Source organism: Rutidosis leptorrhynchoides, chromosome 5 (assembly GCF_046630445.1).
Source record: "Rutidosis leptorrhynchoides isolate AG116_Rl617_1_P2 chromosome 5, CSIRO_AGI_Rlap_v1, whole genome shotgun sequence".
Classification (NCBI taxonomy): Eukaryota; Viridiplantae; Streptophyta; class Magnoliopsida; order Asterales; family Asteraceae; genus Rutidosis; species Rutidosis leptorrhynchoides.
In genome coordinates, this window is record NC_092337.1 from 372,706,590 (window position 1) to 372,850,768 (window position 144,179).

Sequence of the window (144,179 nt, forward strand, 5' to 3'; positions counted from 1 at the left end):
ACGATGGGCGGGGTATTTATATGTACGAATAATCGTTCATTTAACCGGACACGGGAATGGATTAATAGCCACTAGAATAATTAAAACAGGGGTGAAATTACATTCAAGGGTAATTGGTGTAATTGTTAGCAAAGTAGTAAAACCTTGGTTTACACGCAGTCGATAACCTGGTGTATTCATTAAACAAAGTATTAAAACCTTGTTACAATTCGAATCCCCAATTAGTTGGAATATTTAACTTCGGGTATAATAATAATTTGACGAGGACACTCGCACTTTATATTTATGACTGATGGACTGTTATGGACAAAAACCAGACGGACATATTAAATAATCCAGGACAAAGGACAATTAACCCATGGGCATAAAACTAAAATCAACACGTCAAACATCATGATTACGGAAGTTTAAATAAGCATAATTCTTTTATTTCATATTTAATTTCCTTTATTTTATATTTAATTGCACTTCTAATTATCGCATTTTTTATTGTTATTATATTTAATTGCATTTTTAATTATCGTACTTTTTAATTATCGCAAGTTTATTTTATCGCACTTTTATTATTCGCAATTTCATTATCGTTATTTACTTTACGCTTTAATTTAAGTCTTGTATTTATTTTATATTTTACATTAGGTTTTAACTGCGACTAAAGTCTTAAAATCGACAAACCGGTCATTAAACGGTAAAAACCCCCCTTTATAATAATAATATTACTTATATATATATTTGTATTTTTATAAAAGTAAACTAATATAGCGTTGAGCTTTGTTTAAAGATTTCCCTGTGGAACGAACCGGACTTACTAAAAACTACACTACTGTACGATTAGGTACACTGCCTATAAGTGTTGTAGCAAGGTTTAAGTATATCCATTCTATAAATAAATAAATATCTTGTGTAAAATTGTATCGTATTTAATAGTTTTTCCTAGTAAAATATAAACTATTTCGTATACACCTCGCATAACATCAAGTATTTTTGGCGCCGCTGCCGGGGAAATAACATTTCTTAAACGCCGGAAGCGCAACGCTAATATAAAAAAAAAAGGATTTTTTTTTGTTTACTTTTATTAAAATTCGCTTTTGTAAAAATACGTTTTAAATATTCGAAAATATAAAAAGAAAAACAAAAATATAAGTATTTTTAAGATTTTGTTAAAAATTTAAGTTTTATAAGTTTCTTTATTTTTATTTTAATTTATAAAAATATAACTTTTATTAAATATCTTTTATATATAGAAAAAACAGAAAACAGAAAATAAAAAAAAATAAATAAAGAAAAAACGCGTCGAATATTCAAACCTGTCAGCTGAATTCTGGAACCCCGCGACTCGCGGGGTTTGATGCTTTAATTGCCGCGACTCGCGGAGACTTTCTGACAGGCGACAAAAAAACCCTAAACCAGCATTAATTACGGGTGTTAATTAATTATTATTATTATTTAACCCTAATAATTATTATTATTATTATTAGTTTTATTTTAAGATTTACTTTTTATTTAATTTGTTATATTTAGTTAAATTAGTTTAATTAAATTGTAAAATTAATAGTTTTATTAAATAAATAATATAAAAATAATATTTTTATAAAAATTGTACTTTTTACAACTTTTTGTATATTTTTATATTTTGTCCCTTTTTAATCGTTTTAGCGTAATATTTGTATTTTTAGCTCATATTTAATTTTAAACTTAGTTTTTGCTATAGTTATTTTTACTCCTAGATTTTTAGGCTTTGCCGTAGAATTCCTTAAGTGCTTTTTCTTTAGACTAAGATTTAGGTGCTCTAGAATTTTGCGACACCTTTTTAAGTTTTAGTTTCTTTTTAAGTTATTTCCATTTGGTATTTAGTTTTTCCTGTAAGCTTTAATATTTTTAGACACCTTTTACTATGTATCAATTATCATTCCAATTAGTAATTTCAATTTGCGATTATAATTTTAAGTTAGTTGTAGTAATAAGGTTAGGTTAGTTAAGTATTTTTAAGTTTTGATAAGTTTCTTTTATTTTTTTTTCGTCACCTTTTATTTTTCAACCATTTTTTTTTTCTTTTTCGACCTTTTGCGACGAACTCTTTTTCTCTCTTATTTCTCGCCATTCTAGTTTTTAGGACTTAGAATTTTTTCTACTTCTTATCTAAATTTCTTAAAATTACGAAAATTTATTTTAAGTGGTTAAATTAATAGATATCAAAATTTTCTGGTTCGTAGTAATAGTTGGATTTGTACGTGGACCGGGTTATTGGAGCCAAACAGTCCTCAATTATATTGAGACCAAACGAATCCTGCCCCTCTGCTGCATCTTTTGGCTATTCAAAACGTGGGCAAAATCAGAAAAGTCTATTGGTTGGATAACTTATTATAATTTTTCTTTCCTTTTAAAAACTAATAGGATATTCAGTGAATGCACCGAGCAAGACGTTCATCACCTTTTGTACGTTCACCACCTGTAACTAGATCAAGACATTTAGCAAATATAACCGCCGTTGATTTTTCTTTAGAATCGTCATCCAGTCAACCAAGTACTTCAGTTCAAATTTCCGATAATCCATTTTTTGAACCCAACCGCACAATTGAGAATCCGGAAAATATTCAGGAACGGTTCATAGATCCTGAACCATTAAACTTTCCTCCGGAGCCACCAATCATTCAAACAGAGATTGTTGAGGAACGAACCATTAAAACAGAATCATCTAGTGATACCGATTCAACAAATTCAATTATGGAGAATCTGGAACCTTTAAGTATGGAAGACCGAATGAGAGCTAAACGCACTGGCCAAGGTCACGCAATTACTCATCCAGACATTAATGCGCCAGATTATGAAATCAAAGGACAAATTCTACACATGGTGACTAATCAATGCCAATTTAGTGGTGCGCCGAAGGAAGATCCAAATGAACATCTACGTACCTTTAATAGGATCTGCACACTATTTAAAATACGAGAAGTGGAGGATGAACAGATATATCTCATGTTATTTCCCTGGACTTTAAAGGGAGAAGCCAAAGATTGGTTGGAATCGTTACCTGAAGGGGCGATTGATACATGGGACGTTTTAGTTGACAAATTTCTTAAACAATTCTTTCCTGCATCTAAAGCCGTAAGACTTCAAGCAGAAATTGTTACGTTCATACAGAAACCAAATGAAACTCTATATGAGGCGTGGACAAGATATGGAAAGTTGTTAAGAGGATGTCCGCAACATGGTTTAGACACCTGTCAAATAGTACAAATATTCTACCAAGGATGCGACATCACTACAAGGAAAGACATAGATATAGCAGCTGGTGGTTCTATTATGAAGAAAACCGAAACTGATGCTTACAAAATTATTGATAATACTGCTTCCCACTCACATGAGTGGCACCAAGAAAAAGATATCGTTAGATCATCTAAAGTAGCTAGAGCCGATTCTAGCCATGACTTAGATTCCATTTCCGCAAAGATAGATGTTGTGGAGAGACGAATGGAAAAGATGACTAAGGATATTCACTCAATACGAATTAGTTGTGAGCAGTGTGGAGGACCACATTTGACAAAAGATTGTCTCAGTATTGAATTAACAATGGAACAAAGAGAGAATATTTCATACATAAACCAAAGGCCTGGAAATAATTATCAGAATAATTATCAACCGCCAAGACCGATTTACAATCAAAACCAGAATTATAACCGAAATATTCCATACAACAACCAACAAGGTCCTAGCAATCAACAAGTATCCAATAATACTTATAATCAGCAAAGACCTAATTTTCAAAACAAACCACCACAACAAACCGATGATAAAAAGCCGAATTTAGAAGATATGATGACGAAGCTAGTTGAAACTCAAACGCAGTTTTTCACATCTCAGAAACAAACAAATGAACAAAATGCTCAAGCATTTAGAAATCAACAAGCTTTTATTCAAAATCTGGAACAAGAAGTAAGTAACCTAGCAAGGTTAATAGGTGAAAGAAAACTGGGAAGTCTACCTAGTGATACAAATGCTAACCCCAGGAATGAAACAGCTAAAGCCATTACCACAAGAAGTGGTACAACACTTAAACCACCTGAAATACCTGTAACTTCTGATGAAACTATTCCTACTCCACAAGAACCACAACCTGATCAAGATAAGGAAAAAGAACCGGTAGTTGAGAAGGTTAATGAAGATAACACAGTTAAGGATAAACCTTATGTTAAACCATACCAACCACCACTTCCTTACCCGAGTAAAATGAAGAAAGAAAAACTTGAAGCCGAGCAATCTAAATTTTTGGATATGTTTAAACAGATAAATGTAAATCTTCCTTTCATTGATGTGATTTCAGGAATGCCAAGATATGCTAAATTCTTGAAAGATCTAATCTCAAATAGAAAGAAAATGGAAGAACTCTCGGCTGTTACTATGAATGCTAATTGTTCAGCAGTGCTGTTGAATAAGATACCAGAAAAATTATCTGATCCAGGAAGTTTCACAATTCCATGTTTTCTGGGTAGTCTTAGTTCAATAGAAGCATTGGCAGACTTAGGTGCTAGTATAAATCTAATGCCGTATTCACTATACACTAAACTAGACCTTGGAGAATTGAAACCAACCAGAATAAGCATACAACTAGCCGATAGATCAATAAAATATCCTAGAGGGATAATGGAGAACATGCTAGTTAAAGTTGGTAATTTAGTATTTCCAGTAGATTTTGTTGTTCTGGACATGGAAGAAGATTCTCAAGTTCCTCTCATATTAGGAAGACCATTCTTAAACACGGCTAAAGCAATGATAGACGTGTTCGGTAAGAAATTGACCCTAAGTATAGAGGATGAGAGTGTTACCTTTTCAGTTGATAGAGCAATGCAACAACCACAATCTGCAGATGATACATGTTATTATATTCAAACTATAGATGCACATGCAGAATTATTAGAAGAATTTCCAGAATTACAAGGAACAGGAGAATGTTCTTTAGGAGAAGGTAATGAACCAATTGATGAAGCTGAAATGTTAGCTACACTTATAGCTAATGGATATGAACCAACAACAGAAGAAATTCAAATGCTAAAAGAAGAAGACAGATATCAATATAAATCATCGATAGAAGAACCTCCGAAATTAGAGTTAAAGCCACTTCCAAACCATTTGGAATACGCTTATTTACATGGTGAATCTGAATTACCTGTAATAATATCGTCTTCTCTTACTGAAAATGAGAAATCACAACTCATTTCTGTGTTGAAAGCTCATAAACCAGCCATTGCATGGAAGATTCATGATATTAAAGGAATAAGTCCTTCGTATTGCACACATAAAATCCTTATGGAAGAAGGTCATAAAACGTATGTGCAACGCCAACGAAGACTAAATCCTAATATGCAAGATGTAGTTAAGAAAGAGATTATTAAACTGCTAGATGCAGGTTTGATATATCCAATTTCTGATAGTCCATGGGTAAGCCCAGTTCAATGCGTACCTAAGAAGGGTGGCATGACTGTCATTACAAATGAGAAAAATGAGCTTATTCCTACTAGGACTGTAACAGGATGGCGTGTATGTATTGATTATAGAAAATTAAATGACGCCACCAGAAAAGATCACTTTCCCTTACCTTTCATAGATCAAATGTTGGAAAGATTAGCCGGAAATAGTTACTATTGTTTTCTAGATGGATTTTCCGGATATTTTCAAATTCCAATAGCACCCGAAGATCAAGAGAAAACCACATTCACGTGCCCTTATGGTACTTTTGCTTACAAACACATGCCATTTGGACTTTTTAACGCCCCTGCAACCTTTCAAAGGTGTATGCTGGCGATTTTTCACGACATGATAGAAGAATGCATGGAAGTATTCATGGATGACTTTTCAGTCTTCAGTGATACATTTAAATCATGTCTAGTTAATCTGGAACGAATGCTAATTAGATGCGAACAATCAAATCTAGTACTTAATTGGGAGAAATGCCATTTCATGGTTAAAGAAGGCATCGTTCTTGGACATAAAATTTCAAAAGAAGGAATTGAAGTGGATAGAGCTAAAGTAGATGTAATTGCTAAACTTCCACATCCCACAAATGTTAGAGGAGTTAGGAGTTTTCTAGGGCATGTCGGTTTTTACCGACGTTTCATAAAAGATTTTTCAAAAATTGCCACTCCTATGAATAAACTCCTAGAAAAGGATGCTCCATTCATCTTTTCAGATGAGTGTATCAAATCTTTTAATATTCTTAAAGAGAAACTCACTAATGCACCGATCATGATAACACCAAATTGGAATCTACCATTTGAACTAATGTGCGATGCAAGTGATTTTGCAATGGGAGCCGTTTTAGGACAAAGGATTGAAAAACGATTTCAACCTATATATTATGCTAGTAAGACGTTACAAGGAGCACAAACAAACTATACAACTACTGAAAAATAACTCCTTGCTATTGTCTTTTCTTTTGACAAATTTCGATCATATCTCGTTCTAGCAAAAACGGTGGTCTATACCGACCATTCTGCTCTTAGATACCTATTTTCAAAACAAGATGCTAAACCAAGATTAATCCGTTGGATCTTACTCTTACAAGAGTTTGATATTGAAATCCGAGATAAAAGAGGAGCAGAAAACCTCGCCGCTGATCATCTTTCTCGTCTTGAAAATCCTGAATTAGAAGTTCTAAATGAATCGGCCATACAAGACAACTTTCCTGATGAATATCTATTGAAGATAGATTATAAAGAAATTCCATGGTTTGCAGACTATGCAAACTACTTAGTTTGTGGATTCCTTGAAAAAGGATTATCGTACCAAAGACGAAAGAAATTCTTCAGTGATATAAAACACTATTTCTGGGAAGATCCACATCTGTTTAAAAGTTGTCCCGATGGAATAATACGCCGATGTATATTTGGAGATGAAGCTAGTAAAATTTTAAACCATTGTCACACAGGACCAACAGGAGGGCATTATGGGCCTCAACTAACAGCAAGAAAAGTTTATGAAGCTGGATTCTATTGGCCTACAATTTACAAAGACGCACACCTTCTTTGCAAATCCTGTGATGCATGTCAAAGGGCCGGAAAAATCAGTCAACGTGATGAAATGCCACAAAATGTCATCCAAGTATGTGAAGTATTTGACATTTGGGGTATTGACTTTATGGGTCCATTTCCAAAATCTTATAATAATCTATATATACTCGTAGCCATTGATTATGTATCTAAATGGGCGGAAGAACAAGCTCTCCCAACTAACGATGCACGAGTTGTAGTCAACTTTTTAAAACGTCTTTTTGCAAGGTTTGGAACACCGAAAGCTTTAATAAGTGATCGGGGTACTCATTTCTGTAATAATCAACTTGAGAAAGTTCTTAAAAGATATGGAGTAACTCATAAAATCTCCACCGCATATCATCCACAAACAAGTGGACAAGTTGAAAATACCAACCGAGCTTTAAAACGTATTCTAGAGAAAACCGTAGGATCAAATCCGAAGGAATGGTCCATTAAATTGGAGGATGCACTCTGGGCTTTTAGAACAGCCTACAAAACTCCAATTGGAACCACACCTTTTAGACTTGTTTATGGAAAAGCATGTCATCTTCCAGTAGAAATTGAACACAAAGCATTTTGGGCTTTGAAGACATGTAATCTTGATTTACATGAAGCCGGACGTCTACGATTAAGTCAACTAAACGAATTAGAAGAATTAAGACATGAAGCATACGAAAATTCGTTAATCTATAAGGAAAGAACGAAGAAATGGCATGATAAAAGAATCAGAAGTTCAAAAGAATTTAAAGAAGGAGACAGAGTTCTTCTTTTCAATTCACGATTCAAGCTATTTCCTGGAAAATTGAAATCAAGATGGTCTGGACCATTCATAGTCAAAAGAGTTTTCCCATACGGAACGATAGAATTAATAAATTCAAATGGGATTGAATTTAAAGTTAATGGTCACAGAGTTAAACATTACATACATGGTCCGATGGAAGTCGACAACGAAGTTAATCACAATTTCGACACCACAGCTAACTAAGTGTGGGGAGAATCAAGTCTTTAAAGGATAATATGTATTTCTGTTAGAGTTAGATTGTTTGTTTTCGTATAGTTCTCGAAAATGGAACCCGAATGGTCTTTCCCTAGCAGACCCTAAAGAACTAGTCTTCTCCCCCCATTCTGAATTTTTATTTTTTTTTTTAGGTTTTTACGAAATGAAGACTGCCTGTGAACTAAACCATGGTCTAATGCTACACGCTTTGATCACTAAACGTAATAATGACATACTCCCGAGTGAAATAGTATCAGTAATCAGAGAAAGAATGGACGGAGTTAGAAAAGAATCCAGATGTGAAGATAATAAGTTACAATTTGGTAAAGGAAAATCAAAATCCACAGCGAAAAGAAGAGCACGACACCTAGAAAGATGTCACAAATGCGGAAAATGGTCACATGGAGGTAAATGTTCAAATAATCAAACCTATTCAAATACCGAATTTGTTACTTTATGCAGAGACGGACCGTTCATATGTTTAGAAGAAAAGACACTGAATGCTCGAGGTTACGCCTATGCAGCCATGGAAAACCAATTAAACCGACTATCTTATGAATGGGATAGATCATATAACTAAGAAATCTATTTCACAGGTATGTCTGTACAGTTTTTATTTTTATTTTTATTTTTAACCTTTTGATAATAAACGCTAATTTGTTCGCTAAAAAGTATTAAATTGGTATTGAATAAAATTAGGTTTGGCGACCGAAATTATTGATATCATTCAAAAATTTATTACATCACTGCGAAATTTAACGTTTATTCTTAAGGTATAAATATCTTTAAACAATCAACCCAAAATATTTCAAAAATTCGTCATGAGTTAAATTAGGTCTTGGAACCGAAATTACTTTACCGAAAAGAGGGGCGCATATTTTTGATAATATTTGATTGATTAAAGTGGGATAAAAAGACAAAAAGATTTTTAATTTTATTTTTACCATGTTTTTAATCTTAATATTTAAATCTTAAATTAATATTGTAAACTTTGTAAAAACAATATATTTAAAATTGTAAATATTTGAAAAATTAATATAAGTTTAGTATGAATTTATAAATTTTTAAATTAAGTTTGGTGTGAATTTTTAATTTTTAAAATATTAATTTTTAATTTTATGCATTTCAAATTTTAAGTTTGGTGTGAATTTTTAATATTAATTTTGAATTTTATATTTAAGTTGTGTGAATTTAAAAACAAAATTTTACTTTATCTCATTAAGTTAAGAATATGATTTTTAAAATTCATCGTAAGTTGAAGACTAGGTCTTTGAACCGAAATTGCTTTACCCGAGGGAGGGACGAGAACTTTTATTATCATTATTTTTAATCTTATTGAATTAAAGTATGCCAAAAACATTAAAAAACCCAAAAATCTTAGCTTTTAAAACAATCGCTACAAAAAGACAAATTTTAAAATTTTGTCGAGAGACGGACTAGGACATCGATCCGAAACGACCTCGTCCTAAATAACAAGGGAAACAAAATTTTAAAATTAATTTCTTAATTGTTTTCAAAAGTTAATGATTATAAAAAAAAAAAAAAAAAAAAAAAACAAACTCCGCGAGTCGCGGAGTTTGAAGAGTATTTCACCGCGACTCGCGGAGGGTCTAAAAATCAGAAAAAAAATATACCCGCAGAACAGATCAGTCCCCAACCCAAACCAAAAACATACTGCGAATTCTGCACGAAAAAACCCCGAAAATACACCCAAAAACACCCCAAAAATCCCAATTTTTAACCGTTAATCACCAAATCTTTTGCTAAAATCATGTTGAGAAAGATGCTATCTAAGAATTACTCAAGAAAAACGGTAAATTTCTACACCTAAACACCATTTAATCCGAAATTTGATGTTCTTGAGTCATTTTTTTTCCAATTTGATTTTGATGCTTTTTAGTGTAATTATGCTTAAATTGTTTATGTATTATGCTTGTATAACCTAGATTGATGCTGTTTAACATGATTAGAAGGCTTAAACTTCAAATTTTGAATAATCTAGGGTTTGTGTTCTGGAGCAATTTGGGGCTTTTTGATATAAACAGGTTATGGCCGATTTTTGTCATGAATTGTTGCTAAAATAAGTAGTGTAACATGTCTAGGTAGTTAAATGATCCAAACTTTGAGCCTAAACATGATTTTGAGAATTAAAGTGGACTTTTTCAAGTCTAAAATTCATGAACTTCATTTTTGAAAGATAATGCCATTTGAGACTTGTTAGATTGCTAGTAATGATTATTTTGACATGTTATTTGAGTTGAATGCTTATGAACTTGGCGAAAATTTTCGTATATGCTTATTTGAAAAAGTGTAGATTTGATAAAAATGTGAAAATAAGCTTAAGTTTGATATAAATTGATAATGTCATTGTAATTATTTTGATTGATGATTTTGCTGACACTAATGCATATTTGGATGCACAAAAATTGTGTTTGATGTGTTTTGCAGAATGAAAGGGGTGAATCTTCATCCCAAGCCCGCAATGCTCCTGCTGAGAATTTGGAACAACAGGAGGTGGATAACTACTACAAGCAGGATATACCTCATCCAGTCATGACCTTTTCTGATATGCACTTGGAAGAGTTGCACCCGAACCTGAGATTTGACAGACTTTGGATAGATTATCCAAAATATCAACGGGGTTTGCATACTCTTCATTCCAAGGTTGTTGAGGTACCGAGGGTCATAGAATGGGGACCCTTAGAAGCTGTAGAATTGGCTGGGCCAATTAGGGAATTACTTGTACAGAGGTATGGTAATTATTCTTTTAATGACTGGATATGTTTATTCACCTTACGTAGACCTGTATATAAAGTATGGTGTGAAGAATTGTTATGTAGTATAGAGTTGAATGATCGGGTAGCTAGTTTAACCGATCGTTCTTTTATTAGATTTTTGTTAGGCGGTTCGATGCGCCACATGTCTTTACTGGACATGGCTCAGGCTTTACGTATATATACGCCTGAGGAGTTAGCGTCTGCCGATTGTAGAGGATTGATACTAAACGGTAGAAAGATAGATGAGAATTTTGATACACACGGTGTGTGGAGTCAAATGACAAGCCATCACCGTTTCAAAGGGGGAAATTACTCTTATTTGGATATAGATAGAGCCGAATTAAGAGTGATACATAGGTTTTTAGCTAATTCGATTACACAAAGGGGTAAAAACAAAGAAAAAGTAAATGAACAGGATTTGTTTTACCATATGTGTATTCGAGACCCACAAAGCGCTGTAAGTATACCATATTGTGTGGGTTATTATTTATCAGCTATGGTTCGGGGGATGCGACCACATAGCATAATAGGAGGTGGTATTTTTATTACTTTGATTGGTGAATATCTCGGTGTGGATATAAGTCGGGGGGGATTATTAGTAGAAGAGCCGGAACCCCGCGATACTATAGGTTTAAATGTATACCATGGTGCGAAAGTTTTGAAGAGGCGAAATAACGCCGCAGTACGATACCATGGTAGACATCCACAGGTGGAGAGAAACCAGCAGCAAGGTAATGTAGGTGGGGGGAATGAGATGCAAGAAATGCATAGGTTTATAGCTTCTCAGGAATACGAAAATGCTAGACAGAGAGCATTTGAAGATTGGCAAGTTCATCAGAACCAGATCATAGCTCATTGCCAACATATAGGTAGAAACTATATTCCTACACCGAAACCCATCTTCCCTCCTTGGTCTATAGAGATGCAGCCACCATATCCTACGTATGACCCTGCCGAAGCATTCTATAGCACCTATAGTTATGCCTGGAACCCCTATTGGTACCAATATCATCCTTAGTTTACTTATTATTTTTTTTTTTATTTTGTAATTTGTAATTATTGATACGTTTAATACTTTTGTTAATATTGTAATCATTTTTATAATTGTCTAACTTTTATTCTTAGATTTTAATAATTTTTGAATGTGGGGTAATATACCAAACTTCAAAAATATGTATATATGTTTGCAGTTTATCTTATGTACACAACAGGGTAAAACAACGCATTTTCAAAGACTGGCATTAAGTTCAGCAAAAGCAACTAATTTTGACGACAAGATGCAAAATATATGTGAAATAACAACAAGACGGAATGAACAAATGATGTGCACCATTTATCATTCAGCAAACAAACGCCAATATATTTGGAAACTTTGGTAAAAATTTAATCATTTTCACACAAATCACCCTCAATAATTTAAATTATTCCTGATTTCTTGCAAATGAGGGCATTGCAAGATCTTAAGTGTGGGAAGGGGTTAAATTCTTTCGGATTTTAAAAATTTTTACTTTATACATTTGGTTACCATTAAAAATACTAGTAAAGCAGTAGTTGTATTAGAATCTAGTGCTCTCTGATAATAAAGAACAGCCCTGGTCTTATATACTGACTACCCAATTCTAGTAAAATTTTTCAAAATTTTCAATTAAATGAATTCAAAATCATGTTTATACATATTTATGAACGATAAAACTAGGTTTTAACACCGAAATTATTGTTACCTCGGAAAGGACATAAATTGAGAAACAAACTAAAATGTTAAAATTCATTTAAAATGGAATAGAGGACGATAAAAAGGAAAATAAAGGCCAAGTGTGGGAAAATTTACCAAGTTATCTTAAACATATGTCACATATATCTGTAACAAATAACTGAAAATACTTTTGCTTTGGACTAAACTAAACTGTTTTACCCAATGAAAGAAAAGAAGAGATGGATCTACACGATGAATCAATTCCATCATTAAAAGGAAGTAAAGTCTTCCGAAAAAGAAACGCGCTTCTTGATTTAGGTCATGAAGTTGTCGTTCAGACCAGCTGTAGGTTGACGAAAAATCTAGAAAAGTCATCTCTAAAATCAGCAGGAAATCCACGGACCTCAGCATTAAACAGGGTCGCCAAGTGGTCGGATTTATCCTAACCATGAGAAGGATTTATCTCGTACAATGGGGGGGCACCATGCAAATTAGCTGGATAAGACTAATGAATCAGATCCCCAGAAAGGATAATCTCCTTAAAGATTAAAAATCAGCTTTTAAGACTGATATTACTCAATCCTAGAGATTGACCTTAAAGATTGAGAATTCAAACTCATGGAATTCAATGATATCTAAACTCGAGCTTGAACGAGAAAATATTTTGATCAAAATTATAAACCGATTTATTTTCTGAAAACCCTATTTTCAATGCGTTCATTACCATTGAACGTAAAATCCTAGGAATTCACCTGGAATTCATTAGGTCACCTGAACTAAATCGGGTGTCAACCGTAAGAACGGTGGTTGCATAATGGTCAAAGACATGACCTTGTGCCAGACCGAAAAATTATAAGGGTGAGCTTTACTATTGCTCCTACCAAGAATAGTAATTGCGTCCGACACGTTATAGACCATAATTAAAAGCATGTCAGGGGACATTGCCTTAACAGTTGCTTGTTCAACGCTTTCCTTTCAACCGGACGGTAGTTTACCGAAAGGTAATATACGAGACAAGTAAACTGGACGTGTTGCTTTCCAAATACAAGGTTAGCAAGTGGGTGACACAAAACCGCAAGTTTTGAGCTAAAATTTTCAAATCTGAAACCCACCAAACCCACAAAAATATTTTGCAAACACCGGAAAAGGGTTATCCCGGAAAACTTATCTAGGGTAAAAACTAGATTTAATTTTCAAAAGATCAAATGTTTTCATAAAGATCCAATTTCCTTAATGGATCTAAATTTTTATAGTCATGTGGGACTGTAAACCATATCGTTACTACCATTGTTTATACCGCCGTATAGAAATCACTGATGTACAAAGTGTGAAGTATAAAGAAGTGATTCTAGTATTTCAAGACGATATTGCTTGAGGACAAGCAACGCTCAAGTGTGGGAATATTTGATAATGCTAAAAACGAACATATATTTCATAGCATTATTCCTCAAGAAAGACAAGCTTTTAGTTGCAATTGTTCTATTTACAAGTGATATTCGTTTAAATAATAAAAGGTGAAGACAAAAGACAGATTCGACGAATTGAAGACGCAAACGACCAAAAAGCTCAAAAGAACAAAATACAATCAAAAAGGTTCCAATTATTGATAAGAAACGTCTCGAAATTACAAGAGTACAAGTTTCAAAACGCAAAGTACAAAATATAAAATTGTACGCAAGGACGTTCGAAAATCCGGAACCGGGACCAGAGTCAACTCTCAACGCTCGACGCAACGGACTAAAAATTACAAGTCTAGTATGCACAAGAATATAATATAATATATAAATAATTATATTAATTATTTATATTTTATATTTATATATAAAATCCGTCGGCAAAGAAAGACTCCAAAAGATGTGAGCTGTAATTTCAATCTCCGCGACTCGCGGAGTTTGAAGGCCAAAAGGGCCGCGAGTCGCGGAGCCCCAAAAAACGAAAATCCCTATAAAGCCAACCGAATTCTGATCAAAATCAATAATCTATTTCTCTCTTCTCTCATATATACGATATATATATATATATATATATAATTTATATTTTAATTTTAATTTTAATTTTAATTCTAATAATAAGGGTATGTTAGCGAATATTGTAAGGGTGTAAGTCGAAATTCTGTCCGTGTAACGCTACGCTATTTTTAATCATTGTAAGTTATGTTCAACCTTTTTATATTAATGTCTCGTAGCTAAGCTATTATTATGCTTATTTAAAACGAAGTAATCATGATGTTGGGCTAATTACTAAAATTGGGTAATTGGGCTTTGTACCATAATTGGGGTTTGGACAAAAGAACGACACTTGTGGAAATTAGACTATGGGCTATTAATGGGCTTTATAATTGTTTAACTAAATGAAAGTTTGTTAATGTTAATATAAAGATTTACAATTGGGCGTCCCTATAAATTACCATATACACTCGATCGGACACGATGGGCGGGGTATTTATATGTACGAATAGTCGTTCATTTAACCGGACACGGGAATGGATTAATAGCCACTAGAATAATTAAAACAAGGGTGAAATTACATTCAAGGGTAATTGGTGTAATTGTTAGCAAAGTAGTAAAACCTTGGTTTACACGCAGTCGATAACCTGGTGTATTCATTAAACAAAGTATTAAAACCTTGTTACAATTCGAATCCCCAATTAGTTGGAATATTTAACTTCGGGTATAATAATAATTTGACGAGGGCACTCGCACTTTATATTTATGACTGATGGACTGTTATGGACAAAAACCAGACGGACATATTAAATAATCCAGGACAAAGGACAATTAACCCATGGGCATAAAACTAAAATCAACACGTCAAACATCATGATTACGAAAGTTTAAATAAGCATAATTCTTTTATTTCATATTTAATTTCCTTTATTTTATATTTAATTGCACTTCTAATTATCGCATTTTTTATTGTTATTATATTTAATTGCATTTTTAATTATCGTACTTTTTAATTATCGCAAGTTTATTTTATCGCACTTTTATTATTCGCAATTTCATTATCGTTATTTACTTTACGCTTTAATTTAAGTCTTGTATTTATTTTATATTTTACATTAGGTTTTAACTGCGACTAAAGTCTTAAAATCGACAAACCGGTCATTAAACGGTAAAAACCCCCCTTTATAATAATAATATTACTTATATATATATTTGTATTTTTATAAAAGTAAACTAATATAGCGTTGAGCTTTGTTTAAAGATTTCCCTGTGGAACGAACCGGACTTACTAAAAACTACACTACTGTACGATTAGGTACACTGCCTATAAGTGTTGTAGCAAGGTTTAAGTATATCCATTCTATAAATAAATAAATATCTTGTGTAAAATTGTATCGTATTTAATAGTTTTTCCTAGTAAAATATAAACTATTTCGTATACACCTCGCATAACATCAATGGTGTACGGAGAAAAGGGCAACACGAAGCTACATCTTATTAGTAATTTGAAGGCACAAAAACTAATAAGAAAAGGTTGCTATGCTATTCTAGTACATGTCGAGAAAGTACAAACTGAAGAAAAGAGCATCAATGATGTTCCCGTCGCAAAAGAATTTCCCGATGTATTTCCGAAAGAATTACCGGGACTACCTCCACATCGATCTGTTGAATTTCAAATAGATCTTGTACCAGGAGCTGCACCAATAGCTCGTGCTCCTTACAGACTCGCACCCAGCGAGATGAAAGAACTGCAAAGCCAACTGCAAGAACTATTAGAACGTGGTTTCATTCGACCAAGCACATCACCATGGGGAGCTCCTATTTTGTTTGTCAAGAAGAAGGATGGTACATTTAGGTTGTGTATTGACTACAGAGAGTTAAATAAACTTACCATCAAAAACCGTTATCCACTGCCGAGAATTGACGACTTATTTGATCAACTACAAGGCTCGTTGGTTTATTCGAAAATCGATTTACGTTCTGGATATCATCAAATGCGAGTAAAGGAGGATGATATTCCAAAAACTGCTTTTAGGACGCGTTATGGTCATTACGAGTTTATGGTTATGCCGTTTGGATTGACTAACACACCAGCTGTGTTCATGGACCTTATGAACCGAGTGTGTGGGCCATATCTTGACAAGTTTGTCATTGTTTTCATCGGTGACATACTTATTTACTCAAAGAATGATTAAGAGCACGAAGAACATTTGAGAAAAGTGCTAGAAGTATTGAGGAAAGAAAAAATGTACGCTAAGTTTTCAAAGTGTGCATTTTGGTTGGAAGAAGTTCAATTCCTCGGTCACATAGTGAACAAAGAAGGTATCCAGGTCGACCAGGCAAAGATTGAAACCGTTGAAAAGTGGGAAACCCCAAAAACTCCGAAGCATATACGTCAATTTTTAGGATTGGCTGGTTACTACAGAAGATTCATCCAAGATTTCTCCAAAATAGCAAAACCCTTGACTGCATTAACGCATAAAAGGAAGAAATTTGAATGGAAGGATGAACAAGAGAAGGCGTTTCATTTATTAAAGAAAAATCTAACTACGGCACCTATATTGTCATTGTCTGAAGGGAATGATGATTTTGTGATTTATTGTGATGCATCAAAGCAAGGTCTCGGTTGTGTATTAATGCAACGAATGAAGGTGATTGCTTATGCGTCTAGACAATTGAAGATTCACGAGCAAAATTATACGACTCACGATTTGGAATTGGGTGCTGTTGTTTTTGCATTAAATGACTTGGAGGCATTATTTATATGGGGTCAAAAGTATTATATATACCGACCACAAAAGTCTCCAACATATATTTAATCAGAAGCAACTGAATATGAGACAACGCAGGTGGATTGAACTGTTGAATGACTATGATTTTAAGATTCGATACCACCCGGGGAAGGCGAATGTGGTAGCTGACGCTTTGAGTAGAAAGGACAGAGAACCTATACGGGTAAAAGCTATGAATATAATTATTCGTACTAACCTTACTACTCATATAAAGGAGGCGCAACATGGGGTTGTAAAAGAAGGAAAGTTGAAGAATGAGATATCCAAAGGATCAGAGAAACATCTTAATATTCGGGAAGACGGAACCCGATATAGGGTTGATAGAATTTGGGTACCAAGGTTTGGAGATGTGAGAGAAATGGTACTTAAGGAAGCACATAAAACCAGATATTCAATACATCCTGGAGCGAGAAAGATGTATAAAGATCTCAAGAAACACTTTTGGTGGCCGGGTATGAAAGCCGATATTGCTAAATATGTAGGAGAATGTTTGACGTGTTCTAAGGTCAAAGCTGAACATCAGAAACCATCAGGTCTACTACAACAACCTAAAATCCCGGAATGGAAATGAGAAAACATTACCATGGATTTCATTACTAAATTGCCAAGGACTGCAAGTGGTTATGATACTATTTGGGTAATAGTTGATCGTCTCACCAAGTCAGCACACTTCCTGCCAATGAGAGAAGATGACAAAATGGAGAAGTTGGTGCGATTGTATTTGAAGGAGGTTGTCTCCAGACATGGAATACCCGTCTCTATTATCTCTGATAGGGATGGTAGATTTGTTTCAAGGTTCTAGCAGACGTTGCAACGAGCATTGGGGACTCGTCTAGATATGAGTACTGCCTATCATCCACAAACTGATGGGCAGAGCAAAAGGACGATACAAACGCTTAAAGACATGCTACGAGCATGTGTTATTGATTTCGGAAACAGTTAGGATCGACACCTACCGTTAGCAGAATTTTCCTACAACAACAGTTATCATTCTAGTATTGAGATGGCACCGTTTGAGGCACTTTATGGTAGAAAGTTCAGGTCTCCGATTTGTTGGAATGAAGTGGGGGATAGACAGATTACGGGTCCGGAGATAATACAAGAAAATACCGAGAAAATCATCCAAATTCAACAACGATTGAAAACCGTCCAGAGTTGACAAAAGAGCTACGCGGACAGGAAAAGAAAAGATATAGAGTTTGAAATTGGAGAAATGGTCATGCTTAAGGTTTCACATTGGAAAGGCGTTGTTCGATTTGGTAAACGGGGGAAACTAAATCCAAGGTACATTGGACCATTCAAGATTATAGATCGTGTCGGACCAGTAGCTTACCAACTGGAGCTACCTTAACAACTCGCAGCTGTACATAACACTTTCCACGTCTTGAATTTGAAGAAATGTTTTGCTAAAGAAGATCTCACTATTTCATTGGATGAAATCCAAATCAATGAAAAACTTCAATTCATTGAAGAACCCGTCGAAATAATGGATCGTGAGGTTAAGAGACTTAAGCAAAACAAGATACCAATTGTTAAGGTTAGATGGAATGCTCGTAGAGGACCCGAGTTCACCTAGGAGCATGAAGATTAGATGAAGAAGAAATACCCGCATCTATTTCTAGAAGATTCATCAACACCTTCAACAGCTTAAAATTTCGGGACGAAATTTATTTAACGGGTAGGTACTGTAGTGACCCGAACTTTTCCATGTTTATATATATTAATTGAGATTGATATTTACATGACTAAATGTTTCCAACATGTTAAGCAATCAAACTTGTTAAGACTTGATTAAATGAAATAAGTTTCATATAGGCAATTGATCACCCAAGTTGACCTGCGATTCACGAACGTTACAAATTTGTAAAAACTACATGTTGTGGTATATATAGACATATATATATATGGTTGACATGAGATTATTATGAGTAAGTATCTCACTAAGTATATTAACAATGTGTGATATACATAATAAATGAGATTACTAAGTTAAGAAACTCGAAATGATATATATAACGATTATCGTTATGATAACGTCTACTAAATACATATGTATCATATTAAGATATTGATACACTATATTTAACATGATAAAATGATATTTAAATATATCATTAAGTGTGTTAACAATGAAATACATATGTAAAAACAAGACTACTAACTCAAGAATTACGAAACGAGACTTATATGTAACGATTATCGTTGTAACGATATTTTAATGTATATATCATATTAAGAGATATTCATACATCATAATATCATGATAACATAATAATTTAACATCTCATTTGAAATAATAAACATTGGGTTAACAACATTAATTGAGATCGTTAACTTAAAGGTTTCAAAACAACACTTACATGTAACGACTAACGAAGACTTAAGGACTCCATTAGAATGTATATACATGTTGTGTTTTGTTATGTATTCTTACACTTTTTAAAGACTTCAAGACACATATCAAAGTACTTCTACTTAACAAAAATGCTTACAATTACATCCTCGTTCAGTTTCATCAACAATTCTACTCGTATGCACCCGTATTCGTACTCGTACAATACACAGCTTTTAGATGTATGTACTATTGGTATATACACTCCAATAATCAGCTCTTAGCAGCCCATGTGAGTCACCTAACACATGTGAGAACCATCATTTGGCAGCTAGCATGAAATATCTCATAAAATTACAAAAATATTAGTAATCATTCATGACTTATTTACATGAAAATAAAATTACATATCCTTTATATCTAATCTATATACCAACGACCAAAAACACCTACAAACACTTTCATTCTTCAATTTTCTTCATCTAATTGATCTCTCTCAAGTTCCATCTTCAAGTTCTAAGTGTTCTTCATAAATTCCATAAGTATAGTTTCATAAAAATCAAGAATACTTCCAAGTTTGCAAGTCTACTTCCAAGCTTTCTAATCCATTCCAAGTAATCATCTAAGATCAAGGAACCTTTATTATTTACAGTAGGTTATCTTTCTAATTCAAGGTAATATTCATATTCAAACTTTGATTCAATTTCTACAACTATAACAATCTTATTTTGAGTAAAAATCTTACTTGAACTGTTTTCGTGTCATGATTCTGCTTCAAGAACTTTCAAGCCATCCATGGATCCTTTGAAGCTAGATCCATTTTTCTCATTTCCAGTAGTTTTATACAGAAAACTTGAGGTAGTAATGATGTTCATAACATCATTCGATTCATACATATAAAGCTATCTTATTCGAAGGTTTAAACCTGTAATCACTAGAACATAGTTTAGTTAATTCTAAACTTGTTCGCAAACAAAAGTTAATCCTTCTAACTTGACTTTTAAAATCAACTAAACACATGTTATATATCTATATTATATGCTAACTTAATAATTTAAAACCTGGAAACACGATGAACACCATAAAATCGGATATACGCCGTCGTAGTGAAACCGGGGGCTGTTTTGGTTTGGATAATTAAAACTATGATAAACTTTGATTTAAAAGTTGTTCTTCTGGGAAAATGATTTTTCATATGAACATGAAACTATATCCAAAAATCTTGGTTAAACTCAAAGTGAAAGTATGTTTTTCAAAATGGTCATCAAGATGTCGTTCTTTCGACGGAAATGACTACCTCTTTAGTAATTGACATGTAACTTAAATTTCCGACTATAAACCTATACTTTTTCTGTTTGTATTCTTAAATTAGAGTTCAATATGAAACCATAGCAATTTGAATAACTCAAAACGGATTTAAAATGAAGAAGTTATGGGTAAAACAAGATTGGATATTTTTGATCTTTTTAGCTACGGGAAATGTTTAACAAATCTATACAAATCATATCCTAGCTAACTTATATAGTATTATACATGTATTCTAATATATTATGTAATCTTGGGATACCATAGACACGTATGCAAATGTTTTGACATATTATATCGACCCATGTATATATATTATTTAGAACAACCATAGACACTCTATATGCAGTAATGTTGGAGTTAGCTATACAGGGTTGAGGTTGATTCCAAAAATATATATACTTTGAGTTGTGATCTAGCCTGAGACGTATATACACTGGGTCGTGGATTGATTCAAGATAATATATATCGATTTATTTCGGTACATCTAACTGTGGACAACTAGTTGTAGGTTACTAACGAGGACAGCTGACTTAATACACTCAAATCTTTAAAACATAATAAAAATGGTTGTAATTATATTTTGATCATACTTTGATTTATATGTACATATTTGTATAGGTTCGTGAATCGATCCGTGGTCAAGTCTTATTTTTGAGGAAGGAAATATCTGTGAAAGTGAGTTATAGTCCCACTTTTAAAATCTAATATTTTTGGGATGAGAATACATGCAGGTTTTATAAATGATTTACAAAATAGACACAAGTACGTGAAACTACATTCTATGGTCGAATTATCGAAATCGAATATGCCCCTTTTTATTAAGTCTGGTAATCTAAGAATTAGGGAACAGACACTCTAATTGACGCGAATCCTAAAGATAGATCTATTGGGCCTAACAAACCCCATCTAAAGTACCAGATGCTTTAGTACTTCGAAATTTATATCATATCCGAAGGGTGTCCCGGAATGATGGGGATATTCTTATATATGCATCTTGTTAATGTCGGTTACTAGGTGTTCACCATATGAATAATTTTTATCTCTATGTATGGGATGTGTATTGAAATATGAAATCTTGTGGTCTATTGTTACGATTTGATATATATAGGTTAAACCTATAACTCACCAACATTTTTGTTGACGTTTAAAGCATGTTTATTCTCAGGTGAATACTAAGAGCTTCCGCTGTTGCATACTAAAATAAGGACAAGATTTGGAGTCCATGTTTGTATGATATTGTGTAAAAACTGCATTCAAGAAACATATGTCGATGTAATATATTTCTATTGTAAACCATTATGTAATGGTCATGTGTAAACAGTATATTTTAGATTATCATTATTTGATAATCTACGTAATGCTTTTAAAATCTTTATTGATAAAATAAAGGTTATGGTTGTTTTAAAAATGAATGCAGTCTTTGAAAAACGTCTCATGTAGAGGTCAAAACCTCGCAACGAAATCAATTAATATGGAACGTTTATAATCAATATGAACGGGACATTTCAGTTCAGGGGTCAAATGTGTAATTTATTAGTTAACTGTCTGTTTAGCGGGTTTAGATATTTATAGAGTTTGTTAAGAGCAGTTTTGTTAGTTAGGTTAATTCATATAGATCTGAATGTAATTGTGTTCGATCTATAACAGTTTTCATTACAAATTCACAAATTACGCTTCTGTTTATAATGTGTTTACTATATTATTCATTTTTATTGTACCTGATACTGTTAATTATGATTTTCTATTTTCTAGAATTTAGTATTGATGTTTACTATGTTATCAATTCCTATTGTACCTGATAATGCTAATTATGACGAAGTGATTTGGTATCTATGGTTAAATCAATTTTGAATTTTTATCATGTTTGACAATCACCCATAGTTACTTTCATATTGGTGAACAAAATTCACCTCCTCAAACTGGTATTGTAAATCGGCTTCTTCAGGTAAGTATTATAGGGTTTCACGTTTTCTGCTTCACATTGTTGATTATCATTGTTTTTCTACATTTTAAGTGTTTTAAGATCGGCCGATCATCCGATTTTGGTGTGTGTTGGCGATTGTTTGGTGGATATTTCATTTGGTTGCTGTTAGTATGTGTTGTTTCATTAGGTTGACACTTATTATTTGTGATTGGTGTGTTTAGGTTCTTCCCTGCGCAATCTTCTTTCTGATTTACGGTAATCGAGGTATCCATTGTTTGCTTTTGTGTTTAATTTTTTGTTATTTGCTTCTTTTGGTTAGTTTGGTTACTGATTGTGGTAAAATGCATTTGTTAGACGTCTTTGCGGTGATTTGTTTTGTTGTACAGTAAGTTGTCGTTCCTTATTGTTACATAATTATAGTGAATCATAGTGTAATGGCAAGTAGAAGTTAGCAAAAGAAATGTAGTCATAATCAGAGTGTGCGGGGTCAGGGTACTGGTGGCATTGCTGCTATGGTAGGGTATGTATATCCCTAATGACCTTGCTTTCAACGATATTTTCAAAGGTAATTTTAATTGGGTGAAGTCGTGTTTGGGTAAAAAAAATATAGAAGCGGTTGAGTTCATCTGCGGATATCTTATTTGGAAGAATAGAAACTCGATGATTTTCAACATAAAAAAATGGAACAGTCCAGTCGCGCTCAATGAAATTCAAGTGAAAAGCTATGAATGGATCTCGAGAAGTATTATGGATTGCAATATCGAGTGGCATATATGGCTTTCTAGACCGAACACATACGGCAAGCTGTAGGATATTTCTACATATGTTGCAATCTCTGTAGTCTATATTTCCTATTTTGTTTATACTATGTGCTTTTGGTCCTTATAGGTTAGTGTGTTGCTATGGTTTTTTGAATCGCTTTTGTCTGTTTGCCATGCTGATTTGCATGAGTTGTTGTACTAATATTTGTATATGTTGTCTTGATGTTATATTTAAGGGGGATGATTCTCACACACACTTTTTTGATCCTCACACACCAATGGAGTATTATTAGAAGAGTAAAAGGTTAAAATAGGTGTGTGAGGATCAAAAAAGTGTGTGTGAGAATCATCTCCCTATATTTAATGGTTATTGGGGAAAAAAAAGAATGTAGGGATGATTCCAATACAGTGATGGTTCTCATGCTAAGGTAGTTATTCTCCTTGAATCTCAATGCAGTGATGCTTCCAATTTTAATGAAGGTAGTTATGCAAATCCTCATCATGTAGCAAATGAGGGACACGTTTTAACTTCCGATCCCTTTGTTATGACTATATTGTGTCATTGAAAAGTTCTTTGCTGTTATGGGCATGATTTATTAAAAAGCAGTATGCTTTCTTTGTTGTTATTGCACAGGTTTTTGAATGTTTAAGGTGTGTGTTGTTATAAGTAAATGTTATTACCCAACCATTGTTATGAATATATGTTTTGTATTATATTGTCTTTTGCACATGGTTTGTTCCTTATTAATATATGTTAACAAACTTCTCATTTCAGACTTTGAGTGTTGTTAAATCAAGATAATTTTGTTGTCATAAGCAAATTTGGTGTCCAAATATTTCTTGATCATTGATATTCACACAATTTTATTTCTATAACTCTGTGAATTTGCAGGTTATAAACTAGTTCTAATTAATTCAATTTGAAAATCGATGTTTTTACCTATATATTCAATTGGTAAATGAATGAACAGTCAATTCCAGTTGATTCAATTTGAAAAGCGATGTTTTTAATGGTTATATATAAAGTAATGTAAATACACAACAAATGCATGAATGAATGGAGCAATGTTTCAACACATGTACTGGTGAGTGAATTGTCAGGAGTTTGAGTCCTACATAGCTGCTAATCTTCTTTTCCTTTTTACTCTTTTACACATTAATCACACTTAAAAAAGTTTTTTTATAATGCACCCCTCAATGTCTTTTACTTTTTAATATAAATATAGATATAGATAGATAAAATATATATAAATGTATATAGATAGATATTATTTATAATGTGAAGGGATCCAGAGAGAACTAAGGGTGAGAGAGAACTCATAGAAACCACATATTGAACTGACTGAACTCAATCTGCATACAGATTGACTTCGATCTGAACACATATTGAGTTTAATCTGCACACAGATTGAGTTCTCTAAGTTCTCTCCTATCCTTAGTCTCTGGATCCTCTATATATATATATATATATATATATATATATATATATATATATATATATATATATATATATATATATATATATATATATATATATATATATATATATGTTATAATTCAGTAGGCTTATAACTACCTTTAGTGGTTTGATTCTTGATGTTATAATTCAGTAGGCTTATAACTACCTTTAGTGGTTTGATTCTTGATTTAGAATACTAATAATGAAGTGTAAGAACAAAGATGATAATGGAGAGAAAGAAAGAAACACTTTGTAAGTGTGAGAAATGGTGCAAGTTTAATGCTTGCATTCATGAGTATTTATAGCCTAAAATCTCAATATAAAAATACATACTTTGTGTACCAAAATTGACTATATGTATACACCAAAATTGACTATCCATATCTATATTATTATTATTATTATAACACTCCCCCTTGGATAGCAATTTTATTTTGTTGAAGATCAACTATAAATTACTGCCTCGTTAAAAACCTTGCTAAAGAAAACCCAGTGGGAAAAAAACTTTAGCTAAGGGAAAAAGAGTGCAGCATGGAGTTGACTCCCCCTCAAGTAGACATCGCTTCAGCTGTTACATCATTTGAACATGTCTCATGCCAATGTTATGAACGTGTGTTCTGAAAATAGCAGTTGGAAGTGCTTTCGTGAAAAGATCAGCAGAGTTTTTGCTAGATTGCACATATCTCATTTCAATCTGGTTGTCCTTAATGAGATTTTGAGTGTATGAGAAGAATCTAGGTGGTATGTGTTTTGTTCGGTCACTTTTGATATACCCTTCTTTCATCTGTGCTATGCAAGCTGCATTATCTTCATAGATAGTTGTTGGACTTTTATCGCGTTCTAGTCCACAAGAATCAGTAATGAGTTGTGTCATTGATCTCAACCAAAAACATTCTCGAGTAGCTTCATGTAATGCAATCACTTCGGCATGATTTGACGATGTAGCAACAAGTGTTTGTTTTTGAGAACGCCATGATATTGCAGTACCTCCATTTAGGAATACATATCCAGTTTGAGATTTAGCTTTATGTGGATCAGATAAATAACCTGCATCTGCATAACCAACCAAATCTTGTTTTGATTCGTTAGAATAAAATAATCCTAAATCAGTAGTTCCTCGAAGGTATCGAAATATGTGTTTGATCCCATTCCAGTGTCTTTTGGTAGGAGCAGAGCTGAACCTTGCCAACAAATTAACTGCAAAAGAAATGTCAGGTCTTGTACAATTTGTAAGATACATAAGAGCTCCAATTGCACTAAGATATGGTACTTCTGGTCCAAGAATGTCTTCTTGATCTTCACATGGACGAAATGGATCAGCTTCAACATTGAGTGATCTAACAACCATAGGAGTACTTAATGGTTTTGCCTTGTCCATATTGAAACGTTTCAAAATCTTTTCAGTATATGTTGTTTGATGTACAAGTAAACCATTGGGCATATGCTCAATTTGTAAACCAAGGCAATACTTGGTTTTTCCGAGATCTTTCATTTCAAATTCTTTCTTTAGAAGTTGAATGGCTTCATGGATCTCTTTATTTGTACCTATGATGTTAAGATCATCAACATAAACAGCTATGATCACATATCCGGATGTTGTTTTCTTAATGAAAACACAAGGGCAAGTAAGATTATTTGTATACCCTTTGCTTATCAAGTAATCACTTAATCGGTTATACCACATACGTCCCGATTGTTTTAACCCATATAAAGATCTTTGTAATTTAATCGAATACATTTCTTTGGGTTTTGCATTTGATGCTTCTGGTACCTTAAATCCTTCAGGTATCTTCATATATATATCACTATCAAGTGATCCATATAGATAAGCAGTCACAACATCCATGAGATGCATTTCTAAATTTTTAGAAACTGCCAGACTGATTAAGTACCTAAAAGTAATTGCATCCATAACAGGAGAATAAGTTTCTTCATAATCAATTCCCGGTCTTTGAGAAAAACCTTGAGCTACAAGTCTAGCTTTATACCTTGTAACTTCATTTTTCTCATTTCTTTTTCGGACAAAAATCCATCTGTATCCTACAGGTTTCACATCTTTAGGAGTGAGAATGATGGATCCGAAAACTTTTCTTTTATTGAGTGATTCTAATTCAGCTCGTATTGCTTCTTTCCATTGAGCCCAATCATGTCTATTTTGACATTCAACCATAGATGTTGGTTCTGGATCATCATCATTATTCATGATGTCATATGCAACATTAAATGAAAATTTCTCATCAAGATTTTTCATTTCATTTCGGTTCCATAATATTTTTGAATATGCATAATTGATTGCAATTTCTGTATTGACATCATCAATCTCCTCTGCAGTAGGAGTACTGATTTGTGGTTCTTCTTGAACACTTTCTTTTACTTCATTATCAGCTGATTTTCTTTTTCGAGAATTTTTATCCTTTGAACCGATTGGTCTTCCACGTTTCTGACGTGGCAAAGATTCATGAGTGACGTTATTGCCAGCTTTTGGAATTTCAATTCGAGCTGGAGTATTTACTGCTGGTATATATGATTTTGTCACCGTTTTTGTATCTGTAAATGCATCAGGCAATTGATTTGCAAGTTCTTGTATATGCATTATCTTTTGAACTTCTGTCTCGCATTCTTTTGTGCGAGGATCAAGATACTTTAATTGAGGTTCACACCATGAAACATCATTTTCTTTATTTTTCATTTCTCCCCCTAATCTAGGGAACAATGTTTCATTAAAATGACAATCAGCAAAACGTGCTGTAAAAACGTCACCTGTCATAGGTTCAATATACCTTAATATTGAAGATGTTTCATATCCAACATATATTCCCAACCTCCTTTGAGGACCCATTTTTGTACGTTGTGGTGTCGCAATTGGAACATACACTGCACAACCAAATGTTCTAAGATGGGAAATATTTGGCTCTTGACCAAAAGCAAGTTGTAGGGGGGAATATTTATGACTTGCACTTGGTCTGATGCGAATCAATGCAGCAGCATGTAAAATTGCATGACCCCATATAGATACAGGGAGTTTTGTTCTCATTATCAATGGTCTAGCGATTAACTGTAAACGTTTAATCAATGACTCGGCTAAACCATTTTGTGTATGCACATGAGCAACAGAATGTTCAACAACAATTCCTATAGACATGCAATAGTCATTAAATGCTTGAGATGTAAATTCACCAGCATTATCAAGTCTCACCCTTTTAATGGTGTAATCAGGAAAATGAGCTCTCAATTTAATAATTTGGGCAAGAAATTTTGCAAATGCCACATTACGGCTTGATAACAGACAAACATGAGACCATCTGCTAGATGCGTCTATTAGAACCATGAAATATCTAAATGGTCCACATGGTGGATGAATTGGTCCACATATATCACCTTGAATTCTTTCAAGAAACATTGGTGATTCTTTCTCAACCTTAAGTGGTGAGGGTCTAGTTATCAATTTTCCAAGAGAGCAAGATGTACATGGAACCATTGTATCATGATGGATTTTTCTATCCTTTAGTGGATGTCCATGAGTACATTCAATAATCCTTTTCATCATTGTTGATCCTGGATGGCCTAATCTGTTATGCCATAAACTGAATACACCAGGATCAATATATTTTTCGTTAACTACCATATGTATTTCTGGTACATTTATATGTGTATAATGTAATCCAGAACTAAGTCTTGGCAGTTTTTCAACCACATGACTCTTGTCAGTGATACTTAAATATTTCTCATTTTCTGTTGTCACTGACTGATAATCATACCCGTTAAGGTATATGTCGGAGAAACTCAATAAATTTCTGCTTGACTTGGGAGAAAATAAGGCATCATTTATTAAAAATTTTGTACCATTTGGTAGTATGAAATTTGCCTTTCCTATCCCTTTTATCAAGTTAGCAGGTCCTGATATTGTATGTATAGTTCCTTCCGTTGGTTTTAGATCAATAAAATATTTCTCGGATTTAAGTATAGTGTGTGTAGTTCCACTGTCTGCTATACAGAGATCTCCACCACTTGATTGATGTTGTATTCCAGCAAAATTCATATTGAACTTCATATATAAGAAATAAATAGTGAGTACATTAATATTACACAATATTTTAAACGCAAATAGATAGTACTGAAACATTTAGCAAACATAATGACAAAGACAGACGATATTAAATCGTTTATTTTTCAAAAAACACACAACTTAAACATTCAAGAAATCTTCATATAAATCAGATGGTTTCTCAGTGACTGTTGGATCAATATTATCCACAAAATTTACTTCCTTTTCTTTACCTTTCAGCGAATCCTGATACATCTTAACAAGATGTTTAGATGTTCGGCAAGTATTAGCCCAGTGGCCCATTCTACCACATCTGTAGCAAGATTCTTCAGAATTTTTAGAAGAATTTTCTTCAACATCTTGTTTAATGGGCTTGTTTTGTGGTTGATATTTATATTTTCGTGGATTACTATTTCTTTGACCACCACGGCCACGACCACGACCACGTCCACGCCCATTACCATTACCATAAGGATGGTTTCTACCATAGTTATGGCTTTTGGCATGATGATGGTGATGGTTATTATAACCACGACCTTGCCCGCGTCCTTGTCCCTGTTTATAATTATTTGCAGTATTTGCTTCAGGGATTGCAAGTGTACCAGTAGGACGGGATTGCTGATTTTTCATTAATAGCTCATCATTTTGCTCTGCAACTAAGAGATATGAATTAAGTTCAGGATATGTTTTGAACTTTAGCATTCTCAAATTTCTTTGCACTGTGATGTTTGCAGCATTCATTGTGGAGAAAGTTTTCTCCATCATGTCTGCATCACTAATTTCATGTCCACAGAATTTAAGTTGTGAACATGTATTATACAGAGCTGAGCTGTATTCATTTACTTTCTTAAAGTCTTGGAACCTTAATGTTCTCCATTGTTCCATTGCAGCTGGAAGTAAAATTTCTCTTTGATTATTGAATCTGCTTTTGAGACCTTCCCATAAAACATGGGGATCTTCTACAGTCACATAATTATTTTGTAAGCATTCATCAATATGTTGATGAATAAAGCAACATGCCGTAGCTTGTTCTTTTTCAGAACAAGTGTTGTTTTCATTTATGGTTTCAAGAATGCCCATTGATTTAAGATGCATTTTTACTTTTATAACCCATGGCATGTAGTTGTTTCCAGTTGATTCTAAAGGAGTAAATTTAAGCTTTTCCAGATTCGACATTTTCTATTATCAAAAATTAAAACAAACATCATGATAAATTAGAGTCAATTTATATTCATAAGTATATAAACATTAAACATAAATTTAATATAACATAAATGATAAGTAGGTGACAGTGTCGACCATGTGTAAGTAATCATAAATAAATGTTATATAACAAAAATATAAATATTAGTAAACATAAATGAAAATTTGGCGACAGTGTCGACCATATATTTTTTCAGGTGGTATAACCGACCTATATCATTCTGGTGGTATAACCGACCATATATCATTTTGGTGGTATAACCGACCATATATCATTTTGGTGGTATAACCGACCATATATCATTTTGGTGGCAGAGCCAACCATATTTAGTATTAAGATTATCGTGCTGATAACGTGTTATAATTCAGTAGGCTTATAACTACCTTTAGTGGTTTGATTCTTGATGTTATAATTCAGTAGGCTTATAACTACCTTTAGTGGTTTGATTCTTGATTTAGAATACTAATAATGAAGTGTAAGAACAAAGATGATAATGGAGAGAAAGAAAGAAACACTTTGTAAGTGTGAGAAATGGTGCAAGTTTAATGCTTGCATTCATGAGTATTTATAGCCTAAAATCTCAATATAAAAATACATACTTTGTGTACCAAAATTGACTATATGTATACACCAAAATTGACTATCCATATCTATATTATTATTATTATTATAACAATATATATATATATATATATATATATATATATATATATATATATATATATATATATATATATATATATATATATATATATATATATATATATGGCAAATTGCCCAAAAATGTAACATAAGAATCACTTTTTCCCAATAAATGTAATATCAATTTTTCTTTTGCCTACAAAGGTTTCTAGTTTGAATTTAGTGCTTAGAAGGGTCTCTGATTAGAAAAACGTTGCAATTGGGGTAAAAACTGATATGTGTCATTTTAATTTTTATTTCTTTTGTTGAGGTGTAAATTCCATGTCATATTTTAATGCCACATCATTTTTCCGATCATCTTCTCCGATCAAATTCCGGCCAAAACACAACACATAGAAACACGTCGTCATCTTCTCCGATCACATTCCGGTTAAAACACAACACATAGAAACACGTTGGAAAATAATACGGAGTATGAATCTGGGTCCATCTTGTTTTATTTTAGGTATATCAATTGTTGTGTATATAATAAAGCTAATCAACAAAAGTATAAGGTATTACATCGCAGCCTGAGTTTAAACCATATTATATCCAGAGCTATTAATTATGGCTCTTTAAAACAATTAACTCACGTCCATGTATTCAAACGAATCCTTCCACACCTTCACGCGTTTAATCTTTAAACTCTTCGGTGATGTTTGTGATGGCGGCAGTTGTGGAGGCGACGGGAAGCTTCCGGTGACGGTGACTAAAAGAACCAATGCCATCTCCGACCATGGTCGCCAACACTGAATCCACCATGGATCTTTCATTTAAGAGTTGAACAATGGTGGTGATGTCATGTCTGGTCTTTCGAATCTGCTCATAGTGATAATCAGGTCTTCTTCATCTCAGATCTGAAAGATCATGTTGTTCTATTCGGGTTTAGCCACCGATTGTCGGCACCGAAGTAAATGTTCCATCGTGTTTGGGATTTGTGTGGGATTTGTGTTTACTATAAGTTTGTCGAGAATTTGATGTGTTTATATTTGTTGTGTTTTGACTGGAATTATCAAACCTGCAACCTATTTGTTGTTGATTAGTTTATTTGTTCAACTAGCCTTTAGGAGCTCGTGCGTTGCACGGCGACTCTTAATACAACAAACTCGATACATATATGTTAAATCAATTAACATAGATGAAATAAACATAATATGATTAAGTTTTTTTTATTTACACAACAAATAATGAAAATGAACACACTCATTGATAAATAGTTTAAATGAACTAATAATTAGCATAAATGGCTTATCGTGCAATATTAGTCTGCATCTTTGCGATTTCATCTTTAGTAGTGATCTCAAGAAGTGGACCAAAAGTATCAAGTTCCTCTACAGTCCACTCTTTATCTACAAATTTGCTACACGGGTTACATTTTTAGGATACATCACATTAAAATATCATATAGGCTGCATCACAAACTATCCTAAAATGAAAAGAAGAGTTATACAGCACACATTTATGAAAACCTTCATGGTGAAGTCAAAAGTCAAAGGTCGAAGGTTTGAACTTAGAAAGTTAGAAGGTTTGAACTTAGAAAGTACTGATACATAAATTGACTATTTACCCCATCTTCATTCCCTCTATTTAGATTGGTCAAAGGCCACAGTATATACAAAATGACTACACCATACAGTAAATCTAACAACAACGATCACCAAGACCATCTAAATTAAACTCATATACTATAAGCGCTTTCCGGATTAAAATCACTATAGAACAGTGGCTAAATGTACCCATTTCGTAGCACCACATTACTACACACAGACCTTGATCATTCACATACAAACTATTTAAACTTTGTTAAATATTATGAAAAGCAAGGTGTGAGAGAACTGTTGCTTTATGCAATAGAACACTACATTTTTTAACAACAAAAAACTTCGGTAACAAACATATAAAAAGTCGCTAACATGCTAAAACTCAACTGAAACTCCCAAAAAAACAAAATATATAAGAACCCTAAAATACTAAAGAACACATACCATTGCCACAACAATAAGAATATAACGCAACGTGAATCATATGATATATGATCTTAAAATTCACTTTTAGTACTCCTTATGTGAATACATAACTGAAAGTCAGTAACATTTGATGGCCCTTAGTAATTATTACATGAATTCAGACATCAAAAAGAATTACATAGGGAATATATAAGAGTAATTATTCAAATATTCATAAAAATAATTTACAAAAATAACACACTTGTTAGAAAAAAAAAACGTAAAGAAGATTAAAAACAACCCAACCGCCAAACCTGAGCACCCTTAAGAATAATAATTCAGAACCTGGAGCAAAAGTAAAAATATTATACATGAAAGTTCTTTCTGCTCCCGCATCACATAAGTTACAATTGCAGGAGTTCAACTACCTACAGAATGTCCAGCAATCAATGAACTTTTTGAGATACATTAACGCAAAAAATTGAAGCAGACAAGGGCATCAACTCATGTATAATACATGAAGCATATTGTGACGACCCCGTTGATGTTTCGCGAGGTGTATATAAAATACTATTAATTTTAGCAAGAAAATACTATTAAATACGATACAATTTTACACAAGATATTTATTTATTTATAGAATGGATATACTTAAACCTTGCTACAACACTTATAGGCAGTGTACCTAATCGTACAGTAGTGTAGTTTTTAGTAAGTCCGGTTCGTTCCACAGGGAATCTTTTTAAACAAAGCTTAACGCTATATTAGTTTACTTTTATAAAAATACAAATATATATATATAAATAATATTATTATTATAAAGGGGGGGTTTTTTACCGTTTAATGACCGGTTTGTCGATTTTTAAAACTTTAGTCGCAGTTAAAACCAAATAAATACAAGACTTAAATTAAAGCGTAAAGTAAATAACGATAATGAAATTGCGAATAATAAAAGTGCGATAAAATAAACTTGCGATAATTAAAAAGTACGATAATTAAAAGTGCAATTAAATACAATAACAATAAAAATGCGATAATTAGAAGTGCAATTAAATATAAAATAAAGAAAATTAAATATGAAATAAAAGAATTATGCTTATTTAAACTTCCGTAATCATGATGTTTGACGTGTTGATTTTAGTTTTATGCCCATGGGTTAATTGTCCTTTGTCCTGGATTATTTAATATGTCCGTCTGGTTTTTGTCCATAACAGTCCATCAGTCATAAATATAAAGTGCGAGTATCCTCGTCAAATTATCCTTATACCCGAAGTTAAATATTCCAACTAATTGGGGACTTAAACTGTAACAAGATTTTAATACTTTGTTTAATAATTACACCAGGATGTCGACTGAGTGTAATCCAAGGTTTTAATATTTTGTTATCAATTATACCAAGTGTCCTTGTACATAATTTCACCCCTGTTTTAATTATTCTAGTGGCTATTAATCCATTCCCGTGTCCGGTTAAATGATCGATTATTCGTACATATAAATACCCCGCCCATCGTGTCCGATCGAGTGTATATGGTAATTTATAGGGACGCCCAATTGTAAATCTTTATATTAACATTAACAAACTATCATTTAGTTAAACAAATATAAAGCCCATTAATAGCCCATAGTCTAATTTCCACAAGTGTCGTTCTTTTATCCAAACCCTAATTATGGTACAAAGCCCAATTACCCAATTTTAGTAATTAGCCCAACATCATGATTACTTCGGATTAAATAAGCATAATAATAACTTAGCTACGAGACATTATGAAATGTCCCGTTCTTATTGATTAAAAACGTTCCATATTAATTGATTTCGTTGCGAGGTTTTGACCTCTATATGAGACGTTTTTCAAAGACTGCATTCATTTTAAAACAAACCATAACCTTTATTTCATCAATAAAGGTTTAAAAAGCTTTACGTAGATTATCAAATAATGATAATCTAAAATATCCTGTTTACACACGACCATTACATAATGGTTTACAATACAAATATGTTACAACAAAATAAGTTTCTTGAATGCAGTTTTTACACAATATCATACAAGCATGGACTCCAAATCTCGTCCTTATTTAAGTATGCGACAGCGGAAGCTCTTAATAATCACCTGAGAATAAACATGCTTAAAACGTCAACAAAAATGTTGGTGAGTTATAGGTTTAACCTATATATATCAAATCATAATAATAGACCACAAGATTTCATATTTCAATACACACCCCATACATAGAGATAAAAATCATTCATATGGTGAACACCTGGTAACCGACATTAACAAGATGCATATATAAGAATATCCCCATCATTCCGGGACACCCTTCGGATATGATATAAATTTCAAAGTACTAAAGCATCCGGTACTTTGGATGGGGTTTGTTAAGCCCAATAGATCTATCTTTAGGATTCGCGTCAATTAGGGTGTCTGTTCCCTAATTCTTAGATTACCAGACTTAATAAAAAGGGGCATATTCGATTTCGATAATTCAACCATAGAATGTAGTTTCACGTACTTGTGTCTATTTTGTAAATCATTTATAAAACCTGCATGTATTCTCATCCCAAAAATATTAGATTTTAAAAGTGGGACTATAACTCACTTTCACAGATTTTTTTACTTCGTCGGGAAGTAAGACTTGGCCACTGGTTGATTCACGAACCTATAACAATATATACATATATATCAAAGTATGTTCAAAATATATTTACAACACTTTTAATATATTTTGATGTTTTAAGTTTATTAAGTCAGCTGTCCTCGTTAGTAACCTACAACTAGTTGTCCACAGTTAGATGTACAGAAATAAATCGATAAATATTATCTTGAATCAATCCACGACCCAGTGTATACGTATCTCAGTATTGATCACAACTCAAACTATATATATTTTGGAATCAACCTCAACCCTGTATAGCTAACTCCAACATTCACATATAGAGTGTCTATGGTTGTTCCGAAATATATATAGATGTGTCGACATGATAGGTCGAAACATTGTATACGTGTCTATGGTATCTCCAGATTACATAATATACAATACAAGTTGATTAAGTTATGGTTGGAATAGATTTGTTACCAATTTTCACGTAGCTAAAATGAGAAAAATTATCCAATCTTGTTTTACCCATAACTTCTTCATTTTAAATCCGTTTTGAGTGAATCAAATTGCTATGGTTTCATATTGAACTCTATTTTATGAATATAAACAGAAAAAGTATAGGTTTATAGTCGAAAAAATAAGTTACAAGTCGTTTTTGTAAAGGTAGTCATTTCAGTCGAAAGAACGACGTCTAGATGACCATTTTAGAAAACATACTTCCACTTTGAGTTTAACCATAATTTTTGGATATAGTTTCATGTTCATAATAAAAATCATTTTCTCAGAATAACAACTTTTAAATCAAAGTTTATCATAGTTTTTAATTAACTAACCCAAAACAGCCCGCGGTGTTACTACGACGGCGTAAATCCGGTTTTACGGTGTTTTTTGTGTCTCCAGGTTTTAAATCATTAAGTTAGCATATCATATAGATATAGAACATGTGTTTAGTTGATTTTAAAAGTCAAGTTAGAAGGATTAACTTTTGTTTGCGAACAAGTTTAGAATTAACTAAACTATGTTCTAGTGATTACAAGTTTAAACCTTCGAATAAGATAGCTTTATATGTATGAATTGAATGATGTTATGAACATCATTACTACCTTAAGTTCCTTGGATAAACCTACTGGAAAAGTGAAAAATGGATCTAGCTTCAACGGATCCTTGGATGGCTCGAAGTTCTTGAAGCAGAATCATGACACGAAAACAGGTTCAAGTAAGATCATCACTTGAAATAAGATTGTTATAGTTATAGAAATTGAACCAAAGTTTGAATATGATTATTACTTTGTATTAAAATGATAACCTACTGTAAGAAACAAAGATTTCTTGAGGTTGGATGATCACCTTACAAGATTGGAAGTGAGCTAGCAAACTTGAAAGTATTCTTGATTTTATGAAACTAGAACTTTTAGAATTTATGAAGAACACTTAGAACTTGAAGATAGAACTTGAGAGAGATCAATTAGATTTTAAAAGTGGGACTATAACTCACTTTCACATATATTTCCTTCCTTGGAAATAAGACTTGGCCACGGATCGATTCACAAACTTATACAAATATGTACATATATATCAAAGTATGATCAAAATATAATTACAACCATTTTTATTATGTTTTAAAGATTTGAGTGTATTAAGTCAGCTGTCCTCGTTAGTAACCTACAACTAGTTGTCCACAGTTAGATGTACCGAAATAAATCGATATATATTATCTTGAATCAATCCACGACCCAGTGTATATACGTCTCAGGCTAGATCACAACTCAAAGTATATATATTTTTGGAATCAACCTCAAACCTGTATAGCTAACTCCAACATTACTGCATATAGAGTGTCTATGGTTGTTCTAAATAATATATATACATGGGTCGATATAATATGTCAAAACATTTGCATACGTGTCTATGGTATCCCAAGATTACATAATATATTAGAATACATGTATAATACTATATAAGTTAGCTAGGATATGATTTGTATAGATTTGTTAAACATTTCCCGTAGCTAAAAAGATCAAAAATATCCAATCTTGTTTTACCCATAACTTCTTCATTTTAAATCCGTTTTGAGTGAATCAATTTGCTATGGTTTCATATTGAACTCTAATTTAAGAATCCAAACAGAAAAAAAAGTATAGGTTTATAGTCAGAAATTTAAGTTACATGACAATTACTAAAGATGTAGTCATTTCTGTCGAAAGAACGACATCTTGATGACCATTTTGAAAAACATACTTTCATTTTGAGTTTAACCAAGATTTTTGGATATAGTTTCATGTTCATATGAAAAATCATTTTCCCAGAAGAACAACTTTTAAATCAAAGTTTATCATAGTTTTTAATTATCCAAACCAAAACAGCCCCCGGTTTCACTACGACGGCGTATATCCGATTTTATGGTGTTCATCGTGTTTCCAGGTTTTAAATCATTAAGTTAGCATATCATATAGATATAGAATATGTGTTTAGTTGATTTTAAAAGTCAAGTTAGAAGGATTAACTTTTGTTTGCGAACAAGTTTAGAATTAACTAAACTATGTTCTAGTGATTACAAGTTTAAACCTTCGAATAAGATAGCTTTATATGTATGAATCGAATGATGTTATGAACATCATTACTACCTCAAGTTTTCTGGATAAAACTACTAGAAATGAGAAAAATGGATCAAGCTTCAAAGGATCCTTGGATGGCTTGAAAGTTCTTGAAGCAGAATCATGACACGAAAACAATTCAAGTAAGATTTTCACTCGAAATAAGATTGTTATAGTTGTAGAAATTGAATCAAAGTTTGAATATGAATATTACCTTGAATTATAAAGATAACCTACTGTAAATAACAAAGGTTCCTTGATCTTAGATGATTACTTGGAATGGATTAGAAAGCTTGGAAGTAGACTTGCAAACTTGGAAGTATTCTTGATTTTTATGAAACTATACTTATGGAATTTATGAAGAACACTTAGAACGTGAAGATGGAACTTGAGAGAGATCAATTAGATGAAGAAAATTGAAGAATGAAAGTGTTTTTAGGTGTTTTTGGTCGTTGGTATATGGATTAGATATAAAGGATATGTAATTTTGTTTTCAAGTAAATAAGTCATGAATGATTACTAATATTTTTGTAATTTTATGAGATATTTCATGCTAGTTGCCAAATGATGGTTCCCACATGTGTTAGGTGACTTACATGGGCTGCTAAGAGCTGATCATTGGAGTGTATATACCAATAGTACATACATCTAAAAGCTGTGTATTGTACGAGTACGAATACGGGTGCATACGAGTAGAATTGTTGATGAAACTGAACGAGGATGTAATTGTAAACATTTTTGTTAAGTAGAAGTATTTTGATAAGTGTATTGAAGTCTTTCAAAAGTTTATAAATATATATTAAAACACTACATGTATATACATTTTAACTGAGTCGTTAAGTCATCGTTAGTCGTTACATGTAAGTGTTGTTTTGAAACCTTTAGGTTAACGATCTTGTTAAATGTTGTTAACCCAATGTTTATAATATCAAATGAGATTTTAAATTATTATATTATCATGATATTATCATGTATGAATATCTCTTAATATGATATATATACATTAAATGTCTTTACAACGATAATCGTTACATATATGTCTCGTTTAAAAATCATTAAGTTAGTAGTCTTGTTTTTACATATGTAGTTCATTGTTAATATACTTAATGATATGTTTACTTATCATAGTATCATGTTAACTATATATATATCCATATATATGTCATCATATAGTTTTTACAAGTTTTAACGTTCGTGAATCACCGGTCAACTTGGGTGGTCAATTGTCTATATGAAACATATTTCAATTAATCAAGTCTTAACAAGTTTGATTGCTTAACATGTTGGAAATATTTAATCATGTAAATATCAATCTCAATTAATATATATAAACATGGAAAAGTTCGGGTCACTACAGTACCTACCCGTTAAATAAATTTCGTCCCGAAATTTTAAACAGTTGAAGGTGTTGACGAATCTTCTAGAAATAGATGCGGGTATTTCTTCTTCATCTAATCTTCACGCTCCCAGGTGAACTCGAGTCCTCTACGAGCATTCCATCGAAGCTTAACAATTGGTATCTTGTTTTGCTTAAGTCTTTTAACCTCACGATCCATTATTTCGACGGGTTCTTCGATGAATTGAAGTTTTTCGTTGATTTGGATTTCATCTAACGGAATAGTGAGATCTTCTTTAGCAAAACATTTCTTCAAATTCGAGACGTGGAAAGTGTTATGTACAGCCGTGAGTTGTTGAGGTAACTCAAGTCGGTAAGCTACTGGTCCGACACGATCAATAATCTTGAATGGTCCAATATACCTTGGATTTAATTTCCCTCGTTTACCAAATCGAACAACGCCTTTCCAAGGTGCAACTTTAAGCATGACCATCTCTCCAATTTCAAATTATATATCTTTTCTTTTAATGTCAGCGTAGCTCTTTTGTCGACTTTGGGCAGTTTTCAACCGTTGTTGAATTTGGATGATCTTCTCGGTAGTTTCTTGTATAATCTCCGGACCTGTAATCTGTCTATCCCCCACTTCACTCCGACAAATCGGAGACCTGCACTTTCTACCATAAAGTGCTTCAAACGGCGCCATCTCAATGCTTGAATGGTAGCTGTTGTTGTAGGAAAATTCTGCTAACGGTAGATGTCGATCCCAACTGTTTCCGAAATCAATAACACATGCTCGTAGCATGTCTTCAAGCGTTTGTATCGTCCTTTCGCTCTGCCCATCAGTTTGTGGATGATAGGCAGTACTCATGTCTAGACGAGTTCCTAATGCTTGCTGTAATGTCTGCCAGAATCTTGAAATAAATCTGCCATCCCTATCAGAGATAATAGAGATTGGTATTCCATGTATGGAGACGACTTCCTTCAAATACAGTCGTGCTAACTTCTCCATCTTGTCATCTTCTCTTATTGGCAGGAAGTGTGCTGATTTGGTGAGACGATCAACTATTACCCAAATAGTATCAAAACCACTTGCAGTCCTTGGCAATTTAGTGATGAAATCCATGGTAATGTTTTCCCATTTCCATTCCGGGATTTCGGGTTGTTGAAGTAGACCTGATGGTTTCTGATGCTCAGCTTTGACCTTAGAACACGTCAAACATTCTCCTACGTATTTAGCAACATCGACTTTCATACCCGGCCACCAAAAATGTTTCTTGAGATCCTTGTACATCTTCCCCGTTCCAGGATGTATTGAGTATCTAGTTTTATGAGCTTCTCTAAGTACCATTTCTCTCATATCTCCAAATTTTGGTACCCAAATCCTTTCAGCCCTATACCGGGTTCCGTCTTCCCGAATATTAAGATGCTTCTCCGATCCCTTGGGTATTTCATCCTTTAAATTTCTCTCTTTTAAAACTCCTTGTTGCGCCTCCTTTATTTGAGTAGTAAGGTTATTATGAATCATTATATTCATAGATTTTACTCGAATGGGTTCTCTGTCCTTCCTGCTCAAGGCATCGGCTACCACATTTGCCTTCCCCGGGTGGTAACGAATCTCAAAGTCGTAATCATTCAACAATTCAATCCACCTACGCTGCCTCATATTCAGTTGTTTCTGATTAAATATGTGTTGAAGACTTTTGTGGTCGGTATATATAATACTTTTGACCCCATATAAGTAGTGCCTCCAAGTCTTTAATGCAAAAACAACCGCGCCTAATTCCAAATCATGCGTCGTATAATTTTGTTCGTGAATCTTCAATTGTCTAGACGCATAAGCAATCACCTTCGTTCGTTGCATTAATACACAACCGAGACCTTGCTTTGATGCGTCACAATAAATCACAAAATCATCATTCCCTTCAGGCAATGACAATATAGGTGCCGTAGTTAGCTTTTTCTTCAATAACTAAAACGCTTTCTCTTGTTCATCATTCCATTCAAATTTCTTCCCTTTATGCGTTAATGCAGTCAAGGGTTTTGCTATTCTGGAAAAGTCTTGGATGAACCTTCTGTAGTAACCAGCTAGTCCTAAAAACTGGCGTATGTGTTTCGGAGTTTTCGGGGTTTCCCAATTTTCAACAGTTTCTATCTTTGCCGGATCCACCTTAATACCTTCTTTGTTCACTATGTGACCGAGGAATTGAACTTCTTCCAACCAAAATGCACACTTTGAAAACTTAGCGTACAATTCTTCCTTCCTCAATACTTCTAACACCTTTCTCAAATGTTCACCGTGTTCTTGGTCATTCTTTGAGTAAATAAGTATGTCATCAATGAAAACAATGACAAACTTGTCAAGGTATGTGTGACGACCCCGTCAAAACACTTAACGGATCCGTCAGTTGGTCCCATAGCTTGATCGGACTTAAATGAATTAAATAAACAAAGTTGCATTCTTTTATTTCAAAATGTTCCCCAAAAAGGAAACAAACCAAATTAAGTAGTTTGAAAACCAACCAACCATAATATGAAACCAAAAGTTGACACAAAACATTGCCAACGATCCCACAATTTAAATTATCCAAAATAGAATGCAAACTTAAGTTTCATAAATTGTTTCATAAAATCTGCCCAAATGCATGCAGACTCTTCTAACGACAGCGGAAGCATCAAATAACTCAAGTACCTGTGAAAACATGCAAGTAAACTGTCAACACAAAGGTTGAGTGAATTATAGGTTTAAATAAATAAGTAAACTTTAGACCACAAGATTTAAAAATGTTAGAAAACATTAAACATTATTCCATTATCAATGAGCCACCTGGTAACCACTTAACCCTTTATTTACCCTTGCCAAACACAATAAAAATATACACTTGGACAGTGTATCTACAACAAATTACGAAGTACTAAACATTCCGATTATAAATTGCTAGCGCGACTAGCTCGAAATGGGGTTGTCAAACCCGATAGATCTATCCGTAGGATTCGCGTTCACCGGTAGAAACCAATGATTACAGTTACCAGACTAGGGAATATTTTTGTCCAACTCACAATGAATAATTAAATTTAACTGTTACTTGTGTCTAAACGTAAATAAAAATCTGCATGTAATCACATCCCAAAAATATACTTTGAAAAGTATGTAAAAACGGGACTATAACTCACCTTAAATAGCAACTGAAGAAATCTCACAAACACGCGAACAGCAAGTAAAGTAATGTGATCAAGAAAGATCACAACGCCGACCTATAAATAAAGCAGGTCGAAATAAATAACTAACTTAGGCCAAGTCTTAGTATGATAGCTATTGTACATGTTGCAAGTAGGCATAGAACATTACTCAGCAAGCATCGGTTTGATTGGAACAGCATAAGGATACACACTTTCTATTTTTAGAAAGTTTCTATTTTTAGCAGGTTTCCATTTTTGGAAAGTTTTCTATTTTAGGAAAGTTTCTATTTTTGGAAAGTTTTCTATTTTAGGAAAGTTTCTATTTTTGGAAAGTTTTCTATTTTAGGAAAGTTTCTATTTTTGGAAAGTTTCCAAATTTAGAAAGTTCTATTTTTAGAAAGTTTTGAAGTTAGGAAAGTTTCCTTATTTAGAAAGTCAACAGAAGTCAACTGAAAGTCAAAGTCAACCGAAAGTCAACTCAAAAGTCAACCTTGGTCAAACATAGTCAACATTAATTTTAAAAGTGTAAGTTATAATAATAACATAGGTTATAATGTTATTTAAAGTCAAAAGTGTATAATAATGTCTTAACATAAGTTTAATTAAATAAAATGAATTATTAAAGTTAATATAAGTTGAAATGTTATAATTAGTATAACATAAGTATTTAATTAATTAATTAAATATCAATCATAATATAAATATTATTAATTTATAATAAATTTTAAATCATATCATAAGTATTATTAATTAATAATGAATTATTAATCATATCATAAGTTTCTAATTAAAATTATTAAATCATAAGTATTTAATAATTAAGTCATAATTAAATAATAATTAAGTCTTATAATAATTAAATAATTATTTAATATTTATTATAAGTCTTTTAATAATTTCTCAAAAACAAATTTAATACTTATCATAAGTATTTTCCTTTAATAATAAAAGTATTATTAATCATAAGTCTAATTAAAATGTTAATGAAATTATAATTAATAATTAAATGATATAATAAATATTTATATCATAAGTTTTAAATAATAATAATTACTTCTTTTATCTTAAGTAATTAATTAATAATGAATTCCATAAATTTTATCATAAGTTTAATCATTAACCATAAGTTTTAAGTTTAAAAGTTCGCCAGGTCGTATCTTGAGCCCCGGGCGTCGGTTTCGGGCAAGCCACATATGTAACTTCACCTACTCAAACCACCCGACACATTTATGAACTCAAGGACACTCCAAGAACAGTCCCTAGGTCGTGGATATCAGCCATGACATCAATTGGGAAAATCATCTTACTCAAAACAGTAATTCGGGCAAAACGGGTGAACCGTGGCTCGGATTTAGGTGACCCAAACATGAATATTCGTCTCACCATCAGTCCTAACCAAATGAGGCACCCTAAAGACACCAAGGATGGTCACAAAGTCGGACCCAACCTTGTTCATGCCAAGAACACCTTTCAATCTTTAACAAAAACCAAATTAAGCATATCTAGGGCTCCGGGAATCGAAACGACATGAATCCGGAGTCTAAAATTAATGTCTTGATGAGAGGAACTCATTTATGTACTTTATTTTAACATTCATATCAGTTACAAAGTCAGAATATACGAAACAAACTGCTGTCCAAAATTTACAAACCGAAAACATGTACAAACGAGTAATTCTACGCATTCAAACAACAATACAATAACTTATACACATCATACTAATCATATAACATATAAAATCAGTAAAATAATTGAAAATTCAAAAAGCTAGGGTTAGGGTTTATACCCTAATCGAGAAACAAAGAATATGATCGCGTAGAGAACGAAGAGAGGAACGCGTTTATGTAGATGATCTCTTGATCCAAGCTAGCTTTTTGATGAAGATGGTGGTTTATGGTGGTGATGGTGGCGGCACAAAGAGGGAGGAGAGGAGAGGGTGAGAGCAAAAATAAAACTAGGTCTTGAAAAATTGGGAAAGTGATAAACAAAATCTCAAAAAAAAGAAAAATAAGGAGAAGGGATCCCCTCCCCCCCTTGGCTTCGGCCGAAATTGCTTGGGGGTGGGCCCCATGGGTCCAATTTTGCTAAATGGTGAAATCCTTGTGGCCCGAGATCCCGTACGAAGCCCGAAACGCGAAAACACGCTTACGCGATTAAAAATCCGGAAAGATAACGAACGCGCGACGAAAAATAAATATAAATACACCTACTAATAATATGACCTTAAAATATCATATTTAAAATATTTAGGATTTAAAAATCCAGAAAACTCGACCGTTGGTTTAAAAACCGAAAAGATTCGCCGGATGGAAATCCGCGGAACGTAGAAACGTATAATTTAAAATATGAATACATATATCCACATAACACATAATAATTATTATATATATATTATTACAAAAAAAAAAAAATAATATAGGTCATGGAAATGACGTGGCACACTAACAGTTAACGGTCGTTAAATAGTTAACGAAAGAAAATAACGGAAAAAGTAGGGTCGTGACAGTACCTCCCCGTTACGGAAATTTCGTCCCGAAATTTAAGCAGGCGCAGGGGTTGACTCGGCATCTGAGAACAAATGCGGATACTTCTGCTTCATTTGGTCTTCACGCTCCCAAGTGAACTCGGGACCGCGTCTAGCGTTCCATCGGACCCGAACAATAGGAATTCTGCTCTGTTTAAGAGTCTTAACCTCTCGGTCCATGATCTCAACTGGCTCCTCAATAAAATGCAATTGCTTGTCAACTTGAAGTTCCTCCAAAGGAATAGTCTGATCAAATTCAGCCAAACACTTCTTTAAGTTCGAAATATGGAAAACATCGTGAACAGCACTGAGTTCTTGTGGCAACTTCAAACGATAAGCCACCGGTCCAACTCTTTCAATGATCTCAAACGGTCCCACGAAACGAGGACTTAACTTCCCTCTTTTACCAAAACGAATAACACCCTTCCAAGGCGAAACTTTTAACATAACACGATCACCAACTTGAAATTCAACATCTTTCCTTCCTTTGTCGGCATAACTCTTTTGCCGACTTCTAGCAGTTCTCAACCTTTCTTTAATTTGAACAATCTTCTCAGTAGTCTCGTGAATAATCTCTGGACCTGTAAGTTGAGCATCCCCAACCTCATTCCAACAAATAGGAGATCTACATTTCCTACCGTACAAAGCTTCAAACGGTGCGGCTTTAATACTTGCGTGGTAGCTGTTGTTATAAGAAAACTCAGCTAACGGCAAATACTTATCCCACCCATTTCCAAAATCAATCACACAAGCTCGCAACATATCTTCTAATGTCTGAATGGTCCTCTCACTTTGACCATCCGTTTGAGGATGATAAGCGGTGCTCATATCCAATCTAGTGCCCAAGGCTTCTTGCAACGATTGCCAAAATCTCGATACAAATCGACTATCTCTGTCGGAAATTATAGAAACGGGAACACCATGCCTCGAAACAATCTCTTTCAAATACAAACGGGTGAGTTTCTCCATGGAATCGGTTTCCCTAATCGGCAAAAAGTGAGCCGACTTAGTGAGTCGATCTACAATCACCCAAATCGCATCGTAGCCACCCGAAACTCTTGGTAACTTAGTGATAAAATCCATAGTGATACCTTCCCACTTCCACTCGGGAATTTCTGGTTGTACCAACAATCCGGACGGTTTTTGATGTTCAGCTTTGACCTTAGAACAGGTCAAACACTTAGCCACATACGTAGCCACATCACCTTTCAAATTTGGCCACCAATACAGCTCCTTAAGATCATGGTACATCTTCCCTGAACCAGGATGAATAGAGTACCTAGACTTGTGAGCCTCATCCACAACAAGTTGTCGCAGTTCACCAAACTTCGGAACCCAAAGACGTCCTACAAAGTACCTAGTACCATCTGCTCGAATCTCGAATTTCTTAGCCATACCTCTTACGTTTTCTTTCACAAAATTCTCTTCCTTTAAGGCTTCTTGTTGTGCCTCAAGAATCTGCCTTGCGAGGTTTGATCTAACTGTCATATTCAAGGCCCTAACCCTGCGAGGTTCAGTCCTTTCTTTACGACTCAATGCATCAGCCACAACATTGGCCTTACCCGGGTGATACAAAAGGTCACAATCGTAATCATTCAACGTCTCAATCCATCTTCGTTGTCTCATGTTCAACTGTTTCTGATCGAGGATATGTTGAAGACTTTTGTGATCTGTGTACACAGTACTCTTGACCCCATACAAATAATGTCTCCAAATCTTAAGTGCAAAAACAACGGCCCCCAACTCTAAATCATGAGTTGTATAGTTCTGCTCGTGAATCTTCAACTGACGTGATGCGTACGCAATAACCTTCTTTCGTTGCATCAAAACGCAACCATAGCCTTGTCGTGATGCGTCACAATAAACAACAAAATCATCATTACCCTCCGGTAGAGACAATATCGGAGCGGTAGTCAGTTTCTTCTTCAAAATCTGAAAAGCATTCTCCTGTTCATCCTTCCACTCATACTTCTTCCCTTTATGCGTTAAAGCAGTCAGAGGTTTCGCTATACGAGAGAAATCCTGGATGAACCTTCGATAGTAACCTGCCAATCCTAAGAACTGACGAATTTGAGTAGGAGTTTTCGGGGTTTCCCACTTTTCAATCGCCTCAATTTTAGCAGGATCAACTTGTATTCCTTGTTTGCTAACAATGTGACCAAGGAACTGAACTTCTCTTAACCAAAAAGCACACTTAGAGAACTTAGCGTACAACTCTTCTTTCTTTAACAAATCAAGCACTAACCTCAAGTGTTCTTCGTGCTCTTCATCACTCTTAGAATAGATAAGAATGTCGTCGATGAAAACAATAACGAACTTGTCCAGATAGGGTCTACACACACGGTTCATGAGGTCCATGAACACAGCAGGTGCATTTGTCAATCCGAACGGCATAACAAGAAATTCAAAGTGACCGTAACGGGTGCGAAAAGCAGTTTTTGAAACATCAGATTCTTTAACACGCAACTGATGATAGCCAGAACGAAGATCAATTTTTGAATAAACAGAAGAACCCTGAAGCTGATCGAACAGATCATCAATTCTCGGAAGAGGATAACGATTTTTAACAGTGAGCTTATTCAGTTCACGATAATCAATGCATAAACGAAAAGAACCATCCTTCTTCTTAACAAACAGAACAGGAGCTCCCCAAGGGGACGAACTAGGACGAATAAAACCTTTGTCTATCAACTCACGGAGTTGACTTGACAATTCTTGAAGTTCAGAAGGCGCAAGACGATAAGGAGCACGTGCTACAGGAGCAGCACCGGGAACAAGATCAATTTGAAATTCTACCGCGCGTTGCGGCGGAAGGCCAGGTAAGTCATCGGGAAACACCTCGGGAAAATCCCTGACAATATGAACGTCATCAACGTTCTTTACTTCCTTACTAGGATCAACAACATGAGCAAGAATAGCATGACAGCCCTTACGGAGATGTTTACGAACTTTCATACAGCTAATAAGGTTTAACTGTGTGCATTTCTTATCTCCAAAGACCATCAGTGGCTCTCCAATCACATCAGTAATACGAATAGCCTTATCATAACAGACGATCTCGGCACGGTTCGCGGACAACCAATCCATACCAATAACAATATCAAAACTACCAAGTTCAATCGGTATCAAATCTATCTCGAAATCCCTACCACCCAGATTAATGTTACACTTACGATGTACAGTCTTAGCAGTAAGTTCCTTACCATTAGCTACTTCAATAACATAAGTATTGTCTAAGAGAGTTAACGGCGTTTTGATTCTCGGACTTAATTTACTCGACACTAAACTTAAATCAGCCCCTGAATCAAATAGAACATAAACTGATAAATCGTTGACTGAGAACGTACCAGTAACAAGCTTAGGATCTTCCTCCGCATCCTTAGCATTAATGTTGAATGCTCGGCCGCGTGCAGTCTCTGCAGTCTTCTTGTTGGGACAAGCATCTCGGAAATGCCCCGGCTTCCCACACTCATAACAAACCCTCGGATTACCTCCATTATTCGATTTCCCATTACCATTACCGTTACCACCTCTATTACCAACATTATTATTATTACCACCAGTCGCGGGAGTAGCAGACCCCGGCAAAAGCACTGTACAATCTTTAGCAATGTGCCCTTGCTTAGAGCACCTCTTACAAGTAACTGTGCAGTAACCATCATGAACTTTATAGCAACGAGGACACACACGCTGATTTCTGTTGTTAGCACCTGAGGTATCCTGTTTCTTCTGCTGATTTTGGTTTTGATTGCGGTTGTTATCCCACTTTCGTTTCCCATTTTCAGCCTTCTTGACAACCTCCTCACTACTTTCAACAACTGTAGTCTTGCTTCTTCTCAACACCTTGTCATTAAGTTTGTGGGCCATAGACATAGCGGCCTCAATAGTCTGGGGTTCACTGGACTCAACCCCGTGTTCAATCTTCTCGGACAAACCATCAATGTAAGCCTCAATTTTGCGGTCCTCATCCGCATAAACCCTAGGACACAGCAAAGTTAACTCGAAAAACCTTCGTTCATAGGCATCTAACTCGGTGCCATGCATTTTCAAATTCTTGAGCTCAACCTCTAGCTTCTTAAGCTCACCCCGAGGTCTATAGCGGGTGATCAATCTTTCCTTAAAATCATTCCAGGCCAAACCATAAGCTACATCGCTTCCCAAACTACTAACCAGATTGTTCCACCATGTCAAGGCACTATCCTTGAGAGTGCAACTAGCGAAACTAACTTTGTCCTCTTCACGAACTCGACTGACCCTGAAAATAGATTCGATTTTCTCGAACCAACGAGTAAGCCCTATTGGTCCTTCCGTACCACTGAATTCTTGAGGTCGACCAGCCATAAAAGTTTTGTGGGAGCATCCCACGTTGTTGTTCGCATTGGCGTTAACATTAGCATTTGCTGCCATAGCAGCAGCAATTCCTTCATTGATCAGGCGTTGCATACGCGCTTCAGTGGACTCTCTTGGAGGCATGATCTTCAAAATAGAATAACACATCCGTTAGTACCAAGAATAATACTAGTGTCATAAAGGAATAGATCAAAACACGAAAAGACTAACCATTAAGATATTAGTCAACTAACACTATGAGTAATAACATGACAGTTATGATTGTTATAGAAATAACCATCACATGCATACATATTTTATGATAACATCATACAACATACATAGCACCTAACATACATGAACATATATTACGCATAATATAACATGCCAAGGGCCACAACATCAGAAATAAAACATGATAATGATAATAGATGTCATAAAAATAACCATCCATACATAATGAAAAATATCCCATAACAAAATCTTAATAAAATCCTCGGCAAAACGCCGTACATAACCCAAAATGTATGTATAAAAAGGACATTAAGTCTGATGAAATAGATAATCAATATGAATAATCACATCACATTCGCTTAGAGCGGGTGTGATAAGCTGGTCCAGCATGAGTCTCAGCAGGATCCTCATACTTACGCAACTTCCCTTTCACAACATCCAACTCTTCCTTCAACACACGAACAGTGCTCTCGAGAGCCTCGAACTTAGCATTAACTTCTCGATCACGCTTGCGGTTCGCATCCTCAACCCTATGCTTGAAAGTGATAAAGTTACCCATGTCGGCACGGATCTCGTCCATAACTTCATTATGTGGCAAGGTGCGCAAACAATCACTAAGGGCGTTAATACGTGTCACCTCATTATAAGCCCGGTTCATATGAGTAATGGTAGAAAAATAGTAATGAACAGGATCATCGATCTCCGGTTGATTAGCACGACGTCTAGCAGGAGACGGTGGAGCAGGAGCAGCAACAGAGTTATCGCTCGAAGTCGACATCTGCAAACAGCAAACCGCAAACCATATACCAAAAGATATGAAAGCTAATAATATAACTTATACGAAATGAAATGCATAATAATGCTATAGCAAAATGGTCGGGCTGTAGACTAGACTCTAATGCACCCTAATAACCACGGGTTGACCACATTAAGACCGCCTAGTTCCCTACAACCAGAGCTCTGATACCACATGTGACGACCCCGTCAAAACACTTAACGGATCCGTCAGTTGGTCCCATAGCTTGATCGGACTTAAATGAATTAAATAAACAAAGTTGCATTCTTTTATTTCAAAATGTTCCCCAAAAAGGAAACAAACCAAATTAAGTAGTTTGAAAACCAACCAACCATAATATGAAACCAAAAGTTGACACAAAACATTGCCAACGATCCCACAATTTAAATTATCCAAAATAGAATGCAAACTTAAGTTTCATAAATTGTTTCATAAAATCTGCCCAAATGCATGCAGACTCTTCTAACGACAGCGGAAGCATCAAATAACTCAAGTACCTGTGAAAACATGCAAGTAAACTGTCAACACAAAGGTTGAGTGAATTATAGGTTTAAATAAATAAGTAAACTTTAGACCACAAGATTTAAAAATGTTAGAAAACATTAAACATTATTCCATTATCAATGAGCCACCTGGTAACCACTTAACCCTTTATTTACCCTTGCCAAACACAATAAAAATATACACTTGGACAGTGTATCTACAACAAATTACGAAGTACTAAACATTCCGATTATAAATTGCTAGCGCGACTAGCTCGAAATGGGGTTGTCAAACCCGATAGATCTATCCGTAGGATTCGCGTTCACCGGTAGAAACCAATGATTACAGTTACCAGACTAGGGAATATTTTTGTCCAACTCACAATGAATAATTAAATTTAACTGTTACTTGTGTCTAAACGTAAATAAAAATCTGCATGTAATCACATCCCAAAAATATACTTTGAAAAGTATGTAAAAACGGGACTATAACTCACCTTAAATAGCAACTGAAGAAATCTCACAAACACGCGAACAGCAAGTAAAGTAATGTGATCAAGAAAGATCACAACGCCGACCTATAAATAAAGCAGGTCGAAATAAATAACTAACTTAGGCCAAGTCTTAGTATGATAGCTATTGTACATGTTGCAAGTAGGCATAGAACATTACTCAGCAAGCATCGGTTTGATTGGAACAGCATAAGGATACACACTTTCTATTTTTAGAAAGTTTCTATTTTTAGCAGGTTTCCATTTTTGGAAAGTTTTCTATTTTAGGAAAGTTTCTATTTTTGGAAAGTTTTCTATTTTAGGAAAGTTTCTATTTTTGGAAAGTTTTCTATTTTAGGAAAGTTTCTATTTTTGGAAAGTTTCCAAATTTAGAAAGTTCTATTTTTAGAAAGTTTTGAAGTTAGGAAAGTTTCCTTATTTAGAAAGTCAACAGAAGTCAACTGAAAGTCAAAGTCAACCGAAAGTCAACTCAAAAGTCAACCTTGGTCAAACATAGTCAACATTAATTTTAAAAGTGTAAGTTATAATAATAACATAGGTTATAATGTTATTTAAAGTCAAAAGTGTATAATAATGTCTTAACATAAGTTTAATTAAATAAAATGAATTATTAAAGTTAATATAAGTTGAAATGTTATAATTAGTATAACATAAGTATTTAATTAATTAATTAAATATCAATCATAATATAAATATTATTAATTTATAATAAATTTTAAATCATATCATAAGTATTATTAATTAATAATGAATTATTAATCATATCATAAGTTTCTAATTAAAATTATTAAATCATAAGTATTTAATAATTAAGTCATAATTAAATAATAATTAAGTCTTATAATAATTAAATAATTATTTAATATTTATTATAAGTCTTTTAATAATTTCTCAAAAACAAATTTAATACTTATCATAAGTATTTTCCTTTAATAATAAAAGTATTATTAATCATAAGTCTAATTAAAATGTTAATGAAATTATAATTAATAATTAAATGATATAATAAATATTTATATCATAAGTTTTAAATAATAATAATTACTTCTTTTATCTTAAGTAATTAATTAATAATGAATTCCATAAATTTTATCATAAGTTTAATCATTAACCATAAGTTTTAAGTTTAAAAGTTCGCCAGGTCGTATCTTGAGCCCCGGGCGTCGGTTTCGGGCAAGCCACATATGTAACTTCACCTACTCAAACCACCCGACACATTTATGAACTCAAGAACACTCCAAGAACAGTCCCTAGGTCGTGGATATCAGCCATGACATCAATTGGGAAAATCATCTTACTCAAAACAGTAATTCGGGCAAAACGGGTGAACCGTGGCTCGGATTTAGGTGACCCGAACATGAATATTCGTCTCACCATCAGTCCTAACCAAATGAGGCACCCTAAAGACACCAAGGATGGTCACAAAGTCGGACCCAACCTTGTTCATGCCAAGAACACCTTTCAATCTTTAACAAAAACCAAATTAAGCATATCTAGGGCTCCGGGAATCGAAACGACATGAATCCGGAGTCTAAAATTAATGTCTTGATGAGAGGAACTCATTTATGTACTTTATTTTAACATTCATATCAGTTACAAAGTCAGAATATACGAAACAAACTGCTGTCCAAAATTTACAAACCGAAAACATGTACAAACGAGTAATTCTACGCATTCAAACAACAATACAATAACTTATACACATCATACTAATCATATAACATATAAAATCAGTAAAATAATTGAAAATTCAAAAAGCTAGGGTTAGGGTTTATACCCTAATCGAGAAACAAAGAATATGATCGCGTAGAGAACGAAGAGAGGAACGCGTTTATGTAGATGATCTCTTGATCCAAGCTAGCTTTTTGATGAAGATGGTGGTTTATGGTGGTGATGGTGGCTGCACAAAGAGGGAGGAGAGGAGAGGGTGAGAGCAAAAATAAAACTAGGTCTTGAAAAATTGGGAAAGTGATAAACAAAATCTCAAAAAAAAGAAAAATAAGGAGAAGGGATCCCCTCCCCCCCTTGGCTTCGGCCGAAATTGCTTGGGGGTGGGCCCCATGGGTCCAATTTTGCTAAATGGTGAAATCCTTGTGGCCCGAGATCCCGTACGAAGCCCGAAACGCGAAAACACGCTTACGCGATTAAAAATCCGGAAAGATAACGAACGCGCGACGAAAAATAAATATAAATACACCTACTAATAATATGACCTTAAAATATCATATTTAAAATATTTAGGATTTAAAAATCCAGAAAACTCGACCGTTGGTTTAAAAACCGAAAAGATTCGCCGGATGGAAATCCGCGGAACGTAGAAACGTATAATTTAAAATATGAATACATATATCCACATAACACATAATAATTATTATATATATATTATTACAAAAAAAAAAATAATATAGGTCATGGAAATGACGTGGCACACTAACAGTTAACGGTCGTTAAATAGTTAACGAAAGAAAATAACGGAAAAAGTAGGGTCGTGACAGTATGGTCCACACACTCGGTTCATAAGGTCCATGAACACAGCTGGTGCATTAGTTAAACCAAACGGCATGACCATAAACTCGTAATGACCGTAACGTGTTCTGAAAGCAGTCTTTGGAATATCATCTTCTTTCACCCGCATTTGATGATACCCGGAACGTAAGTCAATCTTTGAATAAACAGACGAGCCTTGCAGTTGATCAAATAAGTCGTCGATTCTCGGTAGTGGGTAGCGGTTCTTGATGGTAAGTTTGTTCAACTCTCGGTAGTCGATACACAACCTGAATGTACCATCTTTCTTCTTGACAAACAAAACAGGAGCTCCCCACGGTGATGTGCTTGGTCGAATGAAACCACGCTCTAAAAGTTCTTGTAATTGGCTTTGCAGTTCTTTCATCTCGCTGGGTGCGAGTCTGTAAGGAGCACGAGCTATTGGTGCAGCTCCTGGTACAAGATCTATTTGAAATTCAACGGATCGATGTGGGGGTAATCCCGGTAATTCTTTCGGAAATACATCTGGAAATTCTTTTGCGACGGGAACATCATTGATGCTCTTTTCTTCAGTTTGTACTTTCTCGACGTGTGCTAGAACAGCATAGCAACCTTTTCTTATTAGTTTTTGTGCCTTCAAATTACTAATAAGATGTAGCTTCGTGTTGCCCTTTTCTCCGTACACCATTAAGGGTTTTCCTTTTTCTCGTATAATGCGAATTGCATTTTTGTAACAAACGATCTCTGCTTTCACTTCTTTCAACCAGTCCATACCAATTATCACATCAAAACTCCCTAACTCTACTGGTATCAAATCAATCTTAAATGTTTCGCTAACCAGTTTAATTTCTCGATTCCGACATATATTATCTGCTGAAATTAATTTACCATTTGCTAATTCGAGTAAAAATTTACTATCCAAAGGCGTCAATGGACAACTTAATTTAGCACAAAAATCTCTACTCATATAGCTTCTATCCGCACCCGAATCAAATAAAACGTAAGCAGATTTATTGTCAATAAGAAACGTACCTGTAACAAGCTCCGGGTCTTCCTGTGCCTCTGCCGCATTAATATTGAAAACTCTTCCGCGACCTTGTCCATTCGTGTTCTCCTGGTTCGGGAAATTTCTAATAATGTGGCCCGGTTTTCCACATTTATAACAAACTACATTGGCATAACTTGCTCCGACACTACTTGCTCCGCCATTACTCTTTCCGACACCATTTGTTCCTTTCGTTCTGTTAACCCCTGGTCCGTAGACCTCGCACTTCGCCGCGCTATGACCATTTCTTTTACACTTGTTGCAAAATTTGGTGCAGAACCCCGAGTGATACTTTTCACACCTTTGGCATAGCTGTTTCTGATTGTTGTTGTTGTTGCGGTTATTATTGTTGTTGAGATGATTGTTGTAGTTGCTGTTGTTGTTGTTGTTGTTGTTGTTGGGCCGTTTGTTGTAGTTGCGATTGATGTTGCGATTGTTGGGATAATTGTTGCGATTATTGTTGTAATTGCTGTTGTTGTTATATTGGTGATTCTTATCACCGTTTTCCTCCCACTTTCTTTTGACTTGCTTCACATTGGCCTCTTCAGCAGTCTGTTCTTTAATTCTTTCTTCAATCTGGTTCACTAGTTTGTGAGCCATTCTACATGCCTGTTGTATGGAGGCGGGCTCGTGTGAACTTATATCTTCTTGGATTCTTTCCGGTAATCCTTTCACAAACGCGTCGATCTTCTCTTCCTCATCTTCGAACGCTCCCGGACACAATAGGCACAATTCTGTGAATCGTCTTTCATACGTGGTAATATCAAATCCTTGGGTTCGTAACCCTCTAAGTTCTGTCTTGAGCTTATTGACCTCGGTTCTGGGACGGTACTTCTCGTTCATCAAGTGCTTGAATGCTGACCACGGTAGTGCGTACGCATCGTCTTGTCCCACTTGCTCTAGATAGATATTCCACCATGTTAACGCAGAACCTGTGAAGGTATGCGTAGCGTACTTCACTTTGTCCTCTTTAGTACACTTACTTATGGCAAACACCGATTCGACCTTCTCGGTCCACCGTTTCAATCCGATCGGTCCTTCGGTTCCATCAAATTCCAAAGGTTTGCAGGCAGTGAATTCTTTGTAGGTGCATCCTACACGATTTCCTGTACTGCTAGATCCAAGGTTATTGTTGGTATGTAGCGCAGCCTGTACTGCGGCTATGTTTGAAGCTAGAAAAGTACGGAATTCCTCTTCATTCATATTCACGGTGTGTCGAGTAGTCGGTGCCATTTCCTTCAAAATAGTCAAATGGAACAAGTTAATCATACAGAATATTAAGAGTAGTTAATAGTATTTCGTAGCATAATATGAACTCATTTATAAAAGCTTTTTCTTCATATTAGCGTTTTATAAGTTTAAATTCGGGTAGTACCTACCCGTTAAGTTCATACTTAGTAGCTAATATACAATTCAACTACTACAATTCTATATGAAAAACTGATTATAATAATATTTCGCGTTCAAACTTTTATACAATATTTTACAAACTTACAATACCGCTTATTTTACATAAAGCATGAAATATAGCACACAATAACTTTGATACAAGATAGTTGTGAAGATAATTCTAGCTAGTACACAAGTCGTTCAGCAAAGGCAATAAAGACACGTAATTCATACGTCTAGAAACAAGTCATGCATTCTGGTTTTACTAGGACTACTTCCCATCCTTGGTCTTGTGGAACATAACCGTTATGGCCGTTGATAAGACAGCGTGTTGTAACGTCGTCAAAGGGACGAGGGTTACGTAATGTCCAACAGTCCCGTAACAATCTAAAAACCTCATTTCTTACCCCAATTACCGACTCCGTCACTTGTGGGAACGTTTTGTTTAATAGTTGTAGGCCGATTTTCTTGTTCTCACTTTGGTGAGAAGCGAACATTACTAATCCGTAAGCATAACATGCTTCTTTATGTTGCATGTTAGCCGCTTTTTCTAAATCATGAAGTCCAATATTCGGATATTTTGAGTCAAAATAATTTCTTAACCCATTGCGTAAAATAGCATTTGGGTTCCCCGCAATATATGCATCAAAGTAAACACATCGTAACTTATGGATTTCCCAATGTGATATCCCCCATCTTTCGAACGAAAGCCTTTTAGAAACCAAGGCATTCTTGGAACGTTCTTCGAATGTCTTACAAACTGATCTCGTCTTAAATAGTTGTGCCGAAGAATTCTGACCGACTCTAGACAAGATTTCATCAATCATGTCTCCGGGTAGGTCTCTTAAAATATTGGGTTGTCTATCCATTTTGTGTTTTTATACTGTAAAATAGACAAGAGTTAGATTCATAAAAAAAAAAAATACTTATTAATACAAGCAATTTTTACATATATAATAAAGCATAAGCACACTATATTACATATATTACACCACACGAATACAGCTATCTTATTCCGACTCGCTTGTTTCTTCTTCTTCGGTTTTGGTTCGTTTTGCCAAGTTTCTAGGGATATATGACGTTCCCCTAATACGAGCCGTCGTTATCCACATTGGTTTAGAAAAACCTGGTGGTTTAGAGGTTCCCGGGTCATTGTTACAACTTAAGGACTTCGGGGGTTGACGATACATATAAAGTTCATCGGGGTTGGAATTAGATTTCTCTATTTTTATGCCCTTTCCCTTATTATTTTCTTTTGCCTTTTTAAATTCAGTTGGGGTAATTTCTATAACATCATCGGAATTCTCGTCGGAATCCGATTCATCGGAGAATTGTTAATCCTCCCAATATTTTGCTTCCTTGGCGGAAACACCATTGACCATAATTAACCTTGGTCGGTTGGTTGAGGATTTTCTTTTACTTAACCATTTTATTATTTCCCCCACCGGTTCTATTTCTTCATCCGGTTCCGATTCTTCTTCCGGTTCCGATTCTTCTTCCGGTTCCGACTCTTCTTCCGGTTCCTCTTCGGGAACTTGTGAATCAGTCCACGAATCATTCCAATTTACATTTGACTCTTCATTATTATTAGGTGAGTCAATGAGACTTGTTCTAGAGGTAGACATCTATCACATAATATCAAACGCGTTAAGAGATTAATATATCACATAATATTCACATGTTAAAAATATATAGTTTCCAACAAAATTTGTTAAGCAATCATTTTTCAAGTAAACACGGTCGAAGTCCAGACTCACTAATGCATCCTAATAAACTCGATAAGACACACTAATGCAAAATTCTGATTCTCTAAGACCAACGCTCGGATACCAACTGAAATGTCCCGTTCTTATTGATTAAAAACGTTCCATATTAATTGATTTCGTTGCGAGGTTTTGACCTCTATATGAGACGTTTTTCAAAGACTGCATTCATTTTAAAACAAACCATAACCTTTATTTCATCAATAAAGGTTTAAAAAGCTTTACGTAGATTATCAAATAATGATAATCTAAAATATCCTGTTTACACACGACCATTACATAATGGTTTACAATACAAATATGTTACAACAAAATAAGTTTCTTGAATGCAGTTTTTACACAATATCATACAAGCATGGACTCCAAATCTCGTCCTTATTTAAGTATGCGACAGCGGAAGCTCTTAATAATCACCTGAGAATAAACATGCTTAAAACGTCAACAAAAATGTTGGTGAGTTATAGGTTTAACCTATATATATCAAATCATAATAATAGACCACAAGATTTCATATTTCAATACACACCCCATACATAGAGATAAAAATCATTCATATGGTGAACACCTGGTAACCGACATTAACAAGATGCATATATAAGAATATCCCCATCATTCCGGGACACCCTTCGGATATGATATAAATTTCGAAGTACTAAAGCATCCGGTACTTTGGATGGGGTTTGTTAAGCCCAATAGATCTATCTTTAGGATTCGCGTCAATTAGGGTGTCTGTTCCCTAATTCTTAGATTATCAGACTTAATAAAAAGGGGCATATTCGATTTCGATAATTCAACCATAGAATGTAGTTTCACGTACTTGTGTCTATTTTGTAAATCATTTATAAAACCTGCATGTATTCTCATCCCAAAAATATTAGATTTTAAAAGTGGGACTATAACTCACTTTCACAGATTTTTTTACTTCGTCGGGAAGTAAGACTTGGCCACTGGTTGATTCACGAACCTATAACAATATATACATATATATCAAAGTATGTTCAAAATATATTTACAACACTTTTAATATATTTTGATGTTTTAAGTTTATTAAGTCAGCTGTCCTCGTTAGTAACCTACAACTAGTTGTCCACAGTTAGATGTACAGAAATAAATCGATAAATATTATCTTGAATCAATCCACGACCCAGTGTATACGTATCTCAGTATTGATCACAACTCAAACTATATATATTTTGGAATCAACCTCAACCCTGTATAGCTAACTCCAACATTCACATATAGAGTGTCTATGGTTGTTCCGAAATATATATAGATGTGTCGACATGATAGGTCGAAACATTGTATACGTGTCTATGGTATCTCCAGATTACATAATATACAATACAAGTTGATTAAGTTATGGTTGGAATAGATTTGTTACCAATTTTCACGTAGCTAAAATGAGAAAAATTATCCAATCTTGTTTTACCCATAACTTCTTCATTTTAAATCCGTTTTGAGTGAATCAAATTGCTATGGTTTCATATTGAACTCTATTTTATGAATCTAAACAGAAAAAGTATAGGTTTATAGTCGGAAAAATAAGTTACAAGTCGTTTTTGTAAAGGTAGTCATTTCAGTCGAAAGAACGACGTCTAGATGACCATTTTAGAAAACATACTTCCACTTTGAGTTTAACCATAATTTTTGGATATAGTTTCATGTTCATAATAAAAATCATTTTCTCAGAATAACAACTTTTAAATCAAAGTTTATCATAGTTTTTAATTAACTAACCCAAAACAGCCCGCGGTGTTACTACGACGGCGTAAATCCGGTTTTACGGTGTTTTTCGTGTCTCCAGGTTTTAAATCATTAAGTTAGCATATCATATAGATATAGAACATGTGTTTAGTTGATTTTAAAAGTCAAGTTAGAAGGATTAACTTTTGTTTGCGAACAAGTTTAGAATTAACTAAACTATGTTCTAGTGATTACAAGTTTAAACCTTCGAATAAGATAGCTTTATATGTATGAATTGAATGATGTTATGAACATCATTACTACCTTAAGTTCCTTGGATAAACCTACTGGAAAAGAGAAAAATGGATTTAGCTTCAACGGATCCTTGGATGGCTCGAAGTTCTTGAAGCAGAATCATGACACGGAAACAAGTTCAAGTAAGATCATCACTTGAAATAAGATTGTTATAGTTATAGAAATTGAACCAAAGTTTGAATATGATTATTACCTTGTATTAGAATGATAACCTACTGTAAGAAATAAAGATTTCTTGAGGTTGGATGATCACCTTACAAGATTGGAAGTGAGCTAGCAAACTTGAAAGTATTCTTGATTTTATGAAACTAGAACTTTTAGAATTTATGAAGAACACTTAGAACTTGAAGATAGAACTTGAGAGAGATTAATTAGATGAAGAAAATTGAAGAATGAAAGTGTTTGTAGGTGTTTTTGGTCGTTGGTGTATGGATTAGATATAAAGGATATGTAATTTTGTTTTCATGTAAATAAGTCATGAATGATTACTCATATTTTTGTAATTTTATGAGATATTTCATGCTAGTTGCCAAATGATGGTTCCCACATGTGTTAGGTGACTCACATGGGCTGCTAAGAGCTGATCAATGGAGTGTATATACCAATAGTACATACATCTAAAAGCTGTGTATTGTACGAGTACGAATACGGGTGCATACGAGTAGAATTGTTGATGAAACTGAACGAGGATGTAATTGTAAACATTTTTGTTAAGTAGAAGTATTTTGATAAGTGTATTGAAGTCTTTCAAAAGTGTATAAATACATATTAAAACACTACATGTATATACATTTTAACTGAGTCGTTAAGTCATCGTTAGTCGTTACATGTAAGTGTTGTTTTGAAACCTTTAGGTTAACGATCTTGTTAAATGTTGTTAACCCAATGTTTATAATATCAAATGAGATTTTAAATTATTATATTATCATGATATTATCATGTATGAATATCTCTTAATATGATATATATACATTAAATGTCTTTACAACGATAATCGTTACATATATGTCTCGTTTAAAAATCATTAAGTTAGTAGTCTTGTTTTTACATATGTAGTTCATTGTTAATATACTTAATGATATGTTTACTTATCATAGTATCATGTTAACTATATATATATATCCATATATATGTCATCATATAGTTTTTACAAGTTTTAACGTTCGTGAATCACCGGTCAACTTGGGTGGTCAATTGTCTATATGAAACATATTTCAATTAATCAAGTCTTAACAAGTTTGATTGCTTAACATGTTGGAAATATTTAATCATGTAAATATCAATCTCAATTAATATATATAAACATGGAAAAGTTCGGGTCACTACACATTAAATTAAAAAGGTTGAACATAACTTACAATGATTAAAAATAGCGTAGCGTTACACGGACAGAATTTCGACTTACACCCTTACAATATTCGCTAACATACCCTTATTATTAGGATTTAAAATTAAAATTAAAATTAAAATATATATTACGTATATATTGAGAGAAGAAGGAAAAAAAGATGGTTTTTGCGATCAGAATTCGGTTGCTTTTATAGGGAGTTTCAGAAATTGGGGCTCCGCGACTCGCGGCCAATTTTGCCTTCAAACTCCGCGAGTCGCGGAGTTTGCTTTTACAGCTCACACAAGTTTGGCTCTTTGTTTACCGACGATTTTATAAATAAATATAATATATTAAATAATTATAAGAATTATTTAAATATTATATTATATTTATGTGCATAGTTGACTTGTAATTTTTAGTCCGTTGCGTCGAGCGTTGAGAGTTGACTCTGGTCCCGGTTCCGGATTTTCGAACGTCCTTGCGTACAATTTAATATCTTGTACTTTGCGTTTTGAATCTTGTACTCTTGTAATTTCGAGACGTTTCTTATCAATAATTGGAACCTCTTTGATTGTATTTTGTACTTTTGAGATTTTTGGTCGTTTGCGTCTTCAATTCGTCGAATCTGTCTTTTGTCTTCACCTTTTATTATTTAAACGAATATCAAAAGTAAATAGAACAATTGCAACTAAAAGCTTGTCTTTCTTGAGGAATAATGCTATGAAATATATGTTCTTTTTTAGCATTATCAAATATTCCCACACTTGAGCGTTGCTTGTCCTCAAGCAATATCGTCTTGAAATACTAGAATCACTTCTTTATTCTTCACACTTTGTACATCAGTGATTTCTATACGGTGGTATAAACAATGGTAGTAACGATATGGTTTACAGTCCCACATGACTATAAAAATTTAGATCCATTAAGGAAATTGGATCTTTATAAAAACATTTGATCTTTTGAAAATTAAATCTAGTTTTTACCCTAGATAAGTTTTCCGGAATAACCCTTTACCGGTGTTTGCAAAATATTTTTGTGGGTTTGGTGGGTTTCAGATTTGAAAATTTTAGCTCAAAACTTGCGGTTTTGTGTTACCCACTTGCTAACCTTGTATTTGGAAAGCAACACGTCCAGTTTACTTGTCCCGTATATTACCTTTCGGTAAACTACCGTCCGGTTGTAAAGGAAAGCGTTGAACAAGCAACTGTTAAGGCAATGTCCCCTGACATGCTTTTAATTATGTTCTATAACGTGTCGGACGCAATTACTATCCTTGGTAGGAGCAATAGTGAAGCTCACCCTTATGATTTTTCGGTCTGGCACAAGGTCCTGTCTTTGACCATGCTATGCAACCACCGTTCTTACGGTTGACATCCGATTTAGTTCAGGTGACCTAATGAATTCCAGGTGAATTCCTAGGATTTTACGTTCAATGGTAATGAACGCATTGAAAATAGGGTTTTCAAAAAAAAAACAAATCGGTTTGTAATTTTGATCAAAATATTTTCTCGTTCAAGCTCGAGTTTAGATATCATTGAATTCCATGAGTTTGAATTCTCAATCTTTAAGGTCAATCTCAAGGATTGAGTAATATCAGTCTTTAAAAGCTGATTTTTGATCTTTTAAGGAGATTATCCTTTCTGGGGATCTAATTTATTAGTCTTATCCAGCTAATTTGCATGGTGCCCCCCCATTTTACGAGATAAATCCTTCTCATGGTTAGGATAAATCTGACCACTTGGTGACCCTGTTTAATGCTGAGGTCCGTGGATTTCCTGCTGATTTTAGTGATGACTTTTCTAGATTTTTCGTCAACCTACAGCTGGTCTGGACGACAACTTCTTGACCTAAATCAAGAAGCGCGTTTCTTTTTCAGAAGACTTTACTTCCTTTTAATGATGGAATTGATTCATCGGGTAGATCCATCTTTCTTACAGTAAATCAGGTAAAACAGTTTAGTTTAGTCCAAAGCAAAAGTATTTTCAGTTATTTGTTACAGATATATGTGACATATGTTTAAGATAACTTGGTAAATTTTCCCACACTTGGCTTTTATTTTCCTTTTTATCGTCCTCTATTCCATTTTAAATGAATTTTAACATTTTGGTTTATTTCTCAATTTATGTCCTTTCTGAGGTAACAATAATTTCGGTGTTAAAACCTAGTTTTATTGTTCATAAATATGTATAAACATGATTTTGAGTTCATTTAATTGAAAATTTTTTAAAAATTTTACTAGAATTGGGTAGTCAGTATATAAGACTAGGGCTGTTCTTTATTATCAGAGAGCACTAGATTCTAATACAACTACTACTTTACTAGTATTTCTAATGGTAACCAAGTGTTTAAAGTAAAAAAAATTTTAAAATCCGAAAGAATTTAACCCCTTCCCACACTTAAGATCTTGCAATGCCCTCATTTGCAAGAAATCAGTAACAATTTAAGTTATTGAGGGTGATTTGTGTGAAAATGATTAAATTTTACTAAAGTTTCCAAACATATTGGCGTTTGTTTGCTGAATGATAAATGGTGCACATCATTTGTTCATTCCGTCTTGTTGTTATTTCACATATATTTTGCATCTTGTCGTCAAAATTAGTTGCTTTTGCTGAACTTAATGCCAGTCTTTGAAAATGCGTTGTTTTACCCTGTTGTGTACATAAGATAAACTGCAAACATATATACATATTTTTGAAGTTTGGTATATTACCCCACATTCAAAAATTATTAAAATCTAAGAATAAAAGTTAGACAATTATAAAAACTATTACATTATTAACATTAGTATTAAACGTATCAACATTACAAATTACAAAATAAATAAAACTAAGTAGACTAGGGATGATATTGATACCAATAGGGGTTCCAAGCATAACCATAGGTGCTATAGAATGCTTCGGCAGGGTTATACGTAGGATACGGTGGTTGCATCTCTATAGACCAGGGAGGGAATATGGGTTTCGGAGTAGGAATATAGTTTCTACCTATATGTTGGCAATGAGCTATGATTTGGTTTTGATGAACTTGCCAATCTTCAAATGCTCTCTGTCTAGCATTTTCGTACTCCTGTGAAGCTATAAACCTTTGCATTTCTTGCATTTCATTTCCCCCTCCTACATTACCTTGCTGTTGGTTTCTCTCAACCTGTGGATGTCTACCATGGTATTGTACTGCGGCGTTATTTCGCCTCTTCAAAACTTTCGTACCATGGTATACATTTAAACCTATAGTATCGCGGGGTTCTGGTTCTTCCACTAATAATCCCCCCCGACTTATATCCACACCGAGATATTCAGCAATCAAAGTAATAAAAATACCACCTCCTATTATGCTATGCGGTCTCATCCCCCTTACCATAGCTGATAAATAATAACTCACACAATAAGGTATACTTACAGCGCTTTGTGGGTCTCGAATACACATATGGTAAAACAAATCCTGTTCATTTACCTTTTCCTTGTTCTTACCTCTTTGTGTAATCGAATTAGCTAAAAACCTATGAATCACTCTTAATTCAGCTCTATCTATATCCAAATAAGAGTAATTTCCCCCTTTGAATCGGTGATGGCTTGTCATTTGACTCCATACACCGTGTGTATCAAAATTTTCATCTATCTTTCTACCATTTAGTATCAACCCTCTACAATCGGCAGATGCTAACTCCTCAGGCGTATATATACGTAAAGCCTGAGCCATGTCTAGTAAAGACATGTGGCGCATCGAACCTCCTAACAAAAATCTAATAAAAGATCGATCGGTTAAACTAGCTACCCGATCATTTAATTCTATACTACACAACAATTCTTCACACCATACTTTATATACAGGTCTACGCATGGTGAATAAACGTACCTAGTCGTTAAAAGTAGAATTACCATACCTATGTACAAGTAATTCCCTAATTGGCCCGGCCAATTCTACAGCTTCTAAAGGTCCCCATTCTATGACCCTAGGTACCTCAACAACCTTAGAATGAAGAGTATGCAAACCCCTTTGGTATTTTGGATAATCTATCCAAAGTCTGTCAAATCTCAGGTTCGAGTGCAAATCTTCCAAGTGCATATCAGAAAAGGTCATGACTGGATGAGGTATATCCTGCTTGTAGTAGTTATCCACCTCCTGTTGTTCCGCATTTTCAGCAGGAGCATTGCGAGCTTGGGATGAAGATTCACCCCTTTCAGTCTGCAAAACACATCAAACACAATTTTTGTGCATCCAAATATGCATTAGTGTCAGCAAAATCATAAATCAAAATAATTACAATGACATGATCAATTTATATCAAACTTAAGCTCATTTTCATATTTTCATCAAATCTACACTTTTTCAAAATAGCATATACGAAAATGTTCGCCAAGTTCATAAGCATTCAACTCAAATAACATGTCAAAATAATCATTACTAGCAATTAAACAAGTTTCAAATGGCATTATCTTTCAAAAATCAAGTTCATGAATTTTTAGACTTGAAAAAGTCCACTTTAATTCTCAAAATCATGTTTAGGCTCAAAGTTTGGATCATTTAACTACCTAAACATGTTACACTACTTAATTTAGCAACAATTCATGACAAAAATTGGCCATAACCTGTTTATATCAAAAAGCCTCAAATTTTCTCAAGAACACAAACCCTAGATTACTCAAAATTTGAAGTTTAAGGCTTCTAATCATGTTAAATAGCATCAATCTAGGTTATACAAGCATAATACATAAACAATTTAAGCATAATTACACTAAAAAGCATCAAAAGCAAATTGGGGAAAAAATTGCTCAAGAACACTAATTTTCGGATTAAATGGTGTTTAGGTGTAGAAATTTACCGTTTTTCTTGAGTAATTCCTAGATAGCATCCTTCTCAACATGATTTTAGTAAAAGATTTGATGATTAACGGTTAAAAATTGTGATTTTGGGGGTGTTTTTGCGTGTTTTTTTCGAGGGTTTTCGCAGCTGTTCTTCGCAGTATGTTTTTGTGGGGTGTGGTTTGAGCTGTTCGTTCAGCTTTATTTTTTTTCTGTAAATTGGTCCCTCCGCGAGTCGCGGAGATTTCCCCTTCAAACTCCGCGAGTCGCGGAGTTTGGTTTTTTTTTTTTTTTTTTTAATATATCTTATACTAATTAAAACAATTGAGTAATTAATTTTAAAATTTTGTTTCCCTTGTTATTTAGGACTAGGTTGTTTCGGATCGATGTCCTAGTCCGTCCTTCGACAAAATTTTAAAATTTGACTTTTTGTAGCGATTGTTTTAAAAGCTAAGATTTTTGGGTTTTTTAATGTTTTTGGCATACTTTAATTCAATAAGATTAAAAATAATGATAATAAAAGTTCTCGTCCCTCCCTCGGGTAAAGCAATTTTGGTTCAAAGACCTAGTCTTCAACTTACGACGAATTTTAAAAATCATATTTTTAACTTAATGAGATAAAGTAAATTTTTGTTTTTAAATTCACACAATTTAAATATAAAATTCAAAATTAATATAAAAAAAATTCACACGAAACTTAAAATTTGAAATGCATAAAATTAAAAATTCATATTTTAAAAATTAAAAATTCACACCAAACTTAATTTTAAAAATTCATATTATAAATTCACACCAAACTTATATTAATTTTTCAAATATTTACAATTTTAAATATATTGTTTTTACAAAGTTTACAATATTAATTTAAGATTTATATATTACTTTTAAAAAAAACATGGTAAAAATAAAATTAAAAATCTTTTTGGCTTTTTATCCCACTTTAATCAATCAAATATTATCAAAAATATGCGCCCCTCTTTTCGGTAAAGTAATTTCGGTTCCAAGACCTAATTTAACTCATGACGAATTTTTGAAATATTTTGGGTTGGTTGATTAAAGATATTTATACCTTAAGAATAAACGTTAAATTTCGCAGTGATGTAATAAATTTTTGAATGATATCAATAATTTCGGTCGCCAAACCTAATTTTATTCAATACCAATTTAATACTTTATAGCGAACAAATTAGCGTTTATTATCAAAAGGTTAAAAATAAAAAAAATAAAAATAAAAACTGTACAGACTTACCTGTGAGATAGTATTCTTAGTTATATGATCTATCTCATTCATAAGATAATCGGTTTAATTGGTTTTCCATAGCTACATAGGCGTAACCTCGAGCATTCAGTGTCTTTTCTTCTAAACATATGAACGGTCCGTCTCTGCATAAAGTAACAAATTCGGTATTTGAATAGGTTTGATTATTTGAACATTTACCTCCATGTGACCATTTTCCGCATTTGTGACATCTTTCTAGGTGTCGTGCTCTTCTTTTCGCTGCGGATTTTGATTTTCCTTTACCAAATTGTAACATATTATCTTCGCATCTGGATTCTTTTCTAACTCCGTCCATTCTTTCTCTGATTCTTGATACTATTTCACTCGGTAGTATGTCATTATTACGTTTAGTGATCAAAGCGTGTAGCATTAGACCATGGTTTAGTTCACAGGCAGTCTTCATTTTGTAAAAACCTAAAAAAATAAAAATTCAGAATGGGGGGAGAAGACTAGTTCTTTAGGGTCTGCTAGGGAAAGACCATTCGGGTTCCATTTTCGAGAACTACATGAAAACAGACAATCTAACTCTAACAGAAATACATAAACCCCTTGATTCTCCCCACACTTAGTTAGCTGTGGTGTCGAAATTGTGATTAACTTCGTTGTCGACTTCCATCGGACTATGTATGTAGTGTTTAACTCTGTGACCATTGACTTTAAATTCAATCCCATTTGAATTTATTAATTCTATCGTTCCGTATGGGAAAACTCTTTTGACTATGAATGGTCCAGACCATCTTGATTTCAATTTTCCAGGAAATAGCTTGAATCGTGAATTGAAAAGAAGAACTCTGTCTCCTTCTTTAAATTCTTTTGAACTTCTGATTCTTTTATCATGCCATTTCTTCGTTCTTTCTTTATAGATTAATGAATTTTCGTATGCTTCATGTCTTAATTCTTCTAATTCATTTAGTTGACTTAATCGTAGACGTCCGGCTTCATGTAAATCAAGATTACATGTTTTCAAAGCCCAAAATGCTTTGTGTTCAATTTCTACTGGAAGATGACATGCTTTTCCATAAACAAGTCTAAAAGGTGTGGTTCCAATTGAAGTTTTGTAGGCTGTTCTAAAAGCCCAGAGTGCATCCTCCAATTTAATGGACCATTCCTTCGGATTTGATCCTACGGTTTTCTCTAGAATACGTTTTAAAGCTCGGTTGGTATTTTCAACTTGTCCACTTGTTTGTGGATGATATGCGGTGGAGATTTTATGAGTTACTCCATATCTTTTAAGAACTTTCTCAAGTTGATTATTACAGAAATGAGTACCCCGATCACTTATTAAAGCTTTCGGTGTTCCAAACCTTGCAAAAAGACGTTTTAAAAAGTTGACTACAACTCGTGCATCGTTAGTTGGAAGAGCTTGTGCTTCTGCCCATTTAGATACATAATCAATGGCTACGAGTATATATAGATTATTATGAGATTTTGGAAATGGACCCATAAAGTCAATACCCCAAATGTCAAATACTTCACATACTTGGATGACATTTTGTGGCATTTCATCACGTTGACTTATTTTTCCGGCCCTTTGACAAGCATCACAGGATTTGCAAAGAAGGTGTGCGTCTTTGTAAATTGTAGGCCAATAGAATCCAGCATCATAAACTTTTCTTGCTGTTAGTTGAGGCCCATAATGCCCTCCTGTTGGTCCTGTGTGACAATGGTTTAAAATTTTACTAGCTTCATCTCCAAATACACATCGGCGTATTATTCCATCGGGACAACTTTTAAACAGATGTGGATCTTCCCAAAAATAGTGTTTTATATCACTGAAGAATTTCTTTCGTCTTTGGTACGATAATCCTTTTTCAAGGAATCCACAAACTAAGTAGTTTGCATAGTCTGCAAACCATGGGATTTCTTTATAATCTATCTTCAATAGATATTCATCAGGAAAGTTGTCTTGTATGGCCGATTCATTTAGAACTTCTAATTCGGGATTTTCAAGACGAGAAAGATGATCAGCGGCGAGATTTTCTGCTCCTCTTTTATCTCGGATTTCAATATCAAACTCTTGTAAGAGTAAGATCCAACGGATTAATCTTGGTTTAGCATCTTGTTTTGAAAATAGGTATCTAAGAGCAGAATGGTCAGTATAGACCACCGTTTTTGCTAGAACGAGATATGATCGAAATTTGTCAAAAGCAAAGACAATAGCAAGAAGTTCTTTTTCAGTAGTTGTATAGTTCGTTTGTACTCCTTGTAACGTCTTACTAGCATAATATATAGGTTGAAATCGTTTTTCAATCCTTTGTCCTAAAACGGCTCCCATTGCAAAATCACTTGCATCGCACATTAGTTCAAATGGTAGATTCCAATTTGGTGTTATCATGATCGGCGCATTAGTGAGTTTTTCTTTAAGAATATTAAAAGATTTGATACACTCATCTGAAAAGATGAATGGAGCATCCTTTTCTAGGAGTTTATTCATAGGAGTGGCAATTTTAGAAAAATCTTTTATGAAACGTCGGTAAAAACCGGCATGCCCTAGAATACTCCTAACTCCTCTAACATTGGTAGGATGTGGAAGTTTAGCAATTACATCTACTTTAGCTCTATCCACTTCAATTCCTTCTTTTGAAATTTTATGTCCAAGAACGATGCCTTCTTTAACCATGAAATGGCATTTCTCCCAATTAAGTACTAGATTTGATTGTTCGCATCTAATAAGCATTCGTTCCAGATTAACTAGACATGATTCAAATGTATCACCGAAGACTGAAAAGTCATCCATGAAAACTTCCATGCATTCTTCTATCATGTCGTGAAAAATCGCCATCATACACCTTTGAAAGGTTGCAGGGGCGTTACAAAGTCCAAATGGCATGCGTTTGTAAGCAAAAGTACCATAAGGGCACGTGAATGTGGTTTTCTCTTGATCTTCGGGTGCTATTGGAATTTGAAAATATCCGGAAAATCCATCTAGAAAACAATAGTAACTATTTCCGGCTAATCTTTCCAACATTTGATCAATAAAAGGTAAGGGAAAGTGATCTTTTCTGGTGGCGTCATTTAATTTTCTATAATCAATACATACACGCCATCCTGTTACAGTCCTAGTAGGAATAAGCTCATTTTTCTCATTTGTAATGACAGTCATGCCACCCTTCTTAGGCACGCATTGAACTGGGCTTACCCATGGACTATCAGAGATTGGATAAATTAGACCTGCATCTAGCAGTTTAATAATCTCTTTCTTAACTACATCTTGCATATTAGGATTTAGTCTTCGTTGGCGTTGCACATACGTTTTATGACCTTCTTCCATAAGGATTTTATGTGTGCAATACGAAGGACTTATTCCTTTAATATCATGAATCTTCCATGCAATGGCTGGTTTATGAGCTTTCAACACAGAAATGAGTTGTGATTTCTCATTTTCAGTAAGAGAAGACGATATTATTACAGGTAATTCAGATTCACCATGTAAATAAGCGTATTCCAAATGGTTTGGAAGTGGCTTTAACTCTAATTTCGGAGGTTCTTCTATCGATGATTTGTATCGATATCTGTCTTCTTCTTTTAGCATTTGAATTTCTTCTGTTGTTGGTTCATATCCATTAGCTATAAGTGTAGCTAACATTTCAGCTTCATCAATTGGTTCATTACCTTCTCCTAAAGAACATTCTCCTGTTCCTTGTAATTCTGGAAATTCTTCTAATAATTCTGCATGTGCATCTATAGTTTGAATATAATAACATGTATCATCTGCAGATTGCGGTTGTTGCATTGCTCTATCAACTGAAAAGGTAACACTCTCATCCTCTATACTTAGGGTTAGTTTCTTACCGAACACGTCTATCATTGCTTTAGCCGTATTTAAGAATGGTCTTCCTAATATGAGAGGAACTTGAGAATCTTCTTCCATGTCCAGAACAACAAAATCTACTGGAAATACTAAAGTACCAACTTTAACTAGCATGTTCTCCATTATCCCTCTAGGATATTTTATTGATCTATCGGCTAGTTGTATGCTTATTCTGGTTGGTTTCAATTCTCCAAGGTCTAGTTTAGCGTATAGTGAATACGGCATTAAATTTATACTAGCACCTAAGTCTGCCAATGCTTCTATTGAACTAAGACTACCCAGAAAACATGGAATTGTGAAACTTCCTGGATCAGATAGTTTTTCTGGTATCTTATTCAACAGCACTGCTGAACAATTAGCATTCATGGTAACAGCCGAGAGTTCTTCCATTTTCTTTCTATTTGAAATTAGATCTTTCAAGAATTTAGCATATCTAGGCATTCCTGAAATTACATCAATGAAAGATAGATTTACATTTATCTGTTTAAACATATCCAAGAATTTGGATTACTCGGCTTCAAGTTTCTCTTTCTTCATTTTACTCGGGTAAGGAAGTGGTGGTTGGTATGGTTTAACATAAGGTTTAGCCTTAACTGTGTTATCTTCAATAACCTTTTCAACTACCGGTTCTTTTTCCTTATCTTGATCAGGTTGTGGTTCTTGTGGAGTAGGAATAGCTTCATCAGAAGTTACAGGTATTTCAGGTGGTTTAAGTGTTGTACCACTTCTTGTGGTAATGGCTTTAGCTGTTTCATTCCGGGGGTTAGCATTTGTATCACTAGGTAGACTTCCCGGTTTTCTTTCACCTATTAACCTTGCTAGGTTACTTACTTCTTGTTCCAGATTTTGAATAGAAGCTTGTTGATTTCTAAATGCTTGAGCATTTTGTTCATTGGTTTGTTTTTGAGAGGTGAAAAACTGCGTTTGAGTTTCAACTAGCTTCATCATCATATCTTCTAAATTCAACTTTTTATCATCGGTTTGTTGTGGTGGTTTGTTTTGAAAATTAGGTCTTTGCTGATTGTAAGTATTATTGGATACTTGTTGATTGCTAGGACCTTGTTGGTTGTTGTATGGAATATTTCGGTTATAATTCTGGTTTTGATTGTAAATCGGTCTTGGCGGTTGATAATTATTCTGATAATTATTTCCAGGCCTTTGGTTTATGTATGAAATATTCTCTCTTTGTTCCATTGTTAATTCAATAATGAGACAATCTTTTGTCAAATGTGGTCCTCCACACTGCTCACAACTAATTCGTATTGAGTGAATATCCTTAGTCATCTTTTCCATTCGTCTCTCCACATCATCTATCTTTGCGGAAATGGAATCTAAGTCATGGCTAGAATCGGCTATAGCTGCTTTAGATGATCTAACGATATCTTTTTCTTGGTACCACTCATGTGAGTGGGAAGCAGTGTTATCAATAATTTTATAAGCATCAGTTTCGGTTTTCTTCATAATAGAACCACCAGCTGCTATATCTATGTCTTTCCTTGTAGTGATGTCGCATCCTTGGTAGAATATTTGTACTATTTGACAGGTGTCTAAACCATGTTGCGGACATCCTCTTAACAACTTTCCATATCTAGTCCATGCCTCATATAGAGTTTCATTCGGCTTCTGTGTAAACGTAACAATTTCTGCTTGAAGTCTTACGGCTTTAGATGCAGGAAAGAATTGTTTAAGAAATTTTTCAACTAAAACGTCCCATGTATCAATCGCCCCTTCAGGTAACGATTCCAACCAATCTTTGGCTTCTCCCTTTAAAGTCCAGGGAAATAACATGAGATATATCTGTTCATCCTCCACTTCTCGGATTTTAAATAGTGTGCAGATCCTATTAAAGGTACGTAGATGTTCATTTGGATCTTCCTTCGGCGCACCACTAAATTGGCATTGATTAGTCACCATGTGTAGAATTTGTCCTTTGATTTCATAATCTGGCGCATTAATATCTGGATGAGTAATTGCGTGACCTTGGCCAGTGCGTTTAGCTCTCATTCGGTCTTCCATACTTAAAGGTTCCAGATTCTCCATAATTGAATTTGTTGAATCGGAATCACTAGAGGATTCTGATTTAATGGTTCGTTCCTCAACAATCTCTGTTTGAATGATTGGTGGTTCCGGAGGGAAGTTTAGTGGTTCAGGATCTACGAATCGTTCCTAAATATTCTCCGGATTCTCAATTGTGAGGTCGGGTTCAAAAAATGGATTATCGAAAATTTGAACTGAAGTACTTGGTCGACTGGATGACGATTCTAAAGAAAAATCAACGGCAGTAATATTTGCTAAATGTCTTGATCTAGTTACATGTGGTGAACGTACAAAAGGTGGTGAACGTCTTGCTAGGTGCATTCACTGAATATCCTATTAGTTTTTAAAAGGAAAGAAAAATTATAATAAGTTATCCAATCAATAGACTTTTCTGATTTTGCCCACGTTTCGAATAGCCAAAAGATGCAGCAGAGGGGCAGGATTCGTTTGGTCTCAATATAATTGAGGACTGTTTGGCTCCAATAACCCGGTCCACGTACAAATCCAACTATTACTACGAACCAGAAAATTTTGATGTCTATCAATTTAACCACTTAAAATAAATTTTCGTAATTTTAAGAAATTTAGATAAGAAGTAGAATAAAAATCTATGTCCTAAAACTAGAATAGCGAGAAATAAGAAAGAAAAAGAGTTCGTCGGAAAAAGGTCGAAAAAGAAAAATGGTTGAAAAATAAAAGGAGACGGAAAAATAAAAGAAACTTATAAAACTTAAAAACACTTGACTAACCTAACCTTATTACTACAACTAACTTAAAATTATAATCGCAAATTGTGATTACTAATTGGAATGATAATTGATACATAGGTAAAAGTCGTCTAAAAATATTAAAGCTTACAGGAAAAACTAAATTCCAAATGGAAATAACTTAAAAAGAAACTAAAACTTAAAAAGACGTCGCAAAATTCTAAAGCACCTAAATCTTAGTCTAAAGAAAAAGCACTTAAGAAATTCTACGGCAAAGCCTAAAAATCTAGAAGTAAAAATAACTATGGCAAAAACTAAGTTTAAAACTAAATATGAGCGAAAAATACAAATATTACGCTAAAACGATTAAAAAAGGACAAAATATAAAAATATACTAAAAGTTGTAAAAAAATACAATTTTTATAAAAATATTATTTTTATATTATTTATTTTATAAAAGTATTACTTTTACAATTTAATTAAACTAATTTAACTAAATAAAACAAATTAAATAAAAAGTAAAACTTAAAATAAAACTAATTATAATAATAATAATAATTAGGGTTAATTAATAATAATAATAATTAATTACCCCTAATAAATGCAGAATTAGGGTTCTGTCGCGTGTCAGATCCCCTCCACGAGTTGCGGTATTCGATGCAGCAAACCCCGCGAGTCGCGGGGTTCAGAAATTCAAATGACAGCTTGTTTAAAATTCGACGCGTTTTTATTTATTTATTTTTTTTATATTTTCTGTTTTTAATTTAATTAATATATTTATATAAGTTAAATAAGACTTTTCTTAAAAACTAAGATAAAAATAAAATACTTTATAATTTTATAAATAACAATCTAAAAAATAGATTTATATATAATTATTTTTTTTTCGGTTTTTTATATTTATAAAATATATTTATAAAATAAATTAAATAAAACTTATATTTTTACAAACTAAAGAAAATTTATAAAACTTAAATATTTATCAAACTCCTAAAAATATTTATATTTTTGTTTTTCTTTTAATATTTTCGAATATTTAAAACGTATTTTTATAAAAAATGAATTTTAATAAAAGTAAACTAAAAATCTTTTTTTTTTATTATATTAGCGTTGCGCTTCCGGCTTTTAAGCGATTCCCCGGCAGCGGCACCAAAAATAACTTGATGTTTCGCGAGGTGTATATAAAATACTATTAATTTTAGAAAGAAAATACTATTAAATACGATACAATTTTACACAAGATATTTATTTATTTATAGAATGGATATACTTAAACCTTGCTACAACACTTATAGGCAGTGTACCTAATTGTACAGTAGTGTAGTTTTTAGTAAGTCCGGTTCGTTCCACAGGGAATCTTTTTAAACAAAGCTTAACGCTATATTAGTTTACTTTTATAAAAATACAAATATATATATATATATAAATAATATTATTATTATAAAGGGGGGGGTTTTTACCGTTTAATGACCGGTTTGTCGATTTTTAAAACTTTAGTCGCAGTTAAAACCAAATAAATACAAGACTTAAATTAAAGCGTAAAGTAAATAACGATAATGAAATTGTGAATAATAAAAGTGCGATAAAATAAACTTGCGATAATTAAAAAGTACGATAATTAAAAGTGCAATTAAATACAATAACAATAAAAATGCGATAATTAGAAGTGCAATTAAATATAAAATAAAGGAAATTAAATATGAAATAAAAGAATTATGCTTATTTAAACTTCCGTAATCATGATGTTTGACGTGTTGATTTTAGTTTTATGCCCATGGGTTAATTGTCCTTTGTCCTGGATTATTTAATATGTCCGTCTGGTTTTTGTCCATAACAGTCCATCAGTCATAAATATAAAGTGCGAGTATCCTCGTCAAATTATCCTTATACCCGAAGTTAAATATTCCAACTAATTGGGGACTTAAACTGTAACAAGATTTTAATACTTTGTTTAATAATTACACCAGGATGTCGACTGAGTGTAATCCAAGGTTTTAATATTTTGTTATCAATTATACCAAGTGTCCTTGTACATAATTTTACCCCTGTTTTAATTATTCTAGTGGCTATTAATCCATTCCCGTGTCCGGTTAAATGAACGATTATTCGTACATATAAATACCCCGCCCATCGTGTCCGATCGAGTGTATATGGTAATTTATAGGGACGCCCAATTGTAAATCTTTATATTAACATTAACAAACTATCATTTAGTTAAACAAATATAAAGCCCATTAATAGCCCATAGTCTAATTTCCACAAGTGTCGTTCTTTTGTCCAAACCCCAATTATGGTACAAAGCCCAATTACCCAATTTTAGTAATTAGCCCAACATCATGATTACTTCTGATTAAATAAGCATAATAATAACTTAGCTACGAGACATTAAATTAAAAAGGTTGAACATAACTTACAATGATTAAAAATAGCGTAGCGTTACACGGACAGAATTTCGACTTACACCCTTACAATATTCGCTAACATACCCTTATTATTAGGATTTAAAATTAAAATTAAAATTAAAATATATATTACGTATATATTGAGAGAAGAAGGAAAAAAAGATGGTTTTTGCGATCAGAATTCGGTTGCTTTTATAGGGAGTTTCAGAAATTGGGGCTCCGCGACTCGCGGCCAATTTTGCCTTCAAACTCCGCGAGTCGCGGAGTTTGCTTTTACAGCTCACACAAGTTTGGCTCTTTGTTTACCGACGGTTTTATAAATAAATATAATATATTAAATAATTATAAGAATTATTTAAATATTATATTATATTTATGTGCATAGTTGACTTGTAATTTTTAGTCCGTTGCGTCGAGCGTTGAGAGTTGACTCTGGTCCCGGTTCCGGATTTTCGAACGTCCTTGCGTACAATTTAATATCTTGTACTTTGCGTTTTGAATCTTGTACTCTTGTAATTTCGAGACGTTTCTTATCAATAATTGGAACCTCTTTGATTGTATTTTGTACTTTTGAGCTTTTTGGTCGTTTGCGTCTTCAATTCGTCGAATCTGTCTTTTGTCTTCACCTTTTATTATTTAAACGAATATCACTTGTAAATAGAACAATTGCAACTAAAAACTTGTCTTTCTTGAGGAATAATGCTATGAAATATATGTTCGTTTTTAGCATTATCACCCGTCAAAACACTTAACGGATCCGTCAGTTGGTCCCACAGCTTGATCGGACCTAAATGAATTAAATAAACAAAGTTGCATTCTTTTATATCAAAAGTTTCCCAAAAAGGAAACAAACCAAAATATGTAGTTTCAAAACAACCAACCATAGTAATAAACCAAAAGGTGACACAAAACCTTGCCAACAAACCCACAAGTTTAAATTATCCAAAAATAGAATGCAAGCTTAAGTTTCATAAATTGTTTCATAAAATCTGCCCAAATGCATGCAGACTCCTCTAAACACAGCGGAAGCATCACAAAACTCAAGTACCTGTGAAAACATGCAAGTAAACTGTCAACACAAAGGTTGAGTGAATTATAGGTTTAAATAATAAGCAAACTTTAGACTACAAGATTTAAAAATGTTAGAAAACATTAAACATTATTCCATTATCAATGAGCCACCTGGTAACCACTTAACCCTTTACTTACCCTTGCCAAACACAATAAAAATATACACTTGGACAGTGTATCTACAACAAATTACGAAGTACTAAACATTCCGATTATAAATTGCTAGCGCGACTAGCTCGAAATGGGGTTGTCAAACCCGATAGATCTATCCGTAGGATTCGCGTTCACCAGTAGAAACCAGTGATTACAGTTACCAGACTAGGGAATATTTTTGTCCAACTCACAATGAATAATTAAATTTAACTGTTACTTGTGTCTAAACGTAAATAAAAATGCATGTAATCACATTCCAAAAATATACTTTAAAAAGTATGTAAAAAGGGGACTATAACTCACCTTAAAAGCAACTGAAGAAACCACAAAAACAAGCGAACAGCAAATAGAGTAAAGTGATCAGGAACGATCACAACGCCGACTTATAAATAAAGCAAGTCGATATAAGTAACTAACTTAGGTCAAGTCTTAGTATGATAGCTATTGTACATGTTGCAAGTAGTCATAGAACAATACTCGGCAAGCATTGGTTTGACTGGAACAGCGTACGGACACATACTTTCTATTTATAGAAAGTTTCTATTTTTAGCAGGTTTCCATTTTTGGAATGTTTCTATTTTTAGAAAGTTTCTATTTTAGGAAAGTTTCTATTTTTGGAAAGTTTCCAAATTTAGAAAGTTCTATTTTTAGAAAGTTTTTAAGTTAGGAAAGTTTCCTTATTTAGAAAGTTAACAAAAGTCAACTGAAAGTCAAAGTCAACCGAAAGTCAACTTAAAAGTCAACCTTGGTCAAACATAGTCAACATTAATTTGAAAAGTGTAAATTATAATAATAACATAAGTTATAATGTTTATTAAACTTAAAAGTGTATAATTAAGTCATAACATAAGTTTAATTAAATAAAATGAATTATTAAAGTTAATATAAGTTGAAGTGATATAATTAATATATCATAAGTATTTAATTAATTAATTAAATATTAATCATAATATAAGTATTATTAATTAATAATAAATTTTTAAATCATATCATAAGAATTATTAATTAATAATGAATTATTAACCATATCATAAGTTTCTAATTATAATTATTAAATCATAAGTATTTAATAATTAAATCATAATTAAATAATAATTAAGTCTTATAATAATTAAATAATTATTTAATCTTTATTATAAGTCTTATAATAATATTCTCATAAAATAAATTTAATACTTATCATAAGTATTTTCCAATAATAATAAAAGTATTATTAATCGTAAGTTAAATTAAAATGTTAATTAAATCATAAATAATAATGAAATGATATAATAAATATTTATATCATAAGTCTTAAATAATAATAATTACTTCTTTTATCATAAGTAATTAATTAATAATGAAATTCATTATTTTTATCATAAGTTTTAGAATTAATCATAAGTTTTAATTCAAAAGTTCCTCGGGTCGTATCTTGAACCCCGGGTGTCGATTTCTGGCGAGCCTTATATGCATCTCCGCCTATTCAAACCACCCGACACAATGGTGCACTCAAGAACACACCAAGAACAGTCAACAAGTCGTGGTAATCAGCTATGACACCACTTGGACCTTCAATTTTCTCAAAACCGTGTTTTAGTCATAACGGGTGAACCGTGGCTCCGATTTAGGTGACCCGAACATGAAAGTTCGCCCCACCATCAGTCCTAACATACTAACACACCCTAAAGACACCAAGGATGGTCACAAAGTCGGACCAAACCTGGTTCATGTCAATATCACAATTCAATTTTAACAAAATAGTAATTTGATCATATCTAGGGCTCCGGGAATCGAAACGACATGAATCCGGAGTCTAAAATTAATGTCTTGATGAGAGGAACTCATCTAGATAGTTTATTTTAACTTTTATATCAGTCACAAACCCAGAATACACGAAATAGCTGCTGTCCAGAATTTTATAAACCGAAAACATGCAATTATGAGTACATCTATGCATACAAACATCATTACAATAATCCACAAACATCATACTACTAAATAATCATCAAAATACAGAAAATAAATGAAAATTTGAAAATTCTAGGGTTAGGGTTTATACCCTAATCGAGAAACGTTTGATGTTATCGCGTAGAGAACGGAACGAGGAACGCATTGGTGTTAATTAATTGATGATTCAAGCAAGCTTTTTGTTGAAGAATGATGATGGTGGTGGTGAGCTAGGTGACGGCCAAAGGAGAGGGGAGAGGGAGAGGAGAGCAAAAATAGAAGATTAGGTTTTGATAAATATTGGAATTGAAATAATGAACCAAAAATAAAAATCAAGGGAGTATTACTCCCTCCCCTTGGAGTTTCGGCCGAATGAGGGGTGGGGTAGGCCCCACTTGGCCCATCTCACTTAATTGTTAAGTTACTTATGGCCCGAAAGCTCGAACGAGTCCCGAAACGCGAAAACGCACTTACGCGATTAAAAATTCGGAAAGATAACAAACGCGCGACGAAAAATAAATATAAATACACTATATAATAATATGATCTTAAAATATCATATTTAAAATATTTAGGATTTAAAAATCCCGAAAACGCGTCCGTTGGTTTTAAAACCGAAAAGATTCGCCGAATGAAAATCTGCGAGACGTAGAAACGTATAAATTAAAATATGAATACAAATATTCACATAAAACATAATAATTAATATATATATATATTATTACAAAAATAATATAGGTCATATAAATGACGTGGCACACTAACAGTTAACGGCCGTTAAATAATTAACTGAAAAAGATAACGGAAAAAGTAGGGTCGTGACAGTACCTTCCCGTTACGGAAATTTCGTCCCGAAATTTAAGCAGGTGCAGGGGTTGACTCAGCATCTGGAAACAAATGCGGGTACTTCTGCTTCATCTGATCTTCACGGTCCCAAGTGAACTCGAGACCGCGTCTAGCGTTCCATCTGACCCGAACAATAGGAATTCTGCTCTGTTTAAGAGTCTTAACCTCTCGGTCCATGATTTCAACAGGCTCCTCAATAAAATGCAATTGCTTATCAACTTGAAGTTCCTCCAAAGGAATAGTCTGATCAAATTCAGCCAAGCACTTCTTTAAATTCGAAATATGGAAAACATCGTGAACAGCACTGAGTTCTTGTGGCAATTTCAAACGATAAGCCACCGGTCCAACTCTTTCAATGATCTCAAAAGGTCCCACGAAACGAGGACTTAACTTTCCCCTTTTACCAAAACGGATTACGCCCTTCCAAGGCGAAACTTTTAACATAACACGATCACCAACTTGAAATTCAACATCTTTCCTTCCCTTATCGGCATAACTCTTTTGCCGACTTCTAGCAGTTCTCAACCTTTCTTTAATTTGTACAATCTTCTCAGTAGTCTCGTGAATAATCTCTGGACCTGTAAGTTGAGCATCCCCAACCTCATTCCAACAAATAGGAGACCTACATTTCCTACCATACAAAGCTTCAAACGGTGCGGCTTTAATACTTGCATGGTAACTGTTGTTATAAGAAAACTCAGCTAGCAGCAAATATTTATCCCACCCATTTCCAAAATCGATGACGCACGCTCGCAACATATCTTCTAATATCTGAATGGTCCTTTCACTTTGACCATTCGTTTGAGGATGATAAGCGGTGCTCATATCCAACCTAGTACCCAAAGGCTTCCTGTAAAGATCGCCAAAACCTCGACACAAATTGACTGTCTCGGTGAAATAATGGACACGGGGACACCATGCCTAGAAACAATCTCTTTCAAATACAAACGGGTGAGTTTCTCCATCGAATCCGTTTCCCTAATCGGCAAAAAGTGAGCCGACTTAGTGAGTCGATCTACAATCACCCAAATCGCATCATAGCCACCCGAAACTCTTGGTAACTTAGTAATAAAATCCATAGTGATACCTTCCCACTTCCACTCGGGAATTTTTGGTTGCACCAAAAGTCCAGACGGTTTTTGATGTTCAGCTTTGACCTTAGCACATGTCAAACACTTAGTCACATACTTAGCAACATCACCTTTCCAATTATGCCACCAATACAGCTCCTTAAGATCCTGATACATCTTTCCTGAACCAGGATGAATAGAGTATCTAGACTTATGAGCCTCATCCAAAACAAGTTGTCGAAGACCTCCAAATTTCGGAACCCATAGACGTCCCGCAAAATACCTAGTACCATCAGCTCGTACTTCAAACTTCTTAGCTACCTTTTCTACATTCTCCTTCACGAAATTCTCCTCCTTTAAGGCTTCTTGTTGTGCCTCAAGAATCTGCCTAACGAGGTTTGATCTAACTGTCATATTCAAGGCCCTAACCCTGCGAGGTTCAGTCCTTTCTTTACGACTCAATGCATCAGCCACAACATTAGCCTTACCCGGGTGATACAAAAGGTCACAATTATAATCATTCAACGTCTCAATCCATCTTCGTTGTCTCATGTTCAACTGTTTCTGATCGAGGATATGTTGAAGACTCTTGTGATCGGTGTACACAGTACTCTTAACACCATAAAGATAGTGTCTCCAAATTTTAAGCGCAAAAACAACAGCCCCCAACTCTAAATCATGAGTTGTATAGTTCTGTTCGTGAATCTTCAACTGTCGTGACGCATACGCAATAACCTTCTTTCGTTGCATCAAAACGCAACCATAGCCTTGTCGCGATGCATCACAATAAACAACAAAATCGTCATTACCCTCCGGTAGTGACAAAATCGGAGCGGTAGTCAACTTCTTCTTAAAAATCTGAAAAGCATCCTCTTGTTCATCCTTCCACTCATATTTCTTCCCCTTATGTGTTAAAGCAGTCAGAAGTTTCGCAATACGAGAGAAATCCTGAATGAACCTTCGAAAGTAACCTGCCAACCCTAAGAACTGACGAATCTGAGTAGGAGTTTTCGGGGTCTCCCACTTTTCAATCGCCTCAATTTTAGCAGGATCAACTTGTATTCCCTTTTTACTAACAATATGACCAAGGAACTAAACTTCTCTTAACCAAAAAGCACACTTAGAGAACTTAGCGTACAACTCTTCTTTCTTTAACAAATCAAGCACTAACCTCAAGTGTTCTTCGTGCTCTTCATCACTCTTAGAATAGATAAGGATGCCGTCGATGAAAACAATAACGAACTTGTCCAAATAGGGTCTACACACACGGTTCATGAGGTCCATGAACACAGCAGGTGCATTTGTCAATCCGAACGGCATAACAAGAAATTCAAAGTGACCGTAACGGGTGCGAAAAGCAGTTTTTGAAACATCAGATTCTTTAACACGCAACTGATGATAGCCAGAACGAAGATCAATTTTTGAATAAACAGAAGAACCCTGAAGCTGATCGAACAGATCATCAATTCTCGGTAGAGGATAACGATTTTTAACAGTGAGCTTATTCAGTTCACGATAATCAATGCATAAACGGAAAGAACCATCCTTCTTCTTAACAAACAGAACGGGAGCTCCCCAAGGGGACGAACTAGGACGAATAAAACCTTTGTCTAACAACTCACGGAGTTGACTCGACAATTCTTAAAGTTCGGAAGGCGCAAGACGATAAGGAGCACGTGCTACAGGAGCAGCGTCGGGAACAAGATCAATTTGAAATTCTACCGCGCGTTGCGGCGGAAGGCCAGGTAAGTCATCGAAAACACCTCGGGAAAATCCCTAACAATGTGAACGTCATCAACGTTCTTCACTTCCTTACTAGGATCAACAACATGAGCAAGAATAGCATGACAGCCTTTACGGAGATGTTTACGAACTTTCATACAGCTAATAAGATTTAACTGTGTGCATTTCTTATCTCCAAAGACCATCAGTGGCTCTCCAATTACATCAGTAATACGAATAGCCTTATCATAACACATGATCTCAGCACGGTTCGCAGATAACCAATCCATACCAATAACAATATCAAAACTACCAAGTTCAATCGGTATCAAGTCTATCTCAAAATCCCTACCACCCAGATTAATGTTACATTTACGATGTACAGTCTTAGCAGTAAGTTCTTTACCATTATCTACTTCAACAACATAAGTATTATCTAAGGGAGTTAACGGCGTTTTGATTCTCGGACTTAATTTACTCGACACGAAACTTAAATCAGCCCCTGAATCAAATAGTACATAAACTGATAAATCGTTGACTGAGAACGTACCAGTAACAAGCTTAGGATCTTCCTCCACATCCTTAGCATTAATGTTGAACGCTCGGCCGCGTGCAGTTTCAGCAGTCTTCTTGTTGGGACAAGCATCTCGGAAATGCCCCGGCTTCCCACACTCATAACAAACCCTTTGATTACCTCCATTATTCGATTTCCCATTACCACTACCGTTACCACCTCTATTACCAACATTATTATTATTACCACCAGCCGCGGAAGTAGCAGAACCCGACAAAAGCACTGTACAATCTTTAGCAATGTGCCCTTGCTTGGAGCACCTCTTACAAGTAACTGTGCAGTAACCATCATGAGCTTTATAGCAACGAGGACACACATGCTGATTTCTGTTGTTAGCACCTGAGGTATCCTGTTTCTTCTGCTGATTTTGGTTTTGATTGCGGTTGTTATCCCACTTTCGTTTCCCGTTATCAGCCTTCTTGACAACCTCCTCACTAGTTTCAGCAACTGTAGTCTTGCTTCTTCTCAACACCTTGTCATTAAGTTTGTGGGCCATGGACATAGCCGCCTCATTAGTCTGGGGTTCACTAGACTCAACCCCGTGTTCAATCTTCTCGGACAAACCATCAATGTAAGCCTCAATTTTGCGGTCCTCATCCGCATAAACCCTAGGACACAGCAAAGTTAACTCGAAAAACCTTCGTTCATAGGCATCTAACTCGGTGCCATGCATTTTCAAATTCTTGAGCTCAACCTCTAGCTTCTTAAGCTCAACCCGAGGTCTATAGCGGGTGATCAATCTTTCCTTAAAATCATTCCAGGCCAAACCATAAGCTACATCGCTTCCCAAACTACTAACCAGATTGTTCCACCATGTCAAGGCACTATCCTTGAGAGTGCAACTAGCGAAACTAACTTTGTCCTCTTCACGGACCCGACTGACCCTGAAAATAGATTCGATCTTCTCGAACCAACGAGTAAGCCCTATTGGTCCTTCCGTACTACTGAATTCTTGGGGTCGACCAACCATAAAAGTCTTGTGGGAGCATCCTGAAAGGATCCGAAACTAATCATCCGGACGTTGTCCATATTGATTACAAACGAATTACAATAGTTGATAACATTGCGAGGTACTTGCCCTCTATATGATACATCTTACAAACGTTGCATTTATTCTTAAAAGGCAATCTATAGTTACATCCAGAATTGACATAATCGCCTGACATTTCATAATATTCAAATGACCTAAACCGCCATTTACTTAATAATAGTCTCTATGAACTTCAATGACTCGAATGCAACGCCTTATGATATAAGTCCTTAATAGCCTTAAGTAGTATCCTTAGTACGAGCTAATGCACAGCGGAAGACTTAATTCATACCTGAGAATAACATGCTTTAAAATGTCAACATAAAGTTGGTGAGATATAGGTTTAATGCCGGCAGCGATATATATATATATATATAGACCACAAGATTTCATATATAAACATTTTCATAAAAAATATTCTAAGTGGTTGAGCACTTGGTAACCATACTTAACATTCAATCACGTCGCATATTCCCTTTAATATGAAATCTTACTACACCGTACCAAGTGTAGTCACAAAACGAAGTACTGTGCAACCGTTGAATACTGGTCGTCCAGTCCGGTTGGGGTTGTCAGGCCCGATAGATCTATCAACAGGATTCGCGTTTACAATACCGCTGTAAATATTAGTTACCAAGCTACAGGGAAGTATGCCAGTGGTACAACTCAACGTAGAATATATTTTTCAGTTACTTGTGTCCATAACGTAAAACATAAAATACATGTATTCTCATCCCGAAATATTTAGAGTTTAAAAGTGGGACTATATACTCACTGTTGTCTTGAAGATATAAATATTTTGACTTGATCTTCCGGTTGATATCACGAACCTATCCATATATAATATATCAATACCTTTTCTTTTTAAACAAACGTCTCATATATATACTTGTTATACTTTTAATACTTTGAATAATTCCTTAGTCCGTAGTTAGCAGTTCATTGTTAGTAATTCAATTTTAATGGTTCATTTTTAGGTGTTTAATAAACCCCCAATGAAATGAATAAAACCCCCATCGTATATGTATTGGTCGAGATTAATCTTGACCCACGGTACCGGTGTTGTCAAATGACGTGTTGCGTACATAAAGTACCGGTGTTGTCAAATGACGTGTTGCGTACAATCATGGGATCTTATGATTAATCTTCTCGTATTGTTTACGGGTGATCCTGAACCATATAAAATTGAATTATGAGTACATATATATAAAATATCATGTTATCTTAGAAAGATGTGATTTTATTTAATTTTTCCCAATTAATCCCGAAGTTAAACAAGTCTTGGATAACCAATTTTGTTTCGGTCATAGTTTCTTCGTTACAAATCCGTTTTCGTTGATTCAACTTGCCATCTCCTTGGATCGAGTCCCTCTTTAAGACTATGAACTGAAAATACCTTGGTTTGTATTCAAAATCACACGGCATAGGTGAAACTTTAGTGAAACTTATGAAGTTAAACATTTTCCTTTATTTAAACAACCTTAAATAATTATTTTTCTAAAAATACTTATACTTTGAATTAGATCATGAAATTTTTATGTGTTATCATATTCATAGTAAAAATCATTTTTCCAGAACATAAACCTCCAATTCAAAGTTTAAGATGGTTTTTAATTATCCAACCCAAAACAGTCCCCGGTTGCACTCCGACGTCGTAAAAACAGTTTTTAAGATATTCTTTGAAAAACCAAGTTTTACCTTGTTAAATTAGCATATATTTAAGTTATATTACAGGTCTTGAAGTATTTTAAAAGTTAAGTTAGAAGGATCTATTTAGTTTGCAAACAAGTTTGAAAACTTTCAAACTATGTTCTTGTTGTTAAAATTTTATACCACAAAATAAGATAGCTATATATATATATGAATCGAATAAGGTTATGAACATAGTTACTACCTCAAGTTCCTTGGACAAGGTTGCTGTAAAAGAGGAGTAAGAACCTAGAACCAAAAGGGTGATGGAAGTGGATGAAAGATTGGAAGTAAGTTTGTGTTCTTGGAAGGATTTCTTGAAGTGTTTTTGTATGGTTTTCTTATGGTGATTAAGTAAGGTTTTTGAAGCTAAATGATGGGGAAAATGCTTGTAGATGATCAAGTATGAAGTTAAGAGTATTTTGAGAGAGAAATGGGAGTGTAAGTATGAGAAAATGGGGTGAAGAAATGGTGTGCATGCATAAAAACGTTTTTAGTATATAAAGAAAAAAAATGATACCTAACTTTGTTTTCTTGCTAAATAATTCATGCTACTTGACAAATGGTTGGTTCCACATGTTTCTTAATCATTTAAGGCTGCTAAGGAGCAGATTTTTATTGGTATATACCAATAGTAAATACATCTAGAAGCTGCGTATGATACGGGTACATATACCCTAAATATACGTGTAGAAATCTTTGAGAAAACGGAACGAGGATTCAAATATAGCTATCTTTTGTGAATATACTTATATTGTTTTATGTATTTAAGTCCTTAAAAGTGATTAAATACATTACTTATACGTTATATGTATAAACATTATAAGTCATAAGTATTTATATCAAATAACGTTATGTATGGTTATTGTTTTGAAAACTTAAGTTAGTAGTTTCAAAATATACTTATAACTTATTGTTATTAATACAAAATTAGATATTAAAACATCCATAAACCATGTTAAATATGTATATATACATATATATACACAAACGTATAATTATCATATGTTATATAGTTCGTGATATCATCGGTCAAACTAGACGGTCAAACGTTGTGTAAAACTCTTTTCGAAAACATAAGTCTCAACAATTTGGATTGCTTATCATGTTGGTAAGGTTTAATTTATGTAAATATTAATCTTATAAGTATAGAACGATCGAAAAAGTGCGGGTCAACTTTAGGGTTTTTGCTTATCGTGTCGGAACCATATAGAGATTAGAGTTTAAATTTGGTCGGAAATTTCCGGGTCGTTACAGTACCCATCCGTTAAAGAAATTTCGTCCTCGAAATTTGGTAGAGGTTGTCATAAATAACAATAGGAATGTTTTCATGACGAATATGAGGTAATAATGAAATTTTATCATTACTGAAAGATTTAGATAAAACGATTTGGTTATGTGAGACGCACGAGCGAAGCTATCACAAAAGAGTGAAATGAGTAAATATAGAATTGTTGTAACCGATGACGTGATTATGATCGATTTCCGGGATTTAAGGGTTTTAAAGAAAATCTTATGTAATAAGATTTAGTTTTGCAGCGATCAGGATCTTCTTTGATTTAACGCGGCAATATGTTTTGATTTCTTTGTCGAATATTTCACTATAAATTTACCTCCTTCCCTTTTTTTCTTCCCACATCTTCTATTCTTTCTCTTTAGTTCCTACTTTAAGACATTCGCTAATATGCTCCATCCCATTCTAACCCTTGTTATATTTCTAACTTTCATATCTTTCATTCTTCTTTTTCATCTATCACCAGAAGAATCTATTCTCTTTTATCCTTTCCTTGGAATTATAATGTTTTTAATTCTCCCGTGCCTTTACGTTGCAATACGTATTGATATGCACGGTTTGTAGTTTCGGGGTTGTTGTTAGGTTTTATACCTTCCCTTATATTTCGATGTTCCTACTCCCGTCCCTTAAAATCATTGTCATCCACAGTTAATGCTCTCTCTTATTTGCTGTGGTTTATGTTCCTATTTCTATTCTGAGGTTTTGTCCCTTCATTTCTTCTTTCCATCCTCGAGCCAAGCGAACAATGGTCCGAAATTCGTAGGTAGGAAATTTGGAATGAACCTAGCTATTGGTTTTAGAATGAAATTGTAATGGCACAATCTTGATTCGTTAAATTACTCGAATATTCCGAAAAAATAGAACTATCAAGGTGATACGTTCTAATATGTTTGGAGACTTGATAGAAGGTAAGAGCCATGTAACATGGCACATGATGACGGTACTGTGAATCATCACATTCCATTAGAAACTTAACATGACTTACTGTAATATAATGAAGTTGATCAAGTTTCATTATATTATACTAATTCATGCATCAGTTCCCAACACTACTTTAAAACATTCATATTTTAAACTTGGAGGTTTCAAAATTTAGAAATTGACACAGTTTCTTTTATGTTGTAATGCAGATATTTCGGAGAGATAAATATTCTCAGATAAGAATAGTTGTGAAAATATCTCCAGAAATATGGAGAATATGTATAACGGAAGATATGAAGATATCTTATAATATCTAAGATAAGATGATGATGAAGAATATCATCGGGAGAGGTTTAGAATAAGGGGTAGGGTTTTTACTAATGGTTTCAGCAGGCACTGAATCGTTTGAATCCTTTGAAAGCAGATTCAGTTCTTGTTATTTATCCACAACCTCTTTCATACTTTGCTCAAACCGTTTTCCGGTTCCAACTCTTCTCTTTTTCTGAGTTTTATCGACACACTGTGCTTCGTCATCAAACTTTTGACTGTTTAAAATCGTTTACAATTTTCGCTGCTTCATCAGCATTTAAAGAACTACTTCATAATTCAGGGTGTTTTTCAGAAACTTCACCTTCGGAGTATGAAATCCTTAGGAATAGACGTTATAGGTATGACTGAGAAGTTTTGCGAGATTTTTAAAATACTAATTGCGGATTCTGCCAAAAAGATGACAAGCTGCTGGTACATGATGTCGTGGAATATGAAAGGTTCTCCGGTAACAATGGTGAAAGGACAAGGTATATATATCGAGGTTATAATAAGAGTGGTCCTACTGAGAAATCAAAGTGGAGCTGTGACAAAATTGACTTATATTGAAAAGAGAAATGTAAGGTTGTTTTTGCCAATGAATGATAAGGAATTTGACGCGGATAAGTTTTAACGATAACTTCGGTTTTGAAAGTTTCAGGTGTATAACTGTATGCATAAATCTTTCTTCCGTAAACGAGGTGCGGCTGGTTCAACTTCTCGATTGAAGTGTTTTCAAGAATCATGAAAAGATTTGAACGAGGATTATAATTGTCGAAGTACAAATGAGGTTTAGGATGAAATCAAGTGGCAAACTTGAAGAATTATTTAGTTTCATATGTTATAATCAATATTTTAATTTAATTCATTTTAATTGTCCAAAGTTAGCAGTCCAATAGTCCGATGGTTCAATGATTCATATATAATTTAATATATAATATTCGAATTAAATAATACGTATCGTGACCCGTATACCGGTCTCGGTGTCGATCACAACTCAAATTATATATATATTTTGAAATCAACTCCGACCCTGTATAGCCAACTCCCGCCTTCACATATAGAGTGTCTACGGTTGTTCCGAAATATATATATAGATGGGTCGATATGATAAGTCAAAACCTTGCATACGTGTCCCGTTATTTAAAGTGCGTAAAAGTAAATAACAGAAATTAAATGATGATAAATAAAATTGCAAGAATGTAAATTGCGATAAATTAAATGTTAATCAGTTAACTGGGAACAGTTAGCCGGAATAGTTAGCGTGAAATCCTATCACAATTTCAATTAATTAATTCGTTTGTTTCTAACACTTTTTATTTTTGTCCAATGTTTTCTTCATTATGCCACTTGTTGGATTCTGATAGATCAAAATCCAAATATGAAATTTGAATAGAAATGGTTATTCTGTGGTGAACGGATACGTATATCGGTAGTTGTAAGTAGGATAGTAAATGACCGTTGAATCAGATTTAGAGAATGTACAACGTAACTTATTAATGTGAATTCTAAATATTCCTCGGGTACTACCCACCCGTTAAAATATTTTCATCATTAACAGTTTGTACGAAAGAATTTTTAATTACAATCTTTATAAAAATATACTTGCATATATATTTTCTTCAGATGTAATCATAGATTCAATGAGTCAATGAAGTATTAAACTCATTTGATTTATCGTTAATACTAGATTACATAACTTCTAAAGCATTAGAGATTACATAATCGCCAGGTCGAACGAAGATAAATGAGGTAAAACGATACGTAAAGCGAAGATAATCGATGTAGAATGATATATAGAACGAAGATCATACTCGAAGTTCCGATGAGGTTTTTGAGGTATGTGATGTTGATATCCGAGATACAGTTTGTGATGTTGAGATTTTGGGGGTGACAAGAGTACTGTCGGCGTTGTTGATAGTGATACAGATTATGCTGCTGGTGCTGCTGCTGGTGTTTGTAACCTTCGCACCGTATTTTCTAAAGCCACTACCCGAGCGCGAAGCTCGTTGACTTCTTCTATTATACCGGGATGATTGACAGTTGGAACGAGCGAATGAAAAAGATTCGAAATATGGGATAGTATGTAGTCATGACGAGATACTCTAGAAATGAGCGAGAAAATGGTGTTTCGAATAGGTTCGCCGGTAAGTGCTTCAGGTTCATCGTTAAGAGGACAATTTGGTGGATGGAATGGATCACCTTCTTCTTGCCTCCAGAAATTTAGTATATTACGAACCCATCCCCAATTCATCCAGAATAGATGATGGGAAATTGGTTGATCCATTCCGGTAACGCTGTTCTCGGAGCTCGAATGGAAATCCATATCGACGAAGCTATCGAAGTCGGAGGAATTTGAGCTGGATGAAGAATCCATCTTGTATGGTCGGAGAAATGAATTTTTGGTTTGGAATAGATTATAGGAGTTGGGTTTGGTACTCTTCAATACATAATTTACATATGTATATATAATATCAAAATCCCATGAATTACGGAGAATCTTTGAAATACGTCAGGCAATGTCTATAGTAACAGATACGCTAGGATATGAATTTTGTCTATACACTATCGATGCACTAAATGCAGTAAGACGTGTCTAGACTTAAGAATGATAAGCAGGCAGTTCCCTAAGGATGATAAGCAGATGATTTCCGACTAGGATTGATAAGCAAAACTTTTGACAGGCAGACACGGTCAAAGTCCAGACTCACTTAATGTATCCTAACAACTACTAGTTAGACACACTAATGCAAGGCCTGGTTCACTAAGACCAATGCTCTGATACCAACTGAAAGGATCCGAAACTAATCATCCGGACGTTGTCCATATTGATTACAAACGAATTACAATAGTTGATAACATTGCGAGGTACTTGCCCTCTATATGATACATCTTACAAACGTTGCATTTATTCTTAAAAGGCAATCTATAGTTACATCCAGAATTGACATAATCGCCTGACATTTCATAATATTCAAATGACCTAAACCGCCATTTACTTAATAATAGTCTCTATGAACTTCAATGACTCGAATGCAACGCCTTATGATATAAGTCCTTAATAGCCTCAAGTAGTATCCTTAGTACGAGCTAATGCACAGCGAAAGACTTAATTCATACCTGAGAATAACATGCTTTAAAATGTCAACATAAAGTTGGTGAGATATAGGTTTAATGCCGGCAGCGATATATATATATATATATATATAGACCACAAGATTTCATATATAAACATTTTCATAAAAAATATTCTAAGTGGTTGAGCACTTGGTAACCATACTTAACATTCAATCACGTCGCATATTCCCTTTAATATGAAATCTTACTACACCGTACCAAGTGTAGTCACAAAACGAAGTACTGTGCAACCGTTGAATACTGGTCGTCCAGTCCGGTTGGGGTTGTCAGGCCCGATAGATCTATCAACAGGATTCGCGTTTACAATACCGCTGTAAATATTAGTTACCAAGCTACAGGGAAGTATGCCAGTGGTACAACTCAACGTAGAATATATTTTTCAGTTACTTGTGTCCATAACGTAAAACATAAAATACATGTATTCTCATCCCGAAATATTTAGAGTTTAAAAGTGGGACTATATACTCACTGTTGTCTTGAAGATATAAATATTTTGACTTGGTCTTCCGGTTGATATCACGAACCTATCCATATATAATATATCAATACCTTTTCTTTTTAAACAAACGTCTCATATATATACTTGTTATACTTTTAATACTTTGAATAATTCCTTAGTCCGTAGTTAGCAGTTCATTGTTAGTAATTCAATTTTAATGGTTCATTTTTAGGTGTTTAATAAACCCCCAATGAAATGAATAAAACCCCCATCGTATATGTATTGGTCGAGATTAATCTTGACCCACGGTACCGGTGTTGTCAAATGACGTGTTGCGTACATAAAGTACCGGTGTTGTCAAATGACGTGTTGCGTACAATCATGGGATCTTATGATTAATCTTCTCGTATTGTTTACGGGTGATCCTGAACCATATAAAATTGAATTATGAGTACATATATATAAAATATCATGTTATCTTAGAAAGATGTGATTTTATTTAATTTTTCCCAATTAATCCCGAAGTTAAACAAGTCTTGGATAACCAATTTTGTTTCGGTCATAGTTTCTTCGTTACAAATCCGTTTTCGTTGATTCAACTTGCCATCTCCTTGGATCGAGTCCCTCTTTAAGACTATGAACTGAAAATACCTTGGTTTGTATTCAAAATCACACGGCATAGGTGAAACTTTAGTGAAACTTATGAAGTTAAACATTTTCCTTTATTTAAACAACCTTAAATAATTATTTTTCTAAAAATACTTATACTTTGAATTAGATCATGAAATTTTTATGTGTTATCATATTCATAGTAAAAATCATTTTTCCAGAACATAAACCTCCAATTCAAAGAATAGATGGTTTTTAATTATCCAACCCAAAACAGTCCCCGGTTGCACTCCGACGTCGTAAAAACAGTTTTTAAGGTATTCTTTGAAAAACCAAGTTTTACCTTGTTAAATTAGCATATATTTAAGTTATATTACAGGTCTTGAAGTATTTTAAAAGTTAAGTTAGAAGGATCTATTTAGTTTGCAAACAAGTTTGAAAACTTTCAAACTATGTTCTTGTTGTTAAAATTTTATACCACAAAATAAGATAGCTATATATATATGAATCGAATAAGGTTATGAACATAGTTACTACCTCAAGTTCCTTGGACAAGGTTGCTGTAAAAGAGGAGTAAGAACCTAGAACCAAAAGGGTGATGGAAGTGGATGAAAGATTGGAAGTAAGTTTGTGTTCTTGGAAGGATTTCTTGAAGTGTTTTTGTATGGTTTTCTTATGGTGATTAAGTAAGGTTTTTGAAGCTAAATGATGGGGAAAATGCTTGTAGATGATCAAGTATGAAGTTAAGAGTATTTTGAGAGAGAAATGGGAGTGTAAGTATGAGAAAATGGGGTGAAGAAATGGTGTGCATGCATAAAAACGTTTTTAGTATATAAAGAAAAAAAATGATACCTAACTTTGTTTTCTTGCTAAATAATTCATGCTACTTGACAAATGGTTGGTTCCACATGTTTCTTAATCATTTAAGGCTGCTAAGGAGCAGATTTTTATTGGTATATACCAATAGTAAATACATCTAGAAGCTGCGTATGATACGGGTACATATACCCTAAATATACGTGTAGAAATCTTTGAGAAAACGGAACGAGGATTCAAATATAGCTATCTTTTGTGAATATACTTATATTGTTTTATGTATTTAAGTCCTTAAAAGTGATTAAATACATTACTTATACGTTATATGTATAAACATTATAAGTCATAAGTATTTATATCAAATAACGTTATGTATGGTTATTGTTTTGAAAACTTAAGTTAGTAGTTTCAAAATATACTTATAACTTATTGTTATTAATACAAAATGAGATATTAAAACATCCATAAACCATGTTAAATATGTATATATACATATATATACACAAACGTATAATTATCATATGTTATATAGTTCGTGATATCATCGGTCAAACTAGACGGTCAAACGTTGTGTAAAACTCTTTTCGAAAACATAAGTCTCAACAATTTGGATTGCTTATCATGTTGGTAAGGTTTAATTTATGTAAATATTAATCTTATAAGTATAGAACGATCGAAAAAGTGCGGGTCAACTTTAGGGTTTTTGCTTATCGTGCCGGAACCATATAGAGATTAGAGTTTAAATTTGGTCGGAAATTTCCGGGTCGTTACACATCCCACCTGGTTGTTGTTCACATTGGCGTTAACATTAGCATTTGCTGCCATAGCAGCAACAATTCCTTCATTGATCAGGCGTTGCATACGCGCTTCAGTGGACTCTCTTGGAGGCATGATCTTCAAAATAGAATAACACATCCGTTAGTACCAAGAATAATACTAGTGTCATAAAGGAATAGATCAAAACACGAAAAGATTAACCATCATAAATAACAGTTAACAAACACTATGAGTAATAACATGACAGTTATGATTGTTATAGAAATAACCATCACATGCATACATATTTTATGATAACATCATACAACATACATAACACCTAACATACATGAACATATATTACGCATAATATAACATGCCAAGATCCACAACATCAGAAATAAAACATGATAATGATAATAGATGTCATAAAAATAACCATCCATACATAATGAAAAATATCCCATAACAAAATCTTAATAAAATCCTCGGCAAAACGCCGTACATAACCCAAAAGGTATGTATAAAAAGGACATTAAGTCTGACGAAATCGATAATCAATATGAATAATCACATCACATTCGCTTAGAGCGGGTGTGATAAGCTGGTCCAGCATGAGTCTCAGCAGGATCCTCATACTTACGCAACTTCCCTTTCACAACATCCAACTCTTCCTTCAACACACGAACAGTGCTTTCGAGAGCCTCGAACTTAGCATTAACTTCTCGATCACGCTTACGGTTCGCATCCTCAACCCTATGCTTGAAAGTGATAAAGTTACCCATGTCGGCACGGATCTCGTCCATAACTTCATTATGTGGCAAAGTGCGCAAACAATCACTAAGGGCGTTAATACGTGTCACCTCATTATAAGCCCGGTTCATATGAGTAATGGTAGAAAAATAGTAATGAACAGGATCATCGATCTCTGGTTGATTAGCACGACGTCTAGCAGGAGACGGTGGAGCAGGAGCAGCAACAGAGTTATCGCTCGAAGTCGACATCTGCAAACAGCAAAACCGCAAACCACATACCAAAAAGATATGAAAGCTAATAGTATAACTTCTACGAAATGAAATGCATAATAATGCTATAGCAAAAAGGTCGGGCTGTAGACTAGACTCTAATGCACCCTAATAACCACGGGTTGACCACATTAAGACCGCCTAGTTCCCTACAACCAACGCTCTGATACCACATGTGACGACCCCATCAAAACACTTAACAGATCCGTCAGTTGGTCCCACAGCTTGATCGGACCTAAACGAATTAAATAAACAAAGTTGCATTCTTTTATATCAAAAGTTTCTCAAAAAGGAAACAAACCAAAATATGTAGTTTCAAAACAACCAACCATAGTAATAAATCAAAAGTTGACACAAAACCTTGCCAACAAACCCACAAGTTTAAATTATCCAAAAATAGAATGCAAGCTTAAGTTTCATAAATTACTTCATAAAATCTGCCCAAATGCATGCAGACTCCTCTAAACACAGCGGAAGCATCACAAAACTCAAGTACCTGTGAAAACATGCAAGTAAACCGTCAACACAAAGGTTGAGTGAATTATAGGTTTAAATAATAAGCAAACTTTAGACCACAAGATTTAAAAATGTTAGAAAACATTAAATATTATTCCATTATCAATGAGCCACCTGGTAACCACTTAACCCTTTACTTACCCTTGCCAAACACAATAAAAATATACACTTGGACAGTGTATCTACAACAAATTACGAAGTACTAAACATTCCTATTATAAATTGCTAGCGCGACTAGCTCGAAATGGGGTTGTCAAACCTGATAGATCTATCCGTAGGATTCACGTTCACCAGTAGAAACCAGTGATTACAGTTACCAGACTAGGGAATATTTTTGTCCAACTCACAATGAATAATTAAATTTAACTGTTACTTGTGTCTAAATTTAACTGTTACTTGTGTCTAAACATAAATAAAAATGCATGTAATCACATCCCAAAAATATACTTTGAAAAGTATGTAAAAACGGGACTATAACTCACCTTAAAAGCAACTGAAGAAACCACACAAACAAGCGAACAACAAATAGAGTAAAGTGATCAGGAACGATCACAACGCCGACCTATAAATAAAGCAGGTCGATATAAATAACTAACTTAGGTCAAGTCTTAGTATGATAGCTATTGTACATGTTGCAAGTAGTCATAGAACAATACTCGGCAAGCATCGGTTTGACTGGAACAGCGTACGGACACATACTTTCTATTTATAGAAAGTTTCTATTTTTAGCAGGTTTCCATTTTTGAAAAGTTTCTATTTTTGGAAAGTTTCTATTTTAGGAAAGTTTCTATTTTAGGAAAGTTTCCAAATTTAGAAAGTTCTATTTTTAGAAAGTTTTTAAGTTAGGAAAGTTTCCTTATTTAGAAAGTCAACAAAAGTCAACTGAAAGTCAAAGTCAACCGAAAGTCAACCTTGGTCAAACATAGTCAACATTAATTTGAAAAGTGTAAATTATAATAATAACATAAGTTATAATGTTTATTAAAGTTAAAAGTGTATAATTAAGTCATAACATAAGTTTAATTAAATAAAATGAATTATTAAAGTTAATATAAGTTGAAGTGATATAATTAATATATCATAAGTATTTAATTAATTAATTAAATATTAATCATAATATAAGTATTATTAATTAATAATAAATTTTTAAATCATATCATAAGTATTATTAATTAATAATGAATTATTAACCATATCATAAGTTTCTAATTATAATTATTAAATCATAAGTATTTAATAATTAAATCATAATTAAATAATAATTAAGTCTTATAATAATTAAATAATTATTTAATCTTTATTATAAGTCTTATAATAATATTCTCATAAAATAAATTTAATACTTATCATAAGTATTTTCCATTAATAATAAAAGTATTATTAATCGTAAGTTAAATTAAAATGTTAATTAAATCATAAATAATAATGAAATGATATAATAAATATTTATATCATAAGTCTTAAATAATAATAATTACTTCTTTTATCATAAGTAATTAATTAATAATGAAATTCATTATTTTTATCATAAGTTTTAGAATTAATCATAAGTTTTAATTCAAAAGTTCCTCGGGTCGTATCTTGAGCCCCGGATGTCGATTTCTGGCGAGCCTTATATGCATCTCCGCTTATTTAAACCACCCGACACAATGGTGCACTCAAGAACACACCAAGAACAGTCCACAAGTCGTGGTAATCAGCCATGACACCACTTGGACCTTCAATTTTCTCAAAACCGTGTTTTAGTCATAACGGGTGAACCGTGGCTCGGATTTAGGTGACCCGAACATGAAAGTTCGTCCCACCATCAATCCTAACACACTAACACACCCTAAAAACACCAAGGATGGTAACAAAGTCGGACCAAACCTGGTTCATGTCAATATCACAATTCAATTTTAACAAAATAGTAATTTGATCATATCTAGGGCTCCGGGAATCGAAACGACATGAATCCGGAGTCTAAAATTAATGTCTTGATGAGAGGAACTCATCTAGATAGTTTATTTTAACTTTTATATCAGTTACAAACCCAGAATACACGAAATAGCTGCTGTCCAGAATTTTATAAACCGAAAACATGCAATTATGAGTACATCTATGCATACAAACATCAATACAATAATCCACAAACATCATACTACTAAATAATCATCAAAATACAGAAAATAAATGAAAATTTGAAAATTCTATGGTTAGGGTTTATACCCTAATCGAGAAACGTTTGATGTTATCGCGTAGAGAACGGAACGAGGAACGCGTTGGTGTTAATTAATTGATGATCCAAGCAAGCTTTTTGTTGAAGAATGATGATGGTGGTGGTGAGCTAGGCGACGGCCAAAGGAGAGGGGAGAGGGAGAGGAGAGCAAAAATAGAAGATTAGGTTTTGATAAATATTGGAATTGAAATAATGAACCAAAAATAAAAATCAAGGGAGTATTACTCCCTCCCCTTGGAGTTTCGGCCGAATGAGGGGTGGGGTGGGCCCCACTTGGCCCATCTCACTTAATTGTTAAGTTACTTATGGCCCGAAAGCCCGAACGAGTCCCGAAACGCGAAAACGCACTTACGCGATTAAAAATTCGGAAAGATAACAAACGCGCGACGAAAAATAAATATAAATACACTATATAATAATATGATCTTAAAATATCATATTTAAAATATTTAGGATTTAAAAATCCCGAAAACGCGTCCGTTGGTTTTAAAACCGAAAAGATTCGCCGAATGAAAATCCGCGAGACGTAGAAACGTATAAATTAAAATATGAATACAAATATTCACATAACACATAATAATTAATATATATATATATATATATATATATATATATATATATATATATATATATATATATATATATATATATATATATATATATATATATATATATATATATATATATATATATATATTATTACAAAAATAATATAGGTCATAGAAATGACGTGGCACACTAACAGTTAACGGCCGTTAAATAATTAACTGAAAAAGATAACGGAAAAAGTAGGGTCGTGACACATATAGTTAGAATTTATCATTTAAAGATAAAAAAAACCTCACTTATTTCATAATGGTATTTTTTTCAAGTATGGAATCTTGATAAAATACTTCTAATGTACAAAAATATATCTTTTCTACAGTATCATGTATCACCACAACTTAAGTTAACAAAATACAAAAAATCTTCATCAACTAAAATATAAATTGAAATCAAACAAAGTAGGAGGGACATGATCAAAATTATAAGAGAGCTCAAATGCACAAAGCTTTTTTTGAAGTTAAAGACGAAATCTAATATTTTAATTTTATTTTCAAAGATACACTGAATATGACGTTGCTAACAAATTCAGTTATGACCATTTGTCAATTAAAGATTTGGTCTTTGCTCCACCCAGAAAGCTTACTTCCAATACTCAGCAAATAATATTAATTTGAAAATGACTAATTAAAAGTTATAAATTTACAACAATACAAATGAATGGCATCCAAGAAGGACCCAAATAACCACATAAAAAACATTGCCCAATTGAAACATCACAGAAGTAACTAAAATGTAAGCAACCAGTCAAAACATTGCCCAAATAAGCTAATTTAATTGAAAACTTCTTTATTGTATCGAGTATTGACTACTACAACTATTGCACAAGTTAAAATCCACCCATAAGTGTTGTAGATAGAAAATGTTGTACTAAAGTGTTACCTTAGACCACCTGCATATTTGGATATTAGCTCATTAATGATTGAACATTAAGTAGCATGTAAAACTTTAACTTTAATTCCCTATTGAAGTAGGCCAATCTACTTGAAGTTTGACATCGTGATATTTGCGACCATGTAGCCCCAACATGACCCTTAAAGGTTCTAAAAACGAAAACAAATCAGGTCAACGAATATCCTGCCATAACTGACCCAAACAGATTTCTCATGATTCAATTACCTCATATCTGAAGCAGCAAGCTTCTTTGCATCTGCAGGCCTACTCGCAAGCTTTAGTAGAGTGAATGATTTTTTTTACAATAAGACCTCACCCCTTTTAGCCCGATGTCCTATTAAATCCCCGAACCTTTCCCTTTTAGCCCGTTTGCTATTGTGTTAATGAACTGTAATAGCAAACAGAATATTATCTAAAAGCAACAGCAAATGATGAACCAAAGTGTAACTCCCGAAGTAAAACAATAAAAAATACAACTTGCATTAAAGAGTAAAGATTACAGAAATCATTTTTTTGAAGTGAGTATCCAGTCTCAAGTACTTCTCCCATAAGAAACATCTATAAATGATTGAATGATTGTTTTGTTAGATCAGCACGTACCAACTTTTGTGTCTTCCATACCTTCAAGCAAAACATATATTTATTTAGTCATTATTCTTTAGGCAAGACATATATTAATTTAGTGATTTTAAATTAATCATTGTTCTTCAATAGATTTCTCCCGAACCATCCAAGTTGTCACTTCTTACGTAGTCAAGGATATGAGCGCAGTAAGCAAACCGAATGAGGTTTGGCAAATCACTTACAAAATTTACTAATTTAATAATTAATATAACTTTGCAGTTTAATAACAACACGTCATCATCAAAAATGAAACCCGGAGTTTATGCAGCAAAATTATTGAAAAAGAATTTACTAAATTGTTTTACCAAAATCTAAGAAGTAAGATATTATAGACATACCAGTTTATGTTGGACTTTCTGCCTTTGTCAACTGCTACTTTTTGATCTGTCAACTTCGATACAATAGATCGTGACTGAAATTCAGTAACACATATGTTACGAAGAATCCATATCATTAAAAGGTATATTACCGAGTGTGTAGGATTCAAACACCACTCATCCAAACCAATAAGTTTATAGAGAAATACTTAATTTTGGTTCAACTTGTATATACATATACATATACATATACATAAAAATAATAACAATTATAGAATTCAGCCCCATGATGCATATCCTTTTCAGTTCAAGGTTTCAATGGATTGTATATGCAAAGTTCAATTTGAAGATTTCAGATTCAAGACTAACCAGTCATAATAGGTTTTCATATCTTAAAACCTTAAACTAATATACAATATGATGCAAAACTATTTTTAGATCAAGATAAGATTTTATTAATTAATAATCATAAACAAATCAATAGGGGCCAAAAAGCACCATAACCCCATTCAGAATAGTACACGGATGGAAAACTATCTATAGTATTACATATAGTAAATAGGTCTGTATGAACAAAATTGACCCAAAACTGAAATTTCTGTTTCTTACAACATCTGAAGAAGCTTTAAGGATCAACAGTAGAACATGGATGCTTAGCTTTCATCAACCAACACCAAACCTCTTTGATAATCCAACCCGTGTAATGCAAATAACTTAAAAGAGATTAGGAGAAATAGAATTAGATACTAATAAGCAAATAAGTTAAGAAAACGCATAAAGTAATAATGAATTAACAAACACATCAAGTAAAGATCAAAAGCAAATATCGTAATAGAAGTAGTTTTCAACCATATATCTGGCACTTCCCATTGATTGTGTTTCCTGAACCTGCAGCAGTTATTATACACACAAAGAGAAGAAAAAAAAAGGATAGTTGTAAACAGAATAAAAGAAATTGAATTTTTGATATATTAAACAAATATATTCGATAAGTACTGAAAAAAGATTTTGAAAAGTGTTTTTGAATTCAAACAACAATTATTTATGTTTCAAACAACAATTTTGAAAGATTTTGATAACAAAATCCAGAAAAATAAAAGCAACAAAAACCCGGCATCTTCACAGTCGACGCATTCTGTATTTGAAAAAAAAAAACAGAAAATGAAATACAAAACATGAAATTACATACCTGAATTAAGGTATGGAACCCGCCATCACGATGAATAGAGAATATGAGTATTTGGTGTTGTTAATAACAGGATCGATAATCGATTAATAGATTTTGTTTTTTAGCACAAACCTTATGCATCAACAAATCCATAGTTAATATAAATGTAGCAGTTTCGCTGAAAACAATAAATCGCTGCAAACCTTAAAATCGAACACTAATACCTCTGTTTGATCACATATACTATGAAAATCCTAAATCGTTGCAAACCCTGGATCGCTGCAAACCCTAAATCGTTTTTGTAATTATCGTCTTCATCACTCCGGCTTAAGCGCCGGAGAAACTTCCAGCGGTTTCACGGAATCTGTCATTAGCATACAAAATTTATATGGTTTTATGGAGAAAAATGCAACGGATTCATTGGTGGTAGTGGCAACCTCTATTATGGCGGCATGAGGGCATCAGTGGCTGTGAAAATGATGTGGGTTTTTTTTCAGTTGTGAGGGAAGATTAAGATCACAGGTACATGCTTGGATTTGGTGGAAAATAAAACTGATTGAGATGCTAATGAGGAATTTGATTGGTACATGTGTTAATTTTTGGTGATTTAAGTTAAATAATTAGGATTAATTAACAAAATTACACGTGTAGTGATGATTAGGGAGCATGACACGTGGCAGTATGCCACATGTTTTGTAAGATGTAGAGAAGATTGCAACTATAACTATATTTGGTTCTTTGTTATTTTTTCTAACTGGTTTTCTTCCAATTTCAGCTTTTTTTCAAGTGGGTAAGTTGAAATTGTGAGACTTTTGAAAAAAGGTTTAATCTTTATTGTCCCAACTTCAGTTTTTCATCTGCTCAATTTCCAGTTTTAGTGAATTGAAACTTTGTGAATTTCGCTCAAAGTTAGAGCCTTTATTGTACCCAAATTCAGATTCTCATATGGGTTTCTCTCAATTTTAGTTTTTAGTAACTGGGTGAGTTGCCTAAAACAAGATAGATCCAAATTCATATTATTTTCCGACGTGTTTTCAATTGTTGTGTTTTGACCGGAATTTGATCGGAGAAGATGACCGGAGAATTGATGTGGCACTAAGGTTTGACATGGAATTTACACTTCAACAAAAGAAATAAAATTAAAATGCCAAGTGTCAGTTGTTACCCCAATTACAACGCTTTTTCAATCAGAGACTCTTCTTCGCATTAAATTCAAATCAGAGACCTTTGTGAGAAAAAGAAAAAATCGATATTACCTTTATTGGGAAAACGTGGTTCTTATATTACCTTTTTGGGCAATTTGCCTATATATATATATATATATATATATATATATATATATATATATATATATATATATATATATATATATATATATATATATATATATTGGTAAGATCAAGAGGGAAGTAACCAATCGGGGAGGAAGCGGGGGGAAGCAAATTTTTTTTTTTCGTTTTTTGAAAAAACTTTGTTCACGAACATTATAGATGAGATGAAAATATGAACATTTAGTAGAGACACTTTGTGATAAATGTTTTTATTTTGGCGGAAAAACGCTCGAAGAAGTAATATATAACAATTATCGTGTTTTTCGAGCGTATATTGAGTTTTAGCTATTGGGGTTTAGATATTAGGGTTTATAGGGTTTAGATATTAGGGTTTAGATATTTAGGGTTTAGGGTTTAGATTTAGGGTTTAGATTTAGGATTTAGATTGAGTTTTTAACACGAACGGTTTAGAGTTTAGGGTTTAGGGTTTAGGGTTTGGTGTTTTGGGTTTATGGAATAAACCCAAAACACCAAACCCTAAACCCTAAACCCTAAACTCTAAATCGGGTTAAATTTTACTTCACAAAACATGAAATAAAACGTTCATATTCTTCACGAACAGTATTATCTTGAATGTTATTTTTGTCGATCGTTTTCCCGCCTAAATAATAACATTCATCACGAAGTGTCTCTTCTAAATGTTCATATTTTCATGTGATCTTGATGCCGGAAAAAAAAATTCCAAAAAAAAAAGCGAAAAAAAGAAAAAATTTGCTTCCCCCGCTTCCCCCCGATTGGTTACTTCTCCATTGATCATGCCCCTATATATAGGGGCACGATCCATGGATAAGCTTAAAAGGAGTACAAACCGGATAAGCAAAATAAAATTTTTTTTTTTTTTTGAATTTTTTTTTACATTCATAAATCTGCATTAAAATGCACCTCTAATCAATTTTTTTCATAAAAAAAAAGTTCAAAATCTTTCAAAAATCGATGATGAATGGTAAAATTAACCATTTATCGGGTTAATTTATTATTCATCTTGTTTACGATTAATGATAAAATTAATCAATGCTAAAAAAAACCGATGAATGGTTAAATTAACCATTCATCTGTTTTTTTTATCATTCATCATAAACAGATGAATGGTTAAATTAACCATTCATCTGCTTTTTTTAGCATTGATTAATTTTATCATTTATCGCGAACAAAAATGAATGATAAATTAACCAGATGAATGGTTAATTTTACTATTCATCATCAATTTTTACCATTCATCATCGATGTTTACCATTCATCATCGATTTTCGAACGATTTTGTTCAAAAACTTTTTAAAATTTTTTCGTTTTCTTCTATTTGCATATTAAAGGATCGTTTTTTTTAAAACAAAAATTTAAAATTTTACTTATCTAGTTTGTGCCCCATTTAGTGCTTATCCATGGATTGGTCCACTATATATATATATATATATATATATATATATATATATATATATATATATATATATATATATATATATATATATATATAGGGGCACGATCCATGGATAAGCTTAAAAGGAGAGTACAAACGGGATAAGCAAAATAAAATTTTTTATTTTTTGAATTTTTTTTATAATCATAAATCTGCATTAAAATGCACCTCTAATCAATTTTTTTCATAAAAAAAACGTTCAAAATTTTTCAAAAATCGATGATGAATGGTAAAATTAACCATTCATCGGGATAATTTATCATTCATCTTGTTTACGATGAATGATAAAATTAATCAATGCTAAAAAAACCAGATGAATGGTTAAATTAACCATTCATCTGTTTTTTTATCATTCATCATAAACAGATGAATGGTTAAATTAACCATTCATCTGCTTTTTTTTAGCATTGATTAATTTTATCATTCATCGCGAATAAAAATGAATGATAATTAACCAGATGAATGGTTAATTTTACCATTCATCATCAATTTTTACCATTCATCATCGATGTTTACCATTCATCATCGATTTTCGAACGATTTTGTTAAAAAACTTTTTAAAATTTTTTCGTTTTCTTCTATTTGCATATTAAAGGATCGTTTTTTTTTTAAAAAAAAAAATTTAAAATTTTACTTATCCAGTTTTTGCCCAATTTAGTGCTTATCCATGGATTGGTCCACTATATATATATATATATATATATATATATATATATATATATATATATATATATATATATATATATATATATATAACAACATTCCGTATTTTACTCAATATAAACTAGGTATATACGACGTACAGATAACTTCAATCAACCCATTAAATATTCGTAACTAGTAACTACGTACTGTATTTGACTAGTAGGTTTACAATATTAGTTAACCTATTCGCTTCTGATCAATCTTCAAAATTCAATAAATTCCATCTTAACTAACCCAGCGCCAATGGAAGAAGACCGAGATAATTGCGTTCGATCTGAAATTACAGCGGGTTCTTCAACAGAAGTTACTCAGGTAAACCCAACGTTGAACTAATTACCACTTACGGCTTCATCTGCTTCTGATTAATTGTTTACCTATGTCAGAATTGTAGTGTATTTAGATTAAGTTATTAGTTTTAATTTAGATGTTTATAGTGATGAATGTTTATGTTATGAGGGGATTTTTATAAATGTTGAAGACTTATTGTTTAGAAAGAGTGATTCTTTATTGCTATTGAATTGTGTTGTGGTTTTTGTGTACATGGATTTTGCAAGTCTTCTTGCCTATTTATAGGCTCACAATGTAGGTGATCAAATGGTTCTAGCACATTCCGATATTTTGAGTAGCAATTCTACTACCTTCTAGTTAATCTCTACTAAAATATCTACTACTAGTAAGTATTAGTTAATTCTAGATTAATCTAGAAAAACATTAATATTTCAACACTCCTCCTTAATGTTTTTCGGTATTACTCCCAGCATGTTGCGTAAGAGCTCGAACTTTGGTCTTGGCAGTGCTTTGATGAAAATATCTGCAATCTGCTCTTCGGTCTTGCAGTATTGTAATTCAATATTTTTCTTGGCTGAGCTTTCTCGCAGAAAGTGATACTTGATGTCAATATGTTTTGTTCTGACATGAAACATTGGATTTTTTGTCATCGCAATTGCAGACTTGTTGTCGCAAAATATTTTTGTAGCTTCGTCTTGTTTTTCGCCCATGTCTTCTAGAATTCTCCTTAGCCATATAGCTTGATTAGCTGAGTTAGCGGCTGCGATGTACTCGGCTTCGGCTGACGATTGTGCCACCGTTTCTTGTTTCTTTGATGCCCAAGAGAATACACCAGATCCGAGTGTGAACGTGTATCCAGAAGTACTTCTCATGTCATCCACCGATCCGGCCCAATCACTATCTGTGTATCCATGAAGCTTCGAGTCTGTAGTAGGCTTGTACCATATACCATAGTCCATGGTACCTTGCAAGTATCGTAGTATTCTTTTAGAAGCTCCGTAATGTATTTGAGTAGGGTTTTTCATGTACCTGGATAGCAGACTCGTTGCGTACATGATGTCTGGTCTTGTTGCTGTTAGATATAGTAGACTACCAATGAGACTTCTGAATCTTGAAGCATCCGCTTTCTCCGATCCATCTTCTAGTCTCATCTTCTCATTGGCAACTAGTGGAGTGGCTCGGTTTTACAACCGTATAGTTTAAACTTTTTTAGAAGATTTTCTGTATATTTCTTTTGGCATATAAAGATGCCTTCATTTTCTTGACTAATTTCAATGCCAAGAAAATAGCGCATCAAACCAAGGTCGCTCATCTCAAACGTTTTCATCATGTCTTCTTTAAACTCTTGTATCATTCTCTCATTGTTTCCCGTATATATAAGATCATCGACATACAAGGAAAGAATGAGAGTGTCAGAGTTACCTTGGGTTTTGATGTAGAGTGTGGGCTCACTTTGACTCCTCCTGAATCTGAAGTAGCTGTCAATACGAATGTACCATGCACGTGGCGCTTGTTTTAGTCCATATAAGGCTTTCTTTAGCTTTAGGACTTGATCTTCTTTTCCTTTCTAGACGAACCCTTGTGGTTGCTCTACATATATTTCTTCTTCGAGAAACCCATTTAGAAAGGCTGATTTCACATCTACTTGGTGAATCTTCCACCTTCGTTGAGCTGCTAGTGCCACAAGTGCTCGTATAGTATCTAATCGTGCTACAGGTGCGTAGGTTTCGGTGTAGTCGACTCCTGGTTGTTGTGAGTAGCCTTTAACTACTATCCTTGCTTTGTGTTTTTGTATAGATCCATCAGGGTTGAGCTTTGTTTTGTAAACTCACTTAACTCCGATGATTTCTTTGTCTTCTGGAGGATCAACTAACTCCCATGTGTTGTTTTTCTCAATCATTCTGATTTCTTCATTCATAGCAGCCACCCACTTTTCATCTTTGGATGCAACTTCATAGCTTTCGGGTTCAATAGTTGTGAAGTTGCAAGTCTCGTATACCTCTGTTAACTTTTTAACTCTTCCAGGTGTTGACTCTGGACTTGATTCGTCTTGTGCTAATGGTAGTGTTGCTGACGGAGAAGTTGGCGTAGTAGGGCTCGTTTCTCCGGTGCTTTCCTGTTGTCTAGAATGCTCCGTTTGTAGTGGTTGTTCAGCTGGAGTTTCCATAGATATCTGCGGCAGATATGTTTGATTTTCAACTTTGTCTTTCTCCCAGTTCCAAGAAGCGTCTTCTTCAAACTTCACGTCTCGGCTTATCATGATGTTATTGGTCTTCAGGTTATAGACTCGATAGCCTTTTGACTGTGTGCTATAGCCTAAAAATATTCCTTTTTCTGATTTTTCTTGGAGTTTGTGACGTTTCTCCTTAGGAACATGGATGTAGCAAATACTCCCAAATATTCGCAGATGTTTCGCCGACGGTTTCCTTCCACTCCATGCCTCTATCGGAGTCTTGTTTTCTACGGCTTTCGTGGGACATCGATTTAGTATATATACAACCGTGTATACAGCTTCGGCCCAGAAACTGTTTGGAAGGCCTTTTTCGTGTATCATCATTTTGGCCATTTCCATTACAGTTCTATTTTTACGTTCAGAGATGCCATTTTGCTCAGGGACGTAACCAACAGTAAGTTGGCGTTTAACTCCTTCGTCTTCACAGAATTTGTTAAACTGTGTAGAGGTGTATTCTTTTCCTCTATCACTCCTTAGCGTTTTTATATAATGGCCACTGCTTTTTTCTACGAAGTTCTTAAACTTCTTGAATATCGTAAATACTTCCGATTTTTCACGCATGAAATAAACCCACGTCATTCTAGAATAGTCATCGATGAAGAGAATAAAGTACCTGTTTTGGTTAAGAGACGGGGTCCTCATTGGTCCACAAATGTCGGTGTGCACCAGCTCCAGTATACTTTTCGCTCTCCAAGCTTTGTCACGAGGGAAAGGTTTTCGATGTTGCTTGCCCATCATACAGCTTTCACACGTGTCAGTGATTTCTTTTATGTTAGGCAAGTCTTCCATCATATTCTTTTGTTGGAGGATTTTTAGTGCGTGAAAGTTAAAGTGGCCAAATCTTCGATGCCATAGCCATGATTCTTCAACTTGAACTTTCATGGCCGTGTCTCTGATATACTGCCATCGAAGCGGAAAGTTGCGGTTCTCCATTGGCACTTCGGCTATTAATTTATAGTTATTTTTCTTGTCACGAATAACGCATGATTTGTCTTCGAAGAGTAAAGAGTATCCGTGCTCCATCACTTGTCCAACACTTAGCAAGTTACTTGCAAGGCTTGGTACTAAAAGAACGTCATTAACAGACCGAGTGACGTTATTAGTTTGAACAGTTATCGAACCTTTGCCTTTAGTGCCAACAAGCGCTCAATTCCCTAGTTTGACGCGGGACTTTACGGAGGTGTTGATACTATCAAATAACTTTTCATCTCCTGTCGTGTGGTTGCTGCACCCACTGTCGATCAACCAAGTATCGTCCCTCTGTTTATTTGCTACATGACAGGCATAGAATAGCTGATTTTTGTTCTCCGGTATATCTTCACTTTATTCCGTGATGTTAGCTCGATGATTTTGTTTTAAACGGCAATCTTTTTCTAGATGCCCAAATCTTTTGCAGTTATAGCGTTGTGTCTGTAGTGACCCGAACTTTTCCATGTTTATATATATTAATTGAGATTGATATTTACATGATTAAATGTTTCCAACATGTTAAGCAATCAAACTTGTTAAGACTTGATTAATTGAAATATGTTTCATATAGACAATTGACCACCCAAGTTGACCGGCGATTCACGAACGTTAAAACTTGTAAAAACGACATGACGATATATATATGGATATACATATGGTTAACATGAGATTATGATAAGTAAGTATCTCCATAAGTATATTAACAATGAGTTATATACATATAAACAAGACTACTAACTTAAGGATTTCGAAACGAGACATATATGTAACGATTATCGTTGTAACGACATTTAAATGTATATATATCATATTAAGATATATTAATATATCATAATATCATGATAATATAATAATTTAACATCTCATTAGATATAATAAACAATGGGTTAACAACATTAATTGAGATCGTTAACTTAAAGGTTTCAAAACAACACTTACATGTAACGACTAACGATGACTTAACGACTCAGTTAAAATGTATATACATGTAGTGTATTTAGATGTATTAAAATACTTTTGGAAGACTTCAATACATATATCAAAACACTCATACTTAACGAAAATGGTTACAGTTACTTTCCCATTCTTTTCTTTCATCAAGAATTCTAGTCGTATTCTTACCCGTATTATACACAGCTTCAAAACGTACTTACTATGGGTATATACCAATAGGAACTAGCATGGGATTCCACTCTTGATTATGTCATGTATGACTAATCAATTTTAACTTCTACCATGAGCTAGTCAACTAACTAGAACTCCTTTTAACCCCACTCACCACTCACCAATTACCACTCATCATTCACTCCATTTCACTTCCAATTCTCTTTCTAATTCTCTCTCAACACACACACACTATTATGAACGTATTTTTCTAGTAGTTAATCATCATCTTCATCAAAAATCACTTCAATAATCAAGCTATAATCATCATAGGAAGAACACTTCAAGAACACTTCAAAAATCCCTTCAAGTTTACTAATTTACGTCCGAGCTTTCTAATCCATTCCAAGTAATCATCTAAGATCAAGAAACCTTTGTTATATACAGTAGGTTATCTTTCTTATTCAAGGTAATATTCATATTCAAACTTTGATTCAATTTCTATAACTATAAACTATCTTAATTCGAGTAAAAATCTTACTTGAACTTGTTTTCGTGTCATGATTCTGCTTCAAGAACTTCGAGCCATCCAAGGATCCGTTGAAGCTAGATCCATTTTTCTCTTTTCCAGTAGGTTTATCCAAGGAACTTAAGATAGTAATGATGTTCATAACATCATTCGATTCATATATATAAAACTATCTTATTCGAAGGTTTAAACTCGTAATCACTAGAACATAGTTTAGTTAATTCTAAACTTGTTCGCAAACAAAAGTTAATCCTTCTAACTTGACTTTTAAAATTAACTAAACACATGTTCTATATCTATATGATATGCTAACTTAATGATTTAAAACCTGGAAACACGAAAAACACCGTAAAACCGGATTTACGCCGTCGTAGTAACACCGCGGGCTGTTTTGGGTTAGTTAATTAAAAACTATGATAAACTTTGATTTAAAAGTTGTTATTCTGGGAAAATGATTTTTATTATGAACATGAAACTATATCCAAAAATTATGGTTAAACTCAAAGTGAAAGTATGTTTTCTAAAATGGTCATCTAGACGTCGTTCTTTCGACTGAAATGACTACCTTTACAAAAACGACTTGTAACTTATTTTTCCGACTATAAACCTATACTTTTTCTGTTTAGATTCATAAAATAGAGTTCAATATGAAACCATAGCAATTTGATTCACTCAAAACGGATTTAAAATGAAGAAGTTATGGGTAAAACAAGATTGGATAATTTTTCTCATTTTAGCTACGTGAAAATTGGTAACAAATCTATTCCAACCATAACTTAATCAACTTGTATTGTATATTATGTAATCTTGAGATACCATAGACACGTATACAATGTTTCGACCTATCATGTCGACACATCTATATATATTTCAGAACAACCATAGACACTCTATATGTGAATGTTGGAGTTAGCTATACAGGGTTGAGGTTGATTCCAAAATATATATAGTTTGAGTTGTGATCAATACTGAGATACGTATACACTGGGTCGTGGATTGATTCAAGATAATATTTATCGATTTATTTCTGTACATCTAACTGTGGACAACTAGTTTTAGGTTACTAACGAGGACAGCAGACTTAATAAACTTAAAACATCAAAATATATTAAAAGTGTTGTAAATATATTTTGAACATACTTTAATATACATGTATATATTGTTATAGGTTCGTGAATCAACCAGTGGCCAAGTTTTACTTCCCGACGAAGTAAAAATCTGTGAAAGTGAGTTATAGTCCCACTTTTAAAATCTAATATTTTTGGGATGAGAATACCTGCAGGTTTTATAAATGATTTACAAAATAGACACAAGTACGTGAAACTACATTCTATGGTTGAATTATCGAAATCGAATATGTCCCTTTTTTATTAAGTCTGGTAATCTAAGAATTAGGGAACAGACACCCTAATTGACGCGAATCCTAAAGATAGATCTATTGGGCCTAACAAACCCCATCAAAAGTACCAGATGCTTTAGTACTTCGAAATTTATATCATATCCGAAGGGTGTCCCGGAATGATGGGGATATTCTTATATATGCATCTTGTTAATGTTGGTTATCAGGTGTTCACCATATGAATGATTTTTATCTCTATGTATGGGATGTGTATTGAAATATGAAATCTTGTGGTCTATTATTATGATTTGATATATATAGGTTAAACCTATAACTCACCAACATTTTTGTTGACGTTTTAAGCATGTTTATTCTCAGGTGATTATTAAGAGCTTCCGCTGTCGCATACTTAAATAAGGACGAGATTTGGAGTCCATGCTTGTATGATATTGTGTAAAAACTGCATTCAAGAAACTTATTTTGTTGTAACATATTTGTATTGTAAACCATTATGTAATGGTCGTGTGTAAACAGGATATTTTAGATTATCAGTATTTGATAATCTACGTAAAGCTTTTTAAACCTTTATTGATGAAATAAAGGTTATGGTATGTTTTAAAATGAATGCAGTCTTTGAAAAACGTCTCATATAGAGGTCAAAACCTCGCAACGAAATCAATTAATATGGAACGTTTTTAATCAATAAGAACGGGACATTTCAGTTGGTATCCGGGCGTTGGTCTTAGAGAACCAGAATTTTGCATTAGTGTGTCTTATCGAGTTTGTTAGGATGCATTAGTGAGTCTGGACTTCGACCGTGTTTACTTGAAAAATGATTGCTTAACAAATTTTGTTGGAAACTATATATTTTTAACATGTGAATATTATGTGATATATTAATCTCTTAACGCGTTTGATATTATGTGATAGATGTCTACCTCTAGAACAAGTCCCATTGACTCACCTAATAATAATGAAGAGTCAAATGTAAATTGGAATGATTCGTGGACTGATTCACAAGTTCCCGAAGAGGAACCGGAAGAAAAGTCGGAACCGGAAGAAGAATCGGAACCGGAAGAAGAATCGGAACCGGATGAAGAAATAGAACCGGTGGGGGAAATAATAAAACGGTTAAGTAAAAGAAAATCCTCAACCAACCGACCAAGGTTAATTATGGTCAATGGTGTTTCCGCCAAGGAAGCAAAATATTGGGAGGATTACCAATTCTCCGATGAATCGGATTCCGACGAGAATTCCGATGATGTTATAGAAATTACCCCAACTGAATTTAAAAAGGCAAAAGAAAATAATAAGGGAAAGGGCATAAAAATAGAGAAATCTAATTCCAACCCCGACGAACTTTATATGTATCATCAACCCCTGAAGTCCTTAAGTTGTAACAATGACCCGGGAACCTCTAAACCACCAGGTTTTTCTAAACCAATGTGGAAAACGATGGCTCGTATTAGGGGAACATCATATATCCCTAGAAACTTGGCAAAACGAACCAAAACCGAAGAAGAAGAAGAAACAAGCGAGTCGGAATAAGATAGTTGTATTCGTGTGGTGTAATATATGTAATATAGTGTGCTTATGCTTTATGATATATGTAAAAATTGCTTGTATTAATAAGTATTTTTTTTATGAATCTAACTCTTGTCTATTTTACAGTATAAAAACACAAAATGGATAGACAACCCAATATTTTAAGAGACCTACCCGGAGACATGATTGATGAAATCTTGTCTAGAGTCGGTCAGAATTCTTCGGCACAACTATTTAAGGCGAGATCAGCTTGTAAGACATTTGAAGAACGTTCCAAGAATGCCTTAGTTTATAAAAGGCTGTCGTTCGAAAGATGGGGGATATCACATTGGGAAATCCATAAGTTACGATGTGTTTACTTTGACGCATATATTGCGGGGAACCCAAATGCTATTTTACGCAATGGGTTAAGAAATTATTTTGACTCAATATATCCGAATATTGGACTTCGTGATTTAGAAAAAGCAGCTAACATGCAACATAAAGAAGCATGTTATGCTTACGGATTAGTAATGTTCGCTTCTCACCAAAGTGAGAACAAGAACATCGGGCTACAACTATTAAACAAAACGTTCCCACAAGTGACGGAGTTGGTAATTGGGGTAAGAAATGAGGTTTTTAGATTGTTACGGGACTGTTGGACATTACGTAACCCTCGTCCCTTTGACAACGTTACAACACGCTGTCTTATCAACGGCCATAACGGTTATGTTCTGAAATGTCCCGTTCTTATTGATTAAAAACGTTCCATATTAATTGATTTCGTTGCGAGGTTTTGACCTCTATATGAGACGTTTTTCAAAGACTGCATTCATTTTAAAACAAACCATAACCTTTATTTCATCAATAAAGGTTTAAAAAGCTTTACGTAGATTATCAAATAATGATAATCTAAAATATCCTGTTTACACACGACCATTACATAATGGTTTACAATACAAATATGTTACAACAAAATAAGTTTCTTGAATGCAGTTTTTACACAATATCATACAAGCATGGACTCCAAATCTCGTCCTTATTTAAGTATGCGACAGCGGAAGCTCTTAATAATCACCTGAGAATAAACATGCTTAAAACGTCAACAAAAATGTTGGTGAGTTATAGGTTTAACCTATATATATCAAATCGTAACAATAGACCACAAGATTTCATATTTCAATACACATCCCATACATAGAGATAAAAATCATTCATATGGTGAACACCTGGTAACCGACAATAACAAGATGCATATATAAGAATATCCCCATCATTCCGGGACACCCTTCGGATATGATATAAATTTCGAAGTACTAAAGCATCCGGTACTTTGGATGGGGTTTGTTAGGCCCAATAGATCTATCTTTAGGATTCGCGTCAATTAGGGTGTCTGTTCCCTAATTCTTAGATTACCAGACTTAATAAAAAGGGGCATATTCGATTTCGATAATTCAACCATAGAATGTAGTTTCACGTACTTGTGTCTATTTTGTAAATCATTTATAAAACCTGCATGTATTCTCATCCCAAAAATATTAGATTTTAAAAGTGGGACTATAACTCACTTTCACAGATTTTTAGTTCATCGGGAAGTAAGACTTGGCCACTGGTTGATTCACGAACCTATAACAATATATACATATATATCAAAGTATGTTCAAAATATATTTACAACACTTTTAATATATTTTGATGTTTTAATTTTATTAAGTCAGCTGTCCTCGTTAGTAACCTACAACTAGTTGTCCACAGTTAGATGTACAGAAATAAATCGATAAATATTATCTTGAATCAATCCACGACCCAGTGTATACGTATCTCAGTATTGATCACAACTCAAACTATATATATTTTGGAATCAACCTCAACCCTGTATAGCTAACTCCAACATTCACATATAGAGTGTCTATGGTTGTTCCGAAATATATATAGATGTGTTGACATGATAGGTCGAAACATTGTATACGTGTCTATGGTATCTCAAGATTACATAATATACAATACAAGTTGATTAAGTTATGGTTGAAATAGATTTGTTACCAATTTTCACGTAGCTAAAATGAGAAAAATTATCCAATCTTGTTTTACCCATAACTTCTTCATTTTAAATCCGTTTTGAGTGAATCAAATTGCTATGGTTTCATATTGAACTCTATTTTATGAATCTAAATAGAAAAGTATAGGTTTATAGTCGGAAAAATAAGTTACAAGTCGTTTTTGTAAAGGTAGTCATTTCAGTCGAAAGAACGACGTCTAGATGACCATTTTAGAAAACATACTTCCACTTTGAGTTTAACCATAATTTTTGGATATAGTTTCATGTTCATAATAAAAATAATTTTCTCAGAATAACAACTTTTAAATCAAAGTTTATCATAGTTTTTAATTAACTAACCCAAAACAGCCCGCGGTGTTACTACGACGGCGTAAATCCGGTTTTACGGTGTTTTTCGTGTTTCCAGGTTTTAAATCATTAAGTTAGCATATCATATAGATATAGAACATGTGTTTAGTTGATTTTAAAAGTCAAGTTAGAAGGATTAACTTTTGTTTGCGAACAAGTTTAGAATTAACTAAACTATGTTCTAGTGATTACAAGTTTAAACCTTCGAATAAGATAGCTTTATATGTATGAATCGAATGATGTTATGAACATCATTACTACCTTAATTTCCTTGGATAAACCTACTGGAAAATAGAAAAATGGATCTAGCTTCAATGGATCCTTGGATGGCTCGAAGTTCTTGAAGCAGAATCATGACACGAAAACAAGTTCAAGTAAGATCATCACTTGAAATAAGATTGTTATAGTTATAGAAATTGAACCAAAGTTTGAATATGATTATTACCTTGTATTAGAATGATAACCTACTGTAAGAAACAAAGATTTCTTGAGGTTGGATGATCACCTTACAAGATTGGAAGTGAGCTAGCAAACTTGAAAGTATTCTTGATTTTATGAAACTAGAACTTTTGGAATTTATGAAGAACACTTAGAACTTGAAGATAGAACTTGAGAGAGATCAATTAGATGAAGAAAATTGAAGAATGAAAGTGTTTGTAGGTGTTTTTGGTCGTTGGTGTATGGATTAGATATAAAGGATATGTAATTTTGTTTTCATGTAAATAAGTCATGAATGATTACTCATATTTTTGTAATTTTATGAGATATTTCATGCTAGTTGCCAAATGATGGTTCCCACATGTGTTAGGTGACTCACATGGGCTGCTAAGAGCTGATCATTGGAGTGTATATACCAATAGTACATACATCTAAAAGCTGTGTATTGTACGAGTACGAATACGGGTGCATACGAGTAGAATTGTTGATGAAACTGAACGAGGATGTAATTGTAAGCATTTTTGTTAAGTAGAAGTATTTTGATAAGTGTCTTGAAGTCTTTCAAAAGTGTATGAATACATATTAAAACACTACATGTATATACATTTTAACTGAGTCGTTAAGTCATCGTTAGTCGTTACATGTAAATGTTGTTTTGAAACCTTTAGGTTAACGATCTTGTTAAATGTTGTTAACCCAATGTTTATAATATCAAAAGAGATTTTAAATTATTATATTATCATGATATTATGATGTACGAATATCTCTTAATATGATATATATACATTAAATGTCGTTACAACGATAATCGTTACATATATGTCTCGTTTCAAAATCATTAAGTTAGTAGTCTTGTTTTTACATATGTAGTTCATTGTTAATATACTTAATGATATGTTTACATATCATAATATCATGTTAACTATATATATAACCATATATATGTCATCATATAGTTTTTACAAGTTTTAACGTTCGTGAATCACCGGTCAACTTGGGTGGTCAATTGTCTATGTGAAACCTATTTCAATTAATCAAGTCTTAACAAGTTTGATTGCTTAACATGTTGAAAACATTTAATCATGTAAATATCAATCTCAATTAATATATATAAACATGGAAAAGTTCGGGTCACTACAGTACCTACCTGTTAAATAAATTTCGTCCCGAAATTTTAAGCTGTTGAAGGTGTTGACGAATCTTCTGGAAATAGATGCGGGTATTTCTTTTTCATCTGATCTTCACGCTCCCAGGTGAACTCGGGTCCTCTACGAGCATTCCATCGAACCTTAACAATTGGTATCTTGTTTTGCTTAAGTCTTTTAACCTCACGATCCATTATTTCGACGGGTTCTTCGATGAATTGAAGTTTTTCGTTGATTTGGATTTCATCTAACGGAATAGTGAGATCTTCTTTAGCAAAACATTTCTTTAAATTCGAGACGTGGAAAGTGTTATGTACAGCCACGAGTTGTTGAGGTAACTCTAGTCGGTAAGCTACTGGTCCGACACGATCAATAATCTTGAATGGTCCAATATACCTTGGATTTAATTTCCCTCGTTTACCAAATCGAACAACGCCTTTCCAAGGTGCAACTTTAAGCATGACCATCTCTCCAATTTCAAATTCTATATCTTTTCTTTTAATGTCAGCGTAGCTCTTTTGTCGACTTTGGGCGGTTTTCAACCGTTGTTGAATTTGGATGATCTTCTCGGTAGTTTCTTGTATAATCTCCGGACCCGTAATCTGTCTATCCCCCACTTCACTCCAACAAATCGGAGACCTGCACTTTCTACCATAAAGTGCTTCAAACGGCGCCATCTCAATGCTTGAATGGTAGCTGTTGTTGTAGGAAAATTCTGCTAATGGTAGATGTCGATCCCAACTGTTTCCGAAATCAATAACACATGCTCGTAGCATGTCTTCAAGCGTTTGTATCGTCCTTTCGCTCTGCCCATCAGTTTGTGGATGATAGGCAGTACTCATGTCTAGACGAGTTCCTAATGCTTGCTATAATGTCTGCCAGAATCTTGAAATAAATCTGCCATCCCTATCAGAGATAATAGAGATTGGTATTCCATGTCTGGAGACGACTTCCTTCAAATACAGTCGTGCTAACTTCTCCATCTTGTCATCTTCTCTTATTGGTAGGAAGTGTGCTGATTTGGTGAGACGATCAACTATTACCCAAATAGTATCAAAACCACTTGCAGTCCTTGGCAATTTAGTGATGAAATCCATGGTAATGTTTTCCCATTTCCATTCCGGGATTTCGGGTTGTTGAAGTAGACCTGATGGTTTCTGATGCTCAGCTTTGACCTTAGAACACGTCAAACATTCTCCTACGTATTTAGCAACATCGGCTTTCATACCCGGCCACCAAAAATGTTTCTTGAGATCCTTGTACATCTTCCCCGTTCCAGGATGTATTGAGTATCTGGTTTTATGAGCCTCTCTAAGTACCATTTCTCTCATATCTCCAAATTTTGGTACCCAAATCCTTTCAGCCCTATACCGGGTTCCGTCTTCCCGAATATTAAGATGCTTCTCCGATCCTTTGGGTATTTCATCCTTTAAATTTCCCTCTTTTAAAACTCCTTGTTGCGCCTCCTTTATTTGAGTAGTAATGTTATTATGAATCATTATATTCATAGATTTTACTCGAATGGGTTCTCTGTCCTTCCTGCTCAAGGCATCGGCTACCACATTTGCCTTCCCCGGGTGGTAACGAATCTCAAAGTCGTAATCATTCAATAATTCAATCCACCTACGCTGCCTCATATTCAGTTGTTTCTGATTAAATATGTGTTGAAGACTTTTGTGGTCAGTATATATAATACTTTTGACCCCATATAAGTAGTGCCTCCAAGTCTTTAATGCAAAAACAACCGCGCCTAATTCCAAATCATGCGTCGTATAATTTTGTTCGTGAATCTTCAATTGTCTAGACGCATAAGCAATCACCTTCGTTCGTTGCATTAATACACAACCGAGACCTTGCTTTGATGCGTCACAATAAATCACAAAATCATCATTCCCTTCAGGCAATGACAATATAGGTGCCGTAGTTAGCTTTTTCTTCAATAACTGAAACGCTTTCTCTTGTTCATCATTCCATTCAAATTTCTTCCCTTTATGCGTTAATGCAGTCAAGGGTTTTGCTATTCTGGAAAAGTCTTGGATGAACCTTCTGTAGTAACCAGCTAGTCCTAAAAACTGGCGTATGTGTTTCGGAGTTTTCGGGGTTTCCCACTTTTCAACAGTTTCTATCTTTGCCGGATCCACCTTAATACCTTCTTTGTTCACTATGTGACCGAGGAATTGAACTTCTTCCAACCAAAATGCACACTTTGAAAACTTAGCGTACAATTCTTCCTTCCTCAATACTTCTAACACCTTTCTCAAATGTTCACCGTGTTCTTGGTCATTCTTTGAGTAAATAAGTATGTCATCAATGAAAACAATGACAAACTTGTCAAGGTATGGTCCACACACTCGGTTCATAAGGTCCATGAACACAGCTGGTGCATTAGATAAACCAAACGGCATGACCATAAACTCGTAATGACCGTAACGTGTTCTGAAAGCAGTCTTTGGAATATCATCTTCTTTCACCCGCATTTGATGATACCCGGAACGTAAGTCAATCTTTGAATAAACAGACGAGCCTTGTAGTTGATCAAATAAGTCATCGATTCTCGGTAGTGGGTAGCGGTTCTTGATGGTAAGTTTGTTCAACTCTCGGTAGTCGATACACAACCTGAATGTACCATCTTTCTTCTTGACAAACAAAACAGGAGCTCCCCACGGTGATGTGCTTGGTCGAATGAAACCACGCTCTAAAAGTTCTTGTAATTGGCTTTGTAGTTCTTTCATCTCGCTGGGTGCGAGCCTGTAAGGAGCACGAGCTATTGGTGCAGCTCCTGGTACAAGATCTATTTGAAATTCAACGGATCGATGTGGGGGTAATCCCGGTAATTCTTTCGGAAATACATCAGGAAATTCTTTTGCGACGGGAACATCATTGATGCTCTTTTCTTCAGTTTGTACTTTCTCGACGTGTGCTAGAACAGCATAGCAACCTTTTCTTATTAGTTTTTGTGCCTTCAAATTACTAATAAGATGTAGCTTCGTGTTGCCCTTTTCTCCGTACACCATTAAGGGTTTTCCTTTTTCTCGTATAATGCGAATTGCATTTTTGTAACAAACGATCTCCGCTTTCACTTCTTTCAACCAGTCCATACCGATTATCACATCAAAACTCCCTAACTCTACTGGTATCAAATCAATCTTAAATGTTTCGCTAACCAGTTTAATTTCTCGATTCCGACATATATTATCTGCTGAAATTAATTTACCATTTGCTAATTCGAGTAAAAATTTACTATCCAAAGGCGTCAATGGACAACTTAATTTAGCACAAAAATCTCTACTCATATAGCTTCTATCCGCACCCGAATCAAATAAAACGTAAGCAGATTTATTGTCAATAAGAAACGTACCCGTAACAAGCTCCGGGTCTTCCTGTGCCTCTACCGCATTAATATTGAAAACTCTTCCACGGCCTTGTCCATTCGTGTTCTCCTGGTTCGGGCAATTTCTAATAATGTGGCCTGGTTTTCCACATTTATAACAAACTACATTGGAATAACTTGCTCCGACACTACTTGCTCCGCCATTACTCGTTCCAACACCATTTGTTCCTTTCGTTCTATTAACCCCTGGTCCGTAGACCTCACACTTCGCCGCGCTATGACCATTTCTTTTACACTTGTTGCAAAATTTGGTGCAGAACCCCGAGTGATTCTTTTCACACCTTTGGCATAGCTGCTTCTGATTGTTGTTGTTCCGGTTATTATTGTTGTTGGGATGATTGTTGTAGTTGTTGTTGTTGTTGTTGTTGTTGTTGTTGGGCCGTTTGTTGTAGTTGCGATTGATGTTGCGATTGTTGGGATAATTGTTGCGATTATTGTTGTAATTGCTGTTGTTGTTGTATTGGTGATTCTTATCACCGTTTTCCTCCCATTTTCTTTTGACTTGCTTCACATTGGCCTCTTCAACAGTCTGTTCTTTAATTCTTTCTTCAATCTGGTTCACTAGTTTGTGAGCCATTCTACATGCCTGTTGTATGGAGGCGGGCTCGTGTGAACTTATATCTTCTTGGATTCTTTCCGGTAATCCTTTCACAAACGCGTCGATCTTCTCTTCCTCATCTTCGAATGCTCCCGGACACAATAGGCACAATTCTGTGAATCATCTTTCGTACGTGGTAATATCAAATCCTTGGGTTCGTAACCCTCTAAGTTCTGTCTTGAGCTTATTGACCTCGGTTCTGGGACGGTACTTCTCGTTCATCAAGTGCTTGAATGCTGACCACGGTAGTGCGTACGCATCATCTTGTCCCACTTGCTCTAGATAGGTATTCCACCATGTTAACGTAGAACCTGTGAAGGTATGCGTAGCGTACTTCACTTTGTCCTCTTCAGTACACTTACTTATGGCAAACACCGATTCAACCTTCTCGGTCCACTGTTTCAATCCGATCGGTCCTTCGGTTCCATCAAATTCCAAAGGTTTGCAGGCAGTGAATTCTTTGTAGGTGCATCCTACACGATTTCCTGTACTGCCAGATCCAAGGTTATTGTTGGTATGTAGCGCAGCCTGTACTGCGGCTATGTTTGAAGCTAGAAAAGTACGGAATTCCTCTTCATTCATATTCACGGTGTGTCGAGTAGTCGGTGCCATTTCCTTCAAAATAGTCAAATGGAACAAGTTAATCATACAGAATATTAAGAGTAGTTAATAGTATTTCGTAGCAAAATATGAACTCATTTATAAAAGCTTTTTCTTCATATTAGCGTTTTATAAGTTTAAATTCGGGTAGTACCTACCCGTTAAGTTCATACTTAGTAGCTAATATACAATTCCACTACTACAATTCTATATGAAAAACTGATTATAATAATATTTCGCGTTCAAACTTTTATACAATATTTTACAAACTTACAATACCGCTTATTTTACATAAAGCATGAAATATAGCACACAATAACTTTGATACAAGATAGTTGTGAAGACAATTCTAGCTAGTACACAAGTCGTTCAGCAAAGACAATAAAGACACGTAATTCATACGTCCAGAAACAAGTCATGCATTCTGGTTTTACTAGGACTACTTCCCATCCTTGGTCTTGTGCAACATAACCGTTATGGCCGTTGATAAGACAGCGTGTTGTAACGTCATCAAAGGGACGAGGGTTACGTAATGTCCAACAGTCCCGTAATAATCTAAAAACCTCATTTCTTACCCCAATTACCGACTCCGTCACTTGTGGAAACGTTTTGTTTAATAGTTGTAGCCCGATGTTCTTGTTCTCACTTTGGTGAGAAGCGAACATTACTAATCCGTAAGCATAACATGCTTCTTTATGTTGCATGTTAGCCGCTTTTTCTAAATCACGAAGTCCAATATTCGGATATATTGAGTCAAAATAATTTCTTAACCCGTTGCGTAAAATAGCATTTGGGTTCCCCGCAATATATGCGTCAAAGTAAACACATCGTAACTTATGGGTTTCCCAATGTGATATCCCCCATCTTTCAAACGAAAGTCTCTTATAAACCAAGACATTCTTGGAACGTTCTTCGAATGTCTTACAAACTGATCTCGCCTTAAATAGTTGTGCCGAAGAATTCTGGCCGACTCTAGACAAGATTTCATCAATCATGTCTCCGGGTAGGTCTCTTAAAATATTGGGTTGTCTATCCATTTTGTGTTTTTAAACTGTAAAATAGACAAGAGTTAGATTCATAAAAAAATACTTATTAATACAAGCAATTTTTACATATATCATAAAGCATAAGAACACTATATTACATATATTACACCACACGAATACAACTATCTTATTCCGACTCGCTCGTTTCTTCTTCTTCGGTTTTGGTTCGTTTTGCCAAGTTTCTAGGGATATATGATGTTCCCCTAATACGAGCCGTCGTTGTCCACATTGGTTTAGAAAAACCTGGTGGTTTAGAGGTTCCCGGGTCATTGTTACAACTTAAGGACTTCGGGGGTTGACGATACATATAAAGTTCATCGGGGTTGGAATTAGATTTCTCTATTTTTATGCCCTTTCCCTTATTATTTTCTTTTGCCTTTTTAAATTCAGTTGGGGTAATTTCTATAACATCATCGGAATTCTCGTCGGAATCCGATTCATCGGAGGATTGGTAATCCTCCCAATATTTTGCTTCCTTGGCGGAAACACCATTGACCATAATTAACTTTGGTCGGTTGGTTGAGGATTTTCTTTTACTTAACCGTTTTATTATTTCCCCCACCGGTTCTATTTCTTTATCCGGTTCCGATTCTTCTTCCGGTTCCGATTCTTCTTCCGGTTCCGACTCTTCTTCCGGTTCCTCTTCGGGAACTTGTGAATCAGTCCACAAATCATTCCAATTTACATTTGACTCTTCATTATTATTAGGTGAGTCAATGGGACTTGTTCTAGAGGTAGACATCTATCACATAATATCAAACACGTTAAGAGATTAATATATCACATAATATTCATATGTTAAAAATATATAGTTTCCAACAAAAATGTTAAGCAATCATTTTTAAAGAAAACACGGTCGAAGTCCAGACTCACTAATGCATCCTAACAAACTCGATAAGACACACTAATGCAAATTTTCTGGTTCTCTAAGACCAACGCTCGGATACCAACTGAAATGTCCCGTTCTTATTGATTAAAAACGTTCCATATTAATTGATTTCGTTGCGAGGTTTTGACCTCTATATGAGACGTTTTTCAAAGACTGCATTCATTTTAAAACAAACCATAACCTTTATTTCATCAATAAAGGTTTAAAAAGCTTTACGTAGATTATCAAATAATGATAATCTAAAATATCCTGTTTACACACGACCATTACATAATGGTTTACAATACAAATATGTTACAACAAAATAAGTTTCTTGAATGCAGTTTTTACACAATATCATACAAGCATGGACTCCAAATCTCGTCCTTATTTAAGTATGCGACAGCGGAAGCTCTTAATAATCACCTGAGAATAAACATGCTTAAAACGTCAACAAAAATGTTGGTGAGTTATAGGTTTAACCTATATATATCAAATCGTAACAATAGACCACAAGATTTCATATTTCAATACACATCCCATACATAGAGATAAAAATCATTCATATGGTGAACACCTGGTAACCGACAATAACAAGATGCATATATAAGAATATCCCCATCATTCCGGGACACCCTTCGGATATGATATAAATTTCGAAGTACTAAAGCATCCGGTACTTTGGATGGGGTTTGTTAGGCCCAATAGATCTATCTTTAGGATTCGCGTCAATTAGGGTGTCTGTTCCCTAATTCTTAGATTACCAGACTTAATAAAAAGGGGCATATTCGATTTCGATAATTCAACCATAGAATGTAGTTTCACGTACTTGTGTCTATTTTGTAAATCATTTATAAAACCTGCATGTATTCTCATCCCAAAAATATTAGATTTTAAAAGTGGGACTATAACTCACTTTCACAGATTTTTAGTTCATCGGGAAGTAAGACTTGGCCACTGGTTGATTCACGAACCTATAACAATATATACATATATATCAAAGTATGTTCAAAATATATTTACAACACTTTTAATATATTTTGATGTTTTAATTTTATTAAGTCAGCTGTCCTCGTTAGTAACCTACAACTAGTTGTCCACAGTTAGATGTACAGAAATAAATCGATAAATATTATCTTGAATCAATCCACGACCCAGTGTATACGTATCTCAGTATTGATCACAACTCAAACTATATATATTTTGGAATCAACCTCAACCCTGTATAGCTAACTCCAACATTCACATATAGAGTGTCTATGGTTGTTCCGAAATATATATAGATGTGTTGACATGATAGGTCGAAACATTGTATACGTGTCTATGGTATCTCAAGATTACATAATATACAATACAAGTTGATTAAGTTATGGTTGAAATAGATTTGTTACCAATTTTCACGTAGCTAAAATGAGAAAAATTATCCAATCTTGTTTTACCCATAACTTCTTCATTTTAAATCCGTTTTGAGTGAATCAAATTGCTATGGTTTCATATTGAACTCTATTTTATGAATCTAAATAGAAAAGTATAGGTTTATAGTCGGAAAAATAAGTTACAAGTCGTTTTTGTAAAGGTAGTCATTTCAGTCGAAAGAACGACGTCTAGATGACCATTTTAGAAAACATACTTCCACTTTGAGTTTAACCATAATTTTTGGATATAGTTTCATGTTCATAATAAAAATAATTTTCTCAGAATAACAACTTTTAAATCAAAGTTTATCATAGTTTTTAATTAACTAACCCAAAACAGCCCGCGGTGTTACTACGACGGCGTAAATCCGGTTTTACGGTGTTTTTCGTGTTTCCAGGTTTTAAATCATTAAGTTAGCATATCATATAGATATAGAACATGTGTTTAGTTGATTTTAAAAGTCAAGTTAGAAGGATTAACTTTTGTTTGCGAACAAGTTTAGAATTAACTAAACTATGTTCTAGTGATTACAAGTTTAAACCTTCGAATAAGATAGCTTTATATGTATGAATCGAATGATGTTATGAACATCATTACTACCTTAATTTCCTTGGATAAACCTACTGGAAAATAGAAAAATGGATCTAGCTTCAATGGATCCTTGGATGGCTCGAAGTTCTTGAAGCAGAATCATGACACGAAAACAAGTTCAAGTAAGATCATCACTTGAAATAAGATTGTTATAGTTATAGAAATTGAACCAAAGTTTGAATATGATTATTACCTTGTATTAGAATGATAACCTACTGTAAGAAACAAAGATTTCTTGAGGTTGGATGATCACCTTACAAGATTGGAAGTGAGCTAGCAAACTTGAAAGTATTCTTGATTTTATGAAACTAGAACTTTTGGAATTTATGAAGAACACTTAGAACTTGAAGATAGAACTTGAGAGAGATCAATTAGATGAAGAAAATTGAAGAATGAAAGTGTTTGTAGGTGTTTTTGGTCGTTGGTGTATGGATTAGATATAAAGGATATGTAATTTTGTTTTCATGTAAATAAGTCATGAATGATTACTCATATTTTTGTAATTTTATGAGATATTTCATGCTAGTTGCCAAATGATGGTTCCCACATGTGTTAGGTGACTCACATGGGCTGCTAAGAGCTGATCATTGGAGTGTATATACCAATAGTACATACATCTAAAAGCTGTGTATTGTACGAGTACGAATACGGGTGCATACGAGTAGAATTGTTGATGAAACTGAACGAGGATGTAATTGTAAGCATTTTTGTTAAGTAGAAGTATTTTGATAAGTGTCTTGAAGTCTTTCAAAAGTGTATGAATACATATTAAAACACTACATGTATATACATTTTAACTGAGTCGTTAAGTCATCGTTAGTCGTTACATGTAAATGTTGTTTTGAAACCTTTAGGTTAACGATCTTGTTAAATGTTGTTAACCCAATGTTTATAATATCAAAAGAGATTTTAAATTATTATATTATCATGATATTATGATGTACGAATATCTCTTAATATGATATATATACATTAAATGTCGTTACAACGATAATCGTTACATATATGTCTCGTTTCAAAATCATTAAGTTAGTAGTCTTGTTTTTACATATGTAGTTCATTGTTAATATACTTAATGATATGTTTACATATCATAATATCATGTTAACTATATATATAACCATATATATGTCATCATATAGTTTTTACAAGTTTTAACGTTCGTGAATCACCGGTCAACTTGGGTGGTCAATTGTCTATGTGAAACCTATTTCAATTAATCAAGTCTTAACAAGTTTGATTGCTTAACATGTTGAAAACATTTAATCATGTAAATATCAATCTCAATTAATATATATAAACATGGAAAAGTTCGGGTCACTACATGTTCCACAAGACCAAGGATGGGAAGTAATCCTAGTAAAACCAGAATGCATGACTTGTTTCTGGACGTATGAATTACGTGTCTTTATTGCCTTTGCTGAACGACTTGTGTACTAGCTAGAATTATCTTCACAACCATCTTGTATCAAATTTATTGTGTCCTATATTTCATGCTATATGTAAAATAAGCGGTATTGTAAGTTTGTAAAATATTGTGTAAAAGTTTGAACGCGAAATATTATTATAATCAGTTTTTCATATAGAATTGTAGTAGTTGAATTGTATACTAGCTACTAAGTATGAACTTAACGGGTAGGTACTACCCGAATTTAAACTTATAAAACGCTAATATGAAGAAAAATCTTTTATAAATGAGTTCATATTATGCTACGAAATACTATTAACTACTCTTGATATTATGTATGATTAACTTGTTCCATTTGACTATTTTGAAGGAAATGGCACCGACTACTCGACACACCGTGATTATGAATGAAGAGGAATTCCGTACTTTTCTAGCTTCAAACATAGCCGCAGTACAGGCTGCGCTACATACCAACAATAACCTTGGATCTAGCAGTACAGAAAATCGTGTAGGATGCACCTACAAAGAATTCACTGCCTGCAAACCTTTGAAATTTGATGGAACCGAAGGACCGATCGGATTGAAACGGTGGACCGAGAAGGTCGAATCGGTGTTTGCCATAAGTAAGTGTACTGAAGAGGACAAAGTGAAGTACGCTACGCATACCTTCACAGGTTCTGCGTTAACATGGTGGAATACCTATCTAGAGCAAGTGGGACAAGATGATGCGTACGCACTACCGTGGTCAGCATTCAAGCACTTGATGAACGAGAAGTACCGTCCCAGAACCGAGGTCAATAAGCTCAAGACAGAACTTAGAGGGTTACGAACCCAAGGATTTGATATTACCACATACGAAAGACGATTCACAGAATTGTGCCTATTGTGTCCGGGAGCGTTCGAAGATGAGGAAGAGAAGATCGACGCGTTTGTGAAAGGATTACCGGAAAGAATCCAAGAAGATATAAGTTCACACGAGCCCGCCTCCATACAACAGGCATGTAGAATGGCTCATAAACTAGTGAACCAGATTGAAGAAAGAATTAAAGAACAGACTGCTGAAGAGGCCAATGTGAAGCAAGTCAAAAGAAAGTGGGAGGAAAACGGTGATAAGAATCACCAATACAACAATAACAGCAATTACAACAATAATCGCAACAATTATCCCAACAATCGCAACATCAATTGCAACTACAACAAATGGCCCAACAACAACAACAACAACAACAGCAACTACAACAATCATCCCAACAACAATAATAACCGCAACAACAACAACAATCAGAAGCAGCTATGCCAAAGGTGTGAAAAGTATCACTCGGGGTTCTGCACCAAATTTTGCAACAAGTGTAAAAGAAATGGTCATAGCGCGGCAAAGTGTGAGGTCTACGGACCAGGGGTTAATAGAACGAAAGGAACAAATGGTGTCGGAACGAGTAATGGCGGAGCAAGTAGTGTCGGAGCAAGTTATGCCAATGTAGTTTGTTATAAATGTGGAAAACCGGGCCACATTATTAGAAATTGCCCGAACCAGGAGAACACGAATGGACAAGGCCGCGGAAGAGTTTTCAATATTAATGCGGCAGAGGCACAGGAAGACCCGGAGCTTGTTACGGGTACGTTTCTTATTGACAATAAATCTGCTTACGTTTTATTTGATTCGGGTGCGGATAGAAGCTATATGAGTAGAAATTTTTGTGCTAAATTAAGTTGTCCATTGACACCTTTGGATAGTAAATTTTTACTCGAATTAGCAAATGGTAAATTAATTTCAGCAGATAATATATGTCGGAATCGAGAAATTAAACTGGTTAGCGAAACATTTAAGATTGATTTGATACCAGTAGAGTTAGGGAGTTTTGATGTGATAATCGGTATGGACTGGTTGAAAGAAGTGAAAGCAGAGATTGTTTGTTACAAAAATGCAATTCGCATTATACGAGAAAAAGGAAAACCCTTAATGGTGTACGGAGAAAAGGACAACACGAAGCTACATCTTATTAGTAATTTGAAGGCACAAAAACTAATAAGAAAAGGTTTCTATGCTGTTCTAGCACACGTCGAGAAAGTACAAATTGAAGAAAAGAGCATCAATGATGTTCCCATTGCAAAAGAATTTCCCGATGTATTTCCGAAAGAATTACCGGGATTACCCCCACATCGATCCGTTAAATTTCAAATAGATCTTGTACCAGGAGCTGCACCAATAGCTCGTGCTCCTTACAGACTCGCACCCAACGAGATGAAAGAACTGCAAAGCCAATTACAAGAACTTTTAGAGCGTGGTTTCATTCGACCAAGCACATCACCGTGGGGAGCTCCTGTTTTGTTTGTCAAGAAGAAAGATGGTACATTCAGGTTGTGTATCGACTACCGAGAGTTGAACAAACTTACCATCAAGAACCGCTACCCACTACCGAGAATCGACGACTTATTTGATCAACTACAAGGCTCGTCTGTTTATTCAAAGATTGACTTACGTTCTGGGTATCATCAAATTGTAAGATCCTGTTTTCTTTTGGTTTGGACGCCGTCCAAAAATCTGGGACACCGTCCCATTATGAAGTCCTGGACGTCGTCCAAAAATCGGGGACACCCTCCCATTTTGAAGGTCTGGACGCCGTCCAGAAATCTGGACGCCGTCCAGATGGTCTGACAAGCCAGCCTTTGTATTTTTAGTTATTTAGTTGGGCAATTTGGTAATTTCACATGTATGGACGACTTAAGGGCCTTAGGATCAGTTTGGTGAGCTCATTACTTCATTTTTCAACCACCAAACATCATCCATTCATTCTAGAGAGAGAGGGGGTGGTTAAGTATGAGAAAGCTCAAATCGGAGAAGAAGAAGCTTGTTTCGGGTTCTAGCTCGAGCATTGAAGTTGTTCATCTCCTAGTTAGCTTCGTTTTGATTGTGGTGGTAAGCCCTAAAATTGATTTCTCTAGTAAAAATGTTTAAGGGTTAGGGTTTGGGTTAATGTTGTACATAAAACCCATGTATGAGTGATTTTGGGGTTTTGGGTAAGTTTGGGTCATGAAGACCCAAATGGTGACTAACCTAGGGTTTTGAATGGGTAAATGGTGTAAATGGGTCTTAAAGACCTAAGTAAATACTAATACACTTATAGTTAATGTTAGTGGGTGTGATTTGGGTTGTGGGTGACCCAAATGGGTGTGTTGACCTAGAAATGGGTCGATGGGTCTTTGATGACCTAGGTTGTCTTGCATGTATGAAAACGAGTTAACTTTGTGGTTAAAAGTGTGTTAAGACCTTAATTGGCTAAAGTTAGGGTTTTTGGTGAAGTTAACCCATTATTAGGGTTAAGGGTGCAAAATGGGTCGGGATTGCACTTTGGGACAAAAGACTCTAGATTTTTGAGTGAGTTGCTTGACCGACTTGAGTTGTGAATTGATTATGTGCGAAAATGTAATAGGTACGTTACATTGAAGTGGCAAGTTCGGTTATCTTGCACGAAGACTCTAAGGTGAGTGGAGTAATTATACGTATGTGTATATGACGTATTTATTTGTGGGTGTTATGGTATGAACCATCGAGCCGGTAGTGCCATAACATGTGTGTGATCGAGTGTGAACCACGAGCCGGTAGCACTATAAACTAAGATGTGAACCACGAGCCGGTAACATCGAGTGTGAACCACGAGCCGGTAGCACTATAAACTGAGATGTGAACCACGAGCTGGTAGCATCGAGTGTGAACCACGCGCCGGTAGCATCGAGTAGCTACCGTTGTTACGGGTGCAAATCGTGTTAAACAAGCAATGTACGACGATTGTTGAGCGAGATGGAGTAGTGTGGCATATATGTATATACATGTGTAATTTGTCCTTTCGTTTTTGTGGTTTAACCTATTTCGTTTTATAGAATGAAGACGAGAAACGGTCCCGATCATGATAACGGAAGTACAAGCGAGGACGCCGAGTTTTCGGCCAAGGTTGAGGCCGTCTTTAAAAAGTTAAAAGCGGATTTTCTTACGGACGTCCGAAAGGTCTTTCAAGATTCGGTCGATGGGCAGGTGACCGATTTAATAAATGAACGAATGAAGGCCACTATCGAAGAGGCCCTTGACGCTAGAAACATATATCCTCGTGGTGAAGGAGGTGAAGGAAGGCGAGACTTCCACTACAAGAATTTCAAGGATGCTCAACCCCCGATGTTTAATGGGGTGCGGGATCCTTTAAAAAGTACATGTTGGATCTCCGATATTGAGGAGCTTTCCGTAACTCGAAATGTCCTCCCGAGAAGAAGGCGAGGTATGGCTCTAGCATGCTACGAGAAGAGGCTAAGTTATGGTGGGATGATAAAATCAACTTGTATGGTGAGGAACAATGTATGGGCTTGACGTGGGAAGAATTTAAGAAGGAGTTTTTTAAGGAATACCGAACTTCTTCCGATCTCGATAGAATCCAGGACGAGTTGCACCATTTGCAACAAGGTTCAATGGACTTAGTTACTCTTAAGTCTACCTTCTTGGCAAAGACTCGTTTTTGCCCAGAGTATGTTGGTGATGATCACAAGCTAATGAAGGATTTCTACCGCACTTTAAATGATGAGTACAAGGGTAAGATTAGTCGGGGTATGGCTAAGTCTTTTGAAGAGTTATTTGAATTTGCTCGGGGTTTTGAGCCGGAGGTGCCAAGAAAGAGCGATTTTACTTTTTCAAAGAGGAAGTTTGAGGGTTCAAGTCATTCGAACTTTTCAAATAAGAAGTCCAAGAAAGGCTCCGAAAGCTTTAATAGTGTGAAGAAGGGTGCTTCCGGAGGTTTCGGGCCCACGTGTTATAATTGTAATCAAAGAGGACACATGGCCCGTGATTGCACCAAGGCGTCGACCAAAATCACTTGCTTTAATTGTGGTAAAGAGGGGCATAAGAAGCCGGAGTGTCCCGATTTGCGAAATGATAATGTGAAGCGGTTAGAGAAGGCGGCGGGTACGGCTAGGGATCGCAACTATTTGATGACCAATGATGAAGCCAAACAATCGCACGAAGTTGTCTCAGGTACTTACATGGTTAATTCTAATCCGGCAAGGATTCTTTTCGATAGCGGTGCAAATTTGTCGTTTGTGTCTCCTAAATTTGTGCCTAAACTTAATAGACCGTTAACTAAGTTAAGTCGTCCGATAGAAGTCGAAATAGCGGACAGCAAGATGGTGCTAGTGGTTGATGTGTGTGAAAATTGTGATGTTGTTTTTGGTGCCGAAACCTTTAAAATTGATCTTATTCCAATGACCTTGGGCGACTTTGATATTGTCATTGGTATGGATTGGCTCGATCGTTATAGAGCCGATATTGCATGCCATGATAAGTTTATTTGTGTGAAGACCCTAAGTGGGGGAGAGTTAATTATTCATGGTGATAAGCGAAGGAGACCGGTGCCGATATGCACTTTTGCACGGGCACGTCGTTTTGTTGTTACCGGTGGCATGGCTTTCCTTGCTCATGTTGTTGATACTCGCAATGAGCCACCACCTATTCGTGAAATTCCGGTTGTTAGTGAATTCGAAGACGTTTTTCCGGACGAATTACTGGGTGTTCCGGCGGAAAGACAAGTTGAGTTTCGTATTGAGTTGGTTCCGGGAGCTACTCCCATTGCTAAAACACCTTATCGTTTAGCACCAACGGAAATGCAAGAGTTGTTAAATCAAACCCAAGAGTTGCTCGAGAAGGGTTTTATTCGACCGAGTGCTTCGCCATGGGGCGCTCCGGTGTTATTTGTGAAGAAGAAAGATGGTAGTATGCGTATGTGCATTGATTACCGTGAGTTGAATAAAGTGACGATCAAGAATCGTTATCCATTACCTAGGATTGACGATTTATTTGATCAACTTCAAGGTGCAACGTATTTCTCTAAGATCGACCTACGGTCCGGCTATCACCAAATGCGGGTCCGTGAGGAAGACATAGAGAAAACGGCTTTTCGAACGCGTTACGGGCATTATGAGTTTGTAGTTATGCCCTTTGGTCTTACGAATGCACCGGAAGCATTCATGGATCTTATGAATCGAGTGTGCCAACCTATGTTGGACAAGTCGGTAATAGTGTTCATTGACGACATACTAGTCTACTCGAAAAGTATGAACGAACATGAACATCATTTGCGTGAAGTATTGAAGACGCTACGAAAGGAGAAGTTGTATGCAAAGTTCTCCAAATGTGAATTTTGACTAAGGGAAGTTCAATTCCTTGGTCATATTGTGAACGAAAACGGTATTCAAGTAGATCCGGGGAAGATCGAAACGGTGAAGAGTTGGGGACGACCGACTACGCCTACGGAAATCTGAAGTTTTCTCGGATTGGCCGGTTATTATCGTCGGTTTATCCAAGATTTTTCTAAGATCGCTTCTTCGTTGACGAAATTGACAAGGAAGAATGCGAGGTTTGGTTGGGAGAACGAGCAAGAAATTGCTTTTCAATTGTTAAAAGAGAAGTTGTGTCAAGCTCCGGTGTTAGTGTTACCGGAAGGTGTTGAAGACATGGTGGTTTATTGTGATGCTTCCTTAAATGGTCTCGGGTGTGTTCTAATGCAAATAGGTAAAGTCATCGCTTATGCCTCTCGACAATTAAAGGAACATGAAACGAGGTATCCGACTCATGATCTTGAGTTGGCGGCGGTAGTGCATGCGTTGAAAATTTGGCGCCATTACTTGTATGGTGTCAAGTGTACGATTTATTCGGATCATAAGAGTTTGAAACATCTCTTTAATCAACGAGATTTGAATTATCGCCAACGTAGGTGGATGGATGTGGTGAAAGACTACGATTGTGAAATACTTTATCATCCGGGTAAGGCAAATGTGGTCGCGGATGCGTTGAGTCGAAAGAGTCAACATCCGGCGATAAAAGTGGGGTCGTTACGTTTGATTATTACCAACGATTTTCTTGAAAAGCTTGGTGAGATTCAAATATAGGCTTATGTTCACAACAAGCATACGGAGCGAATCGTGGGCCAATCGGAGTTTATTACTATGGGTCCGCGTGGTTTGTTGTCTTTTCAAGGAAGGGTGTGGGTGCCTAAGATGGGTGATTACCGACGAGTGCTACTTGATGAAGCACATAAGTCAAAATATTCCATTCATCCGGGCGCGACGAAAATGTATCTTGACTTGAAGAAAGATTATTGGTGGCCGGGCATGAAGCGTGATGTTGTGAAGTATGTTGAGCAATGCGTCACGTGTTTGCAAGTAAAAGCCGAACACCAAAAGCCGTATGGTAAATTGCAACCGTTAGAAATCCCGAAATGGAAATGGGAGCACATTACCATGGATTTCATTACAAAGTTACCTAAAATGGCGAGAACCCAATTCGATTCGATTTGGGTTATAGTTGACCGATTGACAAAGAGCACTTTGTTTCTTCCCATTGAAGAAGCGATATCGTCGGTGACCTTGGCTAAGTTGTTTATCAAGGAAGTGGTCTCGCGACATGGGGTTCCTATATCTATCATTTCGGATCGAGATACCCGTTTTACATCTCGGTTTTGGGAAAAGTTTCATGAAGATATGGGTACGCAATTGAAGTTGAGCACGGCGTATCATCCTCAAACGGATGGTCAAACCGAACGTACGAATCAAACTTTGAAAGATATGTTACGGGCGTCCATCATTGACTTTGGTGGTAGTTGGGATGAGCATTTGCCTTTGGTAGAATTCTCGTACAATAATAGTTATCATACTAGTATCGGAATGCCACCTTACGAAATGCTTTATGGGCGTAGGTGTCGAACTCCCGTTTGTTGGGGAGAAGTGGGTCAAAGAGAGATCGGGAGTACCGATTTGGTTTTAGAGACAAATAGCAAGATCGATTTGATTCGGGAACATTTGAAGAAGGCTCAAGATAGGCAAAAGTCGTACGCCGATAGACGTAGGCGATTAATTGAGTTCCAAGAAGGCGATATGGTGATGCTTAAGGTTTCGTCATGTAAGGGTATTATTCGATTTCGAAAACGGGGAAAGTTAGCTCCTCAGTTTATTGGGCCGTTCAAGGTTTCAGCTCGTGTTGGTGAAGTTGCATATCGATTGGAATTACCCGAAGAGCTTGCGGGGATCCATAATACATTTCATGTTTCCCACCTCCGTAAGTGTCTTGCGGACGATTCCTCATGGATGCCTTTAGACGAGATCGAGCTAAACAACAAGTTAGAATATGTCGAGGAACCGATTGCTATCCTTGACGAGAAGGTGAAAATGTTGAGGAATAAAGAGGTGAGAACTTTCAAGGTTCAATGGCGGCGAAGTAAAGGTTTTGAGTTTACTTGGGAGCCCGAGGAGTTTGTCTTAGTTTATCTTCCTGCTTATCATGCGGCGTGGATTGCGAGGTCGCAATCCGGTTCAAGTGGGGGAGAGTTGTAAGATCCTGTTTTCTTTTGGTTTGGACGCCGTCCAAAAATCTGGGATGCCGTCCCATTATGAAGTCCTGGACGCCGTCCAAAAATCGGGGACGCCGTCCCATTTTGAAGGTCTGGACGCCGTCCAGAAATCTGGACGCCGTCCAGATGGTCTGACAAGCCAGCCTTTGTATTTTTAGTTATTTAGTTGGGCAATTTGGTAATTTCACATGTATGGACGACTTAAGGGCCTTAGGATCAGTTTGGTGAGCTCATTACTTCATTTTTCAACCACCAAACATCATCCATTCATTCTAGAGAGAGCGGGGGTGGTTAAGTGTGAGAAAGCTCAAATCGGAGAAGAAGAAGCTTGTTTTAGGTTCTAGCTCGAGCATTGAAGTTGTTCATCTCCTCGTCAGCTTCATTTTGATTGTGGTGGTAAGCCCTAAAATTTATTTCTCTAGTAAAAATGTTTAAGGGTTAGGGTTTGGGTTAATGTTGTACATAAAACCCATGTATGAGTGATTTGGGGGTTTTGGGTAAGTTTGGGTCATGAAGACCCAAATGGTGACTAACCTAGGGTTTTGAAAGGGTAAATGGTGTAAATGGGTCTTAAAGACCTAAGTAAATACTAATACACTTATAGTTAATGTTAGTGGGTGTGATTTGGGTTGTGGGTAACCCAAATGGGTGTGTTGACCTAGAAATGGGTCGAATGGGTCTTTGATGACCTAGGTTGTCTTGCATGTATGAAAACGAGTTAACTTTGTGGTTAAAAGTGTGTTAAGACCTTAATTGGCTAAAGTTAGGGTTTTTGGTGAAGTTAACCCATTATTAGGGTTAAGGGTGCAAAATGGGTCGGGATTGCACTTTGGGACAAAAGACTCTAGATTTTTGAGTGAGTTGCTTGACCGACTTAAGTTGTGAATTGATTATGTGCGAAAATGTAATAGGTACGTTACATTGAAGTGGCAAGTTCGGTTATCTTGCACGAAGACTCTAAGGTGAGTGGAGTAATTATACGTATGTGTATATGACGTATTTATTTGTGGGTGTTATGGTATGAACCATCGAGCCGGTAGTGCCATAACATGTGTGTGATCGAGTGTGAACCACTAGCCGGTAGCACTATAAACTAAGATGTGAACCACGAGCCGGTAACATCGAGTGTGAACCACGAGCCGGTAGCACTATAAACTGAGATGTGAACCACGAGCCGGTAGCATCGAGTGTGAACCACGAGCCGGTAGCACTATAAAAGAGTATGACTCAATTGCATATGGTGTGAACCACGAGCCGGTAGCACCATAGCGTTATGGTTAACCATATTGAGATTGTTGATTGTTTGGCATATTGTTAAATATATTGTGTTGAGTATATGCTAATGCGGTTTTGTGATAATGTGCGACTTGGTAAGTATTTCGGGTATGATGTTATGCTAATTTGAGTTTCAAGTTCGTACAAGGTATTCGGTAATTGTGATTGCAAATAGATGGGTTATATATATATATATATATATATATATATATATATATATATATATATATATATATATATATATATATATATATATATATATATATGTATAATTATTGCATTCACTAAGCTTTGCTTACCCTCTCGTTGTTTACTTTTTTATAGGCTCGGGCGTTGACAAGGGTAAGAGCGTTCAATTGGATTAGTGATCTCCCGCTTGTTTTGTTAGGGGATGCTTTTGGGTGTTAGCTTTTGGAGTTCGACCGAGATTGGGTAGTTTAACCCCAAACACCATGCTCTAGTGTCGTTTGGAACTTAAACTTATATTTGGTCGAAACTTTTATTTTTGAACGAAACTCGTAAAACGGGCGATGTGGGCCCGTTGATGTAAAACTTGATTTGATGATGAAAATCTCTTAGTTTCATTTATATTGACTTGTGGTAAAAAGGTTTTCGTTTGAAAGTGTCGGGAAGCGGGTTTTCCGCTCGTGTGAGTTGGACCCGTGATCAGTGGCTGGAAGGCCATTGGGACGCCGTCCCAATTCCTTGGACGCCGTCCCAGTTAGTTGAGCTGGACGCCGTCCCAAAACTCTGGACGCCGTCCTACCCTTCTGAGCTGGACGCCGTCCAGATGCACTGCCATAAAATTTTTTTTTGGTACGCGTTTTTGGGTTTATGAAGTCGGGTTGTTACACAAATGCGGGTGAAAGAAGATGATATTCCAAAGACTGCTTTCAGAACACGTTATGGTCATTACGAGTTTATGGTCATGCCGTTTGGTTTAACTAATGCACCAGCTGTGTTCATGGACCTTATGAACCGAGTGTGTGGACCATTCCTTGACAAGTTTGTCATTGTTTTCATTGATGACATACTTATTTACTCAAAGAATGACCAAGAACACGGTGAAAATTTGAGAAAGGTGTTAGAAGTATTGAGGAAGGAATAATTGTACGCTAAGTTTTCAAAGTGTGCATTTTGGTTGGAAGAAGTTCAATTCCTCGGTCACATAGTGAACAAAGAAGGTATTAAGGTGGATCCGGCAAAGATAGAAACTGTTGAAAAGTGGGAAACCCCGAAAACTCCGAAACACATACGCCAGTTTTTAGGACTAGCTGGTTACTACAGAAGGTTCATCCAAGACTTTTCCAGAATAGCAAAACCCTTGACTGCATTAACGCATAAAGGGAAGAAATTTGAATGGAATGATGAACAAGAGAAAGCGTTTCAGTTATTGAAGAAAAAGCTAACTACGACACCTATATTGTCATTGCCTGAAGGGAATGATGATTTTGTGATTTATTGTGACGCATCAAAGCAAGGTCTCGGTTGTGTATTAATGCAACGAACGAAGGTGATTGCTTATGCGTCTAGACAATTGAAGATTCATGAACAAAATTATATGACGCATGATTTGGAATTAGGCGCGGTTGTTTTTGCATTAAAGACTTGGAGGCACTACTTATATGGGGTCAAAAGTATTATATATACCGACCACAAAAGTCTTCAACACATATTTAATCAGAAACAACTGAATATGAGGCAGCGTAGGTGGATTGAATTATTGAATGATTACGACTTTGAAATTCGTTACCACCCGAGGAAGGCAAATGTGGTAGCCGATGCCTTGAGCAGGAAGGACAGAGAACCCATTCGAGTAAAATCTATGAATATAATGATTCATAATAACCTTACTACTCAAATAAAGGAGGCGCAACAAGGAGTTTTAAAAAAGGGAAATTTAAAGGATGAAATACCCAAAGGATCGGAGAAGCATCTTAATATTCGGGAAGACGGAACCCGATATAGGGCTGAAAGGATTTGGGTACCAAAATTTGGAGATATGAGAGAAATGGTACTTAGAGAAGCTCATAAAACCAGATACTCAATACATCCTGGAACGGGGAAGATGTACAAGGATCTCAAGAAACATTTTTGGTGGCCGGGTATGAAAGCCGATGTTGCTAAATACGTAGGAGAATGTTTGACGTGTTCTAAAGTCAAAGCTGAGCATCAGAAACCATCAGGTCTACTTCAACAACCCGAAATCCCGGAATAGAAATGGGAAAACATTACCATGGATTTCATCACTAAATTGCCAAGGACTGCAAGTGGTTTTGATACTATTTAGGTAATAGTTGATCGTCTCACCAAATCAGCACACTTCCTACCAATAAGAGAAGATGACAAGATGGAGAAGTTAGCACGACTGTATTTGAAGGAAGTCGTCTCCAGACATGGAATACCAATCTCTATTATCTCTGATAGGGATGGTAGATTTATTTCAAGATTCTGGCAGACATTACAGCAAGCATTAGGAACTCGTCTAGACATGAGTACTGCCTATCATCCACAAACTGATGGGCAGAGCGAAAGGATGATACAAACGCTTGAAGACATGCTACGAGCATGTGTTATTGATTTCGGAAACAGTTGGGATCGATATCTACCGTTAGCAGAATTTTCCTACAACACAGCTACCATTCAAGCATTGAGATGGCGCCGTTTGAAGCACTTTATGGTAGAAAGTGCAGGTCTCCAATTTGTTGGAGTGAAGTGGGGGATAGACAGATTACGGGTCCGGAGATTATACAAGAAACTACCGAGAAGATCATCCAAATTCAACAACGGTTGAAAACCGCCCAAAGTCGACAAAAGAGCTACGCTGACATTAAAAGAAAAGATATAGAATTTGAAATTGGAGAGATGGTCATGCTTAAAGTTGCACCTTGGAAAGGCGTTGTTCGATTTGGTAAACGAGGGAAATTAAATCCAAGGTATATTGGACCATTCAAGATTATTGATCGTGTCGGACCAGTAGCTTACCGACTTGAGTTACCTCAACAACTCGCGGCTGTACATAACACTTTCCACGTCTCGAATTTGAAGAAATGTTTTGCTAAAGAAGATCTCACTATTCCGTTAGATGAAATCCAAATCAACGAAAAACTCCAATTCATCGAAGAACCCGTCGAAATAATGGACCGTGAGGTTAAAAGACTTAAGCAAAACAAGATACCAATTGTTAAGGTTCGATGGAATGCTCGTAGAGGACCCGAGTTCACCTGGGAGCGTGAAGATCAGATGAAGAAGAAATACCCGCATCTATTTCCAGAAGATTCGTCAACACCTTCAACAGCTTAAAATTTCAGGACGAAATTTATTTAACGGGTAGGTACTGTAGTGACCCGAACTTTTCCATGTTTATATATATTAATTGAGATTGATATTTACATGATTAAATGTTTCCAACATGTTAAGCAATCAAACTTGTTAAGACTTGATTAATTGAAATATGTTTCATATAGACAATTGACCACCCAAGTTGACCGGCGATTCACGAACGTTAAAACTTGTAAAAATGACATGACGATATATATATGGATATACATATGGTTAACATGAGATTATGATAAGTAAGTATCTCCATAAGTATATTAACAATGAGTTATATACATATAAACAAGACTACTAACTTAAGGATTTCGAAACGAGACATATATGTAACGATTATCGTTGTAACGACATTTAAATGTATATATATCATATTAAGATATATTAATATATCATAATATCATGATAATATAATAATTTAACATCTCATTAGATATAATAAACAATGGGTTAACAACATTAATTGAGATCGTTAACTTAAAGGTTTCAAAACAACACTTACATGTAACGACTAACGATGACTTAACGACTCAGTTAAAATGTATATACATGTAGTGTATTTAGATGTATTAAAATACTTTTGGAAGACTTCAAGACATATATCAAAACACTCATACTTAACGAAAATGGTTACAGTTACTTTCCCATTCTTTTCTTTCATCAAGAATTCTAGTCGTATTCTTACCCGTATTATACACAGCTTCAAAACGTACTTACTATGGGTATATACCAATAGGAACTAGCATGGGATTCCACTCTTGATTATGTCATGTATGACTAATCATTTTTACTTCTACCATGAGCTAGTCAACTAACTAGAACTCCTTTTAACCCCACTCACCACTCACCAATTACCACTCATCATTCACTCCATTTCACTTCCAATTCTCTTTCTAATTCTCTCTCAACACACACACACACTATTATGAACGTATTTTTCTAGTAGTTAATAATCATCTTCATCAAAAATCACTTCAAGAATCAAGCTATAATCATCATAGGAAGAACACTTCAAGAACACTTCAAAAATCCCTTCAAGTTTACTAATTTACGTCCAAGCTTTCTAATCCATTCCGAGTAATCATCTAAGATCAAGAAACTTTTGTTATATACAGTAGGTTATCTTTCTTATTCAAGGTAATATTCATATTCAAACTTTGATTCAATTTCTATAACTATAAACTATCTTAATTCGAGTAAAAATCTTACTTGAACTTGTTTTCGTGTCATGATTCTGCTTCAAGAACTTTGAGCCATCCAAGGATCCGTTGAAGCTAGATCCATTTTTCTCTTTTCCAGTAGGTTTATCCAAGGAACTTAAGGTAGTAATGATGTTCATAACATCATTCGATTCATACATATAAAGCTATCTTATTCGAAGGTTTAAACTTGTAATCACTAGAACATAGTTTAGTTAATTTTAAACTTGTTCGCAAACAAAAGTTAATCCTTCTAACTTGACTTTTAAAATCAACTAAACACATGTTCTATATCTATATGATTTGCTAACTTAATGATTTAAAACCTGGAAACACGAAAAACACCGTAAAACCGGATTTACGCCGTCGTAGTAACACCGCGGGCTGTTTTGGGTTAGTTAATTAAAAACTATGATAAAATTTGATTTAAAAGTTGTTATTTTGGGAAAATGATTTTTATTATGAACATGAAACTATATCCAAAAATTATGGTTAAACTCAAAGTGAAAGTATGTTTTCTAAAATGGTCATCTAGACGTCGTTCTTTCGACTGAAATGACTACCTTTACAAAAACGACTTGTAACTTATTTTTCTGACTATAAACCTATACTTTTTCTGTTTAGATTCATAAAATAGAGTTCAATATGAAATCATAGCAATTTGATTCACTCAAAATGGATTTAAAATGAAGAAGTTATGGGTAAAACAAGATTGGATAATTTTTCTCATTTTAGCTACGTGAAAATTGGTAACAAATCTATTCCAACCATAACTTAATCAACTTGTATTGTATATTATGTAATCTTGAGATACCATAGACACGTATACAATGTTTCGACCTATCATGTCGACACATCTATATATATTTCGGAACAACCATAGACACTCTATATGTGAATGTTGGAGTTAGCTATACAGGGTTGAGGTTGATTCCAAAATATATATAGTTTGATTTGTGATCAATACTGAGATACGTATACACTGGGTTGTGGATTGATTCAAGATAATATTTATCGACTTATTTCTATACATCTAACTGTGGACAACTAGTTGTAGGTTACTAACGAGGACAGCTGACTTAATAAACTTAAAACATCAAAATATATTAAAAGTGTTGTAAATATATTTTGAACATACTTTGATATATATGTATATATTGTTATAGGTTCGTGAATCAACCAGTGGCTAAGTCTTACTTCCCGACGAAGTAAAAATCTGTGAAAGTGAGTTATAGTCCCACTTTTAAAATCTAATATTTTGGGATGAGAATACATGCAGGTTTTATAAATGATTTACAAAATAGACATAAGTACGTGAAACTACATTCTATGGTTGAATTATCGAAATCGAATATGCCCCTTTTTTATTAAGTCTGGTAATCTAAGAATTAGGGAACAGACACCCTAATTGACGCGAATCCTAAAGATAGATCTATTGGGCCTAACAAACCCCATCCAAAGTACCGGATGCTTTAGTACTTCGAAATTTATATCATATCCGAAGGGTGTCCCGGAATGATGGGGATATTCTTATATATGCATCTTGTTAATGTTGGTTACCAGGTGTTCACCATATGAATGATTTTTATCTCTATGTATGGGATGTGTATTGAAATATGAAATCTTGTGGTCTATTATTATGATTTGATATATATAGGTTAAACCTATAACTCACCAACATTTTTGTTGACGTTTTAAGCATGTTTATTCTCAGATGATTATTAAGAGCTTCCGCTGTCGCATACTTAAATAAGGACGAGATTTGGAGTTCATGCTTGTATGATATTGTGTAAAAACTGCATTCAAGAAACTTATTTTGTTGTAACATATTTGTATTGTAAACCATTATGTAATGGTCGTGTGTAAACATGATATTTTAGATTATCAGTATTTGATAATCTACGTAAAGCTTTTTAAACCTTTATTGATGAAATAAAGGTTATGGTTTGTTTTAAAATGAATGCAGTCTTTGAAAAACGTCTCATATAGAGGTCAAAACCTCGCAACGAAATCAATTAATATGGAACGTTTTTAATCAATAAGAACGGGACATTTCAGTGTCTTCCCTTTGTGGAAACAATCTTTCTCCAAGTGGTTTGTCCTTTTGCAAATACCACATGGAGGGTAGTTTTTTCTTCTCTGATCGGACCCGGTTCTGGGTTTATCTCCTCCTCTTGAATTTTCTTCAATATTTCTTTTCCCCCCATTGTTAGATTTTTGAGATCTTAATTTGAGTTTAGACTGAAAGGCACTTTCAAGTGAGTTTTCACTTCGCCGACTTAGTCTAGCCTCATATGCTTCTTGAGAGCCAACTAATTCCGTTACTGACAGAGTCTCGATGTCTTTTGACTCTTCAATAGCGGTAATGACATGATCGTATTTTTCGGTCATACTGATAAGTAT

General features: G+C 34.5%; 1 long non-coding RNA gene across 3 annotated transcripts; it reads right to left on the reverse strand.

The window, feature by feature from the left end:
* Positions 1-33,007: 33,007 nt before the first annotated feature.
* Positions 33,008-102,760, reverse strand: LOC139847819 (uncharacterized). Of its 3 annotated transcripts, XR_011759701.1 has the most exons (7): positions 102,469-102,760; positions 101,686-102,376; positions 101,098-101,171; positions 100,636-100,756; positions 100,361-100,523; positions 100,124-100,284; positions 33,008-33,318 (listed from the first exon to the last, which is right to left on the reverse strand). It is a non-coding gene; the product is annotated as an uncharacterized lncRNA (long non-coding RNA). The 3 variants fall into 3 exon arrangements; XR_011759700.1 differs by having other exon boundaries at positions 33,008-33,235; positions 101,686-102,760; XR_011759699.1 differs by having other exon boundaries at positions 101,686-102,760.
* Between the last annotated feature and the right edge of the window lie 41,419 nt (positions 102,761-144,179).